The sequence below is a fragment of the Schistocerca serialis genome, chromosome 5 (genome assembly GCF_023864345.2).
Source record: "Schistocerca serialis cubense isolate TAMUIC-IGC-003099 chromosome 5, iqSchSeri2.2, whole genome shotgun sequence".
Taxonomy (NCBI): Eukaryota; Metazoa; Arthropoda; class Insecta; order Orthoptera; family Acrididae; genus Schistocerca; species Schistocerca serialis.
In genome coordinates, this window is record NC_064642.1 from 572,562,647 (window position 1) to 572,706,825 (window position 144,179).

General features: G+C 40.6%; 1 protein-coding gene across 2 annotated transcripts; it reads left to right on the forward strand.

Moving 5' to 3' along the window:
* The first annotated feature begins 14,454 nt into the window (after nt 1-14,454).
* On the forward strand, nt 14,455-116,958 carry LOC126480918 (protein maelstrom homolog). 2 transcript variants are annotated; one of them, XM_050104326.1, is made up of 14 exons: nt 14,455-14,559; nt 23,766-23,904; nt 23,979-24,177; nt 35,112-35,258; nt 35,335-35,468; nt 37,028-37,130; nt 61,309-61,502; nt 70,270-70,437; nt 70,593-70,691; nt 71,334-71,450; nt 79,055-79,136; nt 79,245-79,310; nt 91,403-91,567; nt 116,311-116,958. In XM_050104326.1, the coding sequence occupies exons 2-14, from the start codon at nt 23,770-23,772 to the stop codon at nt 116,340-116,342; spliced, it is 1,641 nt and encodes a 546-aa protein (XP_049960283.1). In that variant the 5' UTR covers nt 14,455-14,559; nt 23,766-23,769; the 3' UTR covers nt 116,343-116,958. The 2 variants fall into 2 exon arrangements, with proteins under 2 accessions (XP_049960283.1, XP_049960282.1); XM_050104325.1 differs by having other exon boundaries at nt 14,459-14,619.
* Nucleotides 116,959-144,179: the final 27,221 nt, after the last annotated feature.

Here is a 144,179-nt window from a genome sequence, read left to right on the forward strand (position 1 = left end):
CACGCAGCAGCAGTCGTAGTATTCAGTTACGTACAGATGAATGTTACTTGCTGGTCCACATACAGGGGATAGGCAAAATAATGTGAACAGTGGTATTTATGGGATGGTTCTGTTCGAGGGTCAACAATGCAGGTAAAGCACGTGTCACCCTGGACCGAGCATGTTCAGTATGGACTAGGCATCGGTGCTGGTTGTTTACGAATAGTGCACACTTCGTATTTGCATTCAGAGGCCGACGTCGACGTGCAATGAAAGACCTAATAGAGTTCCAAAGAGATTGTGAGGGCCCGATTAGCCTGGAGGATCAGTGACCAAGACAGTAAACTTTTTGAGTATTTCAACAGCAACTGGTTCAACAGTCATGACAGCCTACACAAAACATGGAAAGACACTACCATGTAAACATAACAGTGGGCACAAATCAAAACTAATTTCAGAGATCATCGTACGCTAACTTGAATTGTGTCAAAGCAACACAAAACTACGGGAGCTAAAATGACTGCAGAGCTCAACAGCCATCTTCGAGGCCCCGTATCTATTGACACTGTCCGCCGAGATCTCCATAAACCGAATATTCATGGACGAGCTGCTATACCGAAACCATTAGTGACGACAACCAACGGAAATAAAGCGTAAAACATGGTGTCAGGAACATAAATCCTGGATGGCTGATCAGTGGAAATGCGTCATATGATCCGACGGGTCAACGTTTTCGTTGGGTCGGATTTACGTCTGGAGAACGTCAAAAGAAGCCTACAATCCTGATTGCTTGATCCCAACTGTTAAGCATGGAGGCGGAAGTGCTTTGGTGGGGACAGTCATATTATGGTATTTCGCTGGTCCCATCAATACTCCCAAAGGCCGTGTTAAAGCCAACGATTATGTGAATATTTTAGGTGATCAGGTGCACTCAATGATTCAGATGTTGTTCACCAACAATGATGCCATATTTCAGGACGATAATGCAGCCATTCACACAGCCAGGACAGTACAGTCGTGGTATGAGGGGGATGCACCTGAACTGCAGCTTCTTTCCGGGTCATCACAGTCCCCGGATTTGAACATTATCGAACTCTTGTGGGCAGTATTGAGCACAGACTCCGGAGCAGAGTTCCGCCTCCCTCGTCACTACAGGAGTTAGAAGAGGTTCTCACCGAAGAGTGGCATAACATTCCACTGGAGACTATACAATCATTATCTGCCAGTATTACAAGAAGAATCGCAGCTGTACTACGGGCAAGTGGGGGTCCAGCCCCTTATTAATAAACAATTCCAAAGTAAGTACTGGTCTTCACATTACTTTGTCTATCACCTGTATTTCAAAATAAGGGACACAAATATTTTTCGCTGCCTAAGGCGGCAAATAGCAGAATTTGCCCCTGCTCGATACCCTATGTCTTCCATATCGACTCCAGTTTCTTTTTCTGTCACATCATCAGACAAGTCGTCCGCTTCATGGAGGCTTTCATTGAACTCTTTCCACCTATTCGCTCTCTCCTCTGCCTTTTTACAGTTGAAGTCCCTTAATGTTACCACCCTTGCTTTTGATTTCACCGAAGTCTCTTTGGACTTTCCTGTATGCTGAGTCAATCCTTTAGGCTATCATTTATTTTACAACTTCTTCACATTTTCCTTGCAGCTATTTCCCCTTGGTTACCGTGCACTTCCTATTTATTTCGTTCCCAAGTGATTTATATCGTTGTATTCCTGCCTTTGCTTGAACATTTTTGTACTCTTTTTCTTTCATCAATCATTTGAAGTATTTCTTCTGTTACCCTAGGTTTCCTCAGAGTTACCTTTCTTGTACCTATCTTAGTCTGTCCAATATCTGTGAGTGCTTTTTTTAGAGATCTGCACTCATTTTTAACCATCCTGCCTACTATGGTATTCCTTATCGTTATATTCACATCCTTTGCGAACTTCAAACGTGTGTTGCACTGGAATCTTACTGTGTCTCTGGGTCTTTTCCAAGTATATCTCCTCCTCTTGTGATTCTTGAACAGAGTATTCGCTGTTACCATCTGAAATTTATTGTAGAACTCAGTCTTTTTCCTCTCTCATTCATGTTGTGAAGCCCATGTTCTCCCGTAACCCTTTCTTCTGTTCCTTCCTCTACAACCACTTTGCAATTCTCCAAGATTATTAGATTTTCGTCTCCAATTACATACAGAATTATCCACTCAATAACCTCACATACTTTCTCCAACTCTTCATCAACTGCATCAAATACCTTAGCATCCTCAAAGGCCGCTTCTGTTTCCCGGCTTCGCTCCTGTTATACGTCGCGAGGTTCCGGATGTGCCGGTTTCAAGAGTTCGACAGGAAAGGTAAAGTCGATTGCCAGCGTCTCGTGTTCTTGCGGCCAACTCAGCAACCATAATGAAAGGCTATGTTCCTGTAGCATTTGCAGCTTCTAGTATATCTTGGGTGTAGCAGCGTGGGCCCAATCGGGACACATTTATCGAAAATGGGACAATATGACTTGAAATTATTATTCTCAGTTACTTCACAACGTAATTTCAGAAAACTATTGTTACGTGAGTTCAACAAAGTTTTCACTGCAATGAAAGTAAATTTGAGCAACTTTACAGAGCCTTATGATGAGAAGCAATTGAAAATAATGTAAATGATGGGAAACCGCTAAATCTGGGTATGTAAAAACAGGTTTTACTAATATATTACGTGGTCAGCAACAGTCTGAAAAGCTTGCAAGTATGTTGCAGGGTAGGTTACGCTGAGAAATAACTGTTAAGATAAAAATCAATACTTTGCTCCGTTTCTAGTTAAATAGTATTAAAGTTAGATAATCGGGTCGTAGCGCACGCAAATTCTAGCTGCCGGCCAGATACAGTTAGTGTCAAATTTCTCATAGCGTAGGTGACCTCTAGTTCGGTTTTAGGGAACCAAACGAAGTATATGTTTGGCGACACTGCCTCTGGCGGACCGCTTGAATTTGCGCACGCAAAGGCCCATTTGGCTAAATTCAATGTTAATCAACTCGGAAACGGTAAAACATATCAATTTTTTCTTAACATTTATTTCTCAGTACAACCTACTGCTGTACCTACGCTGTTGTTAAACACAACTTTACAATATGATTAGCCACAGCCATTGAAATTCATGGTAAATACGCCGCCCGCTGTGGCCGAGCGGTTCTAGGCGCTTCAGTCCGGAACCGCTGCTACGGTCGCAGGTTCGAATCCTGCCTCGGGCATGGATGTATGTGATGTCCTTACGTTAGTTAGGTTTAAGTAGTTCTAAGTTCTAGGGGACGGATGACTTCAGATGTTGCGTCCCATAGTGCTCAGAGCCATTTGATTTTTTTTCATGGTAAATTCAATATTAATAAACCGCAAATAGCTGTTAAGTTGTGATTCATTAACGCCGGTTTTGCTGCGTTAATGCAGCATATTAAGGGCAGGAACAGAATCAAAGAATGCCTGGGGAAACGCACTTGCTTCACTGCTATTATCAAGATGACAAGACACATTTACGCCAGAATATTTAAATCTATAATAGGGTGGCTTATTTTACTTTGCACAGGTGCCTCAAGAAATTCGTCGAGCATATCTTTCTCAATCTGCCTGCGGCTGAAAGATTCTCTTTCAGTTGTAATTAAATTTATACTTAGATTCACAGGGTTATCAGTAGTCACAATTGCAGCTGTCTTTTCTAACCTGTCCAATAATTTGAAATCAATGAACTTGATGGATTTTGTTTTGATGAAGGTTTCTCGGGTCTCCAGCGTTGATATCTCGCGACGTTTCGGGAAGTGTCATACTACCCATCATCTGCATTCTGACTTCGCCAGAAAATGGGTAGTATGAGACTTCCAGAAACGTCGCGAGGTATTAACGCTACCACCCGGCTGGAGACCAGAGAAACCGTCATCAATACGCCGGGAAAGCCTACAGTCACAGATTTTGTTTTGTTTACAGTACTTGAGCTGAACATTCCGAGCAACGGCATTCCATCGCATCATTGCTGTATAAATCATCATCCGTCTCTACTTCTCCGGACTAGCTATCACAGCTCGTACGTTCCTCATCATCTACTAACTCCTCCACCTCAAAATTTTGCAGTACTCCAGGGGAATTTTAACCTGCAGATTTCCATCGGTATTGTGAATGTAAGCATTTACTTCATCTTTGTTACCACTTGCAATCAAGCTATTTGGCTCTTCCCTATTATCTGTAATGTTTTATTTTTCATACTAAGGTCGCAGGTTCGAATCCTGCCTCGGGCACGGATGTGTGTGATGTCCTTAGGTTAGTTAGAGGACTGATGACGACAGATGTTAAGTCCCATAGTGCTTAGAGCCATTTTTTTTTATTTTTCTAGCTTATCCCACTTTTCTAACAGCCCATATACAAAACAGTGTCAATTACATAACTAACACGGTTGAACTAAGTATCGGTAGTGGTAGTTGTTACTGAAACATTATCCCTGCCATCGGTCTGTGTGTGTTGGTTTACTATTTCGGTATTTCTGTCAGTTACTAGACAGTTACTGTATCCGCCTGGTAAGCACCAGTTTCCTCATAGACGGGAATGAATTTCTTTCCTGCCACCCATCATTTTCAATAACCACCTTCTGCTCTCCGCTGCATCTCAGAGGAACGTTCTCCTCAGGTCTGTCTTCGTCATAATTTTGAAAACGTGGTGGCTGTCAAGCTCCTCTTATGTTACCTCTGCCACGAAATTAGAGTTCGAACTTCTAAGGCCGCGGTTATAGTGGAGCGGCGTGGCATATCAGAGCAGCTCAGTGCGGCGAGCAGAGCAGCAACGACGAAACAAACCAGTACCCGACGCTCACGAGGGAGACAGGCCGCGGCGCATACGTCACGAAGGTAGGGCTGAAATCGTTCACTCGCTCAGCTCAGCAGACAAAATGCGTTTCTAAATCTGTTACCTCACAGCTGGCCGTGTACGTACTAACGAAAATTGCGTCTTCTATTGGAATCTGCTATTATGAAGTCTTACTGATCAACAGTACTACAACAAAATTTAATTTAATATCAATACTCGATGCAAATGGTGTAACGGCTTACTTATAGCATTTAGTCTCTTCTGCTTAATAGTCCTTATTTCATACAAGAAGTGCTGCCTTACGCAACAGATAATCATTTTGGCATGATTTCAGTTTTATTGTATCCCATTACATCTGTAAGAAATTATAAATAGGCCTATGGACTTCCGATCATTGTAGGACTAACCACAGTAAGACCCAATAATAGCGAATTCTAGTAGAAGATACAATTCTGTTTGTACGTACACACCCAGTTACGAGTTAACATGTGTAGAAACGTATTCTGTCTGCTGAGTTGAGCGAGCGGAGCGAGGTCAGTCCTACCTTCGTGAGGTACGCGCCGCGGCCTGTCTCTCTCGTAGGCGCTGTCGGTGTTGCTCAGAGTGCGTGATTATAGTGGCGCTGCAAGCATGGCGGCGATGAGCGAATTAAACATCGGGGACAGACCTTTCGAATGACTCGGTTTACCGTCGGCCAACACTGGCGCATTCGGCTGTTGCTGCGGGTAGCGTCTTGTGTTTCTTTCGTTGTTTTGTGGAGAAAATTGTATCAGCGGAAGTTTTGATAGCAGCTATGTTTGGTTGGCGTCCTTTATAGGACCACCGAAACAACTATGACCTTAACTGTTTCATTTTGACAAGTTATGTGATGAGGTGGGAGCGGAATTATAGACAGAACGCATCTCATTAATCTCTTATTTCTTTCATTGTCTTAAAACGAGAGTCTATAATAAAGCTGAAGTAGCATAGCTGAGAAACACTCATCGTGTCTTATTACTCTAAAAAAATTTTCAAAGCTATCTCGTCTGGGCAACTTCATTTGAAGGTCTGTTAAATTTCTGTCCTTTCTGACAAGTGCCTTGTGTACAACGCTCGGTGTTTTATTCATGTTGCTCATCGACAGCCGGTGATGCCGGTAAGTCAATGAAAGTGCAGTGGAGAACATGTACATTACACAATATCGTCAGCAAATTCTGGTGAAGCTTCAATTGGCTTCCTCCAAAAGCACATTCTGTTAATCATTGTGATCTGGAGGCCTTGTTTGTTGAAGTATTCAATCTATGGATCTAAAACGCAAGCCAATGGATCGAAATGTGTTAATGTCAGTTTATCATCTGACACATACCCGGAAGCCATTGTAGAAAAACAAAGTGTATGGCGGTGTACAAAGTTGCAGTCATACATTGCTTAGATGTGCTACAGCTGAAAAACAATGTAATAAACTGCTTATGAAAGAACATTATGGGATCTCTCTCTTGTCATTGACAGTCTTCCTCCAGTACAGTCGACAAACCCTTGCACAGATCTGTGCAAGCAACTTCGACCACTGACCACTTGCTCCGATGGAGCGATATTTGCATATATAATATGCTCGATGTCAACATGCAGACGGTATTTGTTTTTCGATATATCGGTTGAGAGAGGCGTGGTAAAATCTTATAGGAGGTTTTATTAGACTGTGGTGATATGCCTCGTTAAAGTCTGGATGCAGATATAGTTCTCTCAAAACTATACCGATTTTACTCATAAAACTAAAGGAAAAACGTCTGCGCCTTATTTTTGTGGTAAGAGGATATTTATTTTCACATCAATTGTGTTTTTCTGTTTAATAGATGCTCGCTTATAGGAGGTTCATTGACGTTGAATACAACTGTTACTGTAAAGTGTTTTTCCCCTCAGAACGGGGTGCGCTTGCGGATGGAGCCACTGGAGGTGTGGGGGCGTGTTCCATAGAACGTCGGAGCTGTGCGTTTGGCACTTAAGATAAACAACCCACGGTCAGGATGGCTGTCAGTTTTATCGCTTTGTTCTGAGGGATGTTGGCATCCCGGTCTATTGTATATGTGTAGCTTGTATCGCTATCAATAGTGCTGACCGCCCAGCCACGTGCTCGTTGGGGACGAATTGTACTGCAATCTAGAGAGTTATCCAGAATTTCGTTGTTGATCCAGGGGGTCCAGTCTTTCCGAGAAATACATTTTGTCTATCTGTGACTGTTTGGCACAGACTGGAGACAGTAATCAATGCCACCAGCAGGATCGTTCTGTGGACCATCAGTGACAAGATAGAACAGGCCTTGCAGTGAGGAGAGGGGCGGTTGACGAGTGGTAGGGGGTGGGGGTTAGACTGCGTCTAAGTTGATGAGTTTGTGACCACTCATCGAGGAGGACACAGGTACAACCGTCGTCCGTCTCCCCTGATGTAATATTCTAGGGTCGATTTTTGCAGTAGTCGTGTTATTACGATGATATTTCACAATCCCCAGTACATGTATTGTTTACGAGTGTTGTTGTTCTTTTTTCACCGCACTTTCGATCTGTAATGGAACAGTGAAGTATTTTCCATTAGTTATGATAGCGTTTATTGGCCTTCCAGAATTTCGAGCACGTGGGCTGCAAGTTGATTGTCGAGCAGGCATCTTAGCGAACTCTGACTTCAAACAGCGATAGATACTGCCCTCAACTGTATGCTTACAGGTAATACACTTATTAAGCTCCTCTCTGTCCGACACCAGCATCTCGTCAGTTGAACACAATTCCCACCAAAAATTAAGACAATACCTCCCATTCCTTCATTTTTCCCACCAGCTTGTAGGTGAATGGTAGAGTTTGAGTACATCTGCCATTAGCTTTGAGTGATACTGGGAAATTTTTTCCGATCAAGATAACACCAGATGTATGGCATCGTCAAGTTTTTAACTGTATTGCGATTTTAGGCACTCCTTGTGTGGTGATATGCATATAATTGTCCAATTAGGACAGATCTTTATGATTAATTACTTAATTAGAACCGATCTTTACATTAGTTTCCCAAGCACAATAAAGAAAGTACACTAACCTAACCTTTGGGTGCTATGTTGGCACTTATTGTTTCTGGTAAGAGTTCATCTGTCCCACTAATAATAATTAACTATCAGTTTGGCACAAGGGTTCTTTTTCTAATACCTTCATTCACAAATCTGGCGATCATAGAATGATTTACTTTTTCAAGTTACCTGCAGACCGCTAAATACGAAGAAGAAGGCTCTTCTTTAAAAGTACCAACAATTAAATTTGCAATGTAACGGCCACAAGTGTCTGTAGTTTCGTCAACTGAAATCCAGATAGTGCTGTCTTTAAATTAATTGCGTATTTCTTCCAGAACACTTACGTAAATTGTCGGTACGTAATTTTTACGCAAGGTTGATTCATCTGGTATATTTTGATTTTAACAATATTTGCGAAGGAAGCCTTTGAGGATAGGGTTTGTAAGTTTGTGAAGAGGTATATTGCTTGCAATGAATGCTTCACATAGATTCATGTTAAACCGACTTTTCTGGTTACAGTTGAACAAATCTCTGCTTGCTGTTGTCAGAATTGTTGTCGTGGTCCATTCTTCTGCATTCCTGCGATATGAAGACTTGTCTTGACAAGCTGGTCTGTTGGAAACTTTTTTTTTTTTTTTTGCACGGTACGTTTTCCTCGCAAACTTGACAGTATAAAACAATTCTGCCATTTGCAAATGTTCCAGAATGTTCAGCTATCCACGAAACGACGTTTCTTTTTCCGGGCGGCACGGCCCACAACACGTTACACACTACACGTCGTATAAACACATTCAACTGTATACAAGCAAATAGAAAGCTAAACTGAAACAATGGACGTGCGACTAAAAGCTTTCGTAGTGTAATTGTTGCCGGCGTGTACGGTATAACGGCGGAGGGGATTAACCAGGGGGGCGCGGGCGCAGCGGCATTGACTGTCTGCCTGTTCCTGTTCCTCTTCTGTAATGATTTAGCTAGGTTAGTGATTGCACGCAATTCTAGGTCGAGGTCAATCTGTGAGACATCAAACCTAGATCGATTTAGGGACCGCCTGTCTAATTTTTTAAAATATTGTAAACATAGAGCGGAAATATGCATCGTCACTAGTTTTTAGTTAAAATATGCAATAACCGGTGAAAAAGAGCCAAATATGCAAATGCATATACAGCATGCAGATGCATTAATCCGGTCTCTAGTGATGAAATTTAGGGTCAATGTGACATCATTAACCCTCCTTATCAGTCACATGAACTTTCTGAGTTGCGGTCTTTTTTTCGCTTGTGCCGACACTTTGTTGTTTGAAGTGTCGTCGAGCCCGAGGCTGACGTCGCAGGGCACCACGCTTTTGCAGGGGAAGGCTGTACACACCTTAGAGACAAACAATCGCTGTGGGGGTAAGAACCACACAGACCGATGTCAGGGATAATGTTCAGGAGGTAATATGACGTCATAAACAATGGGATGCATAAAAAACTACTGCATCATACTAGACGTTTAAGTGAATTACTTCTATGCCACAAACTGTATTCGTAATAAATTTCGCAGGCAGTATCCACATATGCCGCTAAATTAGGGTGACCAAATTATTTTCGGTGAAAACCGGGACTCATTCGCCCGGGTGCCAATGGACACCTCATTCCACATGTACCCAGGTTCCTTAATTTTAAATATTAAGGTTTGGTGATACATTTTGTTAACCCGATTATTATAACTAATAAGAGGATACAAAAGATTGATATAATCTTGATTATCTGTATAATTAATGACATTTAATAAACGTATACAGTAATAAAGAAATGTATTACGATTTTACAAAATTCAACTTTTAATCAACTAATATTAACATTAGCTTTAATATTACTGAGCACTTGTAGATGGAATCGACTGTCCTTGGAGAAAAGGGTATTTTTCACTGCCTCCAGCCTTCTTGATCATGTCTTTGTTCTTTGAGACACATTGATAAAACTCGGCACAATCCATTTTGTAGTTGTACAGGATCTGCAGGATTGCTTCAAGAGAGTCCACCTCCATTCTGTTTCTTTCATCAGTCCACTGGCCATAATGAACGAAAATATTCTTTCCACATTGGCATTACGGGTTGGGATTGCAAATAAATACCTTGCAATTATTACCATCTCAGAGTAATGCTGAAGACAGTCACAGCTTTTAAAAAAACTCACCCACTTCTCATGACATTCCAATGGTGTTTGTTTTTTCATCATTCCACTTGTGTAGACTTTCTTCAACAAAATTTGTCAGTATGCCGAACTGATCAAAGAGAATGGAATCATCGATTTCAATCTCTTTACTCTTCAAATAAGTAACTGTCTCTTCAACTCTTTCCCATTTTGGCACTCTCTTCAGTAACATCCAATCAAACACCGGCGATGAGGGTAAATATGAGGCGCTCCACTTGCTGAGATATTCTACACAAGTGTCACAAAACCTGTTACCTTCTTCTCTAAAACTCCTTTCCACTGCTTCTGATACTTCTGGCTGTTCTCTCCTCTTAGTAACAGTTTCCATAGTATTTTTCAAAACATCATTTACCTCTATTACACTTTTTGTGCTTCCCTCAATTTCCTTTATCCCATTCTGTAAAGTGCTAAGCTGACTGTGAATGAGCCATAAGTAGGCTTCACTTAAAGGGTTACTGAAAAACTGATCCAATATTTTGGGGGCTTTGTCTTCATTTAGGAAAAAATCTTAACGGTTCAAACAGGTGGATTACTCTTTCAACTGCTGGGAACAGTGATAACCAGCTAGTTTTCGAGTGACACATTACATTCGTATGTTCAATTCCCACATAATCACAGAACTTCGTAAGCCTCTCTGTTCTAACAGTATATATGTAAAAGTGTGAGTATACCTTCATGACGATAGTTTCAACATCACAGCTTAAACTGTCAGCAGATGTCTGCACGCTATTGTGTAAAACATGTGCAGGGCACCCTATGCCTTCAATGTTTTCATGCAATGTTGCCTTTAATTTGGTAAATACGTTGCATTTGCCTTGTCTTTTTAAACCACCAAAGTTTGTGTTGGTGTTGTCTCCACAAAATGCCACACATTTATTTTTCTCAAGAGCAAACATTTCGATAGTATTCATACAAAATCTTGAAATTTCGTCAGATGTTTCATTAGGTAGGAAACTCACCTTCAAAAGTTTGGTCTGAATTCCCTGATTAATATCGAAAAACTGAACAACAAACGTAAATATTTTAGTGGCCTTATGATTGTTGGCATCAGTGGATATCCCGTAGAAAGAAGACTTTTTGATGTATTCACAAGGCTTTCCTTTAACTCTGGGGAGCAATAACTCCTTTCACTAAGGCTGACACTTTAGTTCTTGCTGAACTAAACTTTTTTGCAATGGAAGAACCATCAAACATAATGCTGTTAAGCTTATTAGTACAATCACTAGATCTATAAGTTTGGTGGTGTTTTACCGCGTGGTAGGCTAGTGTAATCTCGGCTGCTCTATCTTTCGTCTCTTCACTTGACTGATGTTTCACAAAATAATTTTGTAGAGTTTTACTGCAGCTCGGTGCACTGTATCTGTTAATGTGTTTTTTTGACCTGATGTGATCAACTATGTCGAAACGTCCACCATGACTTATACTAATAAAACATTTACTTACGGAACACTCACTCTGCTTCGTAATCAAAACGACCTTTCTTAATGAAATTCCATTCCTTGGAATAACAGTCACTGAACTTGCAGGCACGTTTCGGCATTGCGTTTCACAGTACTGCAGCAATAATACCACTAATATGAGAAAAAACTATTGCAGTTTGTCTGACAAAAAATCAACTACTACACTGTTCTGACAAAGAGTGTGTGAGTAAGTGGCGCAACAATCGGACGGTTTCATAGCTCTATTACAATAATACTACTTATTACTTGTTGGCCAAAGTACCGCTCAAAGTAAATTATTGCCTGAGTGTATCAATACTGATACTGTGATTACTAGTATGGGACAATGGAGGTTTTAGACAAATAAGCTAAAATATATTAATTTCTTGTGTTGTATTTCCTTTAATATAGCGAAATCCCAAAAATTTGAGAAAGTTGCACGAAATGTATTTAAAAACTGAATTCCGGGACTTTTGAGCGTCCCGAAACAAATTTTCGGGACACTGGAACACAGGGATGAAAACCGGGACAATCCCGGTTTTCCGGGACGTTTGGTCACCCTACGCTAAATGCACATACAAAAGTATATCATGGTACCACACTTCAGGAGACACATGAACACTGATGTGCGTGAAAAACTGCCGAATCATGTATGACATTTAAATTTATTACTTCTTTGCTACTAATTCTAATCGCACCATATTTTGCTGGTAGTTTCCAGATACGCCTCTGAATGTACCTACACAAATACATCGCTGTACGACACATAGTTCAAGAGATATGACGTCGTAAACACTGAAATACGTGAAGAAATGCCGCATCAGGCATCAAGTTTTAGTGCGTTTATTCTTTATCACTGAGACGCCCCTGCAGTCGAGTCAAGTTGAGGAAATCCCTGACATCTGGCAGCGCTTTTGACGGTTTTCGTCTGCGAAGAGCTAGCGGCTGTGGACGCAAACATTAGTAGGCTCTATAGCTATGAAGGGGCGTAGCCACAGAGATGTTTAAAAAATCACATTGTGGACACGCGATAGCAGCTGCGCCTAGCGTTTAGAAACTGTTCGGGATCTCTTATTTGGAAACTGTTCTTAAACATTTGTACATTATGCACGTTGCTCTGTACAACTGTTTCATAATTTCCAAGGTGTTTTCAGGAATACATGAAAATGATTTTTTTTTTTCGATACGTGACTACAAACACAGTTAATTTTTGGTACTGATGGCAAAATGAAAGCCCAGGCAATTCTGGGTTTGTCATCACTGCGTTTAGCGGCTTACGTTAATAAAGATGAGTCTTTTTTTACAAAATAAATGGTGGGCGATGGGCCATTTCTGAATTCATTTTTAGCCGGCCGGGGTGGCCGTGCGGTTCTAGGCGCTACAGTCTGGAACTGAGCGATCGCTACGGTCGCAGGTTCGAATCCTGCCTCAGGCATGGATGTTTGTGATGTATTTAGGTTAGTTAGGTTTAATTAGTTCTAAGTTCTAGGCGACTGATGACCTAAGAAGTTAAGTCGCATAGTGCTCAGAGCCATTTGAACCATTTTTGAATTCATTTTTGGATTCGGCAGATGCAAGTACATAAGAATCAGCTGGAATTATTTATTTAAATTTTTTATTTTTGACCAGTGCAATTTATTTATATCTTTGTTTCAGCTGTAAGCCTTCAGGCGAAAAGTCACAGGAAGAAAAGAAAATAGTATCTGTTCTTAGTATTTCCCTTTAGCGTAACTTTCAAGAAATTGCGTCTCAGAGAAATGGAGCACTTGAAAATCATTCATCCGAAAACTGAAAAGTATATTTGCCATACGATTAAGAACTATAACACCAACAAATCATCACAAATTTAATAAAGTGACACTCTACACAGTTTAAAATCGTACAGTGTAGTTACTTTTGCCCAGTATTTCACTTAGCACTATGACTGTGATCACAGTTCTGCGGACGGTGGCCCAGCGAATGTCTTATGAGGGGAATTCTGATTCTTTCGGTCGCTACCAACTACATTCGCGAAATCAGTTTTTTTAAAGATCTTTTCGTTTCTGTGTTGCCCTACTCACCTTCTCACGGTTTGCCAGTTCTACCCATAGATTCACGAAGCATGTCGAATTTTTTTGTTGACCACAGGTACGGCCAACTTGTGAATTTTCTTTATTTATGTTCACCTTTTCCTGGCTGGAATATTTTCTGCAACGGGTCCGACCTTAAGTTCATCCAGATGAGCGTTGCATGCACTCATACGCAAGCAACTGAAGAGTACCCTGTGTTAAACATAGTTTGTAATTTCTAGAATCCCTTGCCAGTTACGAATTCCTAGTAATCATGTTACATGAAAGTTAACTGACAAATTTGGAAACAAGTACACTAAAAATATAAACTCTGGTACGACAACGTTTTCTTTTTGGGTGTGTGGTCATTTACTTTCATTCTCTCAGAATGGGCTGTTTTCCTGTCACCAGACCTAGTTGGTTCGGTCTTCTCGGGTTTTTCTTCCAGGCCAACTCTACACACTTGCGTTCGTCAGTAAGTTGTGAAGCAGGAGGATGGGCAGAGGAGATAGCGTGGGGGGCGGGGGGGCCGCATTTCTCATACAGTTCTATAAGCAATTGGATAAGTTGGAATATAGTACCGTGTTTTTTTGCGTCATCTTCAAATGGCATAACAGGTCTCGGAACTCAGTTGTCTAAAAAATCGCAATTTTAGTCTAGGCCCTGCCCTGCCCCCCCCCCCCCCCCCCCCTCCCGCGGCACGTCACCAAAGTCGCACAAGACTTTCCAGTCGTGACCTTGCTCCCTTAAATTTTTTCTGTCTGGAATATCAAGTTGTGTTATTACTGCTTCTTCCAGTTCTTCTGTTACCGTACAGATTCATTTTACGATGTTTCAGTTTAAGCTTATTCTGTGTGGTTTCAGTCAAATGCTCCGCGTTACCAGATACCAAACTCAAATGTTTAACAGCCTGGCCGCTTGGCGCGCTGCTGTGCTGCTATCGCAGTTGCTGGCTACAAACAGGAGCGTCGAGGAGTAGCAGAGCGGGAGCTTAGCTGTTGCTTGTGATCTGCGAAGTGTTTGAGTAAAGTGCGGCCTGTTATTGTAGGTGCTTTGTGCATACAAGTTCGATCTTATTGAGTGTTAAATAGTTTGACTATATAGGTAACTAGCTTACGGATGTCATTACGACAATGTTTTTAATTGGTTGGTGTAGTGTAACAATATATATTGTAGAATGAAATTTGCTACCGTATGGGAAGTTCGCCCATTGTGTTCAATTTGCAGATTATTGTATTTCGAATGATGCAGTAGCCTGTAAATAATTGAATCGATCACATTTATTTATGTGAAGTTTATTTGTTTGTGAGAAAATTAGGTCTACCTGTGGCGTCTTCGCATAGAGTACAGTCAAGCCTGATTAAATTAGAGTTAAATTAAGTATTTGGAAGGGTAACTCAGCATAATAGTTCGGTTATAGCTTTTGTCTAATGAGCTGTAAGATAAGTTTTTGTTAGACGCACTGTTCTGGTATCGAGCTTTTCTGCACAATTTATGGAAAAAACCTACGACATACGCAGTTTAGAAATTCCACCCGGAGCCATGGAAAGAAATAATGAATGAATGTCTTGTAGATTACTTAAAAAGTTGAAGAGAGATGAGAACATGAGAGCTTATCTACATTACCGCGTTCGTAATTATACGTTATTCTCATGCAGTGCTTGGTCCTAATTGCGAAGGGCAATCGCTATGTTACATGTCACAGTAAATCATCAGTAGCTGTATCCAGAATAAGGCTTCAATACTAGTTTTGTTTAAGACAGGTGGAGCTAACGTAGTCTCAGTAATGATAGGCTAAGTATCAGCACATTACAGTATAGTTCAGGTTAGGAAAACCATCTTTACCACCGTGTGGAATGTGTAAGAAATGTGGCTTGTGTGTTCCCCCAATGTAATTACTTACCATACCATGTTTTAGCATTCTGTCACTTTCCATTTCTTGGTACTTCAGAAGTGGAAGTTTTTTTGTTTCTATTAGTGTGATTGCAGGAATATACCCCTTCTAACATTTTCAAAATAAGTTACCATTATCTTAATTACCACCCAAACAATATAAAATTGGAAGGTTGTATACAGTACACAAGGTTAGTAGGAAAAAATCTCAACAATCAAGAGAGGTAAAGATGTATACATGCGTTTGAGTTTTTATTTTGCTAAACAAATGTGGTTCACCATCACAATAAAATCAGTGGGTATTTTGCTATGTATTGTTTCTGTAAAAAATTAATGGTTTTTAAATTTTATCTTGTTTGTATTGGAGGGCAGTATGGAGGTTAAAAATTGTAGAGGGAGACCAAGAAATGAATAAATTAAGCAGATTCAAAGGGATGTAGGCTGCAGTATGTACTGAGAGATGAAGCAGCTTTCACAGGATAGAGTAGCATGGAGAGCTGCTTCAAACCAGTCTCAGGACTGAAGACTACAACACCAACAACAATGTGAAATAAACTGTTGAAATTCCAAGTACACTGAATAATATCCTTTTGACGTACCTTATATTTTAAGTGATTAAACTTATTAAAATAAACTAGTGTTTATTTGTTAGGATGAGAAATGTATGATTGCATAGCCACAGCCAAGTAGGTAGGGCAGGTGGCAGAACTGTGTTCACTGGCAGGTTGAGCCAACAGTATTTGGAAAAAGAAAAAAAAGTTGATTCAGTTTTGTTTTAAGCAATACTACACATAGTAGACATTATTTATAAAACTAACTTTAACAGATTGCACAAAATCCCCTGCAAATTAAGTTCTTCCAGTTGTTTTTGGATTATCAACAACAGCAACATATGGGGCATGGGAACTGGGCAAAAAGCCTCTCATTTTGATGAGTGGAGTGACAGCAAAAGTCTTAAAGGATGCATAAATTGTATGGTAGATATTTCCAAAGCTACAAATCTTGATGTGATGTAGACTTGCTTGTTGATTTCACATGGAAAAGTCTAAACCAACATAAAAAGAAAATACAAATTCAGTTGCTGACTACCCCCTCGCCACTGAAATGTTCTCAACAAAATATTCAAAATACATTTGACATTTAAATGCTTAGCATGGAACCACAGAATCTTTACAAAAGAAAAGTGTTTCATAACAGAACCAAAGCCAAAAAGGGGCAACTGAAACTTCAGATAACTGATCTGGCAATAAATTTTTACCAAAGTGGTGGACAGTTTACTGTGTATAGGAAAAAAGTTGCTTTTTCAACAGTTTATACAAAATGTATTCAAATTTTAAAAGCAAATATCCAGAAATTAAATTAGGATTTTCTTTGTTAAGTTTTCATCCTAAATTGTATCAGCAGATGCTATTGATACTTCCTCTGAATCTCTCCACAATTCATCACAACGTAATTTTGTTAGTGAATATAGTACAGTTTGGAGAAAGTAAGAAGTGTATCATTTAAAATGATAGGTCCTACAGTGTGAAAACCTGACCTCTGCCTGTATGTTAAAAAGTTGTAATGAGTGCAGTCTAAAAGCAGCACTGCTGTTTCCTAAAACAAAAAGCTTTGAAAACTGCATTGAGGGTGAAATCAACAAATTTCAGCTGGCAGGAGACACACATACTGGAAACCTTGCTAACTTTATTGATGATCTGCTATTTAAATTGGGAAAATTTAGCCACATTCTTACATTGCAAAGTCTCATTCAGAACATGACACTTAAAGAATCATCTGATGTAAAGGTTGCCACAATATTAACGGGCTTTAGTGAAAATAACTCTTTTACTATCCATGCCAAAGCCCAACAGACATCTGGCTCTTGCACTGTGCATCCTATTATAGCCTAATTAATCTAAGGAATACGGAAGGTGACAGATAATTAAGTCTTTTAATGTGATGACACAAAACATGTCTGCACAGTCCAAAAAAATTCAAGAAACAGTTGCTGAATTCATGGAAGATGCTAAAAAACTGTTTTAGTGCTAACCAGTTCAATAAAAAATTAAATTTTATAAACCGTCTTCTTCAAAATTATTGTAATATCAGGGTTGAGTGTGAACATAGTTTTGAACTAGCCGTGTAAAAACAGTGCAGTTTCACAGGAGGGACGGTTAAGAGATTAGCACAAAAGAAAATTTTTCAAGGCCCCTAGGAAATAAAATAGCATGTGCATCATATTAGTTTCAGTTTTGCAGTGTTATCACCAGTGCTAAGTTTTTCCCCCCTCCCCCCAAAGAATCTGTAAATCACACACATATTGAACCAGGTAGAACTTCATTTCTGGAAGTTTCTTACATTGGGGAACTTGGAAGCAAGGGGGTCACTAGTGATGGAGCCTACTTTGAAATATAGTTTAAGGAATATAGTGGCATTATTCGGTGAAGAAAATTTGGTTCCATCAAATGTCACTTTTTCCAGTCGGGGGTAGTTGAGGATAATATAAGTAATTGCTATAGGACATGGTGGTACTGTACTATTCATGCATCTTTCAAAACCTGTGGCAGCATTCCAATAGCCAAAAAGGAAAAGATATTTAACTGGTTCTCATTCCCATGTAATTGAATGTCCTCCAAAATAAACTGGAAAAAATGTAGCAAATTATTTATTTATTTCAGTGATACATCTACATATATACTCCGCTAGCCACCAAGCGGTGTCTGGAGGAGGGAACAGTAAGCGCCAAAGTCGTATTTCCCCCCGTGTTCCACTTGCGGATCACACGAGGGAAAAATGACTGACTGAACACCTCAATATGAGCTCTAATTTCCCTTATATTTGAATGATGATCATTACGCGATATGAAAGTTGGTGGTAATAATATATGCTCTACATCCTCAGTGAAGACTGGATTTCGGAATTTAGTGAGCAGCCCCTTCTGTTTAGCGTGCCGTCTATCTGCTAGTGTGCCCCACTTCAAACTTTCTATGAGATTTGTAACGCTCTCGCAATGGCTAAATATACCAGTCACGAATCTTGCCGCTCTTCTTTGGACCTTCTCAATCTCTTGAATGAGACCCAACTGGTAAGGGTCCCATACAGATGAACAGTACTCTAAGACTGGATGAACTAACGTATTGTAAGCTATTTCCTTTGTTGAAGGACTGGGTCGCTTCAGGGTTCTACCAATAAACCACAATCTAGAGTTCAGCTTACCCATTACTTGTGTAATCTGATCATTCCATTTGAGATCATTTCGAATAGTCACACCCAGATACCTGACTGACGTTACTGCTTACGAAGACTGATCATGTATTTTGTACTCATACATTAATGGGGATTTTCGCCTTGTTATACGCAGTAGGTTACACTTACTAATATTGATAGATAACTGCCAGTCATTACACCACACATTTATTTTCTGCAAATCCTCATTGATTTGTTCACAACTTCGAGTGATACTACTTTCCTGTAGACTACAGCATCGTTGGCAAACAGTCTAAGGCCGCTGTCAATACTATCAACCAGATAGTTTATGTAAATCGTAAAAGGCAGAGGACCTATTAAGCTGACCTGGGGCACACCTGAAGTTACTCTTGTTTCTGTTGAAGTTACCGTGTTCCGTACGACATACTGCTCCCTGTCTGAAAACTTTCTATCCAACCGCATATGTCATTGGATAGACCATACGCGCGCACTTTTTGTAGCAAACGACAGTGCGGAACTGAGTTGAACGCCTTTTGAAAGTCGAGAAATATGGCATCAACCTGCATAAAGAGGGCCAGCTGTGTCTTGCATGACTGCTGTTTCCTAAAACCCGCTGGTTTCTGCAGATGAGCTTCTCATAGTCTAGAAAGGTCATTATGTTTGAACACAAAATATGTTCTATGATTCTACAACAAATCGATGTCAGTGAAATTGGCCGGTAATTATGTGCATCCGATTTTCTACCCTTTTTATAGATTGCTATGCCCTGGGTCTTCTTCCAGTCCCGTGGAACTTTCCGCCGTTCCAATGATTTCTGATAGATGACGGATAAGAATGGTGCTATATTTGTAGCAATGATTTCTGATAGATGACGGATAAGAATGGTGCTATATTTGTAGCATAGTCAACATATAATCTTATGGGGATACCGTCTGGGCCAGATGCCTTTCTGGCGTCTAAGGATCTTAACTATTTTACAATCCCAGATACACTAAACACTATGTCAGCCTTCCTTTCGTTTGTTCGATAATTGAAAGGGAGAATGGCGCTGCAGTCCTCTATCGTAAATGAGTTTTTGAAAGCTAGGTTTAGAATTTTGGCCTTCTGTTTGTCATCATCAGTTACATTACCCGTACTGTCAGCAAGAGAAGGTATTGAATTATTTGTAGCATTCATAGATTTTACGTACAACCAAAATTTTTTGGGGCTGTGTTTAGAATCTGCAGATAAAATATTGCTTTCAAATTCGTTAAGTCTCGCATTGTCCTTCTGACAGCTGCTTTCATTTCGCATAATTCCTGTTTGTCAGTGGGGCAGTGATTGCGTTTAAAACGACTGTGCAAAATTCTGTGCAATTTCTCATCAACTTCCTAATATGTTTATTGTACCAAGGTGGATCCTTTCCCTCCCCTATACTTTTGCTAGGCACATACTTCTCTAGCACATGGTGGACAATACCTTTAAATTCCGACAAAAGATGCTCAATATCTTTGTGTCCCGTGGTGAATGCTTGAAATTGACTATGTAGATATTCATTAATAACACTTTTACTTCCTCAAAAACTCAGGTCTGCCTGTCGCCAAGATATCTAATACGTTCCTATCTCGAGTTCGTTTTCTAACCAATTGCTCAAGGTTTTATGTTGAGAGTGCTCCTAGAATGACTTCACATGAATCTGTGCTTCTGCCCCCCTGTGATAAACATCTAATGTTCCCAGTCAATGGATGCTAGATTAAAGCGTCCACCTATAACTGATGGGTAATTTGGATATTTGCTTCCTATGTACTCAAGACTTTACCTGAAATGTTCTGCGACGTTTGTTGCGGATGCTGATGGTCTATAAAAACATTCTAATACAATGGTTAGTCCTTGTCTGATTGACAGTTCTATCCAGACTATTTCACAGTCCGACGCAGTATCGATCTCAACTGCGTTTAAACAGCTTTTAACTTCCTAAACATTGTCCAATCAGAGTTCAAAATTTCACTCCTTTTTATGTCTGGTTTTAACCAGCTTTCACTACCTAATACAATATTGGCATTGCTACTGTTAATTTCAAACATTAATTCGGGGATCTTGCTACAGACACTTCGACAGTTTACTAACATGAAATTAAGCATATTTAAATCCTTTGGAATGACCTGTTTAGGCGAACTAACAATTTCTACAGTTGGCACACCCACATCAGTGTCGTGAACTGGTAATTTTTCGAGCCAGTGGTTTGTTTCCCATAGGGAGGAACCTAATCTAAAAAACCCCATGTGCACGCCACAAGTACTGTGCTACCTATGTAGCTGCTTCCTGTGTGTAGTGCACTCCTGATCTATCGAGGGTCATCCTACAACCTTCCACCTCATAGCATAGGTCGAGGAATCTACAACCATTTTCGCCACAGAGTCGACATAACCTCTGGTTTAGATTCTCCACTCGACTCCAAACCAGAGGACCCCGGTCCTCCCTGGGTAAAATGCTGCAGATCGTCAGCTTGGCTTCCACTCCTTGAGAGATGGAGGCCGCCTTCACCAATTTAGCCAGCTGTTGAAAGGACCCAAGGATTTCCTCGGAACCCCGACGACAGGCATCGAACCCCGACGACAGGCATCGTTGGTGCCGACATGCGCAACAATCTGCAGCTGGCTGCACCCCGCACGCTCAATAGCTGCCGGAAGAGCCTCTTCTATGTCCTGGACAAGGCCCCCCCCCCCCCCCCCCACCCAGCAAGCACACAGAGTGAACATTGGACTTCTTCCCCGCCCTAGCCACTATGTTCCTGAGGGGCTCCATGACGCGCCCAACATTGGAGCTCCCAATAACTAACAAACCCCTACCCCCACGTGCCTGTCCGGACCTTGCTGAAGGAGCAGCCACTATACTGGCAGAAAGTGCAGTCTGATCCGGCTCAGCCTCCCCCTCCCCCCAGCATCAGATAGCACACTGAATCTATTAGTAAAATGCATGGGATTCGGCAGGAGCGTACATCCCCCATGAGGCCTTCGCCTTGAGGCTCGAGACCTCGACACAGTCTGCCGCCCGCACTGAAGTGAGAGTGGGCCAGCCGGCTCAGTCGCACCTGAGCTCGGCTCAGTGATACAGAGCTGTGACATCCCCCCTGATCCTCCCTGCACATCTAGTACAGCAGAGGCTGCCCCAGGCACCCCATCCCCACCGCACCTCAAGGTGGCACTCTGGAGCTTGTTGATTGTGGCCAACAAGGCTTCCAGCAGCGTTTGGACTTTGGCCAACTCCTCCTGAATCCGCACACAACAGACAGTCCCTACCCATGTAGCTAATAACTGATTTACTATAAAAACTTAAGGAAACCTACTGTCACACAAGGTTAACAGCTACACTCTAGTTGGCAGAAAGTACACCCAATAATGAAAATAAAAATTTATGGTAGAAGCGAGATCTGGTGCTTATTCTCCTGCTAGGGGCTAGTTAGTGAATACTAAAGAATAAGACAGTGACCTACAGTAAACATGCTAAGGGCTATCTAGTGAATATTATAAACGAATTAAACAGTGATCTACGGTAAGCTGCACCAACTGATTATCCCTCGTATTTGTAATTTAAACAACAGTTTATGTACATGCGAAAGTGACCTAATAAAACTATAAAAAATGCTACCTGAAATGTACCGAGTCTAAATGACACTAATAAACGTAAACACTGGGTATTGTACACTGACAGATGCAGGTTAAAAAAAAAAAAAAAAAAAAAAAAAACCTTAAACTAACAATAAGAGTTCAGAATGTAAAGCACAAATACACATTCTACTTTATAGGAACCAATGTGCTTACAGTAAACGATCACTAAAGCCCACAACAAGCTAAGGAATTTAAGCAGACGGCGAGGTGAGTTTTAGCGTTCTGCTAACTAAACCGTATGTAATAAGAGCTCAGAAGTTGTATTGTAACACTGATTTACTCAGATATTGTAGTGTAATACTAATTTACCACGTATTATACGTTTAACTTTTAACGGTCGCGGGTTGCGCTAGTCAAACGTATACAAGTGAGGTTAGAAATCACTGTCAGTATCACTATTCCTAATAAAACGTATAAAAACTTCTACCTTCAATGTATCAAGTCTAAATGACACTAATAAACGTGAATACTGAGTATTGTACACTAACTTAAACTGATAAACCCTCGTGTTGGTAATGTAAACAGACATTTATGTTCAAGCGAAAAATAACCTAATAAAACATATAAAAACTGCTACCTCCAATGTATTGAGCCTAAATGACACTAATAATTGCAAATACTAAGTATTGTGCCCGGAACGTATTTAATGTCTGTTAAGAATGTAAACAAATGTTTGCATATGCCCGGAACTGTCCTAAATAGAAACTTAGCTTATCTTATTCAGACAGGATGTATCACAATACAATGAAAGTAAATCCTTGAAAAATATAAACACAATTATGCAGTGTAGATTTCATAGTTTCTGCAGCTGTCGTGCTGTATTTGCTAGATTCCGTATTTACGCTTGCTTATTCTGCAGATGTGCGTTTCCAGTGCTACAGTGCATTAGAGATTTATCCAAGAGCTGCCCTTTTTTTCTTGGTTTGTTGTGCTACAGTGCTTGGAAATGTGATACCAATATATAAAAATTCTATGCCTTTGTTTCTTCTCGTGTGAAGTAGCTGCAGGCATCACATGCAGTGAGGAGTTTTATGTAGAAGCGATGAAATTCACATTGTTACTGCAGCCAAAGATACAAATGTGACCATGTTTTGTGTATATTGTGGAGTGCATGTATATGTTTCTTATGACACACATAAGACGGACTTGACATTATAGATCAATATGTGAACATAAAGCTTTAAACTGCTGAAATTTAATTATATGTTCTCATAAATATACAAGATTAAAGGTACCTGTAGGAGAATGACACAGTGGTTGAAACTGCATTGAGAATTTGTTGACCTGCAATGTTGATGGTAACTATTAACAATACAATACTAGACAAAAGTATTCAGACTGATGTGAATTGAGTACTAGGGAAATGAGGCACAAGGAAAACTGAGGATAGTTTTGCAAGATGAGCTCAGTTGTTGTTAGCAGCTGTGTGGATGGGTTACAGTAGTCTTAAGTGTCTACTGTAGGATCAAATGATATTTCATTGTGTGCATGTTAATTATTTGAAACTGTTGTTTATTGTAGCAAGATGGGACCGAAGAAGAAACAGCCAAAGAATGCATTCTATTTTTTTGTTATGGAGTTCAAAGACCAAATGGCAAGGAAGGGTGTCATCTATCCTAATCACAAGGAAGCATTTGATGCTGCTGGTCCTGAGTGGCAGGTGAATACAGCCTACAATATATGGTTTTCAAGCACATATTACATTGTTTTAACTGATATTCATTTTGCTTTCAGCGTCTGAGTAAAGATCAGAGGAACAGATATGAATCAATTGCTAAGGAATACAAATTAGCTGAACAGCAGACAGTACATAAGTATACTACAACGGGGAAAACATTTGAGCAAGTGGATCAAGAAATACAGGAGAGACAAGCAGCACAAGCAAGGATGGAGACAGAAATAAAAACAACTGTTGCTGTTTTGGATAAAAAAGGCATGATGTTTGCACTGTATTTCCAGTTTCTTTCTTTGTTTTGTATAGTAACTGAGTGTAGAAACTCAACAGTCAAACAGATTATTGTACCGTAGACAGCGAATCCAAAAGTAAACAAGATGTCAAAAGCTAAGTTAGAATCAACTCTTTGGTTGAGTTTCTGTCTACTGCTCAGTGCTTTCTGTGTACAATAAGCAAGTATTCGATATATGGATACATGCTCTTCAATCAACTGTGAATGCACGGTAGAGGATACTTAGAATACTTGAGTCTCTCCCCGTTGCATTCACGTGTGTAGCATGAGAAGGAGACTGCTTAAACACATTACTGTGTGCTGTAGTTAGTTGTAATTTTGTCTCCATCTTCCCTTTATGAGTGATACGTCGAATGCTGTTGAATATCTCTCAAGTTTTTCACTTACTATTGATTCTTCAAGTTTTGTGAGTAAGTTTCCATGGGATAGTTTGTGTCCATCTTAAAGGGCCTGCCAATTCTAGTTATTCAGTATTTCTGTGACTCCATCCCATGTGTCAAGTGAATTTGAGGCCAATTGTGTTGCCTTCCTTCGTATACGTTTAATGTCAAGTTTTAGTCCTATTTTGTATGGGTTTCTCACACTATTTTTTACGGCTTCGCTAATTGTAATTGTAAATTATTGATGTTTGAGTTAGAAGGTACTATGTTTTTTCATTTTGTGAAGTGCATAATTTTATGTTTTTGAACATTTAAAGCAAGTTGTGAAACTCTGTACCACTTTGAAATCTTATGAAGATATGATGGAATATTTCTGTAGCTATTTTCAGGCAGTGCTTAGTTATAAATAACGGTAGCTAAGCAAAAGTTATTACATTGATATTAATATAGCCTGCCAGGTAATTAATACAAGGTGCAACAATGAAGTAATGAGACTGAATTTCTTTGCAAGATGTGGCAACCATGCAGGCTTGCGTAGGCACAATATCTTTGACCTTTGTGTATAAGCTGCTTCTAGTCCAAGCGGCACATCGATGCAACTGCTCAGTCATGAGTTGTGCTGTAATAAGTTGTGTCTCTTGTCACGGAAATAGAACCACATATTATTGTGCAACGGTATACCATTTTTTTTCGTTAAATTGGAGGAAAATGCGACAACTTCCGGTAAGCTTGAGAAGGCTTTTGGAGAGGAGGTATGTCAAGAGCTCAAATTTTTCATTGGCATAAAATTTTTAGTGAAGGCAGAATGAATGTTGAAGATGAAGGCCACAGTGGACGACCATCAACCTCAAGGACGGATGTCAACTTGGCCAGGGTGCGTGAACTCGTACGATCTGATCGAAGATTATCCGTGAAAATGATTGCAGAAGAACTGAACATAAATCGAGAAACGGTTCGCCTAATAATAACTGAAGATCTTGGTGTGAGAAAGATTTGTGCAAAAATGGTCCCCAAAAATCTTACAGCACAACAGTGAGAAACATGGAAAAATGTGGCAGCCGATCTGTTAGAGCAAACGGAAATCAATCCAGAATTGTTGAGCCGTGTTATCACTGGTGATGAAAGTTAGTTTTTTTCAGTATGATCCAGAGACAAAACGCCAAAGTTCACAATGGTGCTCAAAGGGATCACCCAGACCAAAAAAAGGTCGCATGTCAAAGTCAAAAGTGAAATGCGTGCTTGTGTGCATGCTTTGATTCCAAGGGAATTGTTCATAAAGAGTGGGTGCCTCTTGGACAAACAGTTAACCAATGTTACTACAAAGACATTTTAGAAAGACTTCGTAAAAGAGTTCATCATGTCCGTACCAACATTGGTGATAATTGGATTGTGAATCACGATAATTAGCCACCCCGTACTGCTCTGTCAGTACCGCAATTTTTAACCTCAAAACAAATTTCAGTACTACCACAGCTACCTTATTCACCAGATATCGCTCTGTGCGACTTTTTTTCTATTTCCAAGAGTCAAATTGGCAGTCAAGGGACACCATTTTAAAACCACACAAGATGTCCAAAAAGCTGTGATGAGGGTCTTGGAGGATATTACAGAAGATGAGTTACCGAAATGTTACCATCAATGGCCAAAGTGCTGGAATAAGTGTGTGCAATCAGAAGGGAACTACTTTGGAGACAACACTAAACTTGACTAAAACGGTAAGCAACTTTTTTTTTTCACATCAGTCTCATTACTTTATTGTCACATCTCGTATGTGTAATAGCAACAAAGGTCTCGATACATTTTCGTGGGGCACACCTGAAGTTAATTCTGCTTCTGTCGATGAGTCTCCATCCATGATAAAATGCTACATGCTATCTACCAATTCTTTTTGCACAGTTTTTTATTGTTGATTTCATTTTGTTGTTAATTACACTTGAATAAATTTGGTGGGACACGCAGACACTGTGGAGTGTCTGTGGTATCTCAGTTTTCTACTCAGGTTGGAATAGTCCAATTTAATCAATGTGTTCCCCCTGTGGGTCCGGGGGCTAGAATAGGCCCGAGGTATCCCTGCCTGTCATAAGAGGCGACTAAAAGGAGTCTCTCACGTTTCAGCCCTGTAAGTTCAGGTCCCATTTTATGGTTCGACCTGCCACTTTCCAAATTCTACAGAAGTGCGGGCCATATGGGGAATGACATCATACGTGTTGCACGAGTTATCCATAGTGCCATTGGATTCGATCTCCTGTCATTGCTTTGCATCTCCACCTCCAATTCAACTATTTGAGCGAGGACACTTTCTGGGACATGTCATATTCTTCCAGTGTCATGGCTTTGCATCTCCACCTGCAATTCAACTTTTTGGGCGAGGACACTTTCTGGGTATGTCGTCTTATTCCGTTGTCTCCTGTCCTCTTTCACCTCCATAACAGTAGGTGCCTGACTTCCTGGGGCATCAGGACTCCCGGCAACAGCCATCATGCCATGTGGCCTGTGCTGTGGCTGGGTGGCACCTATGGGGAGAGCCCCTGATCAGAGTAGGTGGCATCAAGGCAGATGACCCCAATGAAGCGGACTAAGTCATTTCTTGCTGGTGACCGTATGGCACCAGCAGTCTCTAAGAAGGGTAAGATCGAGTACAGTGCTTACAGATACTACCCTAAATCGTTTCCCTCCCTCGCTACACCATGGGACGAATGTAGGGCTACAGATAGAAGAGAGCTGTATTTCTTTGGTATTTAGTCTGTAGCAAAATGGACTCCTTCCTACCTATGAAGCCTCGATTTTTTGTTGAACATCTTGAGAATAAGTTTGGGGAAGTCACAGCTTTGTCCAAGATGGGAAGCGATGCAGGCTTGGTTCAGACAGCATCCCAGCCCAATCCCGGGCGTTACTCGCTTGTGACCAGCTGTGTGATATTTGTTTTTCCCTCACATCCCATAAAAGCCTGAACATGTTCGGGGGATTATTTTCCATAGCGACCTCCTCTTGCAGTCTGATGACGAGCTCCGTGCCAATCTAGAACAGCGGGGTGTTCATTTCATCCGGCGCGTTTACACGGTGGGAGCAAGCGCCCCCCCCCCCCCCCTCCCCTCAAACGCTGGGAACATTCTTCCCCTCCTCTGGCTCCTCTTGTACAGAAGGTGTCCCTTGGGACCCTCTTTCCCAAGGTTTCCACTAATGCCTCAGTGTACACTTGCCAGTGGCTAAAGGAGCCAAAAGCTGCTCGACAAAGAGCTTCACAGTCTTCCTCCATGTCTGAAGTTACTTCAGAGAACTCCTCCCAGCAAGACCCTAAAGAGAAGTGAGAGGGCAAGCAAAGAAGTCGGATACAAATACTCTATCGGTGGCAGTAGGTGACTCTGAGGCATAACCTGCCTCCTTGCCTCCTTCATGCCTTCCCAGCCTCAGGATAATGTCATCCTCCAGTGGAATTGCTCCAGTTTTTTTCCACCACCTGGCTGAGCTACGGTAACTGTTGAGCTTTACACCTGCTTTCTGCATTGCCCCCAGGAAATCTGGTTCCCAGCAATGCGCACCCGTGCCCTTTGTGGCTATAGGAGATATTACAAGAACCGTAGCGACTAAAATAGTGTGTCAGGTGGCGTCTGTCATAGTGGGATGGCACTGTGTTTAGTGACAGAGGTAGAGATGCCGAAACTTTTCATGTCTCAACTCGACCTCTGCCTCTTAAATACTTGGGCCCTCACATTTCAGTGTGGCTCATGGCACTTTTTCGACCATTGATTTATCCCTCTGCAGCCCCATCATTCAACTGGAGAGCCCACGATGACTTGTGTGGTAGTGACCACTTTCCCGTCTTCCTGTCCCTCCCCCAGTGCCGTTCTCCTGGACGTCTACCAAGATGGGCTTTAAACAAGGCAGACTGGAAAGGTTTCACCTCTTCTGTCACCGCTGAATCTCCCCCACAAGGTACCTTTGATGTGGTAGTTGAGCAGGTCACTAGAACAATTATTTCTGAGGTGGAAAACACGATGCCTTGTTCTTATGGGTGCCCCTGGCGAAAGTCAGTACCTTGGTGATTGCCGGAAATAGCTGAGGCCATTTGAGAGCGTCAGCGAGCTCTACAGCGAGATAAGCGGCACGCTTCCCTAGAGCACCTAATAGCTTTGAAACTGCTCCGTGCCTGAATTTGCCAACTTATAAAAAGACTGAAACAGGCATGTTGGGAGAGGTACGTCTCGACCGTTGGGAGCCATATGTCACCTTCCCAAGTCTGATCGAAAATAAGATATGTTTGTGGGTACCAGACCCCCAGACAGATGTTACTGGCATTAACATCAATGGAATTGCCGAGCACTTTGCTGAGCACTATATTCGAGCCTCCGAGTCACAGAATTATCCTCCAGCATTTCGCACCATCAAACGGTGGATGGAAAGCAAAGCACTCTCGTTCACTTACTGTCACAGTGAACCCTATAATGCTTCATTTACAGAGTGGGAGCTCCTCACCGTCCTTGCCCATTGCCCTGACATAGCTCCTGGGCCAGATCGGATCCACAGTCAGATGATCAAACATCGCTTGTCTGACTACAAGCGACATCTCATCATCATCTTCAACCGGATCTGGTGCGATGGCGTCTTTCCTTCGCAATGGTGGGAGAGCACCACCATTCCGGTGCTCGAACCCGGTAAAAACCTTGATGTGGATAGCTGTCGGTCCATCAGCCATGTTCTTTGTAAGCTGCTGGAACATATGGTGTGTCGTCGGTTGTGTTGGGTCCTGGAGTCACGTGGCCTACTGGCTCCATGTCAGGGCGGCTTCTGCCAGCATTGCTCTACCACTGGTAATCTTCTGTCCCTCGAGTCTACCATCTAAACAGACTTTTCCAGACGGCAAAACCTACGAAAAGCGTATGACACCACTTGGTGACACCACATCTTTACCACATTATACGAGTGGGGTCTCAGAGACCCGCTACAGATTTTTATCCACAACTTCCTGTAGCTTCGCACTTTCTGTGTCCAAGTTGGTGCCCCGTATAGTTCCCCCATATCCAGGAGAATGGGGCCCTGCCGGGCTCCGTATTGAGTGTATCTATTTGTAGTGGCCATTATTGGTCTTGCAGCAGCAGTAGGGCCGGTCGTCTCACCTTCTCTGTAAGCAGACGACTTCTGCATTTCATACTGCTCCACCAGTACTAGTGTTGCTGAGTGGCGTCTACATGGAGCTATCCACAAGGCGCAGACATGCGCTCTAGCCCACGGTTTCCAGTTTTTGGCCACAAAGTTGTGTTATGCACTTCTGTCGGTGTCATACCGTTCATCTGGAACCAGAACTTTACCTTAATGACGATACACTCATCGTAGTGGAGGCATATCGATTCTTAGCACTGGTTTTCGATGCCCAATTGACTTGGCTTCCTCACCTCTGTCAGCTTAATTGGAAGTGCTGGCAGCAAGTCTATGCCCTCCGCTGCCTGAGCAACACCAACTGGGGTGTAGATTGCTGTACCCTGCTGCAGCTCTACATAGCCCTCGCTCAATCTCGTCTTGATTATGGGAGTGTGGTTTATGGTTTGGCAGCACCCTCAGAATTACGTTTACTTGACTTAGTGCACCACTGTGGCATTCACCTAGCGACAGGAGCTTTTAGGACGAGTTCAGTGACCAGCGTCCTTGTGAAGGCCGGGAATCCCTCCATTACAGGTTAGGCATGCGCAATGGCTCTCCAGTTACTTTGCACACGTTTGTAGTTCTCCTGTGCATCCGAGTTACTGTTCCCTTTTCCCGCCTACAGCGGTTCATCTCCCGAATCGCCAGCTCAGGTCATGGGCTTACAATTGCAGTTTGTGTGCGAACCCTTCTTTCCGAACTGGTGTCCGTGGCCTTTACCACCTATACTTGAGGTTCATTCACAAACACCTCCACGGCTTCCCCTGTACGTTTCATAGGTCCCTAAGGTATCAGTTAACCCTGCGACTCTCCGCTGTCACTTCCTCTCAATTCTCTACATGTACCAGGGCCATGAAGTGGTTTACACTGATGGCTCGATATCTGACGGTCACATTGGCTTTGCCTGTGTTCATGGAGAACATATGGAACAGTACCCCTTAGCAGATGGCTGCAGTGTTTTCACTGCAGAGCTGGCGGCCATATCTCGTGCTCTTGAGCACATCTGCTCGTGCCCAGGTGAGTCATTTCTCCTGTGTACTGACTCCTTGAGCAGCCTACGTGCTATCGACCAGTGCTGTCCTCATCATCCTTTGGTAGTGACCTTCCAGTAGGCCATCTATGCTCTGGAACGGTCCAGTCGTTCAGTTGTATTTGTCTGGATACCAGGTCACGTTGGAATCCAAGGCAACAAACTCGCCGACAGGCTGGCCAAACAGGCTACGCGGAAACCTCTTACGGAGATCAGTTTCTCTGAAACTGACCTGCGTTCAGTATTGCACCACAAGGTTTTTCGGCTTTGGGAGATGGAATGGCATAACCACAGTATGCACAACAAGCTGCATGCCACTAAAGAAATTACGAATGTGTGGAAGACCTCCGTGCACACCTCTGGCAGGGACTCAGTGGTTGTCTGTCGGTTCCGCATTGACCGTACGTGGCTGACGCGTGGTTACCTCCTCCGTCGCGAGGACCCACCTCGGTGTTCTGTGGATCTCGAATGATGGTCATCCATCTCTTGCTGGACTGCCCACTTCTAGCCACCCTGCGGCGGACTTTTAACTTTTGAAGCACCATACCTTCGGTGTTGGGCGTCAATGCCTGAACAGCAGCTGCAGTTTTTCGTTTTATTCATGAGGGTGAATTTTAGCATTTGCTCCAAGTTTTAGCACATGTCCTTTGTCCCTGTGTGTCCTCCACCATAGTGCTTTCAGGGTGGAGGTTTTAATGTGTTGCAGAGTGGCTGGCTTTTCCTTTTTATCCTCATGGTCAGCCAGCCATGGAAACCTGCTTTCTTGTGTTAACCTCTTCTACCTGTTCCTTGTGTTTTTGTGGCTTTCTTGTCCTGTTTTGTCTATTTCAGTGCTTGTTGTCCTTCTGTCGTTGTGGTTTTTCCTTTCATTCTGTTTTGTGTTGTAAGTCTCATTGTCTTATTCTCACCATTGTGGCATTGTTTTCTTCGGTATGAAGGACCGATGACCTCGTAGTTTGGTCCCCCCCCCCCCCCCCCCTTTTAAACCAACCAACTCCCAATTTTTGACATTCTGAAGTCACAAGAACAAACTGCAGAAGTATGTGTCAGCAAGAGAACTGTGCAGAGAATAGTAAATGAAAGTGTCAGATCTGTAAAAACATCAGGAAATTTGGCTTCATGTCACCTAGAAAGCCTCAAATTCTCGACAGCTGTAACACAAATGAATTGTTTCAACAATATTTTAAAGTGCAAAAATCAAACAATGGAAAATGCAGGATGGAATGTAATAATATTATGAAAAGGAAAGTTTCTACTCACCATATAGCAGAGATGCTGAGTTGCAGATAGGGACAATAATGACAACGTATTTTAAAGTGTTCCTTGTTTGAAATGTATAGAAGTAGTAGATACCAGGCATCGTAAAATCATGTTACAATTATACTTTAGAAAATAGGCTTGAAAGGTAGTGCTTCATCAGTGCAAAGAATTGTAAGAGACATTGGTTTCAGATGTTCAAGAAGAGTTTTTGAAGGAAGTGACATATGTGCAGCGTGAACCACATCCCTTGTAAAGATGCTTGATACAAGAGGAGGAGGTAGTTAAACAGTGTATTACCCTGATGAAATGTGGGTGAATCAGAATCATTACAGGAATACATGCTGGACAAACGAGTGATGTTACAACAGGTTCTTGGATAATTGTTCTGAATGCTGTCTCCTTTTTCTGATTTGATCGCAAGGTCATAGGTCAACCGATCCCTCCACAGGAAAACACGTCTGATATATTCTATACGACACTGGTGACGGCATGTGCGTCACATGACAGGAATATGTTATCGATCCACCTAACTTGTACACTTGGCGAATGGGTAAAAAGATTCTTCTGCCTTGCCCGATTTAGGTTTTCTTGTGGATGTAATAATCACTCCCAAAAAAGTGATGAAAACATAAGAGTTTGTCACATAAACTGCAACAAATGAATGCAACAGTTTCACAGTTGCACAGTTTTCCCTGTGCTCTGTCAAAACATGTTTTTAACGTTTTCAAATTTTTCTGTGTGTAGAGCGTCAAATCCTGCATATGTCCAAGCAAATATGAACATGTCCTGGAATTCTGGAGAGCGAAGTTGATTATGTGTGAGTGCCTGAACTTTGATAATTGTCTGAAAATAAAAAATTGAAATTTTCACTTGAGGGAAGACTGGAACCAATGACCTCTCATTCCGTAGCTGCTCACGCTAACCACGAGACCACGGCGCTCCTGAGCTCACACGTTCCTTGATGTTGCCTATCTTTGGCATGGACTACTCAGTTTGTATATTTTGCTTATTTTTTTCATAGTTCCCCACAACTTCTTCCTGTTTTCTCAATTGATCTGTGTTCAATTTTCAAGCCCTATCCACTCTGCCAACTTACAACTAAATCTGAAGGGGGTGCGATGGGGAGGTTCCCTTGTTAGGTGTAAGAAATGCAGCATTGACCACCAGTCAGAAATGAAAGTTGTCAGTTTCAAGAATTGGTTCACTAAACAATCCTTGTTATACGTACTTTGAAGTCAGTCAGTCGTAATTACCATGCAAGTTGCCATCCAGCTGTTACACAGAAAACAAGTGTAGACAGCAAGAAAGTGGATATCATGCTCTGTCTAAAAAATAAATATATTCTGCACAGTATAAGTCAGGCTCGTGTGAACTTCTGCAGCTCTTTAATTTATACAAGTCGCGCTACAGAACATACAAATTTGACTTTCTTGCACATGAATGTAGCCCAGTTCTGCGTTTACTTACATACAACTGTCAGTATAATCCGATATAATTAATTAGGGCACAGGTTAAAGACTACGTGGGGGGGAAAAACAAAACATTGTAGATTAGACACTGAATCACTTGTGCATGAAGCAGTAGACAAAACACCCCACCCCCACCCCTTTCAGCCTGGGCATACTGTGTGTGGCATATTGAAAAGTCTCAGAAAAAAAAGACTTTGATAGGGAAGTGAAGATGGGTCTAAGCCTTGAACCTATCATCCTAAAGTTACAATCAGATGATTAGGACAGCCTCAGAAAGCAGTTAAGATGGCATAATGTCAGCTTTAGAAATAAAATAATAATATTCATGGTTTTAAGGACTAATGGTTTAAAAAATGTTTGTCGACACATCAATTGCATACGCAGTATAAGAGAGATTCCTAGCCTTTATTGATTAGAAGTTTATATCCTATGAAGTATGCAGATTATGATGTTAAACACATTACACAAGAAGTAGTTAAGCTTTTCCCACTATATTATATACTCTAAATACTCGCGAGAATGCTGCCGGATAAATTCGTCAGAAACTCCTATATTTCAACATGTAAACCACTGTCATTTTCAGAGCACAAATTGGAAAATTCCAGACAAGATATTGGTAGTTTTCAGTGTTATCGATCAGCAGTCACTAGAGTTATTCACAGAAGATGCCTAATTCCTTGCTTGTTTCAATGGATCATGAATGTGGTCTCCTACTGTAATGTCAGATGAGTTACTTTATACTTACAATGCCTGTTGACAGCAAAAATTATGGCAACATATTGATGGTTTTTATGATTACCTTTTGCTTTAGTCTTTGCTACCAATAATTATTTTTTACACACAGCAATTTACACATAACTAAAGTCATTCATACCCCACATACACTAATTATACACATTAAAGTAAATAAATAAATTATATATATATATAATTTTTTTTATAGAAGCAGTGTTCAAGTAAATGTAATGATTTTGGTTTGAGTTTGAAGTTCATTTTGTTGTATATTACATTTCTACTTATGATACAGTACAAATTTGCAATAAATAGCAAGTATTGCAACCAGTTTCGATGATCGTGTCAGTAGACAATCGTCATTTTGAGAAGAATTGTGCTTGATGTCATCACAAAGATGCGTCAGCTGTTCTCATCTTCCGGCATCATGTGGACAATTACTGTGGAGCAATGGATGTAACATGAAGTAAGATTTGTCTCATGTAGACGACTGATCAAAATGGGTTTTAAAATATAGTGTTCCCCTCATAGATTTGGACATATAATACGATATGCCATAGTCAAATAAACCTCATTGTCGTTCGCAGCAACACAGTTTGGCAATGCAGACTTTGTTTGCTTGCTCTCTGCCATCACACATGTACAGAACTCATCCCCTCCTTGCTTCCCTATCATTCCCCCTCTGTATTTTTCCTCTGCTTCAAGAATATTCATTTCTGTGCATGCATTTTCCGATCAGCAGACATGTAGAAACTCATTTGCAATTATTGTTGAAATGTTATGTTTCTGGATGTAGGTCTTTTTGTTTGCAGCAAATAATTTGAAGAACTCAAATTATGTATTAAATATACTATAATTGTGCACAGTGATGACAAAGCTTTTTAACTTTTCAGGTCTTCAGACAAAGATATTTTACTTCATGCACGTTAATTATTACTGTAGAGTCGAAGAAAAGCAGTTCATACCATGTGAACTCGCAATATGTCAATTTAATTTTGCACTGGGAGCTTTTAATTTCTACCATACACTCATCAACCCAGGCAAGTGTTTTGTTAAATCAGAGCGATATCCGAGCAGTAAATTTGCAAATATTTAAATGTGAATTTTCTCTCATAGGTGAGCTTCCACTGGGCTATGCTTTTGAGGCAAAGAAAAGATCGGATGAAACTCACCAGATTCCACTCCCTCCACCATCATCTGCAGAGAAAAACTATTCAAAAATTCTTCTTAATGTAGTGAAATTTATGAAGGTATCTTAATAGCACAGCTTCTCATCTTGTATTTACTGTATATTTTATTATGAATGCTTAGGGTAGTTCATGTGTAAATGTCTGTAGCTTAAATACTTTGGGATGAATAGTTTTATCATTTATGTGTGTGATGATACTAGTTGTACAGCAGAATTTGAGATAAAGGCTGTTGTCTTATCATTTTGTGTTTGACACGGAATATGAAATGTCGTAATGCAATAGTAATAAATAGTTTTTAGTTATCAGTTCAGTGACCAGCTTTATTTTATGAAAATTGCTTAGTTGGCGAATTTCACTGAAGTATCTGCTGTCAGATGAACAACAGGGCTTTCTTGAAAAATTAGTGATCTCTGGGGTACATCAAGGAGCAACTATGGTTATACACACTGGCCATGTACTGTATTGGATGCCAGAAAGGCTGTCAGTACATTAGCCAGATGCAACAACTGTGCGTGGAGTATTCGAGATGGGTTCATCTTGGCCAGAGAGGAAAATATGCTGTAGCATAATGAGAGAGGCAATTAGCAAGTACATCACTCTCTTCTGTTACTGCGTGGCATCAGTCACAGCTTAAGAGTAGAGTAATGAGAAACTTGTTTCAAGTTAAAGAGCTCATGAGCGAGGTGACTCCAGCATATTCGTGCTGGGAGGGGAATCGGTGAAGTGTGATAGTGAAAGACCTGCATTGAAAATAACGTACATGACAACTTCATGTTCCATACATTTCTTAATCATGGTATTTATATCTTTTAATTCTCTCTTGACCTCTTATTTCAAAATCAATTTTGGGGAGAGCATAGGCATTGCGCTTGCCACCAAAACAACACATTGCCATGCTTGTTGAGGTACCTCACAAACTCATCTTTGTGTTTATAAGTTGATTAATATGAAGTTGGAAACTGTTTTACACAAGAGAGGATTGGATGTTTTTCTCCTGCCACTGTGCGGTACAGCTTCTGATGAACAGTTTGATAATTTTTTTCTTTTTTCCCTCACTCAGAACTGTGATGAATGACAGTCTTGTAGTTCACTAATCAATTTCTTTTTTAGGAAGTCCTTTGCATGTTCTTTCAGTTTCAATATTACATCATCATCTTCACTATGGCATGTATCTAGTATACTAAATACCCATGGTACTAAAAAAGACAAGGTCACTTTTGTTTCACCCTACAGGTTGTTTGTAGCTTCTGTTCATTATAACTGGCTAATACAAATTGTAGAGGATATTCCATCTAGTTCCAATATTTTGATGCAATGATTTTCCTAATTTTATCAACAATCCAAATCATACTGTGTAATGTACTGTTCTATCCTCTATGTGGGTGAAGATATACATTGGATAACCCCTCCCTAAGGAACATTTGATGTAATGTATACTGTAATGGTGAATTTATGCACTGCAGAAATCTGTGATGATGAGTAGCTTTTTTTGGTCAGAAATGTCACTATGCTTGTTCCATAAGTAACTTACAGATAGAACTGTTATTCAGTTGATCATCTCAGAATAACTCATCAGTTGATTTATTTATTTACATCTGTGTAATTTGTTATTGTTACAGGATGATGTTGAAGATGGGAAATTTCCACCAATTTACACTTACGGTACTGATGGCACTTCCGAAGCAGTGAAAGATGTTTTAGATGCTCTGTGTGAATACGAAGGTATGATGCACATGTGGTGTTTTCTATTTTAGAAGACGCAAGAGCTGTTTTTTATTCTTGTTACTTAAGTTTGTTTTATTACTGCATAATAGTGGTACACACATAAGAATGCAGGAGTCAATGCGCAGCAGTGTACTGCTTGACACTCCAACCAGTAGGATCATTCTGCTGCTTCTTCTCGAATGCATATGGTACATTTAGAGTTCACTTTCATGTTACAGGATACATATGGTACGTTTAGAGTTCATTTTCGTGTTAGTTTAGGTATGCTTGAATTTACTTCATCACTGTATTGTTTCATAATGGGTAGCTTGATGCAAACCCAGTTAGTACTACATTAAGAAATGACAGTGAGAGCTTTGCAGGTATATACTTTTTCTAAATGGAGGCAGAAGCAAAAACAGTGGTCTGATGTGGCGCATACCTTTGTGTTGCTAGTTACCATGGTAGGCAACAGCTGGAGTGTGACGTGTAGGACAATGTGAGAGAGCACACTGGTGACTCGGCAAAGTTTGCTCAGTGTCTGTGCAGAACACGTCATGCAGCTGACTTCTTAGTTGCCCATCACTATAGTCACTGTACCTGTACATTCTACAAGTCACATTGATTTTGGAGGGAGGGAAGGGGGTAGAGCTGTCATTTGTTGATAATATCATAAGTGCTACATTGCCATTGGAAGAAAAGGTTATGGTTGGAGACAGATGCAATACACAAATTTAGCAAAGTAGGAATTAGTTAATTTCATTACAGTAGGTGCTACAGAGAAACACATAATTAAAATAAAAGTAGGACCTGCAGGATACCCTTAATGAACTACTTTCATCAAACTAGTCATAACATAAGACTCAGAGCACAGTTAATATTCAGATTTCAAGAATGTCATTGAATATCCAGTGCTTTTAGGTTCATTTAACTACACTATGTGATCAAAAGTATCCAGACATCTGGCTGAAAATGACTTAAAAGTTCATGGCGCCCTCCATCGGTAATGCTCGAATTCAATATGGTGTGGGCCTATCCTTAGCCTTGATGGCAGCTTCCACTCTTGTAGGCATACGTTCAATCTGGTGCTGGAAGGTTTCTTGGGAAATGGCAGCTCATTCTTCATGGAGTGCTGCACTGAGGAGACGTATCAATGTCAGTCGGCGAGACCTGACCTGAAGTCGGTGTTCTGAAACATCCCAAAGGTATTATATGGGATTCAGGTCAGGACTCTGTGCAGGCCAGTCCATTACAGGGATGTTGTTGTCGTGTAACCACTCCGCAACTGCATTGTGAACCGGTGCTCAATTCTGTTGAAAGATGCAACAGTCATCCCCGAATTGCTGTTCAGCATTGGGAAGCAAAAAGGTGCTTAAAACATCAATCTAGGCCTGTGCTGTGATAGTGCCATGCGAAACAATGGGTGCAAGCTCCCTCCATGAAAAATGTGACCACTCAATAATGCCACTGCCTCCGAATTTTACTGTAGGCACTACACACACTGGCAGATGATGTTCACCGGACATCCGTCATACCCACACACTACCATCAGATCGCCACATTGTGTACCATGATTCGTCACTCCACACTATGTTTTTCCACTGTTCAGTCATCCAATGTTTACACTCCTAAAAATTGAGGTGTTGTTTGGCATTTACTGACATGATGTGTGGCTTATGAGCAGCCTCTTGACCATGAAATCCAAGTTTGCTTACCTCCTGCCTAACTGTCATAGTACTTGCAGTTGATCTTGATGCAGCATGGAATTCCAGTGTGATGGTCTGGATAGATGTCTGCCTATTACACATTACGACTGTCTTCAACTGTCTGCGGTCTCTGTCAGTCAACAGACAAGGTCGGCCTGCACGCTTTTGTGTTGTACGTGTCCCTTCATGTTTTCACTTCATTATCACATCGGAAACAGTGGACCTAGGGATGCTTAGGAGTGTGGAAATCTTGCATACATACGTATTACACAAGTGACATCTAATCACCTGACCATGTCAAAGTTAGTGAGTCCGCGGAGTGCCCCATTTTGCTCTCTCACGATGTCTAATGACTACTGAAGTCGCTGATATGGAGTACCTGGCAGTAGGTAGCAGCACAATGCACCTCTTATTAAAAACATGTTTTTGGGGGTGTCCGGATACTTTAGATCACATTGTGTATGTTTCTTTTCTAGAATTAGATTTGATTACCTTAGAAAATGCCACAAGAGTACAAACAGAAAATATTGTCGTTCCATCGCTTCATTTTTCAACATTGAAAGAAAACCAGTGCGGAACCAAGCCAGATAGCGAATATGGATGTAGCTCCTCTGACATTTGGTATGCTGAGTAATAGAACTGTTGCAATGAAAGTTGCTAAAACTGTAACTGTAAAAACAAGTGGACATAAAAAATGCACTACACTGTTGTTCTTTCATGTTACGCTGATGGTACTAAATTTAATCCAGTGGTCATTTTCAAGTGCAAAAAAATGGCAAAACTTTTTGAAATATCACCAGGTGGTGTTCACGTACATGACAACGGTTGGATGGATGAGGCTGTTATGAAATAATGTATTAACAGTGTGTGGGAGAGAAGGGAAAGTGCTTTATTGAAGAAGAATGCTCTTCTTGTGCTACATCAGTTTAGTAGTAATTTGAAAAATTCTTTGAAACGGAAACAGACAGGGAAATACAGAGTTGCTTGTTATTTTGGGAGGACTTACTTCACAACCTCTTTATGTTTTGATAAATAAACCATTTAAAGTGTTAATGCAAGAGGAATGCATCGAATGGCTGATGGATGAAACCCAACATGAATTCACATCGAAGAGAGCTTTAAAATGGCCTACAATCAAACAAGTGTGTCAGTGGCTAAAACAGTTGTGGTCTAGAGCGAGAGACGACATCTTTCAAAAAGTGCAGCACAAGCAAGTGAAGACCATCTTATAGATGATGATGATGATGATGATGATGATGATTTAGTTCACAATTTTCAGGGATTTTATAGGTCAGCTCGGTTTTATAAACTAAGAATTTGTTTACTCTGGCTAAGTGTTATTTTTTTTTAATTGGTTAAAAATTAAGGTGCATCTTAGTTGCATCTTCAAGACTGTAAAATAGAGTACACCTTTTTTCACTCAGTATTATCCAGGCCTTGAATTTATTAATCAACTACTATTTCTTCCTGAAATCATGCCCTGAAATGAGGTCCATTCTGTCCAGCATTTTTCCCACCACACCTAGAATAGCCTTTGATCACGCTCCCAGCCTCCTCAATATCCTTGTTGGACACTATGCTCTTTTTGCACCCATTTCCCCTTCCCTGTGGATCCTACTGCTGTGACTGTCCCTGATGTAAGACTTGCCATATACACCCTCCTATCACCGCCTATACCAGCCCTGTAACTGGCAAAACATATACTATTAAAGAGAGACTCATCTGTGAAATGACATGTAGTGTACCAGCTGTTAAGTAAACACTGTCTTTTACATTGGAGTGACTATCACCAAGTTATCAGTTAAGATGAATGGGCATAGGCAGAGGCTGTATGCTGGTAGCACACAATATTGTGTAGCAGAGCATGCTCTACAACGTAACAGTGTGACCTCATGCCTATTTCACCACATTTGCCATCTGGATTCTTCCCCCATACGCCAATTTCTCACTACTACTAGTGTAGAACTGGCATTACCTTATGTCCGTGGTCCATGCCATGCACCTGGCTTAATCTACATTATTTTCTTTGGTGTTAATATTTCTTCACAGTAACTATTCTTTCTTCACTCCATTTTAGTTTGTACGTCCTTAATTTTGTGACCTGTCTAAGTTTTGTGTCCCCCCCTCTGTCATAAGCAGTGCACGTAGCTTCTCCTGTTCTTAGTTTGTTGAAATGCACAATGACAATGAATGGATGCAGGTGATCACACAGGGTGCTTACGTACATGTCACCTGTCAGCCATATCTAGACATATCGGGGGTCCCATATCACTCCAGCTGCACATCCCCGACACCATTACAGAGCCTCCACCTGCTTGAGCAGTCCCCTTCTGACATGCAGGGTCCATGGATTTATGAGGTTATCTCCATACCCATACACACCCATCTGCGTGATAAAATTTGAAACAAGACTTGTCTGACCAAACAACATGTTCCAGTTGTAAACAGTTCAGTGTTGGCGCTGACGGGCCCAAGTGAGACGTAAATCTTTCTGGCATGTGGCCATCAAGGGTACACAAGTGGGCCTTTGCATCCCGAAATCCCGTATCGATGGTGTTTCATATGCTGACACTTGTTGATGTCCCAGCACTGAAATCAGCAGCAAAGATCTGCAGGATCTTTTTCCGGCCACAACATTGTCGGGTATGTGATATTTTACCAGATTCTTGATATTCACAGTGCATTCGTGAAATGGTCGTACGTGGAAATCCACACTAAACACTACCTTGGAGTTGCTGTGTTCCATTGCTCGTGTGCGGACTATAAGACCATGTTTAAACTCACTTAAATCTTGATAACAACCTGCGATTTTAGCATCAATAACATAACCTGTGATTTTAGCATCAGTAACCAATCTAACAACTGCGATAGACACTTGTTGTCTTAGATACCCGTTGCTGATTGCAACACTGTATTCTGCCTGTTTACAAATCTCTGTATTTGAATACGTGTGCCTATACCAGTTTCTTTGGTGCTTCAGTGTAGATTAATATACGGGGTGTCTTATATTTACAGTTGAGTCTTTGCCAGTTAATGTCATTTGCAGACTTAATTTGCAGAATTGAGAATGTTTGGATGGAAACAGTGACTCGAACTTGGCTGAACATCAGGACGGATCTGGGGAGGGGAGTAGTGAGAAACCGAAAAAGGTTACCTTGGCTTTTTATGAAAATCTATCATGTTTAAACTTGTTATCCTGAATCCATTTGTAATTGGAATTGACTTTAATATGTGACAAATACTTGTCAACAGTACACATTTGTACAAGAGACAACTTAATGATAACATACATTTGCTCAGAACACTTCAGCGCAACGCAACAAATGAAACACAAACTCTACAGTGGCATTAAACCTACTGCTGCTCAATGGTATTGTTTATTTTTAAAGTTCCTCTACTGCCAAAGTAGCAAGAGTTCTGCCAGCTCCGTTGCAGTGTGTCCAAACAACAACATATTGGTGTCATTCAGTTTGCTGCAACAACTGTAAATTGTAGCAATTGCTAAGGAATGCAAGTACAGTTGTAACTGTTGAGAAACGTGGATGTAAGAGTTCTCAGTTCATACTTTTATGTTAATGGTGATTCGTGAAGCAGAGGCCACAAACAACTGTGCGGCAAGAAGAAAATTCAGTGTTGCAGAATTGTTAAAGTCAGTCAGTTGTACATGCCAAACATTCAGCAGACTGAAGTGGAAAAGTTTCCACAAATTTTATCAGCAAGTAGTTTGTTACATGAAAGAGAAACTTATTGAAGACTTCCCAATTACTTCAGAAGTTATCCAAATTAAGGCTGTAGAGAGAGAGGAATTTTTGCAACTTCATACCTGACAGAATTCAAAGCAGTACTGGATGTTGTTCGTTGTTGTTGTGTTGTAGTGCCACAGATGACTTGCTTATGCAATAAGCAGAAAAAGCAAGTGTAGATAAAAATTGTGAACCATTCCTTTTTATTTATTTCTCCCTGTGTTACAAAATGCAGAGAATCAGTTAATGGCATAAGCTTAGAACAGGTATAATGTTAACTCTTTAGGCAGGTACTTCGTGTCAGTGGGTCAGTCCATACCAAGTGGTCCAGTACCATGGGTAAAAAAAAAAACAGGGTTGTTGTCTGAGCACGGGGCTCACAACCTGAACCAAAAAAAAATGGTTCAAATGGCTCTGAGCACTATGGGACTCAACTGCTGAGGTCATTAGTCCCCTAGAACTTAGAACTAGTTAAACCTAACTAACCTAAGGACATCACACACATCCATGCCCGAGGCAGGATTCGAACCTGCGACCGTAGCGGTCTCGCGGTTCCAGACTGCAGCGCCTATAACCGCACGGCCACTTCGGCCGGCACAACCTGAACCACACGCCACTGTTAAGCACTAATGAAGGACTGGGTCCATTACTTCCATTACTCATAATTCATTAAGGTCAACCCAACACACTTATTTCAAATACTATAAATGAAGTTACATTTGAATCTGTCTGACATTAAACAGGAATTAAAAAAAACAATTTCAATATCAGCTGACTTAGTGCGTGAAGCGTGAGTTAAGCCAATAACCAGGTAAACTAAACAGTTCACCGTAATTCAGAAGAAAGAGAAAAACAAAATTGGATCAATACACGCCTTTGACAAATTGACAAATATCCAAAAAAAAATTTACAATACTACTCAAAAGAATATACTGAAGTGGGGATCAGTCATTCACCCGACAGAACACTTCAAAATGAGTTCAATAACTCAGCTGCACCCCAGAAAACAGCAAGACATTAAATACACTTCGTTTGACGATTAACAAACACTCGTGTTTGAACTGCAGTGTCCCAAAGAAACAGGTGCTTATTCTGAAAGAACATATTTTTTTTATATGTTTAATTTACAGCATTAAGGAATTCCAAATCTTTCCCCTTTCTAGGCGGAGGCTGAGCTAGAAACACAGTTTTACTGTGAAATCTTACAGGACACCCATAAGCAGTAGCAGACAAGGGGTCAGTACCCACATGTCACACAGGCTAAGAGTCAGGCTGGGAGCCCATCCTACGAGAACTTGTTCACACTGTGCTCACCACAAACTGTAGACATTCTGGCCGAACATCCGCTTGCGGTGGCTGCCCGGACGAAGCAACCAACAGTCCCATGCCGTGCTTCTCACACAGGCACCTCAATTTGTAAAAAGATCTAGGCCAACACCAACTTCGGACTCCCCTCTCACTGTGAGACTTGGCACTGTTTATATGAAATGCCTTCCAGGCAACCAGTAACTGCCGTAGGAGTTTCATGGTTAGCAAGCAGCCCCAGCGTTACAGACATCACACATGTGCTTACACCCAAGCCACAACTCCGCCAGTCTCACCGGCCGCCCTAATCCGACTGCCTCTCGCTGTCCCGCGCGCCTCAGCCGAAAACGCATGGCTGCTCATGCCCGGGGACGCGCTAAAGATAACAAGCCAATCGCTGATGATTGACCAGTGATCTGATCTGGCGCAGCCCCCCCCCCCCCCCCCCCCCCCTCTTTACGTAAAACCCTCGAGATGAGGTTACACAAGCAGGAACTTAGCAACTACCCAACATTGCTAAGCTTGATTTGTGATATGTGCACTCTTTTTTCCTGGTCAGATTGTTGATGCTGTACACAGTAGGTCACCGGGGTGAGGACCTGAAGAACCTGATAGGGGCCCTCAAAGCGAGGCTCAGATTTAGATGACACTTTATGTCCTTTACCCCGTGCTGGCACACGCTTAACAAAAACCAGGTCACCCCCTCTGATGTCAGTAGGACGACGCCCCTTGTTGTGTCGTGCCGCTTCCCTCTTGTGGATGAGATCTATATTGGCCCGTGCTCTCTGCCAATTCTCGTGGATAATTTACGTTGATATTTCCTCTGGCAACAGGTCCGAGATCGACCACAAGTTAACAAGCGGAGAACTTACAGAATAGGCCAACAGTAAAGCGGACGGGGTGGTTTGATGCGACTCGTGGCGGGCAGTATTGAAGGCCAAATTGAGCCACAGGAGGGACCTATCCCATTTTTTCGGCTCTTCTCGTGATAAATTATCAAGGCTGATTTAAGTTTTTGGTTAAAACACTCAGAGAACGAAGGCTGCGGATAATAGGGTGTCGTCGTGACATGAGTCACGGCTTGATGAAAACAAAACCTTTCAAACAAAGCCAGGTGCATTATCACTAACCAAAACCTTGGGCGGACCAGACAAGGAGAAGATCCTGTCGAGATGAGCAATAGTATTCTTGGCCGTGACTCCGGTGCTCGGAAACATCTGCCACCCAGCCTGGGTACGGGGCAGTTGGCCCACATAATCAATAAAGAAGCGCTCGATAGGACGCTCAGCATGTGAAGACTGAACAACCCCCGATGCGTGTTAGAACTGGGTTTAGCCATACTGCTTTCCCTGCAGGCTCTCACCAATTTCATAACATCCCGATGTAGGGTTGACCACGTCAAGGATTCTCTAATCTTACTAATAGTTTTAAAGACCCCCAGATGTCCTCCAAGAACCGAACAGTGATAATACCTTAAGACGGCCGTGATCAAGGATTTGAGCAAGCAAATCTTAAACCTCTGATCATAGCGAGTACAAAAACGCAAAAATTCCTCTCCTAAGCTCGGAACCCGAGATAGTATCTCCTGCTTCCAGCCGCTCCCTGATCCTGGCCAACTCCGTGTGCTGATGCTGCTCCTCTTCAGGTTCTTAAACAACTCTGGCACTTCACGTAATACAGCACCTACCAGAGCTTCTTCTTGTGTGCTCGGTTGGAAACATAGTTGATTCTCGCTAGCCTCTTCATCGGATTCCTCAAACATGCGGCTCAGGGTGTCAGCTAGCACATTTTCGGTCTCCTTGACATGCTGAACTACGAACTTAAAGGCTGACAAATGCACAGCCTAACGGGCAATCCGCCCTGTTTTCCGCGGTCGTGCCAAAACCCAAGTGAGAGCCTGATTATCGGACTCTAAAAGAAACTTGCGATGCTCAAGATAGAACTTGAATTGCTCGGTGGCGAAGACACCGCTAACGCCTCCAACTCATTAGTGGAATACTTCATCTCAGTGGCAGTAAGGGCACGTGAGGCATAACCAATTGGTCGGCGCTCTCCGTCCTGTTCCTAAACCAACACGCTCGCAATACCGGAGCCCGAAGCATCCCTTTGAAGAATGAAGGGCAAATCAGAATTTGGAATGGCCAGAATTGGGGCATTACTCAATGCAGTTTTAAGAGCATCTAAGGCGCCTTGCTGGCTTTCAGTCCAGTTAAAGGGCACCCCTTTCTTTCTCAGAAAGTTCAACGGAGCCACCAGTTCCGCAAAACGGGGAATGAATTTCCTAAAAAAATTTACCATACCCACGAACCCAGCCACCCCCTTTTTACTCTTAGGTGGTCAAAACTCACGGATGGCATGGGTCCTCAAGTGATCAACCTTGATGCTACTGCAGGACACCACATGGCCCAGAAAGGAGATTTCCTGACGAGCAAACTCGACCTTAGAAGGTTTAACAGTTAACCCTGCCTGTTCCAAACGAGCTAGCACTTTATCAATATGTCCTAAATGCTCTTCGAAGGTCTTACTATAGATGACCAACTCATCCAAGTAATTAAAAACAAACTGAAACTTTGTCCACCAAAACAGAGTTGAGAAGCCTAGAGAGAACCGCAGCTCCGGTCGCTAAACCAAAGGGCACGTGGTTAAATTCGTATAGATTCCAATCTCTTGTGAATGCAGTAAGGAGCTTAGACTCCTCGGCCAGTGGAATCTGGTGGTAGGCTTGATTGAGATCCAATACAGTGAAGTAACACGCTCCTGAAAACCATGTAAAGAAGTTGTGGAAATCAGGAAGTGGGACCGATTCCAAGACCGCCTTTTTATTTAAGGACTGATAGTCAACCACCGGCCTGTAGTCACCTACATTACTTGTAGGAACCAAGAATATTGGGGAAGCATAAGGCGAAGTAGACGGCCGAATAACCCCCTTTTCAAGATGTCGTCAACTATCTGCCTCAACACCTTCATCTTAGGAGGCGACAACCTATACGGTGCTTGCCTCACGGGTTGATTATCGGTGACATGGATACAGTACTGAATTTTATTGGTGACCCCCTAGCTTGTCCATTAACACACGAGGAAACTTCTCCAGGACTTGCAACAACTGCGAGGCTTGTTGCTCAGTAAGATGACTCAAGTTACAACCAGAGACATTACTACTAGCACTACACACCTGAAAATCCCTTGTATAATGGTTACAAAACTGAAACTTGGTAACTGGAGGAAATCGAAAATAGAACACGCCTCCCACGTAATCCAATACCAGCCCAGTAAGCTCTATAAAGTTACATCCCAATAGGATATCCATTCCCAAATTCCTCACTACACATACCTTGACAGGTCAAGAAAAATCGCCAACTCTGCACCCCACCTTCATTTCGCCAACCACATCTAAACGCTAGCCATTTACACCCCTACAGATTACCGAAACACTCCGCAGCACTGGGAACTTACAAATGAACTTATGTCTTTGATACCACTGATAGTCGATAAGAGAGATATTACTGCCAGAATCAATCGGAGCACACACCGGCTCATTGTTCAAACTTGCGCAAGCGAACGGTAATCTAGCGTTCGACACTGCCCAGACTATGTTGCAGGCACTAGGAATGGGACCACTGCGACTTCGCCTGCTTGCCAGCTGGTGTCAGATGTTCGACATTGCTCCCCCCTTGACCTTGCACTCACGTGCGAAATGTCCCGGTTGGTTACAACGCTAGCACACGACCTTAGCAGGTACGCTACTTGCAGGCTGGTAATTCCTTCCCTTTTCCTTATACCCACTGCTACCAGAAAATCCTTCGCACTCCCGCATGTCATCTGCTCAAACCCCCTCAATTTCATGAACTAGCCATTCCAAGTCTGCGATGTTGGCCTTTCACCGAACAATACACGACTCCGATCTTCCGGTTTCAACCCCCGCACTATACTTGAAACGACTTCATGCTCCAGGAGGTGAGTGTGAAAGGCCAGCACCACTGTTTGTACATTGGTTATGTAGTCACTCAGGGACTCCTGCTTCCTCTGTTCTCTGAATACATATTTATTCACTAGGTGGCTTTTGTCCCAAGCGGTTAACTTTCCCTGCACGATCTTTATTCGCAACCCACTCAAGCTACAGTCACTCTCAAGAACGGATGCTACTAATTGAGTCAAGGAACCACTGGATAAAGGATAGAGCAACTGACACACCACACCACCCTTGCCGGCGCATTTAACACATCAGCAATCCTCTCCAACTTAACTAAAAACCACAAAAACTGAACTAAATGCCCCATGGATTCAATCGACAAAGACTCAACTCTCTGGAATGTGGACACCAAGGGGTTTGGAAGTTTAGCAAAATAATTATCCCCACTAGTCTGATCTCGGGATCCAGTCCCAGAGGACTCCATTGGCAAATTCAACGAAGCGTCACCTCCCTGTTCACCCTCCACCGCAGCGCTTTCCCATTCCAATGCACTCAACTGAACTTGCAATTTCAGAACCCGCTCCCGAAAACATTTGCCTTATCCTTGAAACCCAGGCTGACAGCCACCTGCCCAAGATCACAAAGTCAGTTAATGAAGTGAGTGATTTTTACGTGCAGACGGTATACTTGCGAGTGAGAAATCTAAGTTTGACTGAATCTGATCCAGGGAGGAGGCACAAGACAACAACGTGTCGCCCACCTGACCAACGCACTCCGCGGATACCTGGATTGGGAGCACCACTGTGTCTCGCAGGCACGCAGACAGCTCACGCACGCCACCGTCGTCAGGCTGCCCCCGAATCCGTAACTCGTGTTGCAATTGGTCCTTCTTCAGGCACCCAATCCCCATGACCGCACATGCAGACATGACAATTCTGTAAAATACGCACACTAACAGCACACAGCAGAACAACAAATTTACAATTTAAAGACAATATCCATTAATTAAAACATGATCCATGTGCAATATCAGTAATCACAGAGCAACCACGCTCTGCTACCAGAAAGAGCACGGGGCTCACAACCCGAACCACACGCCACTGTTAAGCACTAATGAAGGACTGGGTCCATTACTTCCATTACTCATAATTCATTAAGGTCAACCCAACACACTTATTTCAAATAACATAAATGTAGTTACATTTGAATCTGTCTGACATTAAACAGGAATTAAAAAAAACAATTTCAATATCAGCTGATTTAGTGCGTGAAGCGTGAGTTAAGCCAATAACCAGGTAAACTAAACAGTTCACCGTAATTCAGAAGAAAGAGAAAAACAAAATTGGATCAATACATGCCTTTGACAAATATCCAAAAAAAACTTACAATACTACTCAAAAGAATACACTGAAGTGAGAATCAGTCATTCACCCGACAGAACACTTCAAAATGAGTTCAATTACACAGCTGCGCCCCAGAAAACAGCAAGACATTAAATACACTTCGTTTGACGGTTAACAAACTCTCCTGTTTGAACTGCAGTGTCCCAAAGAAACAGGCGCTTATTCTGAAAGAATTTTTTTTAAATATATGTTTAATTTACAGCATTAAGGAATTCCAAATCTTTCCCCTTTCTAGGCGGAGGCTGAGCCAGAAACACAGTTTTACTGTGAAATCTTACAGGACACCCGGAAGCAGTAACAGACAAGGGGTCGGCACCCACATGTAACACAGGCTGAGAGTCAGGCTGGGAGCACACCCTACGTGAACTTGTTCACACTATGCTCACCACAAACTGTAGACATTCTGGCTGAACATCCGCTTGCGGTGGCTGCCAGGACGATGCAACCAACAGGCCCACGTTGTGCTTCTCACACAGGCACCTCAATTTGTACAAACATCTAGGCCAACACCAACTCCGGACTCCCCTCTCACTGCGAGACTTGGCACAGTTTATATGAAATGCCTTCCAGGCAACCAGTAACCGCCGTAGGAGTTTCATGATTAGCAAACAGCCCCAGCGTAACAGTCATCACACATGTGCTTACGCCCTAGCCACAACTCCACCAGTCTCACCGGCCGCTCCAAACCAACTGCCTCTCTCCATCCTGCGCACCCCAGCGGAAAACGCAAGGATACTCATGCCCAGGGACGCCCCGAAGATAACAAGCTGATCACTGATGATCGACAAGTGATCTGGCTCAGGTACAGTTCATAAACTTTTGATGTGTTACAAAGATGAAGATAAACTACTCAGTTTTTGTGTCATAAGTGACCACTTTGAACACAATACTACAGCAATGCATACTTTCGAACTGCTATTAACAAACTATATAAAACAAACTACTCTGCGTAGCACAGTTTTGCAAGCAGATGTAAAAGCAAAAAAATTAACATTTCCTTTCATGAAGGAGATTTTGGACTTGCTGTAGAATGGCAGTTTAAGGAGGGCCAGTCTGCAGCGGATGTGTGAGGACGAGATATTGGTACCTCAAGAAATATTTTAATTTTGTGAAGGACAGGTAAAAGAAATTACCTACGTTTTTGAAAAATGTGATGAAATAGGAGAACTCTGCACCAGTGTGTTGGAGGAAAGATTGAACTCTTTTCAGAAGGTTAAAGACACTGGTACTTTAGACTTTTTATGCCCTAATCGCACAACTTGCTCAGGTGTATGTTCACATCAACATCCCCTGGTCATGAACTTCATCAGAGTGGAGAACTTGTACCACTGAATTTTCAAAATAGAAACATAGTGGCTTGTGTTGACAATGAACTGTAGTGGATTGCTGAAGTTGATAATATTGATTGTCAGAATCAGTATGTGCATGTTATATTTTACCTCCCACCGGGATCTAGGACCTCGTTTAAAAAGTTGAGAAGGATTAAGTTGGATTCCAGTTAAATATGTACAAATTGTTTCCCCTCCCCGAGGTTTAACCAACTCTATTGACATGTACTGTCAACAGCTGAGACATCTTGCAAATGCAGTCCAATATAAATGACCTGGAAGGCTGTCGGAATTGGTGCTTCCCCATGATAATGCCCACTGCCGTTCTTCTAGACTGACAAAAAAATCACTATAGAAGAGTTGGGTTGGGAAGTCATTGTGCACCCACCTTATTCATCTGTTCTTGTGCCCTCAGATTTTCGCATTTCCTGCTTTATCAAACAACTTTCAAAGAACTCCTGCCCTGAATGGAAATGCGATCCAAACATGGCTCGACAAGTTATTGGTCTCAAAATCATGTGATTTCTACAGTTGCGATATTGAAAAGCTACTGCAGCTTTGGCAGTCTTGTAAATAGAGGAGTACAGTTTATTATTGGTGACTAAAGTCCTGTTATATGTATATCAAACTTACTGAAAAATGCTACAAACTTACACAATAACCCATACTTTATTCCATTAGCCTAATATCGCAGATGTTAAAACTCACTTTTTACTAACGTTTGTATTTTTTCAGAACATGCAATTTAATCTCAGAGTTGAAATTTATATTGAAGTTTGATGTCGTAAAAAATCTGTTAAGTGCGTAATTTACAGATTTTTTATTGGGTCCACTTAAAGATATTGCGGGCCAAGAAATGAAAAAATCCAAAAAATACGTTTTTTAAAGTGGTGTATCTTTTTTAATATAAGCTACTCACCAGTGATACTCTGTAAAAAGTAACTATGTTATATAGTGTAGTAGTGGTTTTAATTTGTAGGCCAGCTTTTGCTGAAATAATTGTTCTTTATTGCAATTGCCTAAGGCAACACATCACTGAATACTATATTTAGCGGACTATAAGAGACACCTTAATTTTTAAGCAATATTTAAAAAATTTTTTTAACACTTTTATTATTAGTTGAAAAGCCGAACTAAAAAAATCTTAGTTTATAAAACTGAACTGTCCTCTAAAATCTCTGAAAATTTCTCCTACTTCCTCCTCCTCCTCCTCTTCATATGTAAGATGGTCTTCACTGCAATCGACAGGGATGCCGCAGACCACGTCTGTTTGATCCGCTGACACGCTTGTTCAATTGTAGGTGGTTTTAAAGCTCCCTTTGACGGGAGTTCTTGTTGGGTTTCATCCATAATCTGTTTGTTGCATTCCTCTGTCATCTACACCTTAAAAGGTTTATTTATCAAGACATAAAGAGGGTGTGCAATAAGTCCTCCCAAAATAACAAGAAGCTCTGTATTTCCCTGTCTGTTTCTGTTTCACGGAATTTTCCAAGTGACTACTAAACTGATCTAGCACAAGAAGAGAACTGTTCTTCAATAAAGCACCTTTCCTTCTCTCCCACACTCTGGTAATCCATTATTTCATAACAGCTTTGTCCATCCAACCTTTGTCATGTACATGAACAACACCTGGCAGTATTTCAAAAAGTCTGGAATTGTTTTGCACTTGAAAATGATAATTGGATTAAGTTTAATACCATCAGCACAGCTTGAAAGGACAACAGTGTAGTGTATTTTTTAATGTCCACTTGTTTTCATAGTGACAATTTTAGCACCTTCCATCACAACAGTTCTGTTAATCGGCACATCAAAGTCGTAGAGGTTTCATCCATATTTGCTGTTTGACTTGGTTCCACACTGTTTAGCTTTCGATTTTGAATAATAAAGCAATGGAAACATGATAATTTCTGTTCATACTCTTGCGACATTTTTTGAGGTACTTTGGTTTTGGTTTGCATGCTAAGTCCTTGATGCTTCATAAACCTATAGCAACAACCAACTCCACCCTTGAAGTCTGTTAAGTTCCACTTTAGAGCTAGCTTACGAGCACGTATTTGAATAATTTTTTCCATTACAAAACTAGCTACTAATAAAAATATTATACTGCTACGGATAACTTAAATCACTTTCAATTAAAGTTCACTGGCACCGTAGACTGCAATGACGCATTGTATGCTAGACAGTTTTCTGGGCTTCTGTGATGTTGGGGCAGGAAGGAGACAGTGTCAGCAAGCTTGTGAATCCCCGAAACTCGTGTTCATCGCATCGATGCACTGCTGTTGCCAGATAGAGATAAGTTACCCAAGGCATCAGGTATATGGCCAGTTTTTAAGACTGGTGGGAATTTTAAATCAAACACTCGAAATTTTTATTTTAATTTCGAGTATAAGATGCACGTGAATTTTGTCGGCAGTTTTTTTGAAGGAAAAGTGCGCATCTTATAGTCTGTACAATGCGGTGATTTAAAAAATTGCAGATGCTTGCAAATGCAAAATAACTCTTGTGGCCTGAAACAAAAATGGCCGCCATTTATGAATCATAAACAGTAAACATTTTCTGAAATGTTTTTGAGCTTTCTAAACATTAGGGAATTCACCCAGCAAAGATAAAGTTTTTCTGAGATAGGAAACAATAATTTTTTTTTTTTACCTGGACTACATGGTTTGGAATGACTCCAATAAAAAGATTATTATTTTGATCAGTCAGAATATGTTAGAAATTTCCAAAGCAGTTAGTCTTACGGTCAGATAAAAATGATACTTGGTGTGACCAATTAAGAACATATTTAACGTTCTCTCTGTCACAACATATAGCATAACATTAAAAAAGATTTTAGCACTTAAGTCATGAGGACTAGGAAAAAAAGTATTGTATCCTTGTTAGGGTGACTAATATCCATGAAACTTTATGTTGTGCTTATACACGTTGTGCAATAATGGAAGTCAGGTAATAACTGGATCTGCAGAATATTTTTGTGTCTGTTGTTCAAATGGAGAATAAATCCATCTTCTGTGTTGTCATAAAAAAGTCTTAATTTTCTTCGTCAAGGTCTCTATTCTGTAAGCCTCTTCAGAGTGGAGACTGCTTCAGGTGCCATTATCACTTTCTTCTTTCATGTCTCATTTTTGATGATGTACATGGAGGACGACTCGAGTTCATAATTTTCTTATCGTGGTTTTCTCCTGGATATATATGTGAGAGGAAGTGCTATGTTGCCTGACTGTTTTTAGAATGGAAGATGTCCAAATTTTAACATTTCATTTTTCCGTGATGGACAGTATATCAGCAATATAAATTCATCCTAAATGTATGAGAATATTGGGAGTGAACTCATTTAAAATTCAAATTTGGTGATGAGATGGAAAACCTACTACTTAATAGTTAATGGTAGAAAAAAATACCAGCAGTAGCTTCCTCAAGGAATGAGTTTTAAAATTGAAACTGGAAATTTTCACAGTATTAAAGAAACTAGGTTTTTGACATATTTGAAAGCTAAGCTTCAGGTATACAAAATTCAACCCTTTTGAGACAGCACCTGATGCACGATTGAAACTCTGGTGCCACCTCAAAAGAGTTCAAAAAAACTTTTTCCAAAAGTAAATGAGACAATTCAAAGTACGGATGGACTTTATAATAAACTGTTGTAACTATCTCTGGTGTACATTATTCAAAGTTCGACTTAATGCCTGATGTCATGACAAGTATATACTGTAGGAAGTATATCAGAGCATAGAATAGCTGGAAAGATGGATGTAAGTAAAATAGTGCCTACAGCAGAGAAACAACTAGGCGAAATGACACAGCCCAATGGATATCTTTGGATAACACACTAAGTATAAATCCTATTTGATGTAAGGAGAAGAATATAAATTACAGTAACTTAAGCAGAATCCAGGCTGCAGTGGAAAGAGTTGAACACACAAAGGCGGCATACAGTTAAAGGTGTGTGACGGGGTTTTAGCTTACCCACTCACATTTGTCAGTCTTACATTGTTAAACTACTAAAGAAGATACAGAAATTTAGAAAAGTCACAAGTTCAGAAAAAAAAGAAATGAAAACTTTGAAGATTTTATGATGTAATTTTGTCAGAGGTGGCAAAGGAATTGGTAAATGACTTGAATGGACTTGAGAACAAGTTATAAAATAAACATTAACAAAAATAAAACGAGGGCAATAGAGTGGAGGCAAGTTGAAAGGATACAGAAGTAATTATGTTAAGAAATGAAACTAATAGTAGTAAACAAGTTTTGCTCTTCTGGCAGCAAAACTGATGATAGCAGAAGTAAACAGGATATTAAATGTCAATTCACAGTAACAACTGAATCTTCTGTTGAAGGAGAAATATATTAACATTGAATAGAAATTTAAGTATTTCTTCTTTCCTTTCCTGAAGGTAAAGGGCCTTAAAGTAGTGCACCAGTTTTGAATGAAATAATAATTTTTTATTGTTGTGTGCAATTTTGGTTTACGTAAACATTGAGATTGTTGCCTCAGTTTGAATTTCTCGTATTTCTTCATTCTGTGTCTTTGGGGAATGAGAAAACCCTTGCATGGTCCTGGGGAATGAGAAAACCCTTGCATGGTCCTGGGGAATGAGAAAACCCTTGCATGGTTCAGGAGAGGGAAATGGATCCACAGTAAGTGATGGTTTGGTGTAGTTTTTGGGTTGCTGGCATAATCTGCCCTTAATTTTTTTTAAGATGAAGATGAGGCAGAACAATCTGTGGCAGTTAATGTAGACATGTACTTTGTGATGATGAGAGAAATTTTGTGTGTCTCAAGGGCTCAGCATTCGTTTGTTGAGTACGGGCTTGACGACCCCCGGGGTTCCTGAGCTGGGGACTGGTAAGCGCCACCAGTCCTGTCACTGTAAGCTCTCATCATACTTCAGTTGACCACTGTGTGGCACAGCGGTGGAATGTTGTATGTTTCGAAGAATGGGGGGTCTTGGCTTCACTGCCATGGCAAAGGAAGGTACACATCTCTACAAAAAAAAAATAAAAAAATAAAATAAAAAAAAAAACTCAACTTCAAAGTGTGCTACATGCTGAGGAAGTGAATGGCTGTTGAGGTAAAACAGTCTTTAGCTGGCAACCTCTGGGGCACGTGCTGCCCCCGAGTTGTATAAGGCTTGCTCAGGCATGCAGTGCTCCGCCCGGGTTGACGATCGTTTCCCTAGTGTCTCATGAAACTACTACTACTACTACTACTACTACTACTGTCTGGCAGCAACTATACCCACTCCTCAAAGAGAGCTCGGTTGTTCAGTCCTCCAGAAAAGAAGTCTCTGAATCATAGTAACAGGGCATTAGTGTGTCATAACACTTTCATTGTAATCAAGTGAAAAAGGGGGAAGCTTTGAGAAGATTTCCCCTTTCTGTATTCACAAGACACTGGAAGGTATTGCTGTGTCTGACAAGTGTCAGATGACTTCGTAATGGAACACTTTAAGTTGAAACTGCTAATTACAACCAAACATCTAAGCATCTGTGATGGAAGGCCTTAGGTGACTACCCAGTCGAGACTGAGTTACATAACACCCTTAACTTTAGTAAGGGCGTGGTTACCTGCTCCGATATAATGGAGGTGGACCACGTGGAGTTATGTGAAGAATGGAAAAAATATGGGCGTCACAGAAGTGCAGAATTATATGGGGAAAGTCAACGGCCAATTGGAAAAATCTGGGGTTCACAATGAGGAAAGGAAAATTCAAGAGTTGAAAGTAAAAGAGACGCATACCCTATGGTGAAGCTAAAAAAGCTTTCAGAGCTATGCAACCACCGGTTTTTGCTACTAGTTTTCTGTCAGCCCTTAAGACACCATTTGCTAAGTGTGATGCCTCCACGCAAACTCAGACCACAGATTCAAGTACGAGCACATGCATTTGTCGATGTACCTGTGGGGGGAAATGCTCCACTTGCAACTGTAGTCATTTGGAAGTTGTCAGCAGTAGGCTTGCCACCTAGGCCACATACCACTCCTCGACATCAGAAGCCAACTGAGCCATCCCCGCAACCCAGACAACAACCTCCTGTCAGTAAAGAAAATCATCCTTCAAAAAGTCCAAGAAAGTGGTAGTTGAACCTTTGGATCAATGAGCTCTCTCCCTTCCTGGTGGAGACTATGCTCTTCAGGATATGGACTTCCAATCAGAGGAACCAGAGAGCACAGAACCGGCTAACTTTCCTCCTGCCCTCCCTGGTAAATCCCCACCTCTGAGGGAGAAAGGAAAGAACAACCATTGCTAACCAATAGCAGTGGAGTTTGAATGGATATTGCTCACATTGGGAAGAATTGCAGCTGCTGGTCCAGGATAAACCTATCTGCATCTGCTTACAAGAAACGCATCTTAGTCACACACACACACACACACACACACACACACACACACACATTACGGAGCTGCTCTCCTGTCCTCTTACCACGACCATGCAAGCTATTGCTGTGAAAGTTCTCGCACCCTTTAGTATCACAGTGTGTTCTTTGTATCTGCCCACCAATTAAGCTTTGGATGCAGAATCACTGGCAGACCTCTTCCAGACACTCCCATTCCTCCATGTGGGAGACTTCAATGCCCACATTGTGCTGTGTGGCTTGGCTACTACTTGCTCGGTCGGATGATCAAGTGACTCATCCATTCTGAGAATATCTGCCTTCTGAACGCGATCAGGTGACTCATTTTTCCACAGCTACAAGGTCTTTTTCAGCTATTGACCTTTGTTTTTGTTCTCCAGGTATTGCAGACTCAGTTCAGTGGGAAGTGGCTACAGATTTACATTCTAGTGACCACTTCCAAGTGTGGATCCGTCTGTCGACTAAGATCTAGGATGGTGGCCAACAGTAGACCACACAGATGGATGATACAAAGGGAAAATTGGTTACAGTACAGTCGACAGGCAATTTTTGAAATAAAGGATTGTGTAAAGGAGGTGGTGGCCCATATCACTCGTGAGATCCAAAATGCTGCCGCAGAATCCATTCCCAGGTCTAGTAACCACCTCAGACGACGGCCTGTACCTTGGTGGAATGACTACTGTCGATTGGCAATCAGGACCAGATGGACAGCTCTGCGGAGCTTCAAACACTGTCCAACTACAGATAATCTACATGTCTTTAGGTCTGCGAGAGCACATGCAAGGCGAGTGATCAAAGAACGAAAGAGGGCTTCCTTAAGGGAATTCGTGACTTCCATTAATCGATCCACTTCTGCTGCGCAAGCTTGGGAATCAATAAGACGGATGTCAGGCAAGGGTATTACACATCCCCTTACGGCCTTGTCAAACAATGGCATCTTGATGGATACACCAGAAGACATGACTCACATTTTAGCTGAACACTTCTTTTCTGTTACTACATCATCCAGACAAGCTTCTGCTGTTTAGGCATTGCATTGGACTGTGGAGATGAGGAAGCTCAATTTCTTCTCACGCAATGAGGAAATCTACAACCTTCCATTCTCCATATGGAATAAAAAGAATCAGCTTTGTCGGCAGCCAGAGACACTGCTCCAGAACCTGACTAAATGCAGTATGCCATGCTTAGTCATTTGGGCCCTAAAGCGAAAGGACAGCTCCTATCTTGTTTCAATCAGATCTGGTTTGATGGACAGTACTCCATGCCTTGGAAGGAGGCAATATTAATTCCATTCAGGAAACCAGGAAAGGACTGCAGCACCCCAACAGTTACCAGAGTGCTGCCCTTACCAGTTGTATGGGTAATACTCTTGAACACATGGTCAACCGCTGCCTCGTCTGGCTGCTTGATTCCCAAGGGCGTCCGAGCCGTGTGCAGTGCGGTTTCAGGCACTATTGTTCCACCCTCGACAACTTGATTCTACTGGAGACGGTGATGCAGGAGTCCTCCTTAGGCCGAAACCATTTGGTTCGTGTGTTTTTTGACCTCGAAAAAACATATGACACTACTTGGCAGTACAACATCCTTCGCCAACTTCATGAATGGGAACTACGTTGACACCTGCCGCTTCTGATCTGATCCTTTCTTGAGGACTGGCGTTTTCATTATCTCATTGGCAATGCCATGTCTGATTGCTATGATCAGGGGAATGGTTTGCCCCAGGGCAATGTCCTCGGTGTCACATTGTTTGCCATCGCTATCAATGACATTTCCTCCACAGTCAGGAGCCCTGTCAAATGCTCTTTGTAGATGACTTTGCAATCTTCTACTCTGCCTCTGATCTTATGATGATGACGAGGCAGCTACAGCTGACCATTGTGAGGCTGGAAACCTGGGCCCAGACAACTGGTTTCCGTTTCTCACCTGATAAGACCGTGTATCAATTTTAACTGTGCTCTTCAAAGTTTAAACTAACCAGTGCTTGCAATGGGGGACCATATTTTAAGTTTTCAAAACACTGTGCAATTTTTGGGTTTATTATTTGACTTAAAATTAACTTGGCTACCACACCTGAAAGACCTACGAACAACGGGCTTCCGGTCGTTGAGTATTTTGAAATGCCTTGTTGGAAAAACATGGGGAGCTGACCAGTCCCGCCTCTTGCAGTGTTAAAGGGCATTTGTTCAATCTTGCTTAGACTATGGCAGTGTGGTCTATGGATCGGCCCGTCCTTCCTACCTCCGGACGTTAGATGCTGTCCACTATGAGGGCATTCGGATATCGCCTGGAGCCGTTTGGATCAGAGCAGTTCAGAGTCTGCGTGCAGAGGCTGGTGAACCACCACTCTGGATTCGGCGACATATCCTTTTGGCTTTGGTGGATACACCTACATATTTATGAGCTAAGAACTGAATGTATGCTTTCTCTTTCGAGTATTAAGGAAGATGTGTTTTGTGTGCAAAACACAATGGTTCAAATCATAAAGTTCCACAGCCCACACATTGCCATCCAAATTTAATTTATGAGCCCAGCATTGTGTGTGTACTAACCCTTCTGAAACTAAAACCCTAACTGCATTTATACACTTGCCCATACAATGGGCTGAATCTGAAGTTGTAGAAACTAAATTTCTGTACTGAATTTCAAGTTTCTGTTTTACACTCATAATTGCTTGCACACATTCTGTAGCATTTGCATTTGCAATAACTTTCACTCCCCCGACAAATAATTTCTAAACTGCACCATCACCACAACTAAGTACTTTTATCAGAACCACAAACACACACTGCCCTTTTGTGTCTGTCGTTTCATCACAAAGAATTGAAACTCTTTCGTCTTTCACGGCTCCTTTTATTCTTTCCTCTTCTTCTTTGATGATTCGAGGTATGTAACCTTCCCATAGTCTTCCAGCTGAGGGTAAGCCTCCAGCACCTTAAAAATGTCAATAGAACTGCTATTAGAGTACTATGTAACGAATTAAATTACATTAACTAATTATAAGACTTTTTTAAGAGGGTGCCCGATGAAAAATTATTTTTAATATAGGCCTATTCTGACCAACAAAAATTATTGGTTGTGGAGATTACCTAATCTTTGTTGCGATTAGCAGACCGTAAATTAATTATTACACAAACCTGGTATGTATTTGTTCATCCATTCTCTCAGCTTCGGATGATCAACTTTTTCCATCGGAGTGTTAGCCTCAATGGAAGCTCGAGTAGTCAATAAAATGAATTCTTCTTTATCATTTTTTGCTCGTTTTGCTGCTGCAGTGACTTCCGTGAGTTTGTATTTTTATACCTGTAGTTGTTAGCACCTCCTTGTTCTACTTATGGGAAGAACTGTTATTAATGTTTCAGGCACGTGTCATTCCTATGCCACTCAACACACACATTGCAGTATTTGCACATAAGTATCTTCCTACTTTTGTCGAAAATGTAAAATCCTTCTGACGAAAATTCCTTTTCTCGGTCGAAAACTGTCACTATCATATTAATCATCTGTAGCACGAAAACAAAACACAAACTACCACAATCAATGCGCCGACAATCCACAATGATTTCCAACACGAAATACTGAATACACTGCCAGAACATAGTAGAACGTTTTTGGAATACTCGATATATTGTATATATCAAAATGGTGTACAATCGATATCCGGATTGTATTACCACAACTCCAATCGAATTTCCGCAGTTGAGTTCAAATGAAGAGATTTTGCAAAGTTTTGTCAATTATTTTTCGATTTGGCTTAAAAGTAAATAGTTTCGCGTTTTCAGAAAAATGTGTTAAATTTTGCGATTTTGCGCTTTACGAAAAACAGGTGCCTCTAGCAATAGGCTATAAGATTACATCAGTTTGGTATCTTCAGTTGATCATAAATTACTAAAAGCTCAGTTTCTTAGAGTTTATGTGAGGTATGCCTTTTTATTTTTCTCTCCCTCTTTCCTTTTATAAATGACAAAAATGAAAGCCAAAACTTTATATTATTAGGGACAGAAGAAGAGCAACTGTAAGTAGGTAGCTGAATCAGGGAGTTATACATTCATAAACTCTGAAATAACAAAAGCTCCCCAACCTCATGTTTTACTTCCACTCTCTCCTAGAGTATAATGGTATGTTGATTATAAGCAAGTTATAAAGCATTGCCAGACTGAAACTCAAAAAAATACTTGCCCAAGTCTTGTTACCCTAGCATGGCCTACAGTCTAATGACTGCTTCATTTTTGCCATTTATTTCTCCTGATTCTCTGTTATCAGCAAAGCATTTAAAGCATTTTCAGGGAACTACTTACTAGTAATGGATATTTTCATAACGTATTTACATGTATAAAACATTGTGTTACAAAAGTTTTAAGAAAAGATTTACCCCAATTTTTTATCTTCATTTGGAGTAATGATAATCATGCTTCATGTTTGATTCTGACAACACCTTTTCTTTTATAGCTATGCAAGAATATCCCAAAGTTCAAGTACCAGAGAATTTCAGAGTTTATCCATTACCAAAACTCTTCTTTGAACTAAGAAACAAAGCAGGAGATTTCGCAAACAGGTCTAGCAAAGCATTTCCTGTTGAGAGCTTGGCAGCCAGAGAGCTTGAGAAAAACTTGTATAGCTTCACACCAGGCATTTGCTGTGAGGTAAGATACAAAATACATATAATGCTGCTTTGACATTGTGTTTAAATATTGCCACACACCATATTGTAGGCATCTGTCTGTAAAATTTGTGACAGATGTCAGCTATGCCCAGTTGCACAAGTTTTCTTTTTGGCTTCAGATTAATGAAGTTACTCATTTCAGCAGTGAAGCAGAGATTAGTAATTATTGATGTCCAATAGCAAACTTTATACATGCAGCTGTTGATCATGTCAGTACCAGAAGGGTGTGTTGAGAAGTAATGCCTCGAATTTTTTTACAGGAAAATTGTTAAAGCTTTCTAAAGATAACGGACTTTATTAACATTTTACATTTTTATTCTTCATGTCTACATATTTATTTCTCAGCAGTTACCCTGGAGACAAACAGATTTCTCCCAATGAGAGATCAGTTTGTTGATACTGTCATTACAAAATGTTGGTCCTTGTTGATGGAGCCACAATCTCACCTCTGCTTGCACCACTTAATCACTATCAAAGTGGAGTCCTGGGATTTTTTTTTAAGTTTGGGAAACACATGAAATTTGGATGGAGCCAAATTGGGACTGTATGAAGAATGATCAGTGACAGTGATTCCAAGGTGTCAAAGTGTGGCAGATGTCACAGTGCTTTTTGTGGGCCAGCATTGTCACACTCCGTGTGTGGATGAACTCTTAGAATTCAAAACTGTTACAGCACGCTGTTTCTCATGCACAAACATAATTACATTGCACACTGCCATGCAACATGCTACAATTTTGAGACATCTAAGAGGCGAGGGCTGCAAATATGTAAACCTGAAGCATAAAGATGTAGAATGTTAAGGACACTTGTTTTATGTAAAATACTCTGAGCTTTCGCATAAAAAATTCTGTGGAATTAGTTTTCAGCATGCCCTCATAGAATAATTTCAGCAAAACTGCTCTTGGATGTTGATCATTCATTAAATAAAATATTGGTGAATCCAAAACTTTAAGAGCATACAGCTGGACATCTTTACACACAATACTCAACTGGGTGTTTCAGAAGTAATTGTTGTTGTTTGAGAATGGACCTCACCCTCTCTGGCTCCAACCAAATCTCAGTCCAAACAGGTCCACTGACTGTCAAGAATACATGGATTTTGATAATGTCATCCCTTCCACACCAAAGAGCACTTCCATACGTAGTCTGGCCACCCATGGACAGTGCACCTGTTTATTGCCAATATGCTGTAGCTATACTAAGGTCTTCACAAAGAGGCCTCCCCTAAACCTAGTTCGCAGAGAGGTTTTCCATGCCATATCCACATGCACCACTGGTCTTCCAACCACCCTCAGAAACTGTTGCAAAGGAACGCCTCCTCTCATCACTCAATATTTTCCTGGAGAGGAACACCTGAACAGGGTTTCAACTATCATAGTGCCCTGAAATGAAGAACACCCAACTCACAATCTTTCCACCTACCCCAAAGAGGTATTTTGCTGCTCACCCAATCTATGCAGACATCCTCATTTATCCACTTGAACATAATATTTCCTAAACCTCTCGTGTCCTGAATCCTTTTTTTCATTACTCAGCTGAACAAAATTTCAGAAGTATCAGTAACAGGCAAGATTGTTACTCTCTCCACAGAGGCAGCAGCAGCATCAGCCTACGAGAAGCTTTGTTTGCTGCTTTGTGTCAGTGTGCATACATGTGTTAAGTATGAAAAACTTCTGAGGATAAGTAATATTGCCCAGAGCTGTGCTATATGCAGCATAGTATCACAGTTGGCATCGCTGGCTGGGATTCTGCGGGTTGCTGGGTCAACTTGACAACATGTTACTTATCATTTAGTATTTACCAGTAAACTCCCAACCCAGACTAAAAAAGAACTGAACGCTTCTGTATAAAACAGCTTCAGACGCGTGGATACTTTACAAATAAGTTAATGTGTCAAATATTTGCCTTTAAGCATGTGAGAGGGTAAAGTTAAGTAAGGGTTGAAAATTGTTTAAAATTTGTTGGTCACTAAGTGTTCTCATTATAAAACAATGGATGAATACATGCTGGGTAACTTGTGTTTAATTTTAAGCAAAAGGTATTTTTTCACTCATGTTAATATAAATGACGACGTACTGCCTGAACTGTGTTGTGCAACAATAAAATTTTGCATGTACATTCCCATATGTATATACTGTATGCAAAATGTGTTGTAAAGAAGTAACAAGTTAAAATGTTATGCCTGATTCTCAAGTTATGCTGTATGGAAAACAAAATACGATAAGCTATAATTTTTTCCTTTCCTCTTTTTGTGGAGGGGTGTAAGCAAGAAAAAGTTTGTTGTCGTATTGTGGTAAACTTTTAATGTAAGGTTATAATTCTCAATGAGTAGATTGACAGCATCCTAAATTTTTAAATTTGGTATATAATTATGCAAAACATTAAACAAATCTTTGCTGTCCCTATGCTGCAACTGGCACTGGATTCCGGGATAGCTTTTTAGTAATACAGATCGGTTCAGGAAGGTTCTTGAAATAGCTTTTTAGTAATACAGATCGGTTCAGGAAGGTTCTTGAAATTTAGTATGTTTGTAGTGTTTGTATATAGTGACAAATTCAATGTAATGTAAATGGTTGTATTCCCCACACAGGAGTTCAGTTCTATTCTGGCTCTATATTTGTGTTTGTTATAAACCTGCTTCAAGTGCTTAGTGTTGTATTTCATGTATGACCCTACTTTCAGATTTGGACTTGATTGCGATTATGACATGACATTGTGTAGTAGAGATGGCAGATCCTTCAAAACACGTGCTACACAGAAGTTACTATTAGGCAACATAAAAGCTGTCACATATAGGCACTAGAGTACAAACAGTACAGTGGTCCTGTGGTCCATATATTCAGGGGACCAGTGGATCCCAAGCGAGCAGTAATTTAGCTCGAAGGCAGGCATCAGTGAGTGTGCTCAGGTCAAAGTAAATGGCTGAAAGGATTCGACCAAGTCATGAAATTCAAAAGGTGAGATTGTGGGATGGCAAATATGTACTTTTACGTTGACACAGACCAGCAGTGGTTAGAGAACAACGAAGATAAAACACAGTAGCTGGGATAAATTTCAGGTCAACATGAGGCAGACGTTTGGCATCATTCAGCAGCAAGTTCGCTTACTGGAACGACAATTGAAGAACAGAGCCACGCATTACAGTGTCTACATACTGAATGTTGAACACAATGCTCCATTGAGAATCCAAATATGATGGCCATCGACAAAATTTTGCTGGTGAGAGAAGTTACAGAAAATGTGTACTAGGCTTTTCTGGCAAACAGTGTCCCAATAGAGGAATTGTAGTGGTGCCTGCACTTTGAGGAAAAGCAACGAAAAGAGTCCTGTGAAAGAGTATTACACTCCAGTGTATGCTCCCTCTAGCCTTAATGGTAGACCACCATGACCTCATTTCTCTCGTGCACCAGGTTGTAGGAGAAGAGATAAGGTATTTTATGGCAGTCAGAACTGTCAGACTGAGTGAGAAGTGGGAGCCAATCATGCGACGCCATACAACGTGAGATAATAGAATATTGAAGAAGAGGTGTGTTGAACTTCAGCACTAGTTTGTGCCACCAGTCAATGCCCCACAGAACAATACACATTTGGCAGGCCAAGGACAACCTGCTGGTACATTTTTATTGTGGATGCCGAGGACACGTTGTACACTGCTGCAAAGAAAGGAGAAGAGTTTTCAATGCCTAGTACTCGCCAGTTGTTGACTATCACAACTGCTCTGTTCACACCTGTCAACTGCCCAGACTATTATAGTAGACGTTTGGAATGATATCCCAACATGCCATAGCCATTTCCGTTGCCTTACAGGGATACCAGTTGCTTTTCTAGACACCAATTGTACTGTCTAGGCTTACGATTTGGTGTCATGATATGGCAGTACCTTGGAAGATAACAGAGCAAACATCATGTGCATTAATTTCAGCACCAGAACAGTTGAAGAGTACACACCATAACTGTCAGTCTGAAATTTCATGTTGGTAAATCAGTACGTGTTGTGATTTGTTGTGAGCTAAAAGTTGAGAGAGATCTGTTTCACCCACAATTCTAAATAATGTTGTACAGTGGAAACATTTCACTTTTTTATAATACAGAAGAGTTATCCTAAAGGACTGCATCATTTGTTTTTCTTGAATAGATTGGAGCTCTTTCGGCATACACTTCTGCAAAAAGTGAAGTAATCTATTGTTAATAAGATAAGTCACAGTCTAGTGGCAGTGCATAGCATGACCACTACAGCAAATTAAATCAAGAACAGAGACCACAAGATATTTGTAATGTAAAAGTTGTCAAACATGTCAGTCAGGTAAAAGATCATATACAGAGAGGAATCCGTCATTCCTAAACAGAACTTGTCACACTCTTTAGCATCAACTCTGCAGTCATCTACCAAACTCCTGATGGCCTCTACGTGTTCAAAGTTATGCCATTTGCACTACGTAATGCTCCAGCCACCTTTTAGCATAAGGACAATCTGATTCGACTCCTTAACTGGATGACATGTTTTAATGACATTGTTTTTTCAAGGACATTCCAAGAACATCAAAGTCACCTGACAACCATGTTCAAATGTGTTCAGACAAGCAGGACTTTCCTGGAATCCATAAAACTGCCTCTTCACTGCTCAAGAAATAAAAATCTCAAGGCATCTAGTGAACAGTGACAGAGTCTGTCCTGATCCAGTGAAAATAAAAGTTCTCAGGTTTTCCTCTGCACATTTGTGATGTGAGAAGTTTTCTCGGAATGTACTCGTGCTACTAACGATTCATAAAGAATTTTTACATCAAACATGACCATCGAACTTTGGCAGGGAGATCGCAAAATTTTCGTGGAACGAGGGACAAGAACGATCCTTCCTTGTCCTTAACTAGACACTGACATCTTTTCCAGTCCTACTAGTGTTTGATTAGAATGCCCAGACTGAACTTCACAATGATGCTAGCAGTTGTGGGATAGGTGCTGAAAAGCTGATAGCTTCCAGAGTACACTCAAGTCCAAGAGAACTACTCTACAGCTGAGAGAGAGTATCTTGCGGTTGTTTGGTCCATGGACAAGTTCCAGTTGTATTTGTTTGGCAAACCATTTACAGTGTGTCTGACCACCTTTCTCTCTCTCTCTCTCTGTTGAATGACAAGCCTGAGGGATCCAATGGGTTGCAGAAGAGATGGGCACTTAGGCTTCAAGAATACGTCAGTGATATAGAAAAGCAAAGGATTCCTTTAAACACAGTCAGTATCCTTGTGTTTACAGGGGTACTGACTGTGTTTCAAGAAATCTTGGGAGGCACACAGCAGTGTGTATGAAATCTGTCATTGCTGCTGAACAGAGGGAAGATCCAGCATTGCTGGAAACCATAGAAGCCTTGAAGAATGAGGAACGAACCACAGAACTCCAAATGAATCAAACATTGTATAGGATGAATTGTGATCTACATCTACATACTACTATGCAAACCATGCATGGTGTGCGGCAGTGGGTACTGTATACCACTACTAGTCATTCCCTTTCCTGTTCCATATGCAGATTGAGCAAGGGAAAAATGATTGTATGTCTCCATATGAGCCCTAAATTTCATGATCTTATCTTTGTGATCCTTTCACAGAATGTTTGTGGGCAGCAGTAGAATCATTAAGTCAGTCAGCCTTAAATGCAGCTTCTCAAAATTTCCTCAGTAGTGTTCTTTGAAAAGAACATCATCTTCCCTCCAGAGATTCCCATTTGAGTTCCCGAAGCATCACTGTAACACTTGAGTGTTGTTTGAAGCTACCGGTAACAAACCTAGCAGCCTGCCTCTGAATTGCTCAGATGTCTTCCTTTAATCCACCTGGTGCGGATCCCAAGCACTTGAGCAGTACTCAAGAATAGGTTGCAGTAGTATTCTACATGCAGTCTCCTTTACAGATGAACCGCAATTTCGTAAAGTTCTCCCAATAAATCAACCATCCACCTCCTCTACCACACTCCTGACAATGGTGCTCCATTTCGTGTCACATTGCAATGTTACACTCAGATATTTAAACTTTGTGACTGTGTCAGGCAGGACACTACTAATGCTGTATCTGAACATTTTTTAAAGGTTTGTTTTTCCTATTCATTAGCTTTAATTTATGTTAATCTACATTTAGAGATAGCTGCCATTCATCACACCAACTACAATTTTTTCAAAATCACCCTGTGTCGTCATACAGTCACTCATCTTTGACACCTTGCTGTACAACACAGCATCAGCATAAAAAAACTGAGATTGCTGCCTCCCATGGCTGCCATATTATTTATGTGTAAAGAAAATAATCAGTCCTATGACACTTCCCTGGGGCACTCCTGACGGTACCCATGTCTCTAACACTCTCAATCAAGGACACCGTACTGGTTTCTATTACTTTAGAAGTCTTCAAGCCGCTCACATATCTGGCAACCTATTCTGTATGACACTTACCTTCATTAACAGTGTGCAATGGAGCACTGTGTCAAATAGTTCTTGGAAATTTAGAGATATGGAATCTTCATGTTGCCCTTCATCCATAGTTTGCAATGTATCTTGTGAGAAAAGGGCACGCTGGATTTCACAAGAGCGATTCTTTCTAAAACCATCCTCATTCGTGGACATAATTTATTATATTCAAACTCAATCATCTGTAATGTTGTGGGTCTGTTCTTTTATTCTTATTATACACGTGAGTCACCTGCATTTCTTCCCAATCGCTTGCGACTTTGCACTGAGAGAGAGAGAGAGAGAGAGATTCACGCTAAATGCAAGCTAAATAAGGGGCTGTTGGCGTAGGGTACTTATTGGGATTCCATCCACACCTGGCGACTTCAGTTGTTTCCCTAAACCAGGAATAGTCTTTAACGTGTTGGCCATATGGGAGTCTGTGTGCTATTCAAACAACATTGTGTTTGTACGATTCTCCTGCGTGAACGATTTCTCAAACACAGAATTTAAAACTTCAGCTTTCGTTTTGCTGTCTTCAACTTTCACACTAGACTGGTCAATGATATCACGGTATTAGTTGTTGTATGTTTTGTGCATAGATATTTTCCTTTGGGGTGGAAATGGGTGTTTCTCATTATGTGTGACCAGTTGTCCTGAAATATTTGCACTATGGTATGTCTGATCACCTGAGATTTGTGAAGATCCAATACGGAATCGGACCTAGTTACTAATGGCCAGGAATCTACCAATCTGTTAGACAATGTAAGGATTCCCACTGATGGAATCGTGCTGTAATTGTGTCCAGGGTATCTGGTACCAATTATGCTGCAGCAGCACCATTACACCAAATTGAAGTTGATCCCTGGGTGAGATTACCAAAGTGAAAAAATGGGAAATGATGGATTATAGTGTGCACTGACTACCTTTCCTGCTATGTTGTTACCAAATTAGTACCGACTGCCAAAGCTCCACAAGTTGCAAGGCTCTTTGTAGGAGAGACAAAGCTTCGAAGTGTGGAGCACCCTGTGTGATTGAAATTATCATGGAAAAGTTTTCAGCCGAGACTGGTATAACAAGGTGGTTTCATGTTGTGGCATCACACATAGGATTACAACTGTCACTTCCAAGAGATGAGTGTTCTCACAGAATGCTTTAATAAGACAGTGGCAGCTGTGCAGTTATGTACGCTGATGTCGAATCGACAGATTGGGTTACAGTATTGCCAGACATGACATTTGCGTTCAACACGGCAGAGCAAGAACAGAAGGCTTCACACTGTTCTTTCTGATCCACCACGCTAGGGTGAAGTGACAATGGTCAAACAGTACTGGAGCAGATTACGTAAAACAGTTCATCACCAGGACTGAAAAAGCAAGATGTTTGGCTCGCATATGGGCCTCAGGCACCCAGGAGAAAGACTGAGCGCACTATAATGCCAAGCACCAACCATTGGAGTACTATCAGAGAGAGTTGAAATCAATTTTTCTGCCTATGTGGAAAATGGAACTTCAAGGAAAGGTATGAAAGCGTTATTTCGGGCCATATCATGTCTTTCGTCACTTGGCGTAAGTAGCACACAAAGTTGAGGATTTCAGTCCTTCATCAAGAAGTCATAAGCACAAAGACATCATCCACGTCTTCCATACGAAGTGCTAAACAGAGTCCTGGGGTGCAGATAGACAGTGGGGCCATCTTGTTTGAGCAGACGGAAGACTTGCTGAACAATTGCAACATTTTGTTGGGAGCGGTACCTTCGATGCTTGTCATTATGAGAAGGATGTGACAAAACGCCCAGAACCTGAGGATCCGACAGCACTGCCATGCAGAGGTGCATTGACAAGATCTAGTGCTAGGATGCTGTAGTTGCCTCCAGTGAGAACTTCTGAAACAGTGAGTTGCTTTTTGGCTAGGAGGAGCAATGCTCCAAGGTGTGCAGCAGTTCAGTGTGACATACTGGTTAGTGTCGCTGGATGGTGTGCTGCAAGTACCCAGTTCAAATCCTGACACCTGCAGTTATTTGTCATTTAGTACTTATCAGTTTTGGAATGTTCTGAAAATTGCTTGCATTTTTAATCTCTGCATCTTCTAGAAAATTTTTTGTTTATAAAAACAGCTGCCCACACTGCCCAGGAGCTCAGCTCATTCCTGTTCCTTCCCTGTGGGCCTGGGGGTTAGAATAGGCTCGAGGTACACACAAGTTGTACACCTTGTATTATTGAGATTACTAGTACTACTACTACTACTACTAATTATTATTATTATTATTATTATTATTATTATTATTATTATTATTACTATTCTTTATTTTTAATTTCAGATGCATGATGGTACTGATGCCAGCCAGTACTGCAGTCTCTCTCTTGTTCGAAGGTGGAGCTTCATAATTTCAGATCACTGCTGTAAAGATTTAGGTATTGAATTGGCACCAGGACAGCATATTCCACCACCCATTACTCAGCAACAACCACGCCGCACTCAAGCTCAGGTGATAGCACTAGATTCAACTCGGGGAGGGGAGGGAGACACAGAGAGAGAGAGAGAGAGAGAGAGAGAGAGAGAGAGAGAGAGAAAATATCTTTTGATTTTTCGTTTTATATGTAAGCACTTCCATTTCTATAAATGGATACATCTGTATTGCAGATAATGCCTGAGAAAGATGACAAGAAATCACCGGATCCTATAGTTCCCTCCATCATTGATTACTCAAAAATTAGGTCAAGGTCAAGCTCGTCACGTCAGGTATTGTAACTTTTGAGCCATAAACATTATCATTATTTATATGGAAGGTATATGCAAATTTCTTCAGCCTTTAACTTGATACCATTAAGCATATTAAAGAGCAATAAATGTAGCTAGAGTGCCTCATGCTTGAGAAATATGGTATGATGCATGATACATGTAGCATGAATTCTTAAATGAGAAAAGGTCTACTGAAGCAGTTGTTTCAAAATCCATCTTAATTAATACTCAAAGTAGATTACACTTCTTCCTTTCAGATTATGCCAAAATTGTGTCCATGGTAGTATTAATTGCATACATTAATGACTTAGAGTTGGTAACAATTCATATAGTTACAACTGCATTCAGGAAGGCAAAACTTTAGACAGCAATTGGCTTCGTCTCAACTTAGTGCCCGAGTGACATACCTCCATCATCCCCTTCCAACCTTCCACACCCAATCCCTGCTTCCTCCTTCCCTGAAAATGGAAAGTATAGTTTGTTTTTCAGCAGTACTATGAATTTTGCCTTGTGAAACTGAGTACTGGCTATCAATTCTTCAACCTCGTAATTTTAACAGTTTACTCAGTTGATAAAGTGAACTACATTTCTAAGATAATGGACATTGCGGTGACAATGTACAAACATTAATATTTCTTGCAGCTAATACCGGATGAAGAGGAAAAGAAACATGTGGAGCCCATTATTCCAACCATCATTGATTACTCTCAATCCAAAATGACTCGTGCTTCTGCTGTAGCGTCTTCTGCTGCTTCAGAGGTATAATATTGATGGTCTTGAACTTCAAAACAATGGTACCAATGAGATTTTCTTGTGATTAACATTTTGCTAAAGATTGTTCAAGTTTTATGTGGCTTGAACATCTTTGTTTTTAATTAATATATAGTTATCCACAAACAAGAATAAACATGTATATAAATACAGATTCTACTGTATTTGGCTAAGCTCAGAGTATTTTGCAGAGACTTTTACATTTGGTGACGGCAGTGGGATAGAAAAGAGTTATACTCTCCCATGGGCCTGTAGGAGAAACAGAAAAATTGTAGGAGACTAGAACTAGTGCCTTTGGCAGAAAGTGAGAATGTAAAATCCTCCAAACGCAAACGACAACATTTAATGGAAAAGGAAAAGGGGAGATAGGATTAAGTAACAAGTAAAGGGTGATGGGGAAGTGGGGGGGGGAGAGCTCCTTCTGCACCACGTTGGAAGACAGATGAAAAGAAGTGCCTTATCCAGTTGGGCCCCCAGGGACTCAGCATTCATTTGCCGGGTACGGGCTTGGCAACCCCGGGGTTCCTGAGCTGGGGACTAGTAAGCGCTGCCAGTCCTCTGTCGCCTTAAGCTGTGGGCATACTTCAGCGACCACCGAGCAGTGCGACTTTGGAACGTTGTGTGTCTCAGGGAATGGGGACCTTGGCCTGACCGCCCAGATCCCAAGGATGGCATAAACCTCTATAAACAACCCTTCAATCTCAAAGTGTGCTGCACGCTGATGAGATGCATGGCTGTTGAGGTGGAACAGTCGTTAGCGGGCAACCTCTGGGGAACCTGCCGCACCTCAGTTGTATAAGGCTTACCTAGGCACGTGGGACTCTGTCTAGGTGGACTTCTAGTTCCCTAGCTGCTCGTGGGACAGAGATGAAACCTCGAACTTTTATTCTTCTCCTCCCAACGGAAAGGGTGGGCCGTTGGTAGGTTCTAACACCCAATCCAACAAGAGGGCTCGTGTAGCCAGTCCTCCTGATTCAGTCCCATATGGTGAGGCGAAGAAACTATACAAGTCCATGCAGCTGCCCACGTTCGCTGCCTCCTTTTCTTCTGTTCTGAAACAGCCACTCTTGAAAACTGGTGCCGCTATACAGAATGCGGACTGCTTCGCAGAATGTGTTTCTTATAATTAAAAGAAAAAAGGGGAGTTTCAATAAAGTTTCACCATTTTATATACAGAAAGGCTTAGAAGGCATTGCTGTCACCTTAAAATGTGTAAAGCGGTTGTGAAATGGAGTCTTGTTGGTTGAAACATCTAGCTTCCAGCAAGTCAAGAACCGTCAGAAGGCACAGTTCCTTGGGGAGTTTGTGATAGAGAGTGAATTTCACAACACCTTGAACTACAGCAAGGGTGTTGTGACTGGCAGGGATCTCGTTGACATTCCACAAGACGAACTGAGGCTGGATGGTCCCGGGAAGGAATTGTCGACGTGCAACACATTATGAAATGGGTGGATGTTGCTCTCGTGAAGTCCGATTCGTTTATTTTTACTTCTAACAGCACCAAATTGCCAGAGCATGTGAAGGCAGGTTTCCTAGGTCTCAGTGTACGGCCTTATTGCCCCAACCCCTTGCAGTGTTTTAAATGCCAACACTTCGGGCACATTACTCTTGTCTGTAGAGGGGAAGTCACTTACGGGAAATGTGGTAAAGCCGCCCACGAGTTGGTTGCTCCTCTCCTCCCAAGTGTGTCAACTGCTCTGGGGATCACCCTGTATGGAGTAGGGAATGCAGAGTTTTCTTTGAGGAATGGAAGATCCAGGAACTTAAAATCACAAAGCGAATCCTGTATGGTGAGGCGAAGAAACTATACAAGTCCATGCAGCCGCCCACGTTTGCTGCCTCCTTTTCTTCTGTTCTGAAACAGCCAGTCTTAAAAACTGATGCCGCTATACAAACGGAGGTTGCTACTGTCAGCACTAGCACTTGCGTTTGTCAATGTACGTGTGCTGCTGCAGTTCTTGTGAAGCCTGCTGCTCCCCCCTGGACCAGGCTGTGGTAGCTGACATGGACCTTCCTGCCCTCCCCAGGTCAAGTCTTGTGCACTGCCCAGTGCTGCTACACCTCCTACCGCTTCTGAGGTTTTGGCTCCAATGCCACCTCAGACCAAAAAATTTAAGCCAAAGCCAAAGGTAAAGACTCGCCTGATGAAGGAGACGGAAGGTATACAGTCTGCTGATGTTGATGTCATTCTCTTTGACGTCTCTCTCAACTCCTCTTCAGAGGCGATGGAGGTTGATGTGAGACTGGGGCAATCATCTCGCCCCAAAACTGAGCCTCCACCTGTTGTGGGCTCTCCTCCCCGACAGAAAGTGAGGATGAAGGTACTCCCATCCTGATAGATGGCCCCCATTATACAGTGGAACATGAATGGATTCCAGACACATGTGGAGGAACTGAAACTCCTAGCACAGAAATGCCCCCTGTGCTTGTGTTTACAGGACACACATTTAAAACCATCTGATGCTCCTGTACTAAGGGGCTATACGTTATATTACAAGGATGACCTTACTGGGGAAAGGGCCAAAGGTGGAGTCGCCGTGTTCGTCAATAATGGCCACCACTCCTCTGCTCTCCCTCTGGATACTGACCTGCAAGCAGTTGCAGTTGAAATTCATTCACGTCGGAGGCTTACTGTTTGCTCCCTTTATTTACCACCTCTGGATGCAGTGAACTTGGAGGCTCTCACAGATCTTATCGAACAACTCCCCCGCCCATTTCTCCTCCTGGGCGACTTCAATGCCCATCATGTCCTGTGGCGCTCAACTTCTCTTTGCACTCGAGGTCGAGTTTTGGAGAGCCTCCTAACATCTCAAGTGTTGTGCATCCTCAACACTGGTACTCCGACATTTCTCTGCTGCTACTGGGTCATTCTCAGCCATTGACATACCTTTCTGCTCTCCAGCCCTCACCGACTCTGTTCACTGGGAGGTCATTGATGATGACCTTCATTCCAGCGATCACTTCCCCATCTGCATTCATCTCCTGGATGGTGTATTGCTGGAGCAGAGGCCGCCATCGTGGATGATTGGCTGTCTTTGAATGCCGCAACAGCGTGATCCATCATGCTGCTGATCTGTCCATACCAAAGTCTTTTGGCCCTCTTAAGCGGCGCCTTGTACCTTGGTGGACAGAAGAGCGCCATTCAGCCATCCGGGACAGGCGTGCGGCTCTTTGACGATTTAAATGCCGCCCAACAGTGGTCAGTCTTACCGCCTTTCGAATCACGAGAGCCAGGGTACGCCAGGTCATTAAAGAGAGCAAAAGGAGGTCATGGCAGGAGTTCCTAGACTCCATCAACCGTTCCACTTGTTCCACAAAAGTATGGGAAGCCATCCGGAGGATTTCTGGTAAATGCAGCCGTTTACCGATAGCTGCAGTCCTGAACCTGGGGTGCCTCCAAACGACACCCAGAGACTTTGCTCAGATGCTGGCAGAGCATTTTGCACAAAGTACTGCCACTGCAAACCAGGATCCAGCGTTTCATCGCTACTGTGCGACTGTGGAGAGAGCAAACTTGGACTTTTGGTCGAACAGTTCTGAGACCTACAACTCCCCATTCTCCATGTGGGAACTCGAATCGGCACTTACTGAGACTTCTGACACTGCACCAGATCACGACTGCATCCGGTACTCCATGCTTCGACATCAGCCAGCAGCGTCATAGGAAATCCTCCTCGAATGTTTTAATCTCGCATGGCAGACAGGAGTGTTCCCCACCTCGTGGAGGGAGGCAATTCTCATCCCTCTCCTCAAACCAGGAAAGGACCGCACATGCCCCAGTAGTTATTGGAGTATCGCCTTGTCGAGCTGTGTCGGAAAGACCCTGGAACGGATGGTTAACCGTTGTCTGGTCTGGCTGTTGGAGACCAGACAGCTCCTTAGCCGCTCTCAGTGCAGATTCCGAAAATTTCAGTCCACGGTCGACAATCTGATTATCCTAGAGGCGGCTATTCAGCAGGCTTTCCTCCGTCAGCATCACTGTATCAGTATCTTCTTTGATATCAGTAAGGCATATGATACTACTTGGAGACACTGTATTCTTGCACAACTGCATCAATGGGGCTTTCGTGGCCGCCTCCCCATTTTCATTCGGTCTTTCCTGTCTCAGCGGTTTTTTCGGACCCGACTTGGTAACACACTGATCGCTTTGAGCAAGAGAATGGTGTCCCCGAGGGCAGTGTTTTAAGCGTTACCCTCTTTGCCATAGCCATCAACAGTATAACGTCTACAGTGAGGAGTCCAGTACAGTGCTCCTTATTTGTGGACGACTTTGCTGTTTTCTGTTAATCCTCCAGTGTTGCTTTGCTTTTTTCTATTAATCCTCCAGTGTTGCAACCGTGATCCATCAGTTGCAGCTAACAGTGCAGCGGCTAGAGGAGTGGGCTGCAAAGATGGATTTTCGGTTTTCTGCTGATAAGTGTGTTTGTGTTCATTTTAATCGTCTCGTCATCTTTTTACTTTGCCTGCCTTGCATATGGGGGATACTGTCCTACATTTTAGAGACACAGTGCGGTTTCTGGGCCTAATGTTTGACTTCAGGTTGTCATGACTGCCACACCTAAGAGACTTGAAAGCCAGAACCCTGAAGGCACTGAACATCCTCAAGTGAGTCCCTCGGTGTGGAGTCTGTACAACCCCAAATCCTGGGTTTTAACTGCCTGCCACCCTGGTTACTGGAGAGGCCCAGAGTGATTTTATATTTGGTGCAGTACAAGAGAGATTGCACTCCTGCGACTGTTTTTAATGCAGCATTTTCTGCCATTTTATCTGAGCACCACGACTATGTAGCTGTTTTTACGGATGGGTCGAAACGAGAGGATTCTGTTGGTTGCTCTGTTTTTTTTTCCGGATCGTGTCCTCAAGGTTTGACTGCCTCAGACTTTTACTGTCTTTGATGCAGAATTGTCTGCGATTTTGCGGGCACTGGAGCAGATGAGATATTCTTCATGTCCTAAATTTCTTCTCTGTTCCGATTCACTAAGTGCCCTTCACTCATTGCACCGTTTGTACCCAACAGATAAAATAGTCCAGACCATCCAGGATGCCCTCCTCCAACTACAGCGACTGGGGAAGGTGGTGGCTTTCTGCTGGGTTCCAGGGCATGTCGGCATTGCTGGGAATGAAAGGGCAGATCTCGCAGCCAAGGAGGCGTGTCTCGGTCCACAAGTATTTCAGTGTGCTATCTCCCCCCCCCCCCCCCCCCCCCCCCCCCCCCCCCCCCCCCCCTGCACGCACCCACCTCGCTGTGGAACTCCCGAGTCATGCATCGGTGGTAGGATGAGTGGCTGGAAGTGACTGACAATAAGCTCCATTTAGTCAAGCCCACAACGCGTGTGTGCGTGTGTGGTGTACTTCCTTTCAGCCCCGTTGACAGTACAAGGTTCTCCTCACTCGGCTTCGGATAGGCCACAGCCCTATGACACATGGCTTCCTGCTCTGGCGAGAGGACCCCCCAATTTGTGGTGCTTGTGGCGTCCAGGTCACTGTGCGCCACGTTTTATTGGATTGCATTTTATTTTCTGACCAGTGGGCCGCGGCTGACTTGCCAGTGGACCTGCCATCTCTTTTGGGAAACACTCGGACGAATGTGGTTAAAGTTTTAACATTCTGTGCCATCTCAAATGTTTTTACAAAGATTTTAGGGAGAGGGTCTTAATTTGCTCACTGTGTGACAAGCTCTCCCATATTTTATGTAAATGGCCAGCCAATGACAATTTCCTGTGGCTTTCTTGCTGCTACGATTTCCCTTTCCTTACTTTTTACTCTCTTATGTAGCATTTTCCTTCATTTCCTGCTTTCTTTGCGAGTGTGCTTCAGTTTGTTTAGGTCTGTCCACATTCGTTCCTGTGTGTCAGGGCGTTGATGACCTCGACGTTGAGCGCCCATAAGCCCCAACATGCGCACACTCGTCCAATTGGGGAGAAAATTGCAATGACAGACTATAGCTGCAAAAAAGTTGTGGGTTTGGAGAGTGTGAAAACTAGAAACAGCGAGATTTAGATTGGCCGACTTCCGCCAGAAGTGTAAGTGGTAATCAAGACAGAGTGAAATAAAATTATGCAGGATTCATAATTGACTGCATTTATTGAATTGACTGACTAAAATTCAAATTCAAACTATGTTATAGTCACTCCTTTTTTCATTGTTTTGCAGAAAGTTACTGTCTGTAATAATTGCAGCCAATCCATCAGCTGCTAATCAACAATTTGTGAATGTTAAAAGTCCCAGCAAAGATTTTTGACACTTAAATCACAACTATTTTTAAACTGTACTTTAGTTGTCTGCCAACAAAAGTCTTTCTTTCATCGAGCACTGATAACATTATTGTCTGAGGGGTCTGGCAGCATCTCTAGTGGCAAGACTGTGTGGTGTAAAGTGTTTTTCCACTTCTTCCTTGCAGTCTGATGAAAGATGCTCATGTAAAAATGTTGTTTAGGTAGTTAGCACATAGCAAATTTCCCTCCGCTCGCGTTCTGGTTTGGTAAATGTACAGAGTTGGAATGAGATGGACGAACACCGAACGTCAGTAAAATCTGACAGAAATTTAGGCATCTTCACCTGCTGTTAAGGTGTTGCGCACGCTTTGGCATCGTGGCTTGGCAGTATTTTGGAAGGCAGAGAACAGTGACAATGCTCAGAAAAAGTTGATAGACATTGAATAGAGATGTCATTCTATTTCGTTCTCTTCTAAGAGTCACTACAGACAGATGTTGTGGTGTGCAGATGAATAAGAGCTCTATTAAGCAAACATTGTAATTGTTATATTGGATCAACAAATTTCAGAAGAGTTATTGAAAGTAGTTTACTTCATTTTGTAGTTCGAATACTTGAAAGCACTGTTCCAGCCTTCGACCCTTTGGAAACAGAGAAGTCACATAGCAAGAGTTGATGGCACTGCATAGCATTTCCACTACATTAAGAAACACTAGGAAAGGCGACCATACAAGCAGATAAGTAAGGTAAAAAGTATCATTGGTGGCATCACTGGGGTTAGTCCAGATGCAGAACCACCCACCAGAACATTCCAGCCGCAAACGTCGCGATTAGGTTTCTGTCACTCTACAAACAGTATTGAGCTGTTAAGTTGAATGATCAAATAATTGAGAAAAATTAATTACAAATCTTTCACCACAAATATCATTGGTATTAGCTCCCAATTAAAATTGTAAGTCAATATATCTGTGTGTCACACACATTTGCAGGATGTTCCTCAATTTTGCCACTGTGAGAGCAATGCTTGGTTAACTAGGTATAGCATAAAGGGAGAGACTAGAGGGAGCTACTTTGGGAAGTGTCACATTCTTAGTGTGCAACAAAAGTTTCTTCTCTGACTTAAGTTTGATATTAAACTGGTAAACTGGTTAACTTTACATTATTATGAAGTTTCAGAATTAAGTATAGCCACACGATACTTAATTTAAAGAGTTCGTCGCGGTGGTGTTTACCCCATGGAGTATAAGGAAACCTTGTAGTGCCAGTGCAAACTGATTTATATTTGAAAGAATCTTCATGAATGAAATTCATATAGCTCACAATTTTTATTACGGATGTTGTGTTTCCCTTGTTGATCGAACTTTTTTCCTTAATTTCAGAAGATTGAATCTTGTCCTATTGGCAGAGGAAGAACTATCGCACCAAACTTTAGTGGTGTTGTAAGAAGACCAAAATCTGTTGGTACGTAATTCAGGCTTGTGACACTAAACTTAGTGACTCTTCATTAGTTTGACAACAGTTTTATGGTTTGTGGTATAAATCCTTAAATAAAATAACTGTCATTTTCAGGTCTGGCAATGCAGCACAGCTCACCTCCATCAATTTTGTCTGAGAAAGATTTTCCAGCAATTGGAGGTCAGTTATGTTATTACTTCAATTTCCTTAGGTGTGTGTGTGTGTGTGTGTGTGTGTGTGTGTGTGTGTGTGTGTGTGTGTGTGTGTGTGTGTGTGTGTGCACTAAGAAACTGGCAAATGGATATCTATTTTTATTCATATTGTATTGAAGGCTGTATTCAAACACACTTTGTGATATTGGATTGATAACTTGGTTTTGTCTGCCCATGTATGTCAGGGACATGGTTCCAAATTTTTCCAAGGTTTGTGTCTGTGGGGAGATGATCTAGGTACACATGTGCATGTGCAGTGTGGTTCTTATTAAATACAAAATCCTGGAAACGATGTAGATGACACAGAGTCAAGTAATTTAATATAGGACAAGGGACTGCAAATGTCGGAAATACCCCAAAAGGGGATGACAAATGTTGAAAATGTGACATTACCAGATGACATACCACACCAAAACTGCAGCCGTTGTGCTAGTTGATCCTACTCTCACCAATAGGAAAAAGTGCAACACATCGCTCTGCTAAACTACTGTTTCCACACAACTTTTGTAAACGTGATCCGATGTAAATGTAGAAATCACAATTGTTGTCCTTCCCGTAATAACAAGCAAAAGCTGTTCTAACTTTGTGTTTCTTTCCTCCCCTCTTTTTTTGCCATGGACTTTTTTTTATAAAGAACACACAGATTATTTACTGGTACTGATGCATTTTGGATGCCTAAACTAATTTGTGATGCAACAACATAGGTTTTTGTCGTACTGTACTTAGCAATTTACCAGCAAAGACTGCGAGAATGATAAATAAAATAATAAATCTTACCTCAACGTAAACACTTAACTGTCTAATGCAGTGCAAAAAGTAGAGTGTACCAGATGCAAGACTCATACCGTGAGCCCCATGCGCTTCAGTTGCACGCAAAAGCCCGGTGACACTGGCGTGAAGACTTTACTTGACTTTGGCAGACATTGTCAGGTGTGACAGACAATAGATTCCCCCGTGCGGCAAGGCTACATGTGCAACATGGTACGTCATCTCGTGATCACGTTTTCAACATTTGTCATCCAATTTTGGGGTATTTCCAGACATTTGCGCCCCCATGTGTCTTATGTTAAACTACTTGTCTCAGTCTCATCCAAGCCACTTGAGGGCTTTTTAGACTTTAATGGGAATCGCCCAGTACAATGTGTTAAATGTAATTATAATTTTAAGACCATCTTAAATGATTCTCCCTCAGGTCTGCTGCCAGATCACATTTTGTAAATCTGACCCTGTTTCTTCGAAACAATTGCTTGACATGAGAAGGCGAGGAGGATTGGTTGCTGGTTACTGGTGGTAAGTAGCAACTGCAGGTGTCAACATTCCAACAGTTTTGTTATAGAGGCCTTCTTTGAAAGTTGTCACAAACTGCCATCATTTGGTCTGGATGAAACTCGTACAGGGCTTCCAGAAGAAGAATGTTACAGTTTGGTTACGAACCGTGGCTACTTGACAGCAGTAACCAAAATCAGACCCTTGGCAATGTTGAGCTGCTGTCTCAAAAAATAACGTGGAAATAACAAAGTGTCAAATATTTAAAGAAAGGAAGAAAAGGCAACATGTGGGCGATGAGAATGTCGAAATAAACATCCCAGTTCATGTTCAAGATAATCTGAATGAGTGGTCCCAAATCATAGTACGAAAAACACAATTGAAACAACATGGAACCACCTCCAACCTCAACTACATTCATGCCTTGCATAATTTGAAGAGGTTCAAAAATGTGACTTTCTGGCCAACACTACATTCCGCCAGTTATGGGGTATTCAGTTTCTATGTTATTTGACCTATTGAAGAAGTGCAAGTTTTTGTAATGCTGTGAGTGATGCCCTTGTGCAATGTACCAAAGCTAGAAAAGTCCATTGCATGCAGTTGGCTTTAGTGTTTGTTAGGAAACTGGTGCAGGTGAACCTGCATTAACTGACAGAACTGAATGTCATTGGCAGCACATGATAAGTCTCCAGTGCTTGTCGGTTACAATCCTTTCAGGATCTCTGTTCTTACAGAGTTCCATGGCTGGGAGTGGTGCAGCTGTCCTTGAAGAGGCATTGAACAGTCCGTGTTGATATACAAACTGGAATCGGGCACCTTTATTTGTGGTGGGATCATGGGCATGTCCAAACATGATAGGCCTTTTCTGCCGTTCTGTCATATCTCTTTATCGACCCATTGCACTGTACTAATTCCAAGCAACTGTTCAGCAAGTACACACCACTTCATTGCTATGACATCTGTCAGATGCCAGTAGTTTTACTATTGAATTCAACAATATTTTCCTATGTTTTTGTTGTTTATTGAACTCTACTGTTTACAACACATACTTACAAATGACAGCTCTTTGATAGTCTGCCATGTGGAGTTCTCTTCATCTCTTGCTTGACTGTGGCAACCTATATCCATTTGAAACTGCTCACTATATTAGAGACTTGATCTCCCAGTAAAATTTGTACTCCCCAAACTTCCTTCCATTACCAAATTAATTATTTGTTGATGCCTCACAATGTGTCCTACCAAGTTATCCCTTCTTTTAGTCAAGTTCTACTATGAAGATCTTTACTCCCTGACTTTACTCAGTAGCTCTGTCCTAACTGTACATCATATCTCCAGGCATAGTCCATATCAATTCAGGCAGCCTAGGAAAAAATCTTACCTTCATAGTGTCAGATGTTATTGAATTTAGCATATGTTAAAGTGAAGGACTAACTAAGGAACACGTATTTTTTTGTTTTCTCCAAAAAAAATTTCTGCTCAAAAATACAGCCCTCCAAAGAGGACACTGCACATAGCATTTTGAAGATGCGAATTTTGGAAAAAAGTTTAAAATGCTTTATCTCTGGAACAGTTCTAGATATTTCGTTGGGGTTTCTTTTATTTGAAAGATAATTGCTATATGATTACAAAGAAATCCTCTATTTGGACATATGTCAGTTCTTTTACTATAGAGTTCTGAACTTTATAATTTATGGAATTTTTTTCTTCAAAAATGCCAATCCAAAAATTTTGATATCTTTTACTCTTTTTTGTTGATTAATACCATATAGTTCTACATTCGCTGAAAAGGATTGCTTCCACTTTTTATTGAACAGGTTATATAAACAATTGAAATTTTTACCATACATAAAACCTATTTTGTTACCATATTATTGCACAAGAGGCTTGTAAAAATCAAAACCTAGCCTTATTTAACATAATTTTGGTTCTGAAAGATGAGTAAGAGACTCCATTTTCAAACATTTTAAATGGTTCCAAAATGTGTGTGAAAGGTCCAACGACTTAAAGGTTTCAGTTTATACAACTTCTGTGCATGCTGTTTTGTTCTGAAATTAGCCAGTCGGTAACTAAAAATGTATTCCATTGCTTCACTATCTTCCTTTGATATAGAGTGGTGCCTTCCCATTCAACCAACAGGAACTGGAGCACTTACTGTCTTCAAAACATTGTGAACAGGAGGTGAGCACTGATGGCATTGTTGCTGTCCTTCAGCTGGAAATGTGTATCCAGCAGCTGGTCCATGTGGTAGCATAAAGTTCGCTACAGTTTTGTTTAACTCATACCTGGTGTCTATAATCTCTGCAATCCTCCAGTCATACACACACGCCACAAACATCCCCCTTTTCAGGTTGTGACTCTGAATATTATCCTGCTGTTTCTGAGGTGTTGGCTGAATGAGTGAAATTTATATTTTCTTGCTCTTTAAAGTGCGTGCAATATGAGTTCACCCATAACTTTTGAGTCAAAAAATGTGTCTTCTGTATTCCTTTCACAGGAGTAGTTTGTTTGGACCATTCTTATTTTTTCTGCTCACGCAATTCTTTGATTTCCTCTTCGGACAAAAGAATGAGGGCTGTGGATGTATAAGATTTCATGACTCTCGTAAAATCCTCAGCATTCTGAATCGCAGATGTATTTGGTGTGGAAAGATTGTTTTGTAGCACAGTGCTTCAGCAGGCCGCCCACACCATCACAAGGCCCCTTCCTGTGACCAGTAGCACTGTATACCCAGTCAGTTGGCACAAGCGACTTACTCAATTCAAACAGCTGGTAACGATGTTTAAAATGACTAGGAGCACCAACAGAAATAATGATGATCTTCTCTGTCCGTTTGCAGTTGAAGAAATTTGGGTATTGCTAGCAAAGCATGTGCTGAGTTATGTTCTGTGTCATCACTTATAACTGCAACACTTGTGGTCTTGTTTTGAAAATATGTCACTTCTGTAAAAATTGAAACCTGGTCATTACTTCGATGATTCCCTTGTACTTCTTTTGGGAGAATTACAGACCAGTTCTCGGCATAATCACGGTGAAGCATTAAACATAGTTCTTCAGCCTGTACATACTCTTTCACTTCTGCAATGTGGTGTTGATGCAATTTCTTCAGAAGCTGGTGTGTTACTGCTTTCGCTGACCATTTACCAAGTTCATCAGTGAAACTGTCAAAGGTTACAGTTTTCTTAATAAGTTTATTTTCCTCCCATGTCATATATGTAATTTCAGCAGAGTTATCTACTATGTCTTCCAGGCCAAGTATCTGTAAAGACAGTCTTCCCTTTCCAGGGCTGTCACCACATTCTTGAAACAAACAAGTCACTCACTTTATGTCACAGACTACTAATGACTTCACACGTCCAACTAAGGTGTCATAAGTCACGTGCTCCAGTAAGTTCTTCAAAGTTATCACACAAAATTCAGCATTCGTGCCGTACACAAACAAACAGGCATCTGTAGGTGGGTGTGGAACTACCCACTTAGGTCGTAGTGCATAAAATTTCTGTCTTCCAATATGTGAAGTTGTATAGTTGCACTTTAAAATTGCAAAAGTTTCTTTAAGATTGTGTCATGTGCCTCTTCACTTTCACAACTTTCAGACGTACAGTGTCTTTATTGTTGGCACTCTAGTGAGAACAGTCCCATTTATCTACCAGATAAAATGACAGCACTATTTAAACTTTAAGTGCTTCTAGAGGATGGCCATAATAGGGATCTGGTCTTCCAAAGATTCCTTTTACAGACCTCACATTTTTTGATTTGTGTACCATGTACTTTGATACTGATGGAACGTGGTTCAAAATTTTCTTTGAAAATGTCTCTGAAATAATAGTTAAGACTAGCACAGGGTGTATACGACCCAGGACAACCAGGAGATCTGGGAAAAACGCAGGAATTTTTTCATCCAGGAGAAAACCGGGAAAAAAACCTGGGAATTTTTCATTGTTTTAGTTTACAGTTAAATTTTTGTAATTTTGACAGTAATAACCGATACTCTAACATAGGATATTACTGTATCCCACTACTGCAGAATAATACTGCAACAATAAAACATAAATGAGAGAAAAAAATGAAAATAACTTGAATTCCAAAGGAAATGCGCCATATACAGCGACGACACACAGTGCTCATGCAAGCATCTGCCAACAGCGAAATGTGTCAAAAGCTTTAGGAAGACTATGCAGTGCTTCATAACAACAAATTGCCTCCAATGAGCATGAAGTCTCAACTGTTTACATTAGATTCGTTTTAGCAGTTAGAGCGGGCTCATGCGTATGTGCAGTTGAGTCGCGTTTGAGTTGTAGATTCTCCCACTTCTGGCTACAGGAATGTGGCTGTTGGCTGTGCAAGCAATCGCAGCAAGCAGCTAGATGCTACCGGGAAAAGGGGACGCCAAATTCATATTTCTGAGGGAAAAAACTTGTTTCACAAAGCGCCTAGCAACCAGCACACGTTGATATATCGATCATTCGTATGATTTGTAAATGCATCCCTGTTGTTTTTTTAACATTTTTGAACACATTTTAAGTTTATTTATGAATGAATCATAAGTTGATATTTGAACGCGTGCATAGTGTAAGCAATGTCTCTGTCGGGAGACTCCTCGGGGACGGGGCTATATGAGCTGAGCAGAGTTAAAGCCGAACAGGTGAGTGCCAGTCGCTGTCTTATTGTGTGGTTGATTGGGTTTGCGAATGATCAGTGTTGTTATAATTACTAGCGAAATCTATAGATTCAGACTAACAGGAATAACAGGTGAGAAAGATTACGTATTATCTTCTCGGTGTATCCAATAAAATGGAATTATGACAGAAAATTTTTGTCCAGATCGCTACACTAGTAGGGACCAGTTACACAGTCCCTGGCTAGCATCCGCTTAAGTTCTATTCTGGAAGTAACGCAGAAAACGTGTTGTACGAACATGTAACAATGCCTAACTGGAGAAAAATCGTGGGATAACTAAACAGGTGATTCTGGCAGGGTTAATGAAGTTAAATGGCGAACAAATTTTGACAATGGCAGGAACAGTTACAGAATTGGTGATGACAAGCTTGTTTGTTAGGACGAGGAAGTAGAAGAAACGAGGACATCACAGAACTTATGGAAGAATAAGACGATTCCAAATTTATATAAATATTTCTTAATGCTACTTTTTGATCTCATGCTTGAGAAACTGGTGCGTATGAATCACATGTGAAAGTATTTCCTAACATAAAGCTAAGTAGTAGGCCTAATAGGCATTCGATATTGGTACTTCGTAAATTATATTCTGTCGTGTTATAAAAATGACCATTTGTGCCGAAACAGTCTCGTTTATTTGGTGTGTGTTACAAAAGTGCTGCAATATTAGAAAGGCCTATTTTATTTTATCTAGCAGACAGTGACAAAATAGACGTAATCAGATTGAGAAACCACACCAGTCTTGGGTATTATTTGCATTAACAGCTTTTTCAGTATTAGATAACGACATTTCGATTTTTCATGTAGCAAAACGTTTGACAAACTTTGATGAGGTAATAGATTCTTTCGCAGAAATGAAAGCACGCCATGTAAAGCTGTAGCAAGATTAGAGAGAAAAAGTGCTAGGTGCTAAGGATTGAAGAAATGTGTACTTTCTTGCTTGTCTCTTATCGTTATTGGTTTTACGTATCGTATATTTAATTTTATGTCACACAAAACAGCACGTTATTAGCTAAAAGGCAATAAAGAGTGCAGATTTTCTGAAAAGTTCTTGTTCTTCAGATTACAATAATCCCATCCACGATTGTGAGATTTCTTTTTAGGAGGGGCAAGGCTGTCAAACCGGCTGACTGGGAGCAGGAGAGTCACCACAGGACATTTCAATTTCCGTTGTTCTGAATATAGTTCGATGGCATCCATTACAAAATATACACGTTTCAATTCCACAGAGCGAAATACACTGACGTGCGATAGAAGAATGCTGTATGAAGCTGCGCAAGCGGGGTGTCGCCTGTTATGACTGGCTTCCAAAAGCGCATCGCAATCTCGATTTCAATGATTCGGTAATACGAAAATATGTAGCGTGCATGTTGCTGCACATCAAAGATATTTTCAAAACGTGACTTTTTCCCTGAGTTTCGTTTTCTAAAGTGCCGGGAAATCCTGCGCCCGTGGCTAAAACCATAACAATTCAAAGGATTGATAAGTTTTGCAGTTCCGAGGGAAAATACACTGTCGCTTAACATGGAAAAAGTGTGTTTTCACCCGGGAGAAAGTGTATTTTTAACCAGGAAATCTGGGGAAAAACCCGGGAATTTCTTTTTCCTTGTCTGTGTATACACCCTGTAGCACTTTTTCACTGTGGGATGCACAATTTTCAACAGCTGAATCGGTATTTGTGAAAAATTCCTGGAAAGAGGTGCAGGAGTGCTTTGGTTCTTTTTTTTTTTCCCCCTCTCTCTGAAGATGGAATTTCTACTTTGAAGAGAGTGGTCAGCCTTGGTGTAGTGTATTCATCCATAGCATTGGTAATTTCTCTGTGCTTTCTTGATGCATAGAGCTTATGACTCGACTTCACTGATCACGGTTTCTTAACAGGACTGACACCTACCTCTGTAGTTGACTCATTAAGGTTATTTAATTCTTCCTCTATTGATGCAAAGTCTGCATCATCTGCACCATGGAAGGCTTCACCTTGTTCAGATACTATCGCTGTTGTTCTGTCAAAACATTTAGAACACACAGTCACCACTGGAAACATCTTTACTTTGAAACAGTCTTGTAATTAGTGCACCTATTCCCAACCTGAACGAAGTCTGTTTTTGTGTGTCGCTCTTTTATGTATATGCAAATAGTCAGCACACTTCACTCTCCTGTGGCCCCAGTCAGAAGACATTTCAAGCAGTCCTTTTCACAAAACACACTGCAACTGTGTCATTTATCAAGTTCCTCATGAAAAAACAGAACTCACTGGATGGTCTCAGATTTCTTAGAAGCCTCTTCAGTAAACACATTAGCACTGAACAACTACAGTACAGAGACTCGCAATGAACAACCATGACAAAGAAACTAACAAGAAACAACATCAAAGTGAAAATAAATATCTACAACAATGAAAGTGGAAAGAAATAACTGCAACAAAGACAATAGAAATAAACATTTGTAGTACTTCTAGAATTTACACGTAAATTCTGGAACCACTCAACCTTCTGCTGCCTCGAACACACGATATTTTAAAGATATGTGTGAGAGCGAGCCTATTTACTGCGCAACACGTGTCTGTGTGTGCAGGTTGGACTTTGGTCCTGGGAGGACAGGAGCTGCATCAGATGAGTGATGGCGGCAAGACCTGTTTTTGAATTTCTGGCGGTTATGAAACCCACCACAATGTAATTATTTTTATAGCATCTAACGGGTATCGTCATAGTTGACTTGCAAGAATTTGTATGTTTATGTGAAACTTGTGGAGATGAAAATATACCTGAACTTAACTGAAAGTATGAGAGTACGGAGTTATTTCAAGTGTGTGTGTGTGTGTGTGTGTGTGTGTGTGTGTGTGTGTGTGTGTGTGTGAGAGAGAGAGAGAGAGAGAGAGAGAGAGAGAGAGAGAGAGAGAGAGAGAGAGATTTTTTAGTTCCTCTAACCTGCACTATTTCTTTGGAGAAAAAGTTGTAGAGATTGACGCAGCCGCATATTCAGAGAAGAAGATCGGCTAAATATTTCAAGTAAGTGAACTGTAGTAAGAGAAGCGTGAAGTTCACAATCTAGTTTTGCGCCGCTTCTCTTGTCGCCGATACTGTTAGACATTGTAACAAAGAAATTAGTAAGAAACCACTTCAATGAAGACCTACGTTACCGTTGAAAGTTAAAAAAATGATTCCTTAAAATAAAACCTGTCCTACTTGAAAGTGGAAGATATCATTTACAAGAGTACTACATGGTACTAATCAACAGAAAAAATCTTTAAAAATTCAAAAGGTGACAATAAAAGAACTTGGACAGATCTATCCAAACAGAGGATATCATTTTAATCATAAAGCAGTTCTCTTTGAAATAAAAAAAATCTCTAACGAAATATCTAGAACTGTTATGAAAATACAGCATTGTAAAAATTTTTCCGAAATTTGCATCTTCGAAATGGTGTTCACAGTGTTATCTTTGGAGGCCTGTATCTTGGTGCAGGAAATTTTTTGGAGGAAACAAAAAAAATTACACGTTTCTTACTTACTTCTCAATTTTAACATATGCTACATTCGATAACATCCGAGACCATGAAGGTAACCCCCCTGCCAGAAGCGATACAGATTATGCCTCCAGCAACGTTATGCTGTGCCACATTTCAAAAGCTTCAATACTTTTTTTATCTGGGTTGCTTGTTGTCCCAGTTTTACTTTCGTATGATGGGTAGCCAAAAAGTTTATCACATGAACAATGTGATTGTATAGAATCTTTCTTTCTTTCTTTCTTTCTTTCTTTCTTTCTTTCTTTCTTTCTTTTTTTTTTTTTTTTTCGCCCCCCCCCCCCCCCCCCCCCCCCCCCCCCAGGTACTCATTGCAGTTCTGATACACATCGAAATCCAGACATCACAGTACTGTAGCACTCCTCCAGAAGAGCTGAAACAAAATAGCATTAGCCATTGATAGTTATTCAGTAATTTGTTTTCTGCGGCAGTGGAAATGTGTTGCTTCTGCATCAGACCAATCCAAATGACTTCTTTAGCTCTTTGTGTTGTTCTGACGTAGCTGCAACATTTCTGCACCTGCTGAAAATGTTATTCTGCAGTTCAACTAGCCTTTAGTGACAGGAATCAATGAGGTTTTTTTAATCAGCATTATAATAGAATTTATTTAGTTATCATTGAGAGATGTTCAGTCAGCTGGTCATTCATGTAATTTTTAGCTAGAGGATAGTATAACTTTTTTCTCTGGGGTTGAGAAAAGCAAATTTGTCTGTTGTTGTAGAGAACATTTTGCAAGCAATAATGATAAACAAATATTTAAAAGCCCAAAAAGAAAACAGCAAAATTCATTAGTTCAACAAGTCGTCCCGACTAAATTATATACTGTTAATCTGTGCTTTTTTGCATTTTTAATTGAGCAGTTACACCCACCTCATATTGACAATACATGCTGTAGAACGATACTCCACTTAATCAGTGACTTATGCCATTTGGTTTTGGATCCTCTAGTGGTGTGCTTAGATATTGTTTGGGGATTTCAATGCCCACCAGGACTGCAGATATGTATGTTCAAATAAAACCATTAATGACATGACTTAATTGTTTTGAGTTAATAATTTAAACTTTTGACTTTCCCGTCTTATAAAGCCACACTTCTGAAGAAACTTTCCTTACTCTTCTCAGTCTGTATTTTATTTCCCTTTACTTTTGTCACACTAGTAATTTTTTTTAAATAGTCCCAGAAGGTTGTATGAGTGCGAAACATCATCAGCTCTAGACGAGGGATGTTCAAAGCACATCATCTTGAGTGCAAGTTCAACAACTATGTGATCCCTCTCTCTCTTGGCCACAGTTAGACAATGGACATTCATACGGACATGCCGTTGCATCTGTGGTGATGAGCAGTCCCTCTCCAAATATGTGAAGGGTGGCATGGAGACCTCTGCAGACTAAAATTACCTTCCCAATATTGTACAAAAGCAGATCTATGCCTTTTTCCCCACTCACCTACCACCTCTCAACCACCACCATTGTCCGACCATAAAGGAGCACTCCTCTCGTGACTCAGTATCATTCAGGACTGGAGGAACTGAATCACATTCTCCGCAACGGTTTTGACTGCCTGTCTCTATGCCTTGAAATGAGTATAATTCTCCTCACTCATCCCACAGTGGTATTCCGCTGCCCACTGAACCTCCACAATATCCTCTTCCATTCCTATTACACCGCTTCTCCTAACCTCTAACCCCTTACTTCATGCTTCGTATCCCAATCCCATACATTCTCCACTTGCTCCAGTCCTTTCACAGGCATCTCCTACCCCATCAAAGGCAAGGTTACCTGTGAAAGCAGCCGTTTGATGATACAACTAAGCTGCAACCATATGCCACTTTCTATGTGGGCATGTCAACTACTGTCTGTCTGCATGATTTGCCACTGCCTAGCTGTGGCCAAGAGACAGCTGGACCAACCAGTTGCTGAACATTCTGCATGTAATGATGTGCTTAACTTCAGCAACTGCTCCACAACCTGTGTCATGTGGCTTCTATCAACACCAGCTTTTCTGAGTTCTGCACATGAGCATTCAGCCTACAATAATTGTTTCTGTAACCCCCTGATCTAAAACTTTGCTAATGCTTGCCTTTCATCTACCTACTCCTTTTGTGCTCCCGCTCTAGTACTATGTATGTCAGTCGTGCCAAAACACCTACAAGTCCTTTCCTCTTCAGTAATTCTCTTTCTTCCCTCCTCCTCACCTTCCCAGAGCAGAGCTCCCTGATGCAGCACCTAACAGCCGCATCTCCCCCCACCCCCCTACCATGCCCATGTACCTGCATGCTCCACCAAGCAGCACTAGTATCTTCTGCCAGCTGTACACTGCTACCCTTCTTCCTCCCTGCCTCATTCTACTTCCTTACTCCCACCATCCATACCTGATTGCTGCTCTGTCAGACCAGTGAATAGCAATCTTTTCCATAATGTAGTTATTCCATCTGGGACTTGCCATCTTTTAACAATGGTTGTGGAGTTTTTAACTGTTCATGAATGTACACGAACTTCTTGTGAAAGTAATAGAGAGACAATTTTGTTTTTGTATCGGGAGTTCAGTTATTTATTCTTGTATTATATTACAATAAAACGTGTTGTCTGTTCTTTTCCAGGCAGTTCAAGTAGTATTAGCAAGAGCAACAGCAACACCAACACCAACAACAGCAGCAGCAGCAGCAGTGTCAGCAGTAGTAGCGGTCTTATTTTAGGACAAACTCCACTGAAAGTTGCTGGTAGAGGCAGTTCTGTTGCAAGCTGGGGCAATGTTCCATCAAGAGGTCAGTAAAACAGAATGTTACTTCGTTTCGCATTATTAGTGATTTTAAAAATTATATTGCTGCTTTAATATTATATCATGCCACTAAAATGCATAGTATCTGTTCATAAGTTCCAAACATTTCTTAGTGGACATTAATACATTGTTTGATCACCTTCCCTTTTATGACAACATGAACTATGCTGGGGACTCTTTCGATGAGGTGTCTGAATGTCAGTGAAGGAATCACAACCCATGGTGTTTTGATGTTGGATGCAGGAGTGAAGATGATGATCTAACTGTTCCCATTTGGGTTCAAGTCAGGACTCCGGGTAATCCAGTCCATTTCATGAATATTATTGTCAATAAACCATTGCCTCACAGGATTTGCTTTGACAGAGTGCATTATCGTGCTGATACAGTCACCATCTCTGAACTATTCCTCTGCAGCAAGCGGTACAGAGTGCTATAAAATGTGTTCATATCCTTCCTCATTTTGCACTTTCTTAAGAGTAGTACGGGAACCACATCCTAACCATAAAATAACACACACCCCATACTGTGAAACTCTGTACTACACTGATGTTACTCGACATGATGGCAGATAATGTTCTCCTGATTTTCGCCAAGCCCAAACCCTCCCATTGGATTGCCACAAGTAGTTGGCACGTGACTGATACGGTATTGCTTTTCTAATTGAAACAGGCATTTGCCATCCACTTCTATATAAAGACCACATCGAGAATTCGCCATGGATTATGGTCTAGAGTTATTACGTGTCCACAATGTGCCACCAGTTTCTAATGTTGTCTACCTATTTTCCACAAGGTATCTACATAGCCATTCGTGGAACCAGAAAAGAACTTCCTTCTTGCATCTGCTATGTATCCACCAAACTATGTATGCTACACTATAATTGAACCTTACACACTAGCCTGGTCTTGTTCAGTTAGTTTGTTTTCTTCAATTAGGATTCTCAGGAAGCACCTTTCTGTAGCTCACTGAAGAATACTCAGTTATTTCAATTATTTTTAATAACCATGTTTAATATTTCATTTACTTACGCGGCAGGTTGTCTTCAGCTGCCCAAGTACAAGAACTTTTCAACTAGTTATATGGTTTAATAATTAACTTGTAAAATTTTCTTCTTTTCAGTGTCTTGCTTGTTCATTCTTTTTGTTTTGTTACAATTGTTTTTCAGATCTATTTTCAGTCTGTCTGTTACTTTAGAATGCTGAAAATAGTGTTGGTGGTGTGGAATCTAGCACCTATTTATGTTTTAAATTGTGAACATCCCACTATCCCAGTGGGTGCTTGAGCAATGATACATACATTTCTTTTGCACACTAACATACATTGAATCATGTCTTTTTGTCTCAAGGCAGTTAACACCAGGGTGTATACGACCCGGGACAACTGGGAGATGTGGGAAAAACCCGGGAATTTTTTCACCTGGGAGAAAACCGGGAAAAACCCGAGAATTTTTAGAATTCCGGGATTTTTTTGTTTTAGTTTTCAGTTAAATTTTTGTCATTTTGACTGGTAAGAAATAATATTCAAACAAAGGATATTACTGTATCCCGCTACTGCAGAATAATACTGCAGCAATAAAACATGAACGAGAGAAATAAACTAAAATAAAACTTAAGTTGCAAAGGAAATGTGCCATGTACAACAACAAAACACAGTGCTCATACAAGCATCTGCCAGCAGCAAAATGTGTCAGAGGCTTTAGGAAGACTATGCAATGCTTCATAACAAAAAATTGACTCCGATGAGCCTGACGTCGCAACTGTTTAAATTAGATTCGTGTGAGCAGTTGCATGCGGGCCCATGCGCATGCGCAGTTGCGTCGCGTGTCTGTAGTACCTTCTCCCGCTTCTGGCTACTAAAGTGTGTCTGTTAGCTACAGTATATAAGCAGTAGCAGTAAGATGCTATTCACAAAAATTTTACTGTCGTGCGCAAGCTGCCATATTCACTAGGAGCGAACCGGGATATCTGCCCCGGGCGGCAATTTCAGTCAAGCATTAATCGCCTTGCAGAACAATGAAGTTATTTTTGTCTGTTTGCTAATGAAAAGTGGTTTTTATTAATCTTTTCTGCTGAGGCAGTCAATTTAATTGCGATGAAATGCTTAATTCCACACTATTGGCCAGTTTCAACTGTTCTCTGCATTTCAATAGAGCGTGTTTTCGTCTTCTTGCAAGTATGACATTATGCCGTAATAAAGAACCAAAATTGAAATAATACAGTACTGGTATTCCAAGAAAATTTACAACCGAATCTGGACGTACGAATGTGCACTTTAAACCGAATTATGCACGTTATTATGGGTCACGAAATTATGATGCTCTTGGAATATCCTCTGATGTCTTGTTTCTTTTATGAAGTAACGTAAGATCTTTTAATGTTTTACACGTACGAACATATGGGCTTCTTGCGACATCGTAGCTGCGCAAACGGTGTGACGCCTTCAATTGGCACTCTCTGGCAACTGCTGAAACAAACCTCTTTCTAACAGGTTGCGGGAAAATATTGCAAATGATTGACTGAAAAGCGTTACTTTCAAAGTAAATTTCCTTTTATCCAAGATTAACTATGTGCGATGAATTTCTTTAATCACAGAGCGTTTGACTCTCATTTAAAAATCAACTCTTTGAGGATGACCATTTAGAAAAATTTCGAGCCCAGAAGATCATACGTTTATGTTGTTATTAAAAATTTTACTGGCACATTTGTGAGATGTATCTTAAAGTGTAACACGCGCAAAGAAGATCAACGTTATACGTGAAAGTTAAGCTTCTCTTGCAGCTTATTAATCGTTGATACCAATATTGTATGTGAAAGCTTTGATTTTCTTGTAGCAACACTATGTATATTAATTTAAACTATTAAATTTTTCTATTTGTGTGTACGCGCTACTTAACAGTGATAATGCTATTGGCTGACGACATGACGTGTCCTTTGCTTTGAATATCCGCTGTATCGGCTGGCGAGATCATGTGGCATGAACTACAACTGGCTAACAAAAGCGCATTGCAATCACTATAAACTGATAAGTTTTACAGTTCCGAGGAAAAGTATACTGTCACTTAACACGGAAAAAGTGTATTTTCACCCGGGAGAAAGTGTATTTTTAACTGAGAAATCCGGGAATTTTTTTCCTTGTCCACGTATACACCCTGAGTTAACACAGATTTTTCTTGAAATTGACTCCTACCTTTCCAAGTAATCATTAATCCCAGCCCAAATGGTGATTCATCAACTTGCAAAATGTTCATTGTACTACACCCACCGTTGAAGCCTGTGTGCCTATTTAAAATCCAATATTTTTTAGATAGTTGGTGCTAAATTTATCGAATATCATGTACATAATGAAGAGGAGGTTCATAAGTCTGTAGTTAGTCTTTTTCTGTTTTTTCTCTCCTGTGAAGTAAGACATTTACACAGTTATTTAATTTTACGAAATTGTCTTCCGCCACAAAAGTGAATATTTTACTAATTCGTTTTCCACTATTTTCCTGAAGTTTTCTTCAATTATTTTTATTGAAACTCTTGTCAACTTGTAGTGCCTTCCCTTTCTTTGTATCTCAAATGGCTTTGTATAGATCTTTGACCATTACTGATGTATCAATGACGATTGGTTTGTTAATAGCCTGAGGGCTCAAGAAATTTTCACTGTGGAGTTGCAGAACAAAACTTTATTTGCATCCACTGAAGGAACGAGGTGGCGCACAAGAACTGGTGAATACATGTCGGATAAACAAAATGTTTTACATAGATAAATGTATAAATGTATCTCCGAGAAGAGCATTACTTTTGCTAGACATAACTACAAGAGAATAATAATTGGCTAGAAATAACAAAAGAACTATTATATCTCAAAAACAATATGTACGCTCATAGGTAGCTGTGAAATGTTCAGTGCTGACTTCAGTGTCCCTCCAGCTGCTAGCACAGAAAGTCAACTGACAACCACGATTATAGCAAAACTGCACTCATACACATTACACGTAACACTTCACTGCACTGACAGAAAGTGAACTTTGTCGCTGTAGATCTCTTGGGTTTTTTTTCCCTGTATATGTTTGTGCATTCCCTCAATATACATTAATGGTTGATATTGTTTCATTCAGCGTATTCTCTAAACAATCTAGGAAAAGATAGATTGCTACTTACCATAAAGAAGACACTTTAATTGCAGACAGGCACAATTAAGACACTTACATGGAGGTTTTGGCCACAGCTTTCATCAGCTGTACTACACCTCACATACACACGACTGCAAACTCCAGCAGGATGCTGGCGTTAGCAGTTTGTGTGTTTGTGTGTGTGTGTGTGTGTGTGTGTGTGTGTGTGTACCTGCAACACAGCTTAGAAATGTTGACATAACAGCATGCAAGTGTCCAATAGTAGCTCTTCTCTATGGTCTTCCACGTATTATGATCTTGTATCTCGTCTCCTTCTTCTTCTGCATCTAGTATTTTCAGTATCAACTGTAAATTGTGGAACCAAGTAGCTATTGTTATCCGCTTCTTTTTTCTTCAGTTTCACATCCAAATAGTAAGTTTCGGTATATTTGTTTCCTCGATTCCTTTTACGTATACAGCAACTTCCCTCTATCCAATCCATAGCATATTCCTTCTGTCATTTCCAGTCTTTTTAACTCTTAATTGTTCATTGTGTTTTCTTTACTTGCAATTGTTGCTTATCTTCTACGTTTACTTCTAAATCTACATGATTATTCTGCATTTCACAAATAAGTGTCTAGCAGAGGGTTCATCAAACCACATTCAAGCTGTTTCTCCTGTTAGACTCTCAAACAACACAAGGGGGAAAAATGAGAACTTAAATCTTCTTGTGTGAGCTCTAATCTCTCTTATTTTATCATACTGATCATTTCTCCCTATGTGGTTGGGCACTAACATAATATTATCGCATATCAGAGAAGAAAGTTGGTGAGTTAAATTTCTTGACGCTCCTGCCACAGCAAAAAATGCCCTTTTTTTTTAAATTAATGCCACTCTTAATTCATGTATCGTATCAGTAGCACTCTCCCCCCTGTTTCATGATAATACAAAACGAGGAACTCTGCTTCAAACTTTTTTGATGTCCTCCATCAGTCTCATGTGATGTGTATCCCACACCACACAGCAATACTTCAGAAGAGAACGGACAAGGGTAATGCAGGCCTGTTGCGTTTTCTGTGTTTTCCCTTTCCCTAACATTATCCGTGTGATAGTGCCAATTTAAGTTACTTGTAATTGTAATCCCTAAGTATTTAGTTGAATTCATGAGCTTTATATTTGTGAGATTTATTGTGTATCTGAAATTTAGCGGATTCCTTTTAGTGCTCATGTAGATATCCTAACACTTTTCCTTTCTTAGAGGTAGGTATCTTGTCTAAATCATTCTTGATCATCTGATGACTTCACAAGACAATAAATGAATCATCTGCAGACAGGCTAAGGTGGGTGCTCAGATTGTCTCCTAAATCATTTATGTAGATCTGGAGCAGCAGAGGGCCTTTCTCCATGGGAAGCTACAAATACATTTGTTTTACTCTGTGACTTTACATCAGTTCCTATGAACTGTGACCTTTCTGACAGGAGATCACAAATCCTGTTGCACAGATGAGGAACACAATTTGGTAAGAAGTCACTTGTGAGGAATGGCGTCAAAAGCTTTTTTGAAATCAAAAGCACAGAATAAATTCGTTATCGCCAGTCAATAGCACTCATTAATCCTTGAGAATTAAGAGCTAGCTAGTTGTGTTTAATAGAAACTTATTTCAATTCTTGTTGCCTGTTTGTCTATCAGTCATTTTCTTAGAGAGAGATTTGAACACAGTGTATGTTCCAAAATCATACTGCAAATAGACGTAGTGATAAGAGTCTGTAATCTAAGAGATTGGTATTGGTGCGACTTGTTCAACTTTCCAGTCTTTAGGTACAAATATTTTGACACATGAGTGGTTGTATATGATTGTACAATTGCTAAGTATGAAGCTGTTGTATCAGCATACTCTTGAAGGGACACAACAGGTATAGAATCTGGACTGGAGGCCTTGCCTTTATTAAGTGATATAAGCTGCTTCGCTACTCCAGGGATGTCTTATGTTGCTAAGTTACTCCTGTTGACAGTAGCTCTCAATTTGAATTCTGGGATATTTACTTTGCCTTCTTTGGTGAAGGAATTTCAAAAAACCTTCATACTAACTGTGCTTTAGTGGCGCCATCATGAGTAACATTTCCGTTGCTACTGTGCAGTGAAGGTATTGATTGTGCCTTGCTGCTGGTGTATTTTACATACAACCAGAATCTTGTTGGGTTTCCTGCTATATTTTGAGACAGTTACATTGTGGAAACTATTAAAACCATCTCACATTGAAGATCACAATAAATTTCAAGCTTCTGTAAAATTTTGCCAGTCTGGAGGATTTTATGTTGTTTTTAAATTTGACATGCTTTTTTCATTGCTTGTGCAACAGGTCTCTGACCGGTTTTGTGTACCATGAGGGATCAGTACCATCACTCATTAACCTATTTGGTATACTTGTTACCTTCCAATTGTCATAGATACCATTTCTTTGTGTTTTAACCATATCTGGTCTTCACTTACATAATCAGATTGGAAGAAGTGGAGACTGCCTCTTAGGGAGGTGCCAAGCAAATTTTTATCTTTTTTTTATTTTTTATTTTTATTTTTATTTTTTTTTTTTTTTAAGGTGGCAACACCAATTAGAAGTTGTGCAACATAAATGAAAGTTGATAGGCATGTTTCTACATCTGGAAGATGTCTATTCAGATTCCACAGTAGTCACATTAGAGTGGCGCTAATAGTGCCACTATGAGATGAAAATCAAATTCGCTTTAAATACACACTGTAAAGGTCGTGAGCATTAGTTACCTCTGAGATTGAATGAGGCAAATTGATATTAGTGAAGAATGACTTTAAAGTGGCAAAGAAGCCATTATCAGCACTTCACTGAGGGTGGATGAGGTTGTGTAGTAGGGCTAGGAGAATCTGGATGTTCCTTTTGTGATATTTTTGAAAGACTTGGCAGGAATGTAGCCCTGTACATTATTGCTGGTAGTGGTGGTCACAAGAGTGTATGGCCACAAGAAAGTTGGGCTCAAGAGGGCCGCATGGCACTAAAGAGGGGGAAGACCATGTTTTCCATGTGTCTCTGTCGCATCTTTTTGCATTTGCAGCAGCAATTTGAGCAGCAGTTGGCTACCACGGGGCCCCAGCCTTTGCAGCATTTTTTTCCCTTCCGTGCTGTATGTCTAGCCTCTTGCTATTCTTTTTCCCCTCATTTGGGGAACATCTCTGGGATGTTATTGGGAATGTCTGTTGCTGACGTAAAAACAATCTCACTTTGTTTTTCACTCTTTTCCTTTCTTTGTTTCCCTTCTCCTCTCATTCCTCTGTTTTGGTGTTTGAGGTTCCTCTTTTTCTTCTTCCTCCCTGTGCGCTCCTGAAGGCTGATCCATGTGTCTGATGCATAACAGGTGACTGGGTAAAGCGTAATTCCCATCCCCAGGTTGACAGGCGGGGTTCGCATGTACTCCCTGGTACAGGCCAGGCCCAGTGTGGGGTGATTGCCTGAACTGCAACCTTCCAAATTGCTGATTGGTCCCACCGTCGGGTGTTCGGGAGGTGTGACCTGAGGTGTGAACAATCGCCTAAGGCGGGTGCACCCCTTTGTGAAGGGAGCCCCCAGTTGGAAGCAGTGCGCCATCGGAGACGCTGGCGATCATGGGGATTTCCTCGCAGTGAGTCACTCCTGTTTGCGAAATGTAAATGTAATGAGGCTAATGGATCCAAGATCCACTGCACCACTGTTCCTCGTGGTTTCACGTACTGAAGACGGTCAGTCCTTCACCACGGTCAGTCCGTGTTTATTATTCAGAAAGGTGTTGATGCAATTGCCAGCTCTGTGAAATCCTGCTCCCGTTTACGGAATGGCACTTTGCTTTTGGAGACTGCTTCTGATTCTCAAGCACAGCAACAGCTTGTTGCCTCGCTTCTCCTAGACTACCCCTTTCGTGTCGAGGTCCATAGAACTTTGAATTCTTCCCGTGGTGTAATTAACACCAGGCTGCTCGATGGTCTAACCGAAGCCGAAATCCAGTCTTACCTCTCTGAACAGGGTGTCATTGTCGTCCATTGTGTAGTGGAAAAGGTAGATTCCTCCTTAGTGGCCATCCACACTCTTTCCCTCGCCTTTGATTGAATGGTACTGCCGTCCAAGATCACAGCAGGCTATGAAATTATCACAGTCTGACCATACATTCCGAACCCGATGCGGTGCTACCAGTGTCATCGTTTTAACCACACTAGAACATCTTGTCGACGCCCAGCCAGATGTGTCTCCTGTGACTGGGATGCATACGAGGGTGATTGTCTGCCTCCTCGTCTCCACTGTATCAACTGCAATAGCGGCCATGCCGCCACCTCTTGGGATTATCCCATGTATCTTGATGAGTGGGCTGTCCAAGAGATTTGGGTGAAGGAAAAAGTGCCTTGCCCAGTAGCTCGCAAGTTACTGGCTAGTCGCAAACCCTGTGTTCTCCTGTCTGGCACCTACAGTTCTGTTCTTGTTACCCCTCGCTCCATGAAGGACATGGCCACGCAGACATGCGACATCAGATTCAGCTATGAGGTTGTGAAATCGCCCAGTGTCAAGGTAGCATCGCCATTTCCCCGTCCTGCTGTGCAACAAACCGTCAAACTGTTGCCTCAAGGGGCAAACCCACCAGCTACACAACCAGTCGGCGGGAATGGACAGAGAGAGTACTCCCATGAAGACTTTCTCCGTCCCTCCAGCCAAACATCACCTTAGTCTTCCTCTAACCGGAAAGGCTCAAAGAAGTCGTCCAAAGGCAAATGGTCTTCTTCTTCGCCAACTCTAAGGTCCTGTTCAACGGTGTTGCCACATGGTACCTTAGCCCAGCCCGCCTCTGTCTCACTGGTGTGCACCACCAATTTTTCGGTATTGGACTCCATGGACCAACTGCACAAGTAAGCCGATGCTTCTGTGGACCACATGGAGCAGGATCCTCCTGCTTCTGTGCCCTGTAGTAGCACCTCTGCACCAACTGTCACTCGCGGCCATAGAGTTGACACCCTTCCTCGTCACGACTGTCCTCCAGTGGAACATTCGGGGCCTTCGGTCCCACAAAGAGGATTTACGGCTTCTTTTAGCGTTGCAGCATCCCTTTGTACTCTGCTTTGAGGAAACAAAATTGCGCCCTCACTACAGCTTGGAGCTTCCACATTACTTACCGATTTGTTTTGACCTTCGCCCTGAGGTCAGCATTCCATCTCATGGGGGCGTCATGTTGCTCATATGGGATGACATTCATAATCAACCAGTCTCCCTGCCTACTCATCTTCAAGCTGTTGCAGTTCGCCCTTTCCTTCCCCACCTGACTTTTTCCCTCTGTACCATTTATGTATCTCCGTCATTCGATGTCACCAGGGCAGACTTCCTTCAGCTTATTGGGCAGCTACCTCCCCCATTTTTGCTACTCTGTGACTTTAATGCACATCATCCCCTTTGAAGTTCTCCCAGGACCTGTCAGAGGTGCCCTCTTGGCTGCCCTTCTTAACCAACTTAACCTCTTCTGCCTTAAACACTGGAGCACCCACTTTCCTTTCCGACTCCTCACACACCTATTCCCATTTGGACCTGTCCTTCTGCACTGCCCAGCTTGCCCATCGTCTAGAGTGGTCCGTTCTTTCTGACACGTACTTGAGTGTCCTTTCTGACACCTACTCAAGCGTCCATTTCTTGTGTGCTCTCTGTTTGCTGACTCCTACCCCATCTGCGTGCACGCCCAAATGGCAGCTTACTAAGACTGACTGGCAGCTGTACTCGTCTCGGGCAACCTTCGAAGAACAAGATTTCCCCAGTTATGATGACCAGGTGGACTATCTCACCAACATTATCCTTACTGCTGCAGAATGTTCTGTCCTTCGCATTTCCTCTTTACCGCGTCGTGTCCCAGTCCCTTGGTGGACTAAGGCATGCCGTGATGCAATTCATGCACAGAGACATGCTCTCCGCATTTTGCTGCCTTTACTATGAGGGAGCTCAATAATGCTCTCAGCTCGTTCTGATCCTCTGCCCCAGGGGGGGACAAGGACAGCTGCAAACCAGCGCCATTTGCGACTTCAGTGATGTCAAGCGAGCTCATTGGATGGCAGAGTAGAGGTCTGATGTGTCTTCTAATGAAAGTGGGTTCTGCCTCAGTGCTGGTGATGGTTGCATGTTGGTCAGGAGACGGGCAGTTGAGGACCTGCAACCTGTCTGTCTGCATGCTAGGCACATGGCACCACGAGTTGTGGTCTGGGGTGCAATTTTGCTTGACAGCAGGAGCACTCTAGTGTTATCCCATGCGCCTTGGCTGCAAATTTGTGTGTCAGTTTGGTGATTTGGTCTGTTGTGCCATTCATGAACACCATACCAAGGGGTTTTTTTACAACAGGATAATGCTTATCCACGTACCACTAGCATTGTAACCCAACGTGCTCTACAGTGTGTCGATATGTTGCCTTGGCCTGCTCAATCGCCAGATCTGTCTCCAATCAATTACATAGGGAACATCACCAGCTGACAACTCCAACATCTTCCACAAACAGCATTAACTGTCACTGTAATGAATGACCAGGTGCAACAGGAGACATGGAACTCCATCCTACAAACTAAAATCCGGCACCTGTACAACACCATGCATGTACGTTACATGCTTGCACTCAACGGTCTGGCAGTTATGGTGGTTATTAAATGTATCAGGATTTCACATTTGTGATGGCTTATCTCGTGGTTTCATTAACCTCTTTCTTGCAATGTTAATCACCTAAGTATGTTTCCTAGGCAAATGTATTAATGTATTCCTGAAATTTCATTACTCTACATTAATTGTTTCTTGATGTTGCAATTTTTTTCTGTCAGTGTATTTTGTTTTACTTTTGGTGGATTTTGATGTTACGGTATTCAGTTTTGTTACAAGCGCCTCATGGTCACTAATCCTGGTATTCTTCATGATGCTTCCTATTTGCTCAAGGTGTTGGCTAAGAGGTCGAGTATTTTTTCACAACCATTTACACTTAGTTGGCTCCAGAGTTACTTTTTCAAAACAATTTTCTGAGAAAGCATTCAATATGATTTTGGTTGGTGTTTTATCCCTGCCACTTAAGATCTGTATTTTCACCAACATATTGAGGGTAGATTGAAGTCGCCACCAACTAGAACTGTATGAGTGGGGTAGTTATTTGAAATTAAACTAGAGTTTCCTTTGAACTGTTCAACAACTGTATCATCTGAGTCGGAAGGGGGCGGGGTGAAAGGAACCAATTATTCATCTCATTTGTCAAATATAACCTCTATCCATACTAACATTAACACTCTACTTCAGTTTCACTACAAGGTAAACTACATCTGACAGCAGTAAACACGCTGCCTCCAACTGCATTTTTTCTGTTGTTTTTCAACACAGGTAGCCCTTTGTAAAAAAAAAAAAAAAAAAAAAAAAAAAAAAAAGTAGCTTCAGTGCTTTCTCTTAGCTCTTGGAGCTATGGTCCTTTCCCAATAAAGCTACAATAATTTAAAAGTGCCACACCGATTGTTGCCGGGTCTATCCTCTTCCTGTGTTTGCCCTGCAACCTTTCAGACAGACATCCCACCTGTAGTGTCCCCTCAGACCCTCTAACCTAAAAAATAGCTGCTTCCTGTGTGTAGTGGATCTCTGATTTATTAAGCGGAACTTGAAAACTCACTGCCCTATGATGCAAGTCAAGGAATCTACAATCTACACTGTGGCAGAACCTTCTGAGCTTCATGATTCAGACCCTCCACATGACTCCACACCAAAGGTCAGCAGTCAGCACTGTTGACAATGTTACAAATGGTTAGCTCTGCCTTCATCTTGCAAGCAAGAATAGCAGTATTTGTCGACACCAGAGAAAATCTCATTTGATCCAAAAAGGACATATTATTTGTACTGACATAACCACTAACTGCAGTTGGCTGCACAGTGTGCACACTGGATTCCTTCCACTTTTGGTAGCCATTACCCTAAGCCTGGGACCTGAATAAACTGAAAGAACCAGAGGTTGTAGGGAGTTTTAGAGAGGGGAACGATTGACAAGAATGGGGGAAAGAAATACAGAAGAAGAAGAAGAAGAAGAAGAAGAAGAATGGGTAGCTTTGAGAGAGGAAATTGTAAAGGCAGCAGAGAATCAAGTAGGTAAAAAGATGAGGACTAATATAAATTCTTGGGTAACAGAAGAGAGATTGAATTTAATTGATGAAAGGAGAAAATATAAAAATGCAGTAAATGAAGCAGGCAAAAAGGAATACAAATGTCTCAAAAATGAGATTAAACAGAATTGCAAAATGCCTAAGCAGTGGTGGCTACAGGACAATTGTAAGGATGTAGAGACGTATATCACCACAGGTAAGGTAGATACAGTCTACAGGAAAATTAGAGAGACCTTTGGAGAAAAGAGAACCACTTGTATGAATATCAAGAGCTCAGATGGAAAACCAGTTCTAACTAAGAATTGAAAGCAGAAAGGTGAAAGGAGTATATAGAGGGGTCTGTACAAGGGTGATGTACTGGAGGGCAATATTATGGAAATGGAAGAGGATGTAGATGAAGGTGAAGTGGGAGATATGATACTGTGTGAAGAATTTGACAGAGCACTGATAGACCTAAGTCGAAACAAGGCCCTGGGAGTAGACAATATTCCATTAGAACTACTGACGGCCTTGGGAGAGCCAGCCCTGACAAAACTCTACCATCTGCTGAGCAAGATGTATGAGACAGGCAAAATACCCTCAGACTTCAAGAGTAATATAATTATTCCAATCCCAAAGAAAGCAGGTGTTAACAGGTGTGAAAATTACTGAACTATTAGTTTAATAAGTCACGGCTGCAAAATACTAAAACAAATTCTTTACAGACAAATGGAAAAACTGGTAGAAGCCGACCTCGGGGAAGACCAGTTTGGATTCCGTAGAAATGTTGCCACATGTGAGTCAATACTGACCCTACAACTTAGCTTAGAATATAGATTAAGGAACGACAAACCTACGTTTCTAGCATTTGTGGACTCAGAGAAAGCTTTTGAAAATGTTGCCTGGAATACTGTTTCAAATTCTGAAGGTGGCAGGTGTCAAATACAGGGAACGAAAGGCTATTTACAATTTGTACAGAAACTAGATGTCAGTTACAAGATGGGAGGGGCATGAAAGGGAAGCAGTGGTTGAAAAGGAAACAAAAGAAAAATTCGGAGTAGGAATTAAAATCCATGGAGAAGAAATGAAAATTTTGGTGTGTGCTGATGACATTGTAATTCTGTCAGACAGCAAAGGACCTGGTAGATCAGTTGAATGGAATGGACAGTGTCTTGAAGGGGGTATGTAAGATGCACATTAACAAAACCAAAATGAGGATAATGGAATGTAGTTAAATTAAATAAGGTGATGCTAAGGGATTTAGATGAGTGTTAATCATCAGGGTGTCTACGACCCGGGACAACTGGGAGATCCGGGAAAAACCCGCGATTTTTTTCACCCAGGAGAAAACCCGGGATATTTTTAGAATTCCGGGAATTTTTCATTGTTTTAGTTTTCAGTTAAATTTTTGTAATTTTGACTAGTAAGAGCCAACACACTAACAAAGGATATTACTGTATCCCGCTACTGCAGAATAATACTTCAACAATAAAACATAAATGAGAGAAAAAAACGAAAATAACTTAAATTGCAAAGGAAATGCGCCATATACAACGACACAAGTGCTCATGCAAGCGTCTTCCTGACTGAAAATGTGTCGAAGGCTTTAGGAAGACTATGCAGTGCTTCATAACAACAAATTGCCTCCAATGAGCGTGAAATCGCAACTGTTTACATTCGATTTGTTTTAGCAGTTAACGCGCGGGCTCATGCACATGCGCAGTAGAGTCATGTTTGAGTTGTAGATTCTCCCGCTTCTGTCAACAGGAATGTGGCTGTTGGTTGTGCAAGCAGTCGCAGCAAGCAGCTAGATACTTCCGGGAAAAGGGGGCGCCTAATTCATATTCTTGAGGGGAAAAAAAACTTGTTTCACAAAGCACCTAGCATCCAGCGCACATTTGCCTATCAATTGGTCATATGATTTTGAAACGCTTCTCTGTTGGTGTTTGAACACATTTTAAGTTGATTTCTGAATGAATCATAAGCTGACTTCTGAATGCATGCATAGTGTACGTGATGTCTCTGTCAGGAGAATCCTCGTCGCACCTAGAAATAAACTTTCCACTGACAAAAGGGGACGGGGCTATACGAGCTGAGTGGAGTAAAGCCGAATGGATGAATGGCAATCGCTGTCTGATTGTGTGGCTGATTGGGTGTGGGAATGATCAGCGTTGTTATAATTACTAGAGAAATCCATAGATTCATACTATCAGAATGGAAATAAACGACTGACAGGAATAACAGGTGAGAAAGATTATGTATTATCTTCTCGGTGTGTCCAAGAAAATGAAGTTTTGACAGAAAATGTTTGGCCAGATCGCTACACTAGTAAGGACCAGTAGTACAGTCCCCGGCTACCAGTCGCTTAAGTTCTATTATGGAAGTAACGCGGAAAACGTGTTGTACGAACACGTAAGAATGCCTAACCGGAGAATAATTGCGGGAGAACTAAACCAGTGATTCTGGCAGGGTTAGTGAAGTTAATCGGCGAACAAATTTTGACAGTGGCAGCAATAGCTACAAAATTGGTGATGACAGGATTGTTTGTTAGAACGAGGACGGAGAAGAAACTAGGATATCACACAGATTATGGAAGAATAAGACGATTCCAAATTTATATAAAAATTTAGTAATACTAGTTTTCGATGTCATGCTAGAGAAGCTGGTGCATATGAATGAAACGTGAAACTATTTCCTAACATAAAGCTTTTTGCTTGTAGTAGGCCTAATAGGCATTTGATATTGATACTTATTGGATTATATTCTGCCGTGTTATAAAAATGACCATTTGTGCCAGAACAGTCTTGTTTATTTGGTGTGTTATAAAATTGCTGCCATATTAGAAAGGCCTATTTTGTTTTATCTAGCAGCCAGTGACAAAATAGATGTAATCCGATCGAGAAACCACACCAGTCTTGGGTATTATTTGTATTAACGGCTTTTTCAGTATTAGATAACTACATTTCGATTTTCCATGTAGCAAAACGTTTGACAAACTTTGATGAGGTAAAAGATTCTTTCACAGAAAGGAAAACACGCCATGTAAAGCTGTAGCAGGATTAGAGAGAAAAAAATGCTAGGAGCAGCTAAGGTTTGAAGAAATGTGTAATTTCTTGCTTATCTCTTGTCAGTACTGGTTTTATATATCCTATATTTAATTTTATGACACACAAAACAGCAAGTTATTGACTAATGGGCAATGAAGAGTTCACATTTTCCGAAGAGTTCTTGTTCTCTCGATTACAAATAATCCCATCCGCTATTAATTGCGAGATTTTTTTTTAAGAGAGGCAGGCTGCCAAACCGGCCGACTGGGAGCAGGAGAGGCACCACAGGACATTTGAATTTCGACTCTCCTGAATATAGTTTGGACGTGCAGTAGAAAAATGCTTTATGAAGAGGCATGGAACTGCACTTGGACATACTTAAGACCAAATAATATGTCTTACATTTCCTCAAATACATACGTTTTATGTTTCAGGCTTTTCAGAAAGATGTGCGCTACAAGATGAACATATTTTGAAAATTCGATTTTTTTTAGCATTGACCCGGTTAGCAAATGTCGTAGATCCGGGGCTGATGCGCAGAGCAATCTGAGCTATAGTGGGTAGTCTCCACGTGACCCGTGTTTACGTTTAGTGATTTTGCTGTTTCCCCTTCGTTTACTCTCACGTCAAATGAAAACAAAACGGATATCCGTGGCTAGGAGCTATCAAGTGAATTAAAACACATTCACATAATTACTAAAGGCTGAAATATGTCATTAGTTTCAGATTTTATTTTATTTCCACCTTTCTGACAGTCAAGCATTAATCGCCTTGTGGAACAATGAAGTTATTTTTGTCTGTTTGCTAAAGAAATTTGACTTTTGCTAATCTTTTTCGCAGACGCAAGTCAATGTATCTTAAACGAAATGTTTAATTCCACAGTACTGGGTAGTTTCAACTGTTCGCTGCATTTCAAGTGCACGTTTTCATTTTCTAGCACGTATGGCATTATGCCATAATAAAGAACCTAACATGATATAATACAGTACTGGTGCTCCAAGAAAATTTACATCCTGAAAACCACACTTAAAAGCTTAATATCAGGTCGGGGTCTACGGTACTTCATTGGGAATCTGGACATACGAGTGTGCCTTTAAGTATGCACTTTCAATGTGCACATTTTAATATGGTTCACGAAATTCCGATACTCTTGCATTATCATCTTTCATTGATGATCTTTTACAAGTACGTACATATGGGCTTCCTACGTCATGATACATACCCAAGCGCGGTGTCGCCTGTTACCTGAGCTCTCTGGCAACTGCTGAAACAAACCTATTTGTAACAGGTCGCGGGAAAATATTACGATTGGTGGTTTGAAAAGCGTTACTTTCAAAGTAAATATCTTTTTACGTAAGTTGAACTACGTACAAGAATGGACCATGAATTTATTAAATCACAAAGCGTTTGACTCTCATTTAACGATCAGGTGTCTGATGACGAACCCTCGAACCCTGAAGATCAGACATTTATGTCATTATTAAAAATTTTACAGGCACATTTGTATGATATCTCTTAAAAAAAGATCACGCAAAAAAGATCAACAGTATATGCGAAAGCTTAGCTTCTCTTGCAGCTTGAGACCAATATTTTATGTGAAAGCTTTGCTTTTCTTGTAACAACACTATGTGTATTAATTTAAACTATTAACTTTCCCTGTTTGGCGCGCTACTTAACACTGATGTTGCTATTGGCTGACTACATCACGTGACATGAGTTACGAACGGCTTACAAAAGCGCATCGAAATCTCGGTTTCAATGGTTCGGAAAGTAACATGCGGTGTTTGGTGGATTTTCTTATGTATGTTTTCGTAATACGAAAATACGCAGCGTACATGTTGCTGCACATCAAAGATATTTCCAAAACGTGTCTTTTTCTCTGAGTTTCGTTTTCTAAAGTGCCGGGAAATTGTACGCCCGTGTACAAAACCATAACCATTCAAAGGAGTGATAGGGGAAAATATACTGTCATCCGGGAGAAAGTGTGTTTTTAACCGGGAAATCCGGGAAAAATCCGGGAATTTTTTTTCCTTGTCCACGTAGACACCCTGATCATGTAAACCAGGGAGGCTTCACTGTCTGCCACACAGTGGATCAACTTCCCACTTGACCATTATCTAAAAAACCAGCAGAAGTATACTCTGAACCGTTTTTAAAATGCAAAAGCCCACCTCTTAATATTTTCATCTTACTAATATGTTTCTGATTAGTTGTCCAGGTATCTGCTCCATGCAACTTCTACTCTTGAATATGATTAGTTCTGTCATTCACAGTTCAAAATCCCGATGAACTCCAGGCCACTACTATTTATTTTATTAATTTCAACATCCGATTGTCTCCTGCTTCTAAAATAGATACAAGGTAACAAAAATTATTAACCTTTTTATTTTGTTCCCATGTATGTACACTTAATCGGGATTGCTGGTAAGGTATTCTGTTTTTTTGATAATTAATCTTCAAACCTCAATTTTTTTTATTAATAATCTATTACTAACTGATTACATTTCTGACTTGGATCATCCCCACCTTGTGACATGGTCATCAGCATATACAAAATGGTGTAGATATGTTCCATCTAAAATTTGTAATCTCATGTTGCTACATTTATGACACCAATTCGTCTGTATCTTTATTTAATAATTTTTATAAATATTCATATCTCTTTGTGTTATCAGTTAGAGATTTGCATTGGCTTTTCACTTTGATGAAGTCCTTTAAATACTGACTATGCTTCTTTTGTTCTCTCAAAAGTATTTTCTTCATATTCGGCATCTCAAATGAAATGTTTTTTAGCATTGCTTTTTATTACTCATAAATTTGATCTGAGCTTAGTTCCAATGATTCACCAAATACTCTCTCTATTCCAGTAGTGAAGAACATCCTTATACTTTTGTATTTTAAGTGGTCACTATCATAATGATTCTTTTGATTCTTCTCAGTGCAGTCCATTTTACAGTGTCGTTGTCGTTGTTGTTGTTACTCAAAGTTTACCATGGCCAGAAACATTTCATTTTTACTAGATAGTGCTCTGATGCACATTGGGCTTCTCTGTAAGATGTTAAATCCTTTACTGTAACCATATTTATTTGTGTAATGATAATATAATCTATTACAGATTGTAATTCTTTAGTATTATGCTACCAAGTACATTTATGAATGTGTTTGTCATATTTTCTCTCTCCTTGTTTTCCCAGTATCCTGTGTGACTCTGATCCGTACGATCCGTACTTCACGTTAACAATGATAAGTTCTTTCCTTCATGGGACTTTTAGTATATTCTCTGAGAGTGGTCTGTGAAGTACCTTTCTCAGTCTTTCGTATCATTTGTGGGTGCATATATTCATTTCAGCTGTAACAATACATTGTCATAAATTCCCAATTTGATTCTTTTTTAAATATTTTCTTTATCATGATAAAAACTCCTACCTTGTCCCATACAGTTTTGGACACCCCACTCCAAATGTGTATGTGTTAATCAAGCTCTTTTCCTCCTCGACTTTTGTATTTCGTTTCAGAAGCTACAACGTACATTCTACATCTACTCTGTGAACCACTGTGAAGTGCATGGCAGGATGATGCATCCCACAGTACCAGCTATTAAGGGTTTTCCTTTGTCCATCTACATATGCTGGACTGGTATGTGTGGGGTTTTAGTTTATTTCAGAGCCATTTAAAGCTGGTTTCAAAGTAGTTTTTCTCGAGATAGTTTCCATCGTATCTTCAGAAGCTTGCCAGTTTGTTTCTTCATCCCTGTGACGCTCTCCCATGAGTCAAAGAAGCCTGTAACCATTCATGCTGTCCTCCTCCGTACACATTCAGTATCCCCTCTAGTCTTATTTGGTACAGATACCACACACTTGGGCAATATTGTAGGCTGGGTTGTATGAGTGATTTGAAAGCAGCTTTCTTTGTAGACTGGTAGCATGTCCCTATTCTACCAATAAACTGATCATTCCATGTCATGTCCATACCAAGTGTTACAGGATACTATTTTTGCTGTTTGGTATGACTGAATATTTGTGCAACTTCGTTCAGACTGTACTTCAATATAGATAACTGCATCATCTGGAAAAAATCTGACTTCACTATTAATATTGTCTGCAAGATCACTAATACACAACATAAACAGCAAGGGTTGCAACACACTTCCCCTGGGGAACACCGATGACACTCTAGCCAAGATAACATGCTTTGTTCTCCATACCGAGAAATCCCCAGTCCAGTCATATATTTTGCCTGATATTCCGTATGATAATCCTTTTGATAGTAAGTATGGATGTGGTACTGGATCAAATGCTTTTCAGAAATAGAGAAATACTGCATCTACCTGACTGGTTTGACCCATGGCTTTCAAGGTGTCATGTGACAGAAGTGCAAATTGGGTTTCACATGGTCCATTTTTTCGAAATCCAAATTGGTTGGCATGGTGGACATCATTCTGTTAGAGATCCTACATTATGTATGATCTCGGAATAAGTTCTAAGCTTCTGTAGCAAGGTGATGCCAACAATATTGGACAGTAGTTTTGTGGGGAATTTCTGCTACCCTTCTTGTACACAATTGTGACCTGTGCTTTCTTCCAGCTGCAGGGCACTGTTTTTTGTTTGAAGGATCTTAGACAGATTATAGTTAACTGAGGGGTAACTTAGCCGCAAATAAGTAGTGATCTCATCGGGCCATGGGGCTTTGAAAACAGCTGAAACCATTAAAATTGAACAATGCCACTGACACTAATATCTATTTTACTCAGTTTTTTGTTAGTAAGAGAATTTAGTTGGCGTAGTACTCCTGGATTTTCTTTTAATAAGGAACATTTGAAAACAGAGTTACTTTTATTAAGGAGCATTTGAAAACAGAGTTAATAATTTACACTTTTGCTTTGCCACTCTGTTTCAGTTCCTGATTTGTCCATGAGTGACTGGACACTAACTTCGATGCCACTAAGAGCCTTTACATATGACATGAGTTTCTTCTGGTTTTGTGAAAGATGTTTGGACACTATTCTGATACGGTACTCAATGAAGGCCTCAAATGTTGCGCTCTTGACTGCCAAACATGTCCGTTCTATATCTTTCTATCTATAGCTTTGTTTTATACCTGTTATGCAGTAGTCTTATTTCTTTATAAATTTCTTTACAGTGACTATGCTATGGAGGATCTCTCTCACTGTTCCGCTGGGTAGATACCTATCAAATTCATGAACAACCATCCTCTTAAACTTGAGCCATAGTTGCTCTCGTATTCCTGGCTTAAAGCCAAAAGTTTAAAGTTCCTCACTCAGATATGACATTACTGCTTCTCTGTCTAGTTTGCTGAGCATATAAATCTTTATGCATGTTTTAGTGCCTCTGTACTTTGGTTTTCATTGTTGTGTTGCTGTAACTGCCCCGTGGCCACTGTTTACATCTCTCCCCTGAAATTGAAGTTAAATTATTACGACCAAACAATATTTAGTTACTTGATTGGAAACTTTTGGGTGAGAGAGGCCACTCCTCCAGTATTTTTAAACAATTATCTCCCACACTTCCAGGTATAAAATTAATTGTTAGTTATGATTGGAAGTTACAGTTTATAATCATATTCGGTCTGATACTCGTCAGAGTTAGTACTTGGAATAAAAGCTGTGGCCCTGCAGAATTCTGTCGGTGGCAGACTCTGAAGATTCTTAAAATACTCAGAGGCATAATTGTACACGATGGGCAAGCCACCTGGGTGCTGTGACATTCAATCTGCAGCAAGGGAATTAGTGTCCAAGTTGTGTATCAATTTCGCTAAAGTCCAGAATTAAATATCTTAAAATAGAGCATAAACGGCTGTGGTGCAGGCTCTACTAATTTCCCAGGATACAAAGTTCCCTGTGAGTAATGACACACCAAATAATGTTCCAAGCCACAGACAGGGGAGAAGTTAAAATAACCGAAGAATTGAACAAACCTTTTCCATCCAGGAAATAAACGATATTCCTAGTTACATTCCAGTATACATCATCCTCTTGTATGGATGAGATGTTATCACAATTAATCAAATTTCGTTCCTTATTCAAGATGGCAGCTTATAACAATGCTGCTAATTACAGGTCCATTGCAGTCCTACTCTCCACAGTTCTAAATTGGAAGTAGTCATAATTTCCACCATGTGTGGGGTCTTGTACTATCTATTCCAGGTAGTTTTCAGAGAAGGGATTCAGTAACATTTCACAGGATTTCTTGTCACGCCCACTACAACGAAACCTTAATTATTCCAATTCATTGTTAGATGATTAACACCTTGTGTGCTACAAATATGCCCACTGCATTCTGTGGAGAGCGCAGCTTTGCTGCCACCTTTTAATGCTGCCAGGCCTGGGAGACAATGTTCCAGCCACTAATTGTGAGTTGGTTGTGGTGCACTGCCTGGCTCCCTGCGCTGAATATTTAAGAAAGGCTGGCCATGATCGTATCCGCTGCACAAGTAGACATCTAGAGCGTCTGATGGGAGGATCAAAGGTACATGTAAACATATCCAATGCAACCAGGGACAGTGGCAGTTGTATGCATTAACATGTCCAGAGGAGTCAGATGGTTGTAGTATCCTTCAGCTATCACAGTATGAGTAGGAAAATTGATGTACCAGTGAACTAAGATTTTCTCTTAAGAGTTTTCAATTACATTGGGAGGTGAGTTTGGTGATCAATAGAAGAACCCTGTTACAGTTTTATGCCCACCCTTGATATTTAGTCTTGCCCAATCAATCTCGTATGCAGCTTAAATTTCAGTCTTGGTGGATTTGGGTCTCTTGTCTCCTGTCACAAATTGACCACCTCCATTACTCATATCCCTATCCTTTTTGTATATGCTTAAATTCCCCCCCCCCCCCCCCCCCCCCCCAAAAAAAAAAAAATTTCACTACAGACAGCTGCAGGCTTTAACCAGTTTTCTTTGGCTGATGTAGTGTGAGCAGTGATATTTAGAATCACTTCAAACTCCAGCACTTTGTTGGGAGTGCTTTCAGGATTCTAATACGCTCACCTATGGGAGTCATTTCTTTGGATCTTACTGTGATACTTCTGTGATTCCTACAGCTGTCATTATCTGGACTGGATGAGGAGTCCTTCACCCCCCCCCCCCCCCCCCCCCGGAAAAAAAACACCCTTGTGCACACAGTCAGCTACTTGAGTAGCTGCATCTAATGTGCAGTGCACACCTGACCCATTAGGAGGACACTAAAACTATCAAACCTATGACATAAGTCTAGGAAGTCACATCCTAGCTTGTCACAGAACCCTTTGAGTTGTTGGTTAAAGTCTTCCACTCAACTTGGAACTAGGGAGCCACAATCTGTTCTGAGGACAATGCTGCAGATTGTTTTTCGAGCAAGGCTGGTATTCTCAACCCTTTCTGCTAGCTGCTGAAATGATCCACATATAACTTTGGAGCCCAGAAGAGAGGCATCGTTTATTCCAAAGTGCGCCACAATCTTTGCTGGTTGCACTCTGTTCTGTCAGTATCTGATGGAATAGCCACTTCAACTTGCTGATTGAGACCTCCGGACATATAGACTGATGAGTATACCTGGTGTTCCTTCACATGCATTTGAACTGCCAAAGTTAATAGACCAAGACCCCTTTGCTTTTTCTGCCCCTTGGCACCGGGCAAGCAGATTACCCAACAGGATGAAACGAGTTTCGCTGGCTCACTTTCAGGCTCAAGCTTGTTGATTAGTTGAATGGGTGCACTATCCTGAGTTCTCCCTGACCGGTCTCCCTTGCAAAGGATGCCTAGACCAACCATTGACATATCATTCATAATCAGATGGACAAATAGTGATGGGGCTTGTATTTCAGACAGACAGACATACATACACTGTAGACAGGAGTGCCTTTCTCACTCCTGGTACACAACTCTTGGTAACCCTCCCAACACACCCATTCACAGCAGCTTCTAATCACTAGACAGAAGTTAGAGTGATTTCCAACTGCTTGCGAATAGCTGCCAAATCCTCCCCTGCCTGCGGATGGCAAAGACAGTGGGTCTGCATTATGCATGGTGCAGTATTTCACAGAACAGTAAGCGAATGACGAATGGATGGTGCAGTATTTTACCCAATAGTAATCAAATAACTTTCTTCTAAGCTTGCTGAGTCTCTCTTAATTTGAGTTTGATATGCCATAAATATTACCAGTAGCCTTTTGGAACTTATACAACCAAAAATGAGATACTTTTAAAGACAGCAGAAAACTTTATACAAATTGTGCTGTTTCTCTGAAGTGTTTTTCAGATTATGACCATTAAGAAAATTTGACTGTAGCATTAAGTTACAATAAATTCGTTAATTTAAGATAAATGCAGACAATATACACCCCTGTAAACGAGATAACTAATGTGACATGATAAGCTACCGGGTACTTATTTATATTAACTGTAAACCACAAACACTGATGTAGTATGAAATAGGTTATGCAAAACACTCGCAAATTATGAAAACTTTTGCAAGCCTCAAAGATGTCACATAAATATCTTTTCCGTGTAACTGTGCAATGAAATTTTGCAACCTTAATAGTGAATGAGAATTCTGTGACCAAGTTTCTGAAAAGCTCAGTTAACCTTGTAGCTGATGATATAACATTACACAATATAACACATTCGTGAAAAGTCCAGTTTATGTTTAAAATTGATGATTAATACTACACAGTATATCATGACTCTGTACAAGTTTATGGTAAATTAAGCATGAAAATCACGTTTGTTTTATGTCAAGTTTGTGTATCTAAGTTTTTGGAATTAATGTGATAACATGTGATTTTACTCACACAAGTGCCACGAATTCACTTACATACTTAAAATAAATAGATCTGCAAATTGCACTGATTGCTGTTTTTCACGAAGTGCCATAGATGAACACTGTAGTTTCAGTAGATCTCACAAAAATAATGTGAAATGCCGGAGCACAACAGACGCATAACTCCGTGGGGGCGGCTGGCATTGTTTCCAACATTTAAGTATCTTTTCTACCAGCTTTTCACCAAGAATTTCATTACTTCTGAGGTATATTGGATGGGTTTATCAAATAATTTTTTTTTTTTTTGACGAGAGTTAGGAGCAGGCCAACTGCATAACCTCTAATTTTGGAGGATCATTTGAATTAAGGTTTTCTGCCTTTAGATTAGATTAGATTAATTATTCATTTATTAATTTAAACTTACCCTATGTAAATAGCTTTGTTAAACAATTGTCCATTTCTATTTAATTTTCTTGTTTCAAGATGCTGATTTGTTGCTAAATTCAATCTGGTATAGCTCAATGATCTTAAACAAATTTTCATAATCTACATTTCTGCTTTTGTGCCTGATGAGATTTTATTTCTAGTTCTGTATTTGTTTTCACACTGCCTCTCTCTTTCTCTCGCCTATCTAAACTTTGTAACTTCTTAACTGTTCAATAAAATATAGTCTGTTTCATGAACTAATTTATTGGTATTTGTATTTCAGGTCGTGGCTTGTGTACATATCCTAACAAGTAAGAAGTTCAAGGAAGATAATATATGTACTTACATAAATGGGTGTGTGTGTGTGTGACAGAATTCGACTGAATTCAGGAACACCGTGTAACTTGCAGATCAGTATGAATTCTTTGTTGTTAGAGGTTGTGATGTGTGCCAACCCTTTTTCTGTTTATAAGGCACATATAATTTCTGTTTGAAGAGTAATATTTATTTCATTTAAACTTCGAAACTTCAAGTGACAAATCAGACACGTTCCACGAGGTGTAGATTTATTGAATTTGACTAGTACCTTTCTTCTGGTGCATATGTAGTTAGTTATTATTTGTTATGCTGCTGCTTTGGTAAGCACATCTAAATTTTGTTTGATTCAGTATTGTTTTCTCTTCTTAACAATTTGCAACTCACAATGCCTATTTTAGGCAGTGATTAAACTATCATCATGCTTAAGGTTCCCTATTTTACAAAGAAGATATGTTTGTTTTTGCTTTAAATATGTGACTGTAGCACACAGGCTGTGGTACTTATAAATTTCACTAAAGTCAGTGTACCTGTAAGTAACAGTTACCAATGTGAAAGATAATTCGTGTACCTTGTCATTCAACAGTACAAAGATTTTATACATATAGTGATAAAAGATTTTTTTTTTTTCCTTTCGAAACCTTATTTGGCTGCTTGAAGCAATAAATTGACTTTCTCAGAAAGATATAGTTCAACAAATTTCACAAATGATGGGGCTTGTAAGTATCTTTCTTCGTCTCAATAACTTACATTTAAATAGTTGTACATTTGGAGTCCAAATAAAAGAAAAATTTAAAGGTATGATATGATACAAAACAAAACGATCGCATATGGCATGTAAGAGACAACATCCGTTGAAGGCATTTCTGCACAGTCTTGCTTCACTGAAGCTAAACAAATGAGTTTGATGATGGTGCCTCTTGAGCAGGGATTATTTATTTATTTTTAAAGCAGCTCGACGGTGCAACATATAACATACAGGGTGTACATAAAGTTTGGGAACACTTTCAATTATTTATTGCACAAGAACCAAACATTGTACAGATATCATACATATATAATTTTGAAGAGAAACCCTGAAAGTTTTTTTTTTTTTTTTTTGCCCCCCCCCCCATGTATACTGCCACTTTGTAGTTTGGTAATTTGCCTGTAGTCAGCACTAGTCGCAAACATGACGAGTTCAGGTGTAGAGCGAGCTTTCTGTATGTTGGAGTTCGACAAAAAGAAGTGTGGTACAGCTGTTCTACAGATGTAAGAAGCCACCAACAAGGAAGCCATTTACCACTGGCACAACAAATTCTTTAAGATCAGTTGCTTGTGCCTGGCAAAGAGAAATGGACATGCCAGTGTGAGTGGAGTGAATGTGAAGTGGGTACGAGAGACATGGCTGATGCCTCAAATGCAATTGGACTCTCCATTAATCTTTCAGCTGGATGGGGCTCCACCCCATTTTCATCGTGAAGTTCATGGGTACCAGAACATGGAGCTGCTGCATCGATGGATTGGTCGTGCTACAGGAGACAGCTATTTCATGAAATGGCCTCCCCGATCACCAGATCTCACTCCCTGTGACTTTTTTCTGTGAGGACACATCTAGTGTATGTACCTCCTCTACCATGTGATGTAGCAGAGCTCCGGGAGAGAATATGGGAAGCGACTGCCACAGTCAACGGTGCCATGCTGGGATGGGTAAGGCAAGAATTCGATTATCGTATATATGTCTGCTGGGTCACTCATGGTTCGCATATCGAATGTTTGTAAAAAAAACTTTTAGGGTTTCTCTTCAAAATGCAGTATGTATGACAACTGTACAGTGTTTAGTTCTTGTGCAATAAATATCTGCAAGTGTTCCCGGACGATATGCACAGCCTATATTATCATAACTTATTTTTCCTTAACATGCTCGTAATCTTTAACACAGGGCATGCAGAACTATTACTGATTGTGTTAAATGTTACTCCAGTTGCGTAAAGTAGTTTCACAACTAGATTTGATCTCTAGGCCATTTCTGGGACGTCAGTGGCCAAAATAGGAGACATGCTTTGATAAATTATTGACCACTTGACTCTTTCCTAAGGCCCAAAATCCATACATGTTATAAAAATGTGTGTGTTTGTTTTCCGCATTTCCTAAACCACCTGGTGTATATCAGCCAAACTTGGTGCACACACATATCTCAGTGTTGGGCAACAGTCACTGTGGGGGTTAGAAACGTCTACCTATTTGTAATTCAAGAGATATGTCATAGACAGTGAGAAGCATGAAAAACTGCCACATCATGCGTGGTATTTAATTTCATGACTTCTCTGCTACTGACTGTTTTCAGACAGTATCCATATATGCCGCTGAATGTACCTTTAAAATTGTCTCATTGTATGACACACAGATCACAAGAGATGTCATAAAAACTGATATGTGATGTGTGAAAAAACGCTGCATCATGCCTGAAGTTTTTATGCATTTGTTAAGTAGGGTTTGTGTGTCCAAGGACAACCAGGAAAAACCTGGAAATTTTTTAGAATTACAGGAATGTTCCATACCTTTAGTTTTCACTTAAATTTTTGTAATTTTGATGGTAAGGACTGAGATATACTTCAGCCCACTACTGGAGAATAATGCTGCAGCAATAAAACATGAGAGAATAACAGTAATTTATTTGCCAAGAAAATGCACCACTTACAACAAAACACAGTGCACACAGAATCATCTTTTGACAGCTAAATGTGTCAAAGGCTTTAAGACAAAGACATGCAATACTTCCTAACTACAAACTACTTCCAATGAACTTGACGTCACAACTCTTTACATGAAGCTCGTTTGAGCAGTTGCGAGTGGGCTAACACGCATATGCAGAGCTGAAGTTATATATTAGTGGTGTCTTTCCCACTTTTGGCTACTTGAAGCGCAGCTGTTACCTATATAAGCAGTATAGCAGCAAGCAGCTAAATGCTACTCAGAAAAAATTTTCTGAGCGGTCCGAGTTGCAGTGGAGGGGTCTCCACATGACCCGTTCTGACGTTTCACAATTCTGGTGATTTCTCTATGATTACAGCTCTCATATCAAATAAGAGCAAAATGTATAGCTGGGGATGGAAGATATCAAGTGAATTGAAATATATTTTCTTAATTACAGAAGACTGAAATACGTTATAAGTTTAAGTTTTCTGGTTTTGTTTTATTTCCACCTTATTGACAGTCAAGTGTTAACCATGCAGTGTAACAATAAAGTTATTATTGTCAATTCACTAGAGAAATTTGGCTTTTATTATTCTTTTCCACAGAGGCAGGCTATTGATTTGAAATGAAGTGTTTCATTCCGCACTATTGGATAGGTTCAACTGTTCGCCGAATTTCGAGTGCATATTTTCATCTTCTAGCACTTATATCATTATGCTGTAATAAAGAACGAAACATGATAATAAAGTACTGATATTCCAAGAAAATTAGCATCGAGAAAACCCCAAGTAAGGACTTACTTCATTGTGAATCTGGACATGCAAATATGGACTTTAAGCTGAATTGTGCAATTCAGTATTGTTTACAAAATTCCGATGCTCTTGGTGTATTCTCTGCTGTTATGTTTCCTTTATGACATAATGTAAGATCTCTTAATGCTATATATGCACAAACATACGTAAGTGTTCACTTGAAGGTGACTAAGCAGGCAAATTTGGCCAGTAGTATTGAATAAAATGTTCTGTTTCAAATATATTGACAGCTTTGGCAGAATTTTGAAATCTACCATCCATGAAACATGATTTTTGATCACAAGACAAATAAACAAATGTTTCAACATTTTGGTACTTTCTATAGGCTTGATGTTATTTCTTAATTTCTGTTGTTTATGCCTTAAATTTGCCAAACACCATTCTTTGGTAAATTATAGACTGGCAGCATGCCGTATTTATCATTGTGACTCCCCACAAGGCTTTATCATTACTCCTGGAGTCAAATAAAAACTGCCAGTTAATACAGTTTCTTGATTTCACAGAGAATGTTGTTAATTTGGTATATAGTTCGAAAAAGTCATAAAGAACTTGCTGTCATTAGTTCTGGTGTGTACAAACAGCTGTTTTTATTTTTGCAAGAAATTTGTATTCCTTCTCACTAGCTTTTTGTAATACTGTGTGGACGCAAACCTGATTGGAAATGCAACATAACAGTATTGCAGAGGAGGAATAAGAAAAAAAAATTCTGTTAGTCACCACATGGCAAAATGTTAGGATTCTTGAGGTTGTAGAGTCTAGTTTTGAAATAAATATTACGCCAAGGACTGCTTTCTTATTTTGCATTCCTTATCTGGATAGGATACAATAAAACAATTGCCCCGAGTACAGTAACTCCGCATCACCCCTCCGAAGAACATGGCGTAGTGCTGCACATGGTCAAGTGATGCCCCAGTATGCCCAAAATTCCATACAGGAATGCGACAAAAGGCGTTATTAGTAAGAGTATGTCATTGTGTGCTGTGATGTCTGTTTTTTGGTGCTCTGTGGCAACTGCTCAAACAATCCTATTTCTAACAGATCGCAGGAAAGTATTGCGAATGATGCTTGACGGAGTGTTATTTCAAAGTAAATTTCCTTTCGTGCAAGAGAAATTATGTTACTTGTGAGAACGTGCAATGAATTTCTTAAATGACAGAGCCTTTGACTCCCACTTAGCATTTTGAGGACCAGCCACATTGAATAATTTCGGGTCCAGAAGACCAGCAGCCCAAACACATTATTTTACTGGCACATTTGTGTTTGATATTTCTTGATGATTCAATTTAAGGAAATCTCAGGCACATGGCAGTGTTTTCAAAAGTTCCCAACTGCAAAGTGCAAAATTGCTGTAGGCGAAGTAGTAGTAGTTGTCTGTAGAGTGTAAAACGTGTTGCTGTAGAGACATCAACAAAATTACCTAGAGAGACGAAGCAGCTGTGCCTAGGGTACAGAAACTGTCCAGAACACTGCACTTACAATTTTGTACATTATGTGTATTCCATTCTATGGCTGTTTCATAATTTCAAAGGTGTTTTAACGAATACATGGAAATGAAATTTTTTGATGTTGCTCTGCACAGTTCATTTTTTGCATTTGTTTCTAATAGAAAACTGGTGAAATCACACATTTTTATGCAGTTGTGGGTAACATTAACCCTTTTGCTGCTGTGTATTTGCTCTTTGAATATCATACTGAGGGGGCTTTTGTTATGGTTGTAGTGCTCGCCAAATCCTGGTGCCTATGCTGAGAGATGGTGGTCTGGCTGATATGAAATATTTACCAGATTTTTTGAAAACTATTAGGTGAAAAAATTTGATTTTTGCACATCGTAATCTGATACTTTCACTCAGTAAACAACTCAACTTTTATTTCGTTATCAGTCATACTTGCAGCACTCTTCAAATTAAGTAAAACACTGCATGAATTTTAAAGAGCTTGCAGAGGTAATAACATATTGCCTAAACTTTCCATATGGTTGATTTTAGCTCATACATTGCAGCAAATGAAATGTAGATAAGATATAAAAATTTATATAAAATTGGGAGCGGGATGTTCTCGAGTTACTGAGTTTCATATCCGAAGGATGGTCTCGCGTGGTGTGCCCATTCGCGTCCTTGCACATCGCGAATCGTGGTCATAACAATCGTCATATCTCATAAATTATTCCAGAGGTCAAAACGAGTTTGTGTGTGTGTGTGTGTGTGTGTGTGTGTGTGTGTGTGTGTCAATACGCAAGATCAAATAATAAAAAAAAAAAAACATGGTAGTTACTGTGTGCATTATCTCAAATTGAATCTGTGCACATCAGTTATGAGGAAGAGTGCCAGCCATTCGAAAAATCGGTACATTTAGGATGCTGATATCTTTTTTTGGAATACTTTCTGGTAGAGGTTAGGAAGGAGATCTTTTTGGGATTATTTTCTAAAAAAAGTGCAAAATGGGGATGCGTACCTCGTTTCAAGAATTGTTCTTTCTTTGCTGTTGTCGGTAACAAGTGGATGCAATGCAGGTAAGTTGCAGCAAAACAGTTGATATGTACAGGACCAACTTGGAGATATATTGCACACAGAGGGCACGCTCATAAACTCCATAATATTTTATTCAAAACAACTAGGATTTTTTTTAAACAGCATTAACTTTTAATTAATACTATTGGACCAAAGCGTCATTTACAATACATTTTACATGTTTCTACTATTGTAAATGTAAATGACACAAATACTGTTGCAAATGTTCCGTAGTAATATTGTATCTTTAATCACTCAAAACATTTTTATAAATAGAAAAGGACCATTTCACATCAGCTGATGTAACAGGGTGGTATTTGAATTTGGGTGCTATGTTGGCACTTAAATTGTTTCTGGTAGAAGTTCACTCATTCCATTAATAAAACTATCAATTTGGCACAAGGTTTCAAAGCCTGGGTTATTGCTTAAAATGTTTTCAAACTTTACTTTCTGGGAGTACCTCCAGCAATGAGTTCATTAGAATAATATTATTCATTAACTAAGTAGATTCATTCAATGTCAAACCTTGAGTTTCAAGCTTTTTAATACTTGCATTTATATGGGAAAAATGAGTGCTAATCACAGCAATCGCTCTTTGAATACCGGTACCATTAAAAGCTTCCTTGCACTGGCAAAGTGCCAAAGCCTCTATTGGCCTCAAAATGTTCATTGTAAAACAACACAGCTTCGACCTACGTACCTCAACGAGTTACCCCTGGTTTGGGAGGTAAAGCCGCATTTGGTACTTTTGTCTTGATGCAAGCAGGAACCTTTAGAAACACTTTCTTTGTGGATGAAATCAGTTTGTTTACATTCACAAATGTGAAACGTTCTTCTTCAGCAAGGCGATGTACTGCATGAGCAAAACATGTCATATGAATCAAATTGGGATGAAATATTCGGAGGGCTTTTCCTTCTTTGAAAATATAGGGAGCAGTATCTGAAATAAACACAAACACCCTTTAATCTGCAGAAGGTTCTGGAAATATTTTTCTAATACCCTCATTCACAAATCTGGCGATCATAGAATGATTTACTTTTTCGAGTTCTTTACAAGCCACTAAAGAGGAAGGAGGCGGCTCTTCTTTTAAAGCACCAACAATTAAATTTGCAATGTAAAGGCCACATGTGTCTGTAGTTTTATCAACTGAAATCCAGATAATACTGTCCTAGAGTTCATTGCATATTTCTTCCAGAACATTTATGTAAATTGTAGGTATGCAATTTTTATGCAATGTTGATTCATCTGATATATTTTGATATCAGCAATATTTGCACAGGAATCCTTTGAGGATAGGGTTTGTAAGTTTGTGAAGAGGAATATTGCTTGGAATTAATGCTTCACATAGATCCATGTTAAACCGACTTTTTTGGTTACCTTTGCACAAATCCCTGCTACTTCAACTTGTCAGAAGTTGTTGTCATGGTCCTTTCTTCTGCATTCCTGTGATACGAAGACTTGGCTTGACATACTGGTCTATTTGAAACATTTTATTTATTTATTTTTTATTTCTGCACAAAACTTTTTTCTCGTAAACTCATAAATATTAAACAATTCCATCATATGTAAATGTTCCAGGATGGTCAGCTATCCACAAAACGACGTTTATTTTTTTCCGACTGCATGGTGCACAACACTTTACACACTACGTATTGTAAACACGTTCAACTGTGTACAAGTAAATGGAAAGCTAAACTGAAATAATGGACATGTGACTAGAAGCTTGCCGACTCATACAGTATGACAAAAGAGGATTAACCAAGAGCGCGGGCACAGGAGAATTGACTCTGCCTGCCTGTTCCTCTTCTGTAATGATTTCACAGTGGCAGTTCTAGGTTGCGGTCAGTCTGTGAGACATCAAAACTAATTCGAGCTAGAGACCGCCCATCTAAATTTTTAAGATATTGTAAACATAGAGCGAAAAAATGCATGTCACTAGTTTTTAGGTAAAATATGCAATAAATGGTGAAAAGGAGCCAAATATGCAACATGCAAATGCATATAATCCAGTCTCTAGTAATAACCTTTATGAAGATAGTAACTTAGCTTTACTGAAACTGGTTATCTACAGTAAAGTTTTTTTTATAGAGATCTTGGCTAAGTTGTCCTCCTCCTCCTAAATGATATGGTTTCTTTTCTAAACTTGAGTATTGTGTATTAATTACAAGCCCATACTGCTCTGAAATCTTGACTCCACCCCCATAGGCACTGTGCATTTCACTGCAATTCAATAGAGATACGGCAAGGGTAGAATATCCCTTTAATCATTGATGTGATGGGAGCTTTTTTTTTTTTTTAAGTGTAAATTATTTGCTCAGACTGGCAGTTGTAAGATAGCTAATGACTGGATTTTTGAGACTGAAATATGTGGAAATAAGGGGTTACAGTATACCTGCTGCTCCAAAATATTAGAGGACTAAAAATAAAATGAACTCCTGATTATTACAGATAAATGTTACCTTATAAATCACACATAGATGTACTACATTATGTGCATGCGAATATCATTTGACTACTGATACAGGAATGCTGATGATGGCTGGGAATAGGGTTAGAGTGGGGTTGCCACTTACATTAACCTTCCACATGCGTGTGTAGCGCTAGTTGTAGGATTCCATGGGGCACATTGTTACCGTGCCAGATACTGTGTGTTCTTCAGAAGTCACTATTTTCTCATCTAATCTTTTTCTGTTGCTTGGAAACATCAGGAGGTACGTTTTATACACTCTCAGGCCTCACCCACACTTACATGTGTGCTGGCAATTTTTTACTTTTCGCACCAGCAATTTTGTAACCATTTTCATGAACTTGTGTGTGGAACCTTACAACAACAAAATAATAAATTTTTAAAAAATATCTTTGGATAGATAAAAAGAACCTACTCGCCAAGTGGTGTCAGAGAAGATAAGTATGAAAGTTAAGGAAATGTGCAAGTGTTGAAAGGGAAGGAAAAGAAATTAAGGAAAGAGACTGGTGAGGTTTAGGAAATGGAGAGAGTTTTGTGATTGAGGTGGCACAGTGGTTAGCAGACTGGACTCATATTCAGGATTATGACAGTTCAAATCCCCATCTGGTCTTCCAGATTTAGATTTAGATTTTCCATGATTTCCGTAAATCATGTGTCTCCTAATGAAAAAAGACGATGTCCACGAAATAACTCCCTCAAAATTTCTAGAGAATGCAAGAAGTGTGCATTGTGGTGCATCAGACTTGTATCACTTCGTGGTCCCCAACTAATTCGTGTAACTTAGGTTGGAAGGAGGTCTATTCATGTGAAAGTAGCAGTTTGAATTAACAGTTACGCCATCTTCTTCGAAAAAATACCCCAAAAAGCAGTTTCAGCAACAGCACTCCAAACTGTCACACAGTACCTGTCAGGTGGAAATGGGTTTCATCAGAAGAATTCAAAATTGCACCAGGGGGAATGTTCTGAACAATATTCTCACAAAGAGCACTGCGAATTTCAAATAACTTTCTTTAATTTCTGGGTAACCATCATTTCGTATGGGTGCATGTGGTGAGCCCTGTGCAGATTCTTCTTGTACTACGAAACAGTCCCAGTGCAGCTGCATGTTTCTGCTCAACACAGTGGTAATTATTGAACAGATACTTCCACCTGCACTACATTTTCTGGTGTCGCATATAATTGGAGGTTGGTCTGTAGTTTTTGTTTTATTGCAGAATGTCATGCTCTAAAGTTTGATAACCAAACTCAAATAGTTTTTCAACTGGGAACAGAGCCACATTGGCAAAGTTTAAACCAAATGCAAAATGCTCGCTGAGTAGCAATCACAGATCTACCATTATGAATGTACTTCTCCATAAGAAATGCACTATGTTCATCTAACCAATCATTGCACCTACTGAAAATAGCATGTACACTAATATTGAGTGATACCCCTTCCACATCAGTGGCCTTTCAAACCACGGGAGATCTTGTCAGACCTTGCATTTGCAAAGTGCAGTCTGAAACAAATGTCTGTACTTGCAAAATGTAATGACTTCTGTCAAAACTGCCATCTTTTTTTTTTTTTAAAAAAGGTAAATATATTAAATGCTTCAAAATACTGGCATACAAAAATCAAATGTAAAACTTAAGAGGAGACTATAGATACATAAGCTGCTCCAGCAACAAAATATTTGTATACAGCATGGAAGAAATTGAAACAGGAAGCATTAAGTGATAATATTACGAAATTTCTTTAAAAGTAAATAGTGAACTGATTAATTTCAGTCCCATAATGCAGACATATTTAAGACTTCCTTTTGCAGATGTAGAGTTTTAAAAAACTTAAGTGGGTAACATTAAAAAAAGTCTGATAAAATTATGCTGCATCCTCTATCACAATAGAAGTTCTCTTAGTATTAACTATCTTAAAAATTTAATAATGAAGTGGTTACGCTAAATGAGCATAAGATAAATGAGTATTGTTCAGTTGAGTAAATTACTAACATTTCAAAAAATTTTTAGATGATCATGTACAGTAAAATTGATAAACACTGAGAACAGAAAAACATTCTTCATGGCAAACATTTTGAAGTTGAAGTCCTGTCAAATGGACAGTCTACATTTACCTTTCAGATGAGACACTTGAATCAATGCATCAGAAATTGTCAGTGGAAATGTTTGGTGACTTTGCTACAGCATTTGTTTGTGTGAACATGATATTGTGCTAAAGTTAAAATCTTGTGAAGTGATTCATGGCTTCTTTTTTTTATCTTACGGCATGACAGAAAGCAGTGTGTGTTACTTCCATGGCACAGTCACGTAGCCAGAGGTATCCAGTATTTGAAGCAAGTCATACAGAAACTACAAAGGGGCTCTGTATTTTGCCCTTTTTTGCAGATTAAGTTTTAGCAGTACTCGGTACACACAATCTGATACTTCTCATAGAACTCCACGTGGTACAAAAATAGCCTGTCTAATTTGTATTTCATTGTTTGAACAATCTGAAGTTGTTGGGATTTGACTTAGATCATAACTGTAATACGCACACATAAGGATGGAAAATGTGAGTTCATGTTTTGAAACTCGCATTTCTAGATCCATTTCTTGTAATGCAGCTTAACAAGACTTGGTAATGTAAATATGTTTCTTGAATCACAGTCCTGTAGCGCTCTTAAGAGTCTGAGAACAATAGCCTCAAATGACATTGGGAATGGGCCATTTAGGCTGAGTCATAAATATGGGGGTGGCCACCTATTCACAGCAAATAGCGTACATGCAGTCAGGTCGGTCTGCTACACCAAATGTCCGAAGAAAAGTCATTCATTTCATTTGAATTGATTCATTTGTTTGGATGGGCTGTACTGAATGTTTAGTAGTGCATACTGTCAGCAAAGTGGGCCTGCCGTGAATGGCCCAGAAAATAAAGGACATTGTCATATTTGTTCCTAGTATATGAATTTCAAAAGCAAAAATAAAAAGATGCATCAGCTAGTAGATATAATTCTTTACAGGATACTAAGATACTAACACTGACTGATAAGAAACGGGCATATGGGTGGGGGATGTTAAAATGTACGTGAACTCCTGTATATTTCAGGTTTGGAGCTTGGTTACAAGATGAATCACCATCCTAAAGGGCATGTGCTTTGTAGATTGTAAATGCTGTAGTATTTATTTTGCATGTGAAGCATGAAAAATAATTAAAAACAAAATTGAGTCAAATCAAATAAAACATAAGCTGTGATCTATTTCAGATGTGCAACAAATTTTTGGACATTAGTGGTTTTGTTTCTTTGTTTGATAGATCCTGTTGACAAATTAAATTTGGCTGTTTATCCTGAGACACTCGAGTAAGACAAGTGCTCAGCTTTAAATACAATTACCTGGCCTTTATACAATTCCAGACGTATCTTGATTAAATGAACTTAAATACAAAAAGTTTTTAAAGAGTGGTGATGAAATTGATGTAAAATCCCCTTCTTACACCTTTCAGCAGACTGACACAAAAAAGTGTAAAATGGTGGAAAGTGTAAAATAAGAGGAAGCATAGGAAAAACAAGAAACAGTAGATGTTTTGCATCAGAAAAAAACACTCAGCTATTGCCTTCATGATAGTCACAGAGGTGCAGGCACTTTGAAACGAGACTCGTCCGGCCAGGCTACATGTTTCCAGTCATCAATTGTCCAAAGTTGGTGTTGATGGGCGCAGGTGAGGTGTAAAGCTGTGTATCGTGCAGTCATCAAGGTTACAAGAGTGGGTCTTCGGCTCGGAAAACCCCTATCAATGATGTTTAGTTGAATGGTGAGCACGCTTGCACTTGTTGATGACCCAGCATTGAAATCTGCAGCAATTTGTGGAAGGATTGCTCTTCTGCCACACTGAACGATTTTCTTCAGTCGTCGTTTGTCACGTTCTTGCAGGATCTTTTTCTGGCCACAGCGATGACAGAGAATTGATGTTTTATTAGCACAATGCAATGAGCAGAAGGAAGATCGCTACTAGAGTCATTATCATGAGATTGTGCACGCATTGTACCTAATAATAGGCAAAGGTTTCGTGACTATTTGCTGGCGCGCATTCGTCACTTGCTCCATAACATTTAGATGTTCTGTGGAAATGTAGGAAACCTCTCGTCGATCCTTCCATTTTCCAATCCATTAGAATACCGCGCTAGTCTCTCTGCTCTCCCAAGTTTTGCCTATACAACGTCTTCGGGGGTGTATTTCCTATTTAATTTCAGAGTACCTGTGGAAAGTGTTTTCAGGTTCAACAGAGTTGTAGCTAAATGAAAACTGTTATAATAATTGTCCAAGTAAATGTGACGAGCAACATGCAGCTTTTCTGCCATGAAGTGCAGAACGACCTCTTCAGCGTGATCTTTTCCCCCCATGTCTCCACCACTTCCCGTGTACATAGCGCACTTATTTATGAAACCGTCTGGATTGTTGAGCATGTACATCTTAATGCCATATTTATTACGTTTGCTTTTTATGTAGTCTAAATGACACTTGAGACATTGTGTTAAAATAATCCAATATAGATCGTATCTTATATAAACGATCGTCTCGTTTCGGGTTACCTGGAAGTGGGTTTTTTGCAAAATGCAGAGAGCGTAGTATGATCAAATACCGGTTTCTGCTTATACTCATCGCTATTCCTCTGTTCTCAAACAGCGGTTCTTTCTTCCAGTAGTCATGTAATCGCTGATATTTAACGTCACCCATATGTAACGAAACACCCAGGAAAACTAGTAATTCGCCTATACTTAGAGGTTTCCATTTACAGATCCTAGATACCTCTTTTGTATTTTCGCTCAGCAATATGTTGACTGCGTTATCGTTCGTTTCATCAATTACAAGTTGCAACAATTCGTCTGTTACCAATAATCTGAAGAAATCCACAGGAGAATTGCCAGCAGGATGAATTTGCAAAATTTCTTCCTTCGTAAATGGGTGATAACGCATATTATGTGGTTCTTTATGCCAGGAATCACCTGGATTATCTGCGTGTGACAGGTCGGGCTCTTTTTCGTCGTCGATTTCCACACAATCGTCGTGATCCGTATCGTCAGATTCGGAACTGTCACGAGACAGATTCGAAAGCTGTGCTTCCACGCTATCATTATTCTGCAGCCTCTAAATGACAATCTCCATGATATGCCCAGTCCTCACTACACAGAAAATCGCTGTCGTCTAGTACACTAAGTAACTGTTCCTCTGTCAATTTAACACTTTTCGCGCTCCTTTTCACATTGGAAGGTCCAGGTGTCGGTTCATTATCCGCCATTACGAACAATATACGTTCGATAACTGATCGACTTGGCATACTTCCCCACCCTTCCAAACACTGGGAACCTATGATATTGGCGGCAGTGATCCAACACGCCAACAATGAAAATGTTGCTTATCAGACTAACGCTATGTTACACATTCAGTAATTCGGTGTATAGTTTGTATTTTCTGGTTTTCTTCCAAGGCTGACTTGGAGTAAGAATACGGTGCACTTTTTTGCAGAAATCTGTGTGAAAGTGTTAAGGTCGTCAAAGGAAACTTAAAATGTGGGAAATATTGTAACAAGGAGTAGTTGATGATGGGGAAATTATTTATTGAGAGAACGGGATTTCAGTTGGGACTGACATAAATGAACGTAAAAGGCAGGAACACACAAATAACATGTTGAATTTTGAGTAAAAGGAATATGAGTTGTGCTTAGTATTGGCAGTTGCTGTCATGTATTTAATTATCAATAAAACCTGTTAGTTTCACAGTTGTTTGGATGTTGAAGTTCAGAATCTCTTTGGTGATGAATCTGTAATTGAACTAGTACAATAGTCACGTCAGGAAAATTATTATGTTGTGTATGGGCTCTGTATAAAAATAGAAGTCATTATACCAGAGAAGGAAAGTTGCTACCCACCATATAGCGGAGATGTTGAGTCGCGATAGGCACAGCAAAAAGATTCACACTCACGCAAACGCAACTTGCACACACGTCCGCAGTCTCAGAGAGCCGAAACCGGAAACTGCAGACGTGTGCCAAGTTGCGTTTGCGTGAGTGTGTGTGCGTGTGTATGTGTATGTGTGTCTACTGCTGACAAAGGCCTTAATGGCCGAAAGCTATAATTGTGTGAATTTTTTTGTTGTGCCTATCGCGACTCAGCATCTCCGCTATATGGTGAGTAGCAACTTTCCTTCTCTGGTATTGTTACATTCCATCCTGGATTTTCCGTTGGTTGATTAACAGAAGCCATCAAAATATGATACGAATATTATTGAAAATTTTAAAATGACTCCGCTTGTTCAAATACTACAACACTAAAATAAGTTAGTAAATCTAAAAAATATATTTTTATGTTGAAATCAAAGATGTATGACAAAACTAAGGACTGCGTGATTCTACCCTTCAGTATAGATCCTGTTATGTTGACTACAATGACCTAAGAGAAGTGATGATGAAAGCTATTCCAAAAGGTGAAGAGGCTTATTGGGTTTAATATTGTAGGCTTGCATACATTTTATATGGGCAAACTTTAAGTGCAATTGCTACTACACTGTTATTGCACACTACATTCCTTGACAGATGAGTTTAGCAGTTGTTGAACACAACACACACGTTTATTTTTTATGAGTCTTTCGTGGTTCTTTGGGTAAGTGTCAGACCTCAAATATAAAGGTCTGGATTCCAGTCCCCACTAAGTATTAAGAGCCTTTTTTCACATATCACTTCTTTCACATCTGATATGATTTATTAACATGGAAAATGCCATTATGGTTTGCAGTCTGCATTAAAGAGAGCCACACCCTCCCCTGCCCCCCCCCCCCTCCCCCCTTTGTGGCTCAGTGAGCTCCAAGAACCGAGGAAGGCAACGGCATACCACTTTAAAAAAGGGGCAATGCCTAGTAAAGCACTAGTCTTCAAACTAACATTTGCTTGACCTTTTGGAGAGGGGTGTGTGAGATGTGGAAGGATGCACAATTTTATTTATTTCAGGTACAATACTACGTTATGTGATGCTCTGCCTACTGCATACCAAATTATGTCAACAATAGCATCAGCAATACAGGACGTAAAACAGTTACTATAACAAAGTATATGCAGAATGGTTACACAAAAGCTAATAACAATTGAAGAAATAAGTGCATTACGTTATAAGAAGTAACTGCTACAAACAGCATTTCGTCAATATGTGATAAAGATCTATATAAAAGGGGTAACCAATCATAATTGGTTGAAGGACACTTAAAGCAATCGGTGGGGATTTCTCACAAACTTGTAGATTGTATGTAGATCTAACCATTTCAAATTGCAATGGTAAAAATTGTTTTACCATTTACAGGAAGCCGACTGCGAGTGATGTAATTATTAATGCAAATTCATGTCATCTTTCTGAATACAAAAAGCTTTTTTCAGATCTATGATTCACGGAACATTGAAATTATCTCTGGAACCAAATGCAGTCCAAAAGGATTAAACATTTTTAAGTCAAATTGCCAAGGCTGACTGTTTTAACCCCGAATGAAGTTAATTATTTGCTTTGTAAATTACAACAACCTGACAACAGTCTTACCAATCCCAATAGCAAATATACCAAAATGACATACTTCGGCTTAATTTCTGACAAAATTAGTAAATTGTTGAAGATCATCGGTTTGACAATAGCCTTTATAATAATGATCTTTTGCAGAAAAGGCTGAAACATAAACTGGAAACTGCAGTAATATCTATCTACAGTATGGTGTTTATTATGTAAAGATTGCGACAAGCAGTACATTTGCCAGACATATTGGAACTTCAGTATTCGTTATAAGGAAAATACTTGAGGTAGGTCTTGTAATGAACCAGTGTTTGACCAATGCCTAACACAGCACAATAACTCTGAAGAATGTATAATGAGTAACTTAAAAGTTCTTCATAATGTACCTATAGGATTGTTACATAACACATTAGACGAGATAGAAAAATTAATGGTTCAAATGGCTCTGAGCACTATGGGACTTAACTTCTGAGGTCATCAGTCCCCTAGAACCTAGAACTACTTAAACCTAACTAACCTGACATCACACACATCCATGCCCAAGGCAGGATTCGAACCTGCGACTGTAGCGGTCCTGCGGTTCCAGACTGAAGCGCCTAGAACCGCACGGCCACCTCGGCCGGCATAGAAATTTATGCTGACTACAAAAATAATTCCTGATTCATACGCAATGAGCAGTTAGGCGTCAGAGAAAAATATTGCAACAATCCTTTTTGAAAATTTGCTATAGATGGTTACTGCTCTTCTGTTCCTCTTTATTCTTTCTTTTATTTTATGGAATGTTTTAATGATTGCATAAACTTCATTCACTTTATCTCAATCTCTTGGCTGCTTATTTTTTTACTTTTTATTCTTGACTATCTTAGTAGGCCCAGTGTGTTTTGTGACAATGTGCACTAGTTCCCTTGATGTAATGTGATGATTTTGCTCTAGCCTAACTATAGAACACTACTTAACTTCTGTTTGTTTTTATTTCCCTTTTTATTTGCTGTTTTATTGACTTCTCGTGACTGCAAACAACTATATTAACAGTATCTTTTAACTTTTGACCGCATATGCAATTGTTTTACATTTGTGACTACTTAGATGGGTCCATGATGTAATATATTGTAGTGGTGTAACTTATATTTCTGTACATTTGACATTATGTACGCCTACTGTATGGAATGTTGAGGAATATTTGTGACTGTAAACAACTACATTCACAGTTCTTTTAAACGTCAGTTTCTTGTCCTTGTTGTATGTTTTTGACTACTGCGATGGGCCAATGAGATTCTGTGCCACAGTCCTGTTGATGTAACTTATTTTTCCATGCTTTATGTGTTATGTACCGTACTTTACTTGTTATCTTGTTTGTTACTGGTCAGTGCCATCTGGGGGATGTGACACTTAAATGATAGTCATCTTATTTACACATCAGTATTTTGTAACAACTAGTTACTGTTGCAATTTTTAATTCGTTTTCTGTTGAAACGATCACATAGACACCTCCATGCCATTTCGATGGTAAATAACAGCATCACTCGAGAAGTATTTTTACTAGCACTAAGATCTAGAAGCAGTCTGCAATACCTGGTGCGCTTTCTTTGTGTTGGCCTGCATGCCAGTACATATTTCAGATAGCAAACAAGTTAGCTGGACTTAACTGACTAGTTCTTTCAACAGTTCCACCCCCTCTTCCGTCGTGTGGACGAACCTCCGACGTCTATGTGGGACCAAGATCCATTCCCCAATGTCCAGCCTGACAGTAGCAGATGATGTCATAGTGGGTCCTATTGTTATCTTCAACGCCTTTGGCCGCCATTTCAAGCTCATCCTACTATCACCCTGCCTTCCTCCATCAGAAACAAGCGGAGGGGGGTCAGGCGATTCCGTTCTCTTCTCAGAAGTGTGAGTGCTACAGTGCCGCCTTTACTATGAGGGAGCTAGATCATGCTCTCACTTCATCCCAATCCTCCGCTCCAGGGCTAGATGGTATTCACATGCAGATGTTGCAGCATCTTTCTCTTGCAGGCAAGCACTTTCTGCTTCATACGTACAACTGTGTCTGGGCAGAGAGCACATTTCCCAGACACTGGCATGAAGCCACTGTCATGTCCATACCAAAGCCTTCCTTCTAGCTTCTGCCCTATTTCTTTCACCAGTTGTGTTTGCAAGGTGATGGAATGTATGATTCATGCCTGGCTGATATGGTGGCTCAAGTTTCACAACTTACTAACCACTGTGCATTGTGGCTTTTGAGCACATCGTTCTGCAGTTGACCTTCTTGTCACTTTGTCCAACCATGTCATGAACGATTTTCTGCGGAAATACCAGACTGTGGCCATGTTTTTCGATTTGGAGAAAGCCCATGATACCTGTTGGAGAACTGATATTCTCTGTACTCTCTATACGTGGGGCTTCCGAGGCTGCGTGCCTTGTTTCCTTCAGGAATTTTTAAAACACTTGAGTTTTCAATGTACATGTGGGTTCTGTCTTCTTGGACACCGTAATCCAGGAAAATGGTGTGCCTCAGGGTTCCATCCTGATTGTCGTTGTCCTTGGTATCGCTATTAACCCTATAATGGCCTGTCTCCCGCTGGGCATCTCCAGGTCCCTTTTTGTTGGAAATTTTACCATCTATTGCAGTTCTCCACAGAGTTGTCTCATTGAGCGGTGTCTTCAGCAACATCTCTATCATCTTTACTCACGGAGCATTGACAGTGGCTTTTGTTTTTCCACTGACAAAACTGTTTTATGAATTTCTAACGGTGCAATTGGTTTCTTCCACCATCTGTACATCTTGAGCCTGTTGCTCTTCCGTTCGGAGAAACTACGAAATTCCTGGGGCTCCTGCTCGATAAGAAACTTTCTTGGTCCTCCCATGTGTCTTACATGGCAGTCTGCTGTATGTGTTCCCTCAATGTCCTAGGTGTCCTCAATGGTACTTCCTGGGGAGCAGATCGAACCACTCTTCTCCTTCTGTGCTGGTGTGGTGTCCATTCGAAGCTAGACTATGGATGTTTCATTTATGCATCTGCACGTCTGTCACTCTTATGTTGTCTCAATACTAATCACCTTTGTGGCATCCATTTAGCTACTAGTGCTTTTTTGCACTAGCCCAGTTGAGAGTCTGTATGAGGAAGCTGCAGAACTACTGCTGTCCTACTACTGTGACTTTCTCCTCAGCAGATATGCACGACGTTTGTGTGCCATGCGTGGCTCCCATCCTATGCCTCCTTCTGCGATGACTCCTTTGATCGCCAGTTTGGGGCGCATCCCTCTTCTCTGTCGTCTGTTGCCGCACGGGGTAGCTGCACAGTCTAAGGTGTCTTGTCATAGTCCGCGCAGCTCCCTCCGTCGAAGGTTCGAGTCCTCTCTCAGGCATGGTCCTGTGCGTCGTCCTTAGCATAAGTTAGTTTAAGTTAGATTAAATAGAGTGTAAGCTTAGGTACTGAAGACCTTAATAGTTTGGTCCCATAAGACCTTACCACAAATTTCCAATTTTCTGTCACTCGTGGTTTGCTTTCGGCTCTTGCTCCGGCAGCTTAACTTCATGCTACCAGCAATATCTCTGGTGGGTGTGAACCGTTCACCACCTTGGCTTCATGCGGCGGCCTGTGTTCACCTTGGGCTTAATTCACATCCTAAGGACACTACTCCAGCCTCACTTTATCGCCTTTCAGTTTCACGGCCTTCACATGGAACTTCACTATAGTATCTTTGTATACACTGATGGCTTTCAGACTGACCATGGTGTTGGGTGTGCCTTCGTCATTGGTGCCGATGTTTTTTGTATCGGCTTCCGGAACACTGCTCAGTATTTACAGCAGAGCTCTTTGCCCTTTATCAGGCACGGTCGCAGGTTCGAATCCTGCCTCGGGCATGGATGTTTGTGATGTCCTTAGTTTAGTTAGGTTTAACTAGTTCTAAGTTCTAGGGGACTAATGACCTCAGCAGTTGAGTCCCATAGTGCTCAGAGCCGAGCCTTTATCAGGCCACGTAGTAGATCTGGCGACACAGGTTTTTCAATTGCGTCATCTGCTCAGACTCTCAGCACCCCACAAATCCTGCATGTGCTGTGCACTGTCTATTCCTTAGTGCAATGGGTCCAGGAAAGCTGTCACTTGCTCACTCTTGATGGAGCCGCTGTGATATTTATGTGGATTCCTGGTCATGTCGGTCTGATAGGAAATGAGGCTGCTGACATTGTTGCCAAGGCTGCAGTCCTTGTACATCAGCCTGCTAGTTCTTACATTCCCTCTGATGATTTCTGTGTTGCTGTCTGTTGGCAGGTGGTGTCACTTTGACGTCACCACTGGTCCTCCCTTTATGTGAACAAGCTCTGGGTTATTAAGCCTTTCTCAGTGGCTTGGACAACCTCCTCTCGGCCCTCTCACCGCAAGATCATTTCAACTAGGTTGTATATTGGGCGTTGCCATTTGTTAAGTGATACTCCCCCACCACTTTGTACACATTGCACTCAACTTTGGATGCTCTGCCATTTCCTGACGGAATGCCCTTTTTTTAACCGCTTACACTCTCGTTTGCGTTTGCCGTCTGAGTTATCGGCCATTTTACTGAACGATGTGCAGGCTGTTGACTGTGTTTTACTTTTTATCTGTCATAGAATATGGCCAAGGCCACTTAATTTTTATTTCTGGACCTCCATTTCTCTGTAGCGTATTTCATAGACCTTTTTCCTCGCCCCTGTTTTTAGCTGTCTTCTCCTCCATCGATTAGTATTGACGTGCAGTCGGTTTTAAATTCTCTCTTTGTCCTCGTGTTCTACAGTTTTGACATGGGCGCATCTGACCCTAGTTGTTCTTGCGCCCTGGAACAAAACAAAACATATTTGTCATCCAGTCACTGTTGCAGCTATGAAATCGCCTTCTACTGGTGGCGCAAATCGATCAGACAATGACGTCTTCATGGAAACCATTGGTGTCACTTACCTGTTTCTTTACTTGTTACTAGTTTTTGTGTAACCATTCTGTATTACTTTACTGTAATAACTGTTTCCTGTATGCCTGCCTGCCTATCGCTGATGTAATTTGGTATGCATTGGGCAGAGCATTGCGTATTTAAGAAACAGCTACATAGCTGGGAGAGGAAAATTTAATTGCCATGGGTGTCTGGAATTCGAGAGTAGGAAAAGGGAGATAAGGAAACATAGTAGGTGAATATGGATTGGGGTTAAGAAATGAAAGAGGAAGCCGTCTGGTAGAATTTTGCACAGAGCATAACTTAATCATAGCTAACACTTGGTTCAAGACTCATAAAAGAAGGCTGTATACATGAAAGAATCCTGGAGATACTAGAAGGAATCAGATAGATTATTTAATGGTAAGACAGAGATTTAGGAACCAGGTTTTGAATTGTAAGACATTTCCAGGGGCAGATGTGGACTCTGACCACAATCTATTGGTTATGAACTATAGATTAAAACTGGAGAAACTGCTAAATCTATTGGAATGTTGTGTACTCCCGGGGCCTTGTTTCGACTCAGGTCTTTCACTGCTCTCTTCCATTTCTATAATATTGTCCTCAAGTACATCGCCCTTGTATAGACCCTCTATATACTCCTTCCACCTTTCTGCTTTCCCTTCTTTGCTTAGAACTGGGTTTCCATCTGAGCTCTTGATGTTCTTACAAGTGGTTCTCTTATCTCCAAAGGTCTCTTTAATTTTCCTGTAGGCAGTATCTATCTCACCCCTAGTGAGATAAGCATCTACATCCTTACATTTGTCCTCTAGCCATCCCTGCTTAGTCATTTTGCACTTCCTGTCGATCTTATTTTTGAGACGTTTGTATTCCTTTTTGCCTGCTTCATTTACTGCATTTTTATATTTTCTCCTTTCATCAATTAAATTCAATATTTCTTCTGTTACCCAAGGATTTCTACTAGCCCTCGTCTTTTTACCCACTTGATCCTCTGCTGCCTTCACTACTTCATCCCTCAAAGCTACCCATTCTTCTTCTACTGTATTTCTTTCCCCCATTCCTGTCAATTGTTCCCTTATGCTTTCCCTGAAACTCTATGCAACCTCTGGTTCTTTCAGTTTATCCAGGTCCCATCTCCTTAAATTCCCACCTTTTTGCAAAATGGTTCAAATGGCTCTGAGCACTATGGGACTGCGGTCATTAGTCCCCCAGAACTTAGAACTTGTTAAACCTAACTAACCTAAGGACATCACAAACATCCATGCCCGAGGCAGGATTCGAACCTGCGACCGGAGCGGTCTTGCGGTTCCAGACTGCAGCGCCTTTTACCGCACGGCCACTTCAGCCGGCCCACCTTTTTGCAGTTTCTTCAGTTTTAATCTACAGGTCATAACCAATAGATTGTGGTCAGAGTCCACATCTGCCCCTTGAAATGTCTTACAATGTAAAACCTGGTTCCTAAATCTCTGTCTTACCATTATATAATCTATCTGAAACCTGTCAGTATCTCCAGGCTTCTTCCATGTATACAGCCTTCTTTTATGATTCTTGAACCAAGTGTTAGGAACCAGGTTTGATTAAGTTGTGCTCTGTGCAAAATTCTACCAGGCGGCTTCCTCTTTAATTTCTTAGCGCCAATCCATATTCACCTACTACGTTTCCTTCTCTCCCTTTTCCTACTACCGAATTCCAGTCACCCATGACTATTAAATTTTCGTCACCCTTCACTATCTGAATAATTTCTTTTATTTCATCATACATTTCTTCAATGTCTTCGTCATCTGCAGGGCTAGTTGGCATATAAACTTGTACTACCGTAGTAGGTGTGGGCTTCGTATCTATCTTGGCCACAATAATGCGTTCACTATGCTGTTTGTAGTAGCTTACCCGCATTCCTATTTTCCTATTCATTATTAAACCTACTTCTGCATTACCCCTATTTAATTTTGTGTTTATAACCCTGTAGTCACCTGACCAGAAGTCTTGTTCCTCCTGCCACCGAACTTTACTAATTCCCACTATATCTAACTTTAACCTATCCATTTCCTTTTTTAAATTTTCTAACCTACCTGCTCGATTAAGGGATCTGACATTCCACGCTCCGATCCGCAGAACGCCAGTTTTCTTTCTCCTGATAACGACGTCCTCCTGAGTAGTCCCCGCCCGTAGATCCGAATGGGGGACTATTTTACCTCAGGAATATTTTACCCAAGAGGACGCCATCATCATTTAATCATACAGTAAAGCTGCATGCCCTCGGGAAAAATTACGGCCGTAGTTTCCCCTTGCTTTCAGCCGTTCGCAGTACCAGCACAGCAAGGCCGTTTTGGTTATTGTTACAAGGCCAGATCAGTCAATCATCCAGAGTGTTGCCCTTGCAACTACTGAAAAGGCTGCTGCCCTCTTCAGGAACCACACGTTTGTCTGTCCTCTCAACAGATATCCCTCCGTTGTGGTTGCACCTACGGTACGGCTATCTGTATCACTGAGGCACACAAGCCTTCCCACCAACGGCAAGGTCCATGGTTCATGGGGGAGGATTACCGAACTATCAGTTTAATAAGTCACAGCTGCAAAATACTAACACGAATTCTTTACAGACGAATGGAAAAACTGGTAGAAGCCGAACTCGGGGAAGACAGTGTCTTGAAAGGAGGATATAACATGAACATCAACAAAAGCAAAACGAGGATAATGGAATGTAGTCGAATTAAGTCGGGGATGCTGAGGGAATTAGATTGGGAAATGAGACACTTAAAGTAGTAAAGGAGTTTTGCTATTTGGGGAGCAAAATAACTGATGGTGGTCGAAGTAGAGAAGATATAAAATGTAGACTGGTAATGGCAAGGAAAGCGTTTCTGAAGAAGAGAAATTTGTTAAGTATCAGGAAGTATTTTCTGAAAGTATTTGTATGGAGTGTTGCCATGTATGGAAGTGAAACATGGACGATAAATAGTTTGGACAAGAAGAGAATAGAAGCTTTCGAAATGTGGTGCTACAGAAGAATGCTGAAGATTAGATGTGTAAATCACATAACTAATGAGGAGGTATTGAATAGAATTGGGGAGAAGAGTAGCTTGTGGCACAACTTGACAAGAAGAAGGCACCGGTTGGTAGGATATGTTCTGAGGCATCAAGGGATCACAAATTTAGCATTGGAGGGCAGCGTGGAGGGTAAAAATTGTAGCGGGAAACTAAGAGATGAATACACTAAGCAGATTCAGAAGGATGTAGATTGCAGTAGTTACTGGGAGATGAAGAAGCTTGCACAGGATAGGGTAGCATGGAGAGCTGAATCAAACCAGTCTCAGGACTGTAGACTACATCAACAACAACACATAGCTCTCCTTACCAATTGACATTCGTGAAATTCTAACACCTGTCTCTCTTCACTGCCACCCCATATCATCGAGAGTATAATTTCTACTTTTAATATTTGTTATATATGAATATCTTATATGTTACTACTATTATCAGACATCTGTCTAAATCTAGTCTGTGTTCATATTTCAGTAAGAGGGTCTGAAGACGTCAAAAACTGACTGAAACCAGTTATCACAACATCAGTGTTTTTGTGGTTGAGACTGTTTTCATTTTTAAAGTACTTTTTGCCAGACTGCTGTTCTCCATGAGAAATGTTCTCAAAAATTAACAGTACTTTGAAATGACAAGTTTATGAATTAATGTTTTTAGTACTAACATTAATAATGTTACAACCTAATAAATTGATTTTAAAAGTTTGTGAAAGTCCTCAGTGGAATGGAAAGTGTTAACCGACAGAAAGCATTTCAAAATTATGAGATTGAATTGCTGGTCTGTGTTTACTGTTCTGAATTGGCAGGAGCCAATTCACGGAGTTTGGAGGAAGCCGAAAGGCACGTGTTTAAGCTTACGCAAACTGGCGTGAGGTCTGGAACAGGACAATGTAATTAATATAGCCAATAAGGTACGTTGATGCTGGAATACTTAACTTTAATCCATAATTGGTGTACATCGCTCTTGATGATACATAATGACAATCTCAATATAAACTGGTAATGGCGCCTTGCTAGGTCGTAGCAAATAACGTAGCTGAAGGCTATGCTAACTATCGTCTCGGCAAATGAGAGCGTATTTGTCAGTGTAGCATCGCTAGCAAAGGCATCTGTACAACTGGGGCGAGTGCTAGGACGTCTCTCTAGACCTGCCGTGTGGCGGTGCTCGGTCTGCAATCACTAATAGTTGCAACACGCGGGTCCGACGTATACTAACGGACCGCGGCCGATTTAAAGGCTACCACCTAGCAAGTGGCGGTGACACCACATTTACCTTCAGGAGTAACGTCAGTACTGCTGATAGGCAGTCATATGAAAGTACACGCACCATCCTAGCTTTTAGAACTAACTGTTTCTTTCTCAGGGAGGACAGATGGATGGACAGAGAAAGGTTAAAAAGGAAGGGTAGATGATAATGAGAGAGACCCACCTCATAAGTGTGTGCATACGCTGGGAAGTGTTAGGCAGGGCAATAACTGCCATAAATTGCATTAGTGCTTAAAACACACTTACCAAGTGGGAGATGATGAAGGTGATTCTTTTGTCAGGACGACACTTGCACACATCAGTCAAAGATAGCCTGTTTTGTTAAACCTAAATCTTGCAGCAGGCAAGTGTTTATGCTTTTTCTCAAATGGAAATGGCACAAAGGGGTAATTATCTGTGGTCAAGTGGTTTCTGTAAAAGTGGACTAACGAATGTGACCAGTGACTTGCAGACACTTCGCGGAGGTGTCATAATGACAGACGTGTGGAGAAACACATTAAGTAAGCCTACTGCAGAAACTAATTTGAAAAAGCAAAATAAGTGACAATTTACTACACTACTTTCCTATTGCTGTATGTTACGTATTTTAAATTAACTTTTATCTTTTAAGATGGCTTTGTGATGGACTACAATTAACATTTACAGATAACTCTCACTTGATAATGAGTTGTGAATGCTTTATGCAAGCTTATTATGAGACGAGTGATGAAATCATCAAGAACCATGGCATGTTAACACATCTGTAGATTGGGAAGGAACTAAATTCTTATAAATATAGTATATAATTCCAAACTCGTCAGAACATTTAAAATAACCTTGTATCATAGTACAAATGTTGGCTTAAAGCATTTAAGAAGTTATAACCTGCTTAATCGTTAGGGGTTACTTTCATAGCTACTCTTCCTGAAAATTGACATAATTTGTGCACAGTAATGTCTCAGTAAACAAAAATTATTTCTGTATGCATATAAATCTAGTTAAATTTGAATGTGTATGCTGTGTATGAGAGATTTGACATCCTACTAAATATAATGTTTTTAATCAATGTTAATGTATTTATAATTGTTGCTCTTAATATTAACTTTAACTCCAATATCTCCTATGACTTAGATTTAAGTAGCTTAATTAAAAGTTACAGGATGAATGTTATGCTGAAGAATGTAACCACCAGGCCTGGTAACATAAATATTGGTCCCTGTATACACAATGGCTTTAGAACAATTCATTCTTCGAAAATAGTAGACAAACGTTACCAATACTTCTTTTCTGATCATCATGGAATTATCATTCAGGTAAATAAGGAAGCATTCATTTGCAATTAATACAAGCCTTTTGTGTTGTACAAGACACTATCAACGACAGTAATATATATGTTTTTCTAAATTGTCGGACAGAAGTTTTAATCGGTTGTGTGTATATGGTAATGATAGAGCAGAAAAACAGTTCAGCAACTTTTTTGAATTATTGATGTGAGCATTTAACCTTGGCTTGCCACTAAATGATAAACTGTTGAAATGAATAGGGTCTTAGCTACCATAACCAATAAACGGTATGCACGTGAACTACAGGAACTTAAAGATCAGTGTAATAATTTATGCTCCTTAGCAAAGAAGTCCTCATGTCTGCTTTTGTAAATTAGTTGTAGAAGCTTTGAATAAATCAAAAGAAATATGGAAAATTATTCCAATGAATGTAGTACCAGGTAGCAAAGAATTTGTGTTTAGATTAGTGCCAGGAGTTTTTATAATTATTTTGTAAACAGTGTGGCTGTTGTAGTTAAGGATATATCTAGTAGAACATATGAAACAAGCTACTATTTAAATATTATATATAAAAACCAAAATGCTATGTGAAATCTGTTTCATTTGAACATGTTGACAGCCACGAGGCTGCTGCCAAAGACAGCAGGGCCTTACACCTTACACAGTGTGCCCACCGATGGCCACAGCAGGTCTTCAAATATGATGCCCTGTCCTGGAAGTGACACACCTGTGTGTGTGTGTGTGTGTGTGTGTGTGTGTGTGTGTGTGTGTGTGTAGGGGGGAGGGTGGAAATCAACATTTTTGTGAAGATAATGTGCACTCTCCTATTCTTTCTCTTAGCAACAGTGATTCATTAGATAATTAAATTATTAACTCCAAAATATTGAAACACAGTAGCTATTATATTGCAGAGATCCCGGACATATCTTAAACTACTGTTTTAATAAAGGTTATTTCTCTGAGTAATCGAAAGTAGGCAAAGTAATCCTAATTCACAAAAAGGGTTACAGTCATTTGGCCAGCAACCATAGCCCAGTTTCTTATAACTGTTAAATTAGTGTATTCAAGTAGCCAATTTGGGTTAATGAAAAAAAAGTATCGACATGTGGTGCTGTTATGAGCTACATAAGTTGACACTGTTTGCTACAATACTTTACTGTTCAAAATAAAAACTTGTATGTTTTTCTGTACCTGCTGTCATACTTGTCTAATAGAACTTCAGCTGTTTACTTCAGAAACAAGTATTCTAGTTTCTTAATTGTTAACTATGGTGTTCCTCAAGAGTCAGTCTTAGGCCCACTTCTGTTCGTGTATAAAAATGACTTATCAAGCTATATAATACATGATTCTTCACACTGTTACTTACATTGA

Coding starts and splice junctions, on each gene's coding strand:
- LOC126480918 (XM_050104326.1), top strand. CDS start 23,770: ATGGGACCGAAGAAGAAACAGCCAAAGAATGCATTCTATTTTTTTGTT. Junction 71,451..79,054: donor CGTCTTCTGCTGCTTCAGAG/GTATAATATTGA, acceptor CCTTAATTTCAG/AAGATTGAATCTTGTCCTAT. Junction 91,568..116,310: donor GGGCAATGTTCCATCAAGAG/GTCAGTAAAACA, acceptor TTTGTATTTCAG/GTCGTGGCTTGTGTACATAT.